Source organism: Ursus maritimus, unplaced genomic scaffold, assembly GCF_017311325.1.
Source record: "Ursus maritimus isolate PB19 unplaced genomic scaffold, ASM1731132v1 scaffold_1, whole genome shotgun sequence".
NCBI classification, from domain to species: Eukaryota; Metazoa; Chordata; class Mammalia; order Carnivora; family Ursidae; genus Ursus; species Ursus maritimus.
This window is the reverse complement of record NW_024423343.1, coordinates 15067916-15212094: the sequence shown is the minus strand read 5'-3', so window position 1 is coordinate 15212094 and position 144179 is coordinate 15067916. Positions and strand designations below refer to the sequence as shown.

At 42.6% G+C, this 144179-nt stretch overlaps 1 protein-coding gene and 1 long non-coding RNA gene across 3 annotated transcripts; both read left to right on the top strand.

Moving 5' to 3' along the window:
- Window positions 1-45538: 45538 nt before the first annotated feature.
- ACSL3 (acyl-CoA synthetase long chain family member 3) lies at window positions 45539-113085 on the top strand. Of its 2 annotated transcripts, none has more exons than XM_040639862.1 (15): window positions 45539-45776; window positions 84851-85265; window positions 93489-93666; window positions 94951-95060; window positions 95931-96069; window positions 98009-98159; window positions 99401-99524; window positions 99773-99844; window positions 101158-101297; window positions 102703-102875; window positions 104464-104538; window positions 105602-105793; window positions 107233-107347; window positions 108973-109130; window positions 109976-110061. In XM_040639862.1, exons 2-15 carry the CDS (start codon window positions 84888-84890, stop codon window positions 110044-110046), a joined length of 2076 nt encoding a protein of 691 aa, XP_040495796.1. In that variant the 5' UTR covers window positions 45539-45776; window positions 84851-84887; the 3' UTR covers window positions 110047-110061. The 2 variants fall into 2 exon arrangements, with proteins under 2 accessions (XP_040495796.1, XP_040495791.1); XM_040639857.1 differs by lacking the exon at window positions 109976-110061 and adding an exon at window positions 112357-113085 and having other exon boundaries at window positions 45540-45776.
- An 8287-nt stretch (window positions 113086-121372) lies between these two features.
- LOC121104920 lies at window positions 121373-135334 on the top strand. The gene is made up of 4 exons (XR_005837269.1): window positions 121373-121852; window positions 124304-124484; window positions 127970-128095; window positions 135162-135334. It is a non-coding gene; the product is annotated as an uncharacterized LOC121104920 (long non-coding RNA).
- Window positions 135335-144179: the final 8845 nt, after the last annotated feature.

The window sequence follows — 144179 nt, the reverse complement described above, 5'->3', positions numbered from 1 at the left end:
ATAACTCCTCTTCCTGTTCCAAGGGCTCCTCATTCTCTCTCTCCTTTCTTTGTTTTCTTCTTGCTTTCATGTTCCTATTTTTCCTCTTCTCCTTTCTTCTGTTCTCCCTCTGATTTAGGGCTGTTAGCACGTATTCAAGAAAGCAGACTTGACTTTTGACATTTATGACTTAAGAGCATTTCTGCCTCCTGGTCCTTCAGGGGCTGAGTGGATCTGTGGGACATCATATGAAACTTTCCATCCAACACTCAGTGATATCTGCAAGCAACCTGCAACGGGTCCCAGTTCAAGGCACTTTCATTAAAGATTAAAAAGCAGGCTGGCTTATCCCAATCTCTACCACACTTCCCCCAATGTCACCTTGTCCAGAGGAAAAAAGAAATGTTTTATTATCAGTGAATTTGCTATCACACTGAGACTTTACCTGGATGCATCCTCCATTTCTGCAGCAAAGTCTCATTGTGCATAGTATAGTATTCTTTGGTCCAAAATCCTGCTGTGCTCGTTGTTACTAGAATCAATATTAGTAGTATAAGCGGAAGTTGGCTCTGAGGATAAATCCAAAGGATAATTAGTGCTCTGATAAATGAAAAGCCATTTTTACGTGCCCTTTGTTTGATAAGCACCCAGTGTTGTATTTTCTTTCTGTGTTTTGTGTAATGTGCAAATTCCAGGCACTCCTTGACCTTGTAATGATAAACTACCTCGACGATGATGACACTGGAGAGCCTTCCCTTCCACGGCTCCAAAGTCTCCAGTCTAAGGATGAGGTCCTGACCACTTTCCCTTTGGCCCCATGAATGAAATGACCATGAACACATCAGCTTTGCCATTTAGGAAAATTGCCTAAGGACAAGAAGGTGTGCTGTTCACCTGCCAAAACACCCACAGTGAAGTATGAGTTACGCAATCAGGTGAGAATTGCTTTGGGCAAGGACATCTTTCCCACACTGGCACTGCTTTCCTTGACACCTAGATATTAAGAAACATCAGGAAAAGGCCGTGTGCATACTGAACCAGATATCTCAGAAGGGGCTCCAGGCTGCCGGAGAGCTGATGTTCATTCCTTTGTCATTCAACAAATATTTACTGAGTCCAGCCTCTGTGCTAGACGCTCTCCTGGATGTGAGAGTCCAGCAGTGGGGGAAACTGGCTTGGGTGCCGGCTGTGGGGAACCCCCAGGAGACGGCCCTTGGCTCCTTGCTGTGTTTGTCATCCGGGACCCACAGGCAGTGGCCTGAGCTGCCGAGCTGGAAAGCCAGAGCCCCGAGCCCTGCTCCTGCGATGCCCCATAATCAGGCCCCGGGGAGCCTCCTGGAACTCTGCACGTGAGCCTCAGCTTTTTGAATCTGCGTTTAATGTGTCAAAGGCCTTGCTTTTTTCTGGTTGGGAAATTTTTGACCAAAATGTATTAAAACAGGAACCCGACTGACAGGCAGTTCCTATACTTAGCGTTAAGCCTGGGATCCAGGCTTCAGAGATCATTTGCAAGAATGCTTAATCTTGTTAGGATGGATTCCTGTGACCACCGCTAAGTTCTCTGAACGCTCAGCAAGTAAACGCAGATGACATTTGCTCAAGTTAATGCTACCTGGGACGTATAAGATGGTCACCATCTTTCCTCTAAGCTCCTTCCTCCCCCAAATTAATCTTCCCCAAAGCTTATCTTCTTTGGCTCCAGGAGGCAAAGGTTCTCCCTGAAGTCCTTCTTCCTTTTGAACGTAGTGCCGTCTGCCTTTGCAAAGAATTGTCCAAATATTTCTTTTTTTTTTAATTTTTTTAAGTTTTTATTTATTCATTTGACAGAGATAGAGACAGCCAGCGAGAGAGGGAACACAAGCAGGGGGAGTGGGAGAGGAAGAAGCAGGCTCCCAGCGGAGGAGCCTGATGTGGGGCTCGATCCCATAACGCCGGGATCACGCCCTGAGCCGAAGGCAGACGCTTAACCGCTGTGCCACCCAGGCGCCCCTGTCCAAATATTTCTTTTGAAAGGAATTATTTGAAGTTCTAAAAGCTGGCAGGTTTTGGCCTTGTTAAAATCACACACACACATACACACAACTCTAAACTCAAGTCCTTGAGTGACTGACTCTCTGCCTATTTATCTCCGCCATTTATTTGCTTTAAAACAATTATAATTCTTAAAGACAAGAAGGCTTAGGTTAGAAACGGGATGATTCATGACTTAATTTAATTCTGGTGACTAAAACACTGTAAACTCCCTGTGTCTGAGTGGCACTTAGACAGAAATGTAACTCCTCCTTTTCTTTTATATTATTTCAATTTTCTAGACACTGTGCAAAGAATGGGGGTGGATTGATAACCCATTGGGTCCCATGATTGATACCCTGTTGGGTCCCATGAAAATCGCAGCCGGTCTACTACTCAGCCAATCCTTTTGAGTTGATACACTGGGAGGTGACTCAACCTGGTGACGGGGGATTTAGTGTTCCACCTGCTCTGTTTGCACCTGAGTCACCAGGAGCTTTGGGAGCCACAGCGAACCTGGATGTATAGGTTGGTCCGGGTGCAGCTCATTGGACCAAAGTCCCCCGTCACTTGATGCATCTGCCCCTTTCAGAGCTGACCTACCACTTGGTTGCAGAATGCTGCAGCAGGAAGGGACTGGTTCTGCAGTGGGAATCTCTCCGAGGTACACAGTTGGGTCCAGTCTGAATCCCCACCCAGGAGCCTCTGGTGTGCGGTGGGATTTGGATGTTGGGCGGGATGGGCCCATGGCCTCATGAAGATTGCTGGCCTTCATTCTAGAGTCAAAGGCTCACAAACACCTTTCATTTTCAAATGTAGACAAGCACTGTAGAAGAAGCCCTGTTACCATGTTCTGGAAATGAAAGCTATGCACACCTTTTTGAAGTTATTGGCAAATTGCTGTCCATAGAAAAAGTTCTTTTCTACCACACAATTCAGGCTTTTCCATTTCTAAAGTCAGATAATCATACTGCTGTACGTTCAGGTGATTTAAGGATTAATTTAGTAAAATGTGACTTCATTTCATTGCCTTACAATGTGAATGCAATTTTGGAAATCATATCACTGTATCAGATGATTGCATTCTTAATAGAGAGGACATTTCTTATAGGTCTTTTCAGGTTATTACCTGTGTGCAATTTTGTGATTACTTTCTCGGGGTCTTTGTCATATTAACAAAGAGAAACTAGTTATTTTCATCACTCAAGAAAGGCTTAAGAAGTTTATTTAAGGGGTGCCTGCGTGGCTCAGTCGCTTAAGTGTCTGCCTTCGGCTCAGGTCATGATCTCAGAGTCCTGGGATCGAGCACTGCATTGGGCTCCCTACTCAGAGGGGGGTCTGCTTCTCTCTCTCCCTCTGCCTCTCCCCACTGGCTTGTGCTCTCTCTCTAGTTTGCACTCTCTCTCTGTCTCAAGTAAATAAATAAAGATCTTTAAAAAAAAAGAAGTTTACTTAAGGGGATATAAATATTTTCTTAAATGTTGTATCTTCAAGGGTACAATAAGCTAGTTATAAAGGATCTAACCTAGAAATTTGATCTCGTACTGTTTTCTTAGTCCTGCTGAGAATTGTAAGTGTATCTGTGTGTGTGCGTGTATTGGCAGGGGTGGGGGGATGGGGGAATTAGAACAGAGGTGCACAGAGGAGGTCAAGTACAATTCAGTGCTCAGGCAGTCAACTTCAGTAGGATGAAATTTAAGTCTCTTTAGACTTATCTGCGTGATTCTGACCCTTAGCTCAGTTGGTTGATCTTGCCTGACATGTGGCTTTTATCTTTCTGAAAGAAGGCAAATCACATAGACAAACATTCATTGTACCCTCGCTATGTGAAAGGCACGTACTAAGTAAGCTCTTCGGGGGAATACAAAGGAATATAAGGCATAATCTTTGCCCTCTTGAAGCTTTTGATTCAACTGGAGTGAAGTTAAACACCATTAAAGACAGTGATGAAGATAACACCTATAGCAGTTAGGGGGATGGGGGTCAGGTTTATCCAGAGATAACCTCAAACCTGTCCCCTCCAAAACTCCTCCTAGGGCTTCCTACACGCCCTCGAATGAATGGGAATAAAGTAGCTCGTCAGTTGCAATGGACAAAGGGCCTCTTTTCATCTGTGCAAAGCTCTTCCCATCCATAGTGCTTGGACTCCAGAGCCTAAGTGAGGATTCCCTCACCTTACTCCTTACCCTTAACCACAAGGCTGGACACATGGAGCCACCTATATCCCAGCCAGTTACAGGAAAAGGAGTTGGTCCAGAGAGTCTACAGGGACGGCCTACCTCAAAGACAAGGGACAGGAAGAGTTCTGCTCACCCCTCTATCTCCAAGGCCAGGCATAGAGCAGGTACTCAACAGCCAACTAGGTGAGCGAATAATGGAATGGCACATGATGAACTGACAGGTTCTTGCCCTTCGTCAAGGACAGTGTGGCACTGTTGTTTCTTAGGCCGAACATTGCTGATTAGACATAATATTCTTGCTGCACTTAAATCAGAACCACTAGAAAATTAATTTCAATTTTAGTAAACATTTTCCCCTTAAGCCATAAAAAATTCCTTTTAAAAATAGTTTTTTCTAGAACCCTAGGAGGTTAATACACTTAATGCACATTAACTAAGGAGATGAAACAAAGGTTATCTTTGGATAAACTCTATTTTCTTTTGCCTAAGAAAACAATTAAGTATTTCTAATGGAGTGTTTGTAGTCTGGAATACAAAGTACTATGATTTTAATGCAATGAGGAAATTTAAACCATTAAGAAACCTTGTGGCATTACGCAAATGTTAAGAAAAAAGTCCTGGGAAATGCTTAAGATATTTTCATTTAATTATTTTTATGCTGAGAATTGCCCAATTGTCAGTTATCTTTGCTGTATATCAGAATGCAAACAATTGATTTCTTGAAACTGCTCTTTAGAAATAGTGACAAGAAGTCAGTCATCAGGGTGCCTTGCCTAGCTGTTTACTTCACTCATGCATGACTACCCATTTTGACGGAAAGACCTAGAAAGAGAAATTCAGTTTTGCATTAAGATCATTTGTATTAGAAATCATGACTTCTTCTCAAGGCTGTCTTCTGATTTATGGATGTCTATATTCATCAGCCCACTTTTTTTTATATTTCTAATCTGTTTTTTAAAATAAAATGTGATTTCTTAAAACTATAGAAAGAATTATACTAACTATAAAAATGCAGATAAGTGAAATTAAAGTTTAATTATCCTATCCCCAAAGGTAATCACTGTTAAGACTTTAGGGGCGCCTGGGTGGCTCGGTCGTTGAGCGTCTGCCTTCTGCTCAGGGCATGGTCCCGGCGTTCTGGGATCGGGTCCCACATCAGGCTCCTCCACTGGGAGCCTGCTTCTCCCTCTCCCACTCCCCCTGCTTGTGTTCCCTCTCTCGCTGGCTGTCTCTCTCTCTCTCTCTGTCAAATAAATAAATAAATAAAAATCTTAAAAATAAAGACTTTGATATATATTTTCTTTCTAGTCTTTTTTCCAAGCATAACAAAAATCATGCTTTTTAAAAATAACATAACGCTTTTTTTTTTAAAGATTTTATTTATTTGAGAGAGAGAGAGAGAGTACAATCAGGCAGAGGGAGAAGCAGATTCCCTGCTGAGTAAGGGGCCAGATGCAGGACTCAATCCTAGGTCATGACCTGAGCCAAAGGCAGAAATTTAACCAACTGAGCCACCCAGGCATCCAAACATAATGCCTTTTTCATTTGAAATTTTTCCCTGTCAATTTTGTCTGGAATAAATGTATCCCTCTAAATTATTCTGCAACACTCAGATTATGGGCAGTATTTTGAGCTTTAAGATGAACATATGCAGGAAGATGTTTTGGACACAGTAACATAAAACAACATAAGGGCAAAATTAATGTTGCTTTTCCCTAATCTAAGAATGGTACATTTTTCTCAGACCCAGTGGTATAGTTTGGATAAAACAGAATGAATAAATTAAAAATGACAACAGTGTCTTTGTCCTAGAGCTTCCTTTCTCTCCTAGCATTAGGATACGAGTGAATTTTTATATAAGGGTTGATTTTATTTAGGTTTCTGGCACTTACGATGCATTTTTTAAAATACAAAAGATGTCACTGGGTGCCTGGGTGGCTCACTGAGTTAAGCGTCTGCCTTTGGCTCAGGTCATGATCCCAGGGTCCCAGAATCGAGTCCCGGAGCCTGCTTCTCCCCCTGTCCCTCACCCCACTCATCCTCTCTCTCTCTCTCTTGCTCTTTCTCTCTCTCAAATAAGTAAGTTTATTTATTTAAAAATAAATACATAAAAAGAATAAAAGATGTTATTGGGGCACCTGTGTGGCTTAGTTGATGAAGCATGTGACTCGATCTCAGGGTCGTGAGTTCGACCATGTTGGGTGTGGAGCCTGCTTAAGGGAAAAATAAACTTTTAAAAAAACCCAAAGGATGTCATTACTATTAAAATTCTTTTGAGTTTGTTTTTATCGGATCCCAACCTAGTGGAGGAATTGGACAACTTACTGAGTGTGGCCAAAGAGGAATGACATGTTTTGTCATTCAAAGTTAGTGTTTTTGAAGACAGAGAATCTCATTGTTCACAATAGCTAAATCGTGGAAGGAGCCAAGATGCCTTCAACAGATGACTGGATTAAGAAGCTGAGGTCCCTATATACAATGGAATATTACTCAGCCATCAGAAGGAACGATTTCACAACATTTGCAGCAACATGGTCAGGACTGGAGGAGATTATGCTAAGTGAAATAAGTCAAGCAGAGAAAGACAATTATATGGTTTCACTCATGTATGGAACATAAGAAATAGCAGGAAGATGGGTAGGAGAAGGAAGGGAAGAATGAAGGGGGGGGTAAACGGAGTGGGGAATGAACCATGAGAGACTGTGGACTCTGGGAAACAAACTGAGGGCTTCAGAGGGGAGGGGGGTGGGGGACTGGGAGAAGCGTGTGATGGGTATTAAGGAGGGCACGTATTGCATGGAGCGTTGGGTGTTATACGCAAATAATGAATCATGGAACATTGCATCAAAAACTAAGGATGTACTATATGGTGACTAACATAACATAATAAAAATTATTATTAAAATAAAAATAATAATAATAAAAAAATGAAGACAGAGAATCCAATGGAATACCTAGAGAGACACACACCAAAAAATCACTCCCGGGTCATAGTTCTAGAATAACCGTGCCACGTTAACTAGGGAGCTGCCATAGGCAGCTGGCGCGTCTGAGGCAATGCCGTCCCTGCCTCTCACCAGGAGTAGCTGTGCCGGTACGCAGTGCCCGCTTCTCATCGTCTCTGTGGCGAAGATGGATTAGAATCAGTTGAAAGAGCTGAGACCGTATTAATATTTTGAAATCTGTGAATTATAACTCTTTCGTAAGTGTGGCAGGAAGCTGCACTCAGAGCTATTGCTGTGTCAAAGCACTGTCAGCCAGTAGACCTGTTTCCTGTGCCACAGCCCTTGTCTTCCCTCCAGACCACAGCAGCAACATGTGGGTGACAGTCTGTGGGCCGAGGATCCTCGCTGGGCTCTTGTGACAGGCTCTTGCACACAGCCCAGGGATCAGAACGGAGGCCGAGGGCCACCCTCTTTGGAGCTCAAGGACAGGTGCTGCTCACGAATCCAGTTCTCCATCTCCTGTGTTTTTGGCTGTGACGTTTGCCGCCATTTTGATGAACCCAAGGGCAAAGTGATTTCCTAATAGAATAAACAAGCCCACATTCAGGGCAGTTTGCTACCCCAAGCTGTCTCGGAAGAATAATGTGTTATGTATCTACATAATTTAAAGTATAGTCCCAAGATTAACATGTAGTTGTGAACTGGGGCTCCTGGCTGGCTCAGTCAGTAGAGCATGTGACTCACTTTTCTTTTTTTTTTTTTTTAAGGATTTTACTTATTTATTTGAGAGAGAGAGAGAGATAGCAAGAGAGAGCATGAGCTGAGGGGGAGAGGAAGACGATGTGAGGTTAGATCCCAGGACCCTGGGATCATGACCTGGGCTGAAGGCAGACGCTTAACTAACTGAGCCACCCAGGCACCCCAAGCATGTGACTCTTGATCTCATGGTCGTGAGTTCATGCCCCATATTGGGTATAGAGCTTATGTTAAATAAAAAAGCACACACACACACACACACACGCACACACACACACACACACACAAATAGCAGTGAATGTGCATGTTGGCTAAACAAATTACATCAAGTTGATATTCTTAGCCAAGAAATTCAATGACAAATATATGGACACTTCGGCTCTTCGAAACCCTCAGCACAGCCCCTTCCCCTTGTGAGAACTTTTATTAATTTCATGTAAAACCTCTTAGCATTTCTCTATTTACAAGAGAAAAGGAGACATTTTTATTTTCCCCCTTTCCTACTCAAAATATTGTATAATAAGTTGAATGTACCTCACTTTGCTCTTTTATTTAATATATCCTAAAGATCCTCCTATATCAGTATTAAGAGAATATCCTTGTTCTTTTTTAAAAACAGCTTTATCGAGATATAATTCACATACCATCCAATTCACCCATTTGAAGTGTACCGTTCAGTGGCTTTTAGTATATTCACAGGGTTGTGCATCCATCACCACAGCCAATTTTTATAACATTTTTATTACCCCCCCAAGAAATCTTACACTCCTTAGCTGTCACTCACCAACCTTCCCTTACCAAATGCAATCACTCAACTACTTTCTTAAGATTTTTTTTTTTTAATTTATTTGAAGAGATAGAGACAGCCAGCGAGAGAGGGAACAGAAGCAGGGGGAGCGGGAGAGGAAGAAGCAGGCTCCCAGCGGAGGAGCCTGATGTGGGGCTCGATCCTGGAACGCCGGGATCACGCCCTGAGCCTAAGGCAGACGCTTAACGACTGCGCCACCCAGGCGCCCCAACTACTTTCTATCTCCATAGTTTTGCCTCTTCTAGGCATTTTTCCTACAAATGGAATCATAGACTACGTGGTCCTTTGTGACTGGCGTCTTCCATGTAACCATGTTTTCAAGGTTCATCGATGCAGCATTGCTCTTCTTTATAGCTGCATAGAACTCTCTTGCGTAGACTACCATTATTTGTGAGATCATTCTCCTATCAGAAGCATGGGTTCCTCCCAGTCTTTGCTACAGTGAGTAACCTTGAATACGTGTCACTTCCTATGTCTGCTGGCACGTATGTATAACACATTCTTGGAAGTGGGAATTCTGGAGCTCATAGTAAATGCAACCGTAATTCTGTCAGATATTGCTAACTTACTCTCTACCACACTCCCACTGGCCATGTCTGAGAAGCAAATCCCTCATAGCCTTACCAACAGAGCATGCTGTCAAACTCTTGAGTTTTTGCCAACTTGGTGGGTTAAGAAAGAAAACGTTAATCTCTGTATGGTTTTCCTTCGCATGTTTCTTACATTGGTTAAGACTGATATTCACATATATTGACAACTCTTATGATTTCCTTGTTTGAATTACTTTCTCTTGGCTTCATTGGAGGGATGGTTAGAGTGGCTTCACATATTGTCCATTTTGCCACAGGGATCTGGTCATTTTAGTACTGATGGTTAGCATAAAGATATATATTTTTAAGCATAAGTAATTATCTTTATGAGTATCAAGGGGACTGTAATTTGTTTATTTCCAAATGTTTGCTTTTATTTTTAGATTAATTGAATAAGAAATTATCTTTCACTAGCGATGGTTAATTTGATTAGCAACATGACCGTCCTTATTGGGAGACTGCAACTCACATGAAATAAAAACAAAACATCTATTTATAACCAATTGAATTACTTCATTATATGTTAGATGTCCATTACCAGTCCCATTTGGAATTTCTCTGAAAAAATTGACTCTAGCCTAGTTTCCTGAGGGGAAAAAAAAGCTGTTTCTCTCAATATTCTCCCCTTTTCGTTAGACATTTTATCAAGTGAATTTTTCCATTTGAAACCGAGGTTTCCTTAAAGGGCAAGCAAAGGCATAGATGTTTTGATTTACTTAACATGAAATGTACTGAAGTTCTGAGACTTGTGTACAAGGTTTATGTATTTTCCTTTTTTAAGATTTAAATTCAATTTAATTAACATAGAGTGTATTATTAGTTCCAGGGGTAGAATTTAGTGATTCATCAGTTGCATATAACACCCAGTAATGAGCACTTCAAGTACCCTCCTTAATGCCCATCACCCAGTTACCCCAGCCGCCCACCCCTCTCCCCGCCAGGAACCCTTAGTTTGTTTCCTAGAGTTAAGAGTCTCAGGGCGCCTGGGTGGCTCAGTGGGTTAAGCATCTGCCTTCATCTCAGGTCATGATCCCAGGGTCCTGGGATCGAGTTCTGCATCAGGCTCCCTGCTCAGCGGGGACTCTGCTTCTCCCTCTGCCTGCCGCTCCCCCTGCTTGTGCTCTCTTGCTCTCACTCACTTTCTCTCTCAAATAAATAAATAAAATCTTAGAAAAAAAAGAGTCTCTTATGATTTGCCTCCTTCCCTGTTTTCATCTTATTTTGTTTTTCCTTCCCTTCCCCTGTGTTCACGTGTTTTGTTTCTTAAATTCCACATACGAGCGAGATCATGTGGTATTTGTCTTTCTCTGACTGACTTAAGTCACTTAGCGAGATACCCTCTACTTTCATCCATGTCGCTGGTAGTGGATCATGGGTCTCTCAAAGACCACTGCTGACTTGAGGTCTAATCTGCATAATCGCCTAAGGGACTCTTGGGTGGGTGACCCCAGATCTCCTGAGAGGAGCAGTGATGAAAGTAGGATTGATGGCCAGTCCCTCAGGGCTCTGACATTAACGCTCTCAAAGCAAAACCAGAAACAAGCCTGCCTTAACTTGTAAGTGGACTGGCCTGGTGCTTCCGGACGACCAGGCATGAGACAGGAGCGTGTCAGTGAACAGGTGTCAGAGTTGGGAACCATGATTAATTGCAAGCGGGGGCCAGCAGTCCTCTCGAGGGTGCTAAGAGTGGAAGGGTAGCTCCCCAGCATCCATGGCGGGAAGACGTATTCACTGAAGGTCCAACCCTCTTGCGTAAGGCTAGAAAGTAAGCTGGAATTCTCTGAGAGAACTTAGTATTAGGCACTTATTATTAGACAATAATGGCAGGAGCCACAATAATAATACAGCTGTTTCTACTTATTCATGGTGGTTCTACGTCGCCACGGTAAACTTCGAGTTAGCAGATCCTGAACCATTAGGCCCAGGTGTAATATGGGGTTATATTCCTATGAGCTCTGGCAAGATTTTTATCAACCACCCAATACGGAACTGGTTTTACGTGTGAACTCACAGTCAACAGCTCCATAACGCATGGCTGAAGGAACGACATCTACCACAGAAGTCTCCTTGGCGTTAGGGACACTCGGTGGCCATTTTAAACAGCAAAATCAACAACAAAAGCGCCCAACTTCCAACGATGTGGCACTAAATGGACCACGGGAAGGACACTTGTTTCCAGTCTGAGAGCTGAAACGAGAAAGCAGAGTGTCCCCTTGTCTGAGCTCAGCTGAGAACGTGTGTGACTCTGATTTTTGGCTGCCTGTCTGCGAGTAGGTCAAACACGGCAAGTGTTGACTTGGGGGTTAGAATAAATGTTAGCCAGGAGGGAACCTGTGAGTACTGAGGAGGGACTGTAATTGTCATCACGGAGGAGAAAAGAAGGCCTCTCTCCATGTGAGGAACCCGGCACCGGGCACAGAAGCCAGGGAGCAGTTAAGCTGACCTGGGAAGGAGAGCGGCCTGAGGGCCCTTGTGGGGCCGCCGTGGGGCCAGCCTGGGCTCTCCAGCCGGTGTTCCGCAGCCCCACTAACCAGGTCATGGGATCTCACTGGGCCTCAGTTTCCTCATCAGCAAAAACGGACGTTAATTCCTGACCTACCTACATTCGAGGGCATGCTTTGAAGTTAAACTGTAGGAGGCCTTTAAAGAAGTTGGAATAAATTAGAAAGAAAAAAAGAATCCGAGGGCCTCCAGGGGTGATTTCTGTGTGAGTCGTAAAGGCATTTTTATCTCCTTCTTTGTGCCTCTCTGAAGTATTTCACACTGCTTCCTACCGAGTGTGTGCGGTCCTGATCCGACACAACCCGAAAAGGACAAAGTGCCCAGGAGAGTGACGTTAATGCCTAGCAAACTGCTTCGAAGCAGGACCGTGACAGCTAAGAACGAGTTGTTTTCCCTGAAATACATCAATCTGTACGCTGGGTTCGTAAACGCCGGTGAAATGCCCACCCGCTCTGTCGTGCAGGGAAAAACAAGTCCCACCGGGTTGGGGGAGCTCCCCTTGTCAGAGCCTTTGAGTCGCCCGGCTTTTACAACGTTTCCGAGGGGGCCTGCCCGCCTCCGGGGCTGCCAGCACCGCCCTTGACTTCACTGGTACTGAAAGAAAAACAAAGAGGGAGGAGGGCTGAGTTATCCTCCCCGTCCTCACAGCAACCCCGGAGAAAGGGAACGCAGGGTAGCGTATGGTGGCAGTTGGCACCTTGTGTCCCCGCGATTTAGGAAATGCAGTTGGTAAAATGTCAGGCTCAGCTGTGCTTTTGGCTCCAGGAACGAACTCACTGCCCTGTTGCAGAAGCACACGTTCCTCTCGGCGCCGTCGAACAAAGAACAGGTTTGTCTCACTCAGAAGTTCGCTGCCTTCCATAAACAGTCTTTTACACGCTGCTTCTCCCCGTCCTTTCCCCTGGCCACGGGATTCGTTTGCATTTTCTGGTCTACAGTGTCCCCCGGGCATAGCTGAGGGCATTTCAGTGGCTGTGATGTTTTGTGATAAGGGATGGTTGGCTCCGCAGGCTAGGTAATATGATCCTGAAATAGATTAGAGAACAAAGCCTAAGCCCTTCGGCTCCGGCCTCGGGCTGACGTAAAGCACAAACCTGGCTGATACGTTTTAGCTCTTCCTGGACAATGAGGTCTCCTGCAAAGTTCAGCAGAAGCATCCCTGTTTACAGATTTAAAGGCGTTTTAGATATGCCCGAATGGAAACAAAAAACGAAAACCAAACAAACAGAACACCTTGCAGAAATAATAAAAAATGATTGCATGGTTATTATCTAGTAAGAAGAAATGTAATTAGTGTCTACCAAAATGAACATTGTTTTAACATTAATTCTGTTTACGTAACGCATGTACTGTGTTAGGTGGATTTAGAACATTAACTAAGTGTGTTCCGTGCAGAAATCCACACAGATTTCACATAAAAGTCTGCAGTTTCCCAATAATCCTTCAAAGGGTCACTGGAGGGGAACCCAGAAATGCTAACCCATTTGGTGAGAGAGCAGAGAGCAGCAGGAGTTTGGGGTAATTCACAGGCTGGATGGAATCTTTTTGCACCTCTGCAAATTACTTAGAGCAATCGAGATGAGATCTGTTCCTAGAACTGTCCAAATGCATGAGATTTTGTTTAAACCGTTCACAATTTTGTATCCGGATTCATTACAAAGACTGCTTTCTACAATTCTCTTTTACATAAAAAAAAATCCAGGATTATATTGCAATTTGAGAATCACTAGATTCTCAGTTCTCATGCTTACATGAGGGAGGCAGTTAACCCTAACCTGAAAGAAGGAAATTTGGTTGTGGCATTTGTAAGAATACTCTTGGAGGGAAACTCAGTTTGGAATATGACAAAATTGATAATGATAACCCTGGAGGAAACCAGTCTATTTTGACCTATTATTCCACATAAAGGTCCTATGTGAATATATTTCATATAACCTAGGTACAGTGCAGGCATCTGAGAAGAGTCTTGATTGTTGGATTCTCAGACTGTTGGAATTCCATGAACTCGGGGAAGAAAGAGAGAGACAAACAAGTGAAAATAAAATAAATCATGGGCCATCAGACATAGTTTTGGTTTCAAGGAACATTTAATTAAATATACAGGCAAAGTATCTTTCCTGACATGGATAAAATACACCCTTCTTTTAAAGCATGGGACGTAAGTGGATGTCAAGAAGAGATAAAGGGAGGTAGAATCTTGGGTTGGCGGAGCTCAGAGGGACCCCTGACATCATCCCACCAGCCTCGTCATCTGAAAGCTGGAGACCCTGAAGCCCCCAAGAACTTAAGTGGCTTGCCCAGCTGAGGCTTTTTTCCCACCATGCCTCACTTCTCTTGAAATAAAACACGCTAAAGAACCCAGCAGTTCATCAGCTGCCTCTTGACCAGAAGGAGGAACAAAAGGAAGGGAAGAAGGGAGAGGGGGAGATCCTTGTTCAAGGAGGAAGCCATTCTTCCTGTGGCTCAGCCCAAAGCCCCCTAAATAAATTTGTCTTCGATTTCAAGCTGCCTCTCCATCTGTCCTCTTACTCCTGTTAATCTACGCTGATATCATTAGTTACTGAGATTCTGTGCCCAATTAAAAATAAACTGAGTGTGAGGATAGAATGTAAGAAAATCGGGGCGCCTGGGTAGCTCAGTTGGTTTAGCATCTGCCTTTGGCTCAGGTCGTGATCCCAGGGTCCTGGAATCGAGTCCCACGCCAGGCTGCCTGCTTGGCGGGGAGCCTGCTTCTCCCACTGCCCCTCCCCCTTCGCCTGCTCATGTGTTCTCTCTCTCTCTCTGACAAATAAATAAAATCTTAAAAAAAAAAGAAAGAAAAGGTGGATAGAAAGTAAATTTTTAAAAAAAGAATGTAAGAAAATGTTACAGACAGCACATGATATATCCACATTGAAGAATACATTGGCTGTTTAAATTTTCATCCTAATGAATCCATTGTCCTACCAAAAAAAAAAAGTTTATGAGGGTGCATAAATGCTAACCTAATAAATGCTCCATGACCTGAATGTCCCTAATATTAATTAGCAGGAGGGTGAATGCCTGCAAGCCTGAAAGAATGATTTAGGAGTCTTGGCTTTTGTCTCTAATTTGTTGTGTGACCCTGGGCGTGTCACCACACTTTGGTTCGAGCTTCTCTGTCCATAAAAAGGATAGTAAAATTGCCCGCCGGGTAACCTCAGAGAAGTGCCCATGCGGATGAGTGATGTCGCTGCTGCTGCTGGCTCACACACCTGAGATTAAAGGCAGGGCATAAAAATGTAAAGTCATGTTGTTGTAATCGTTGTTTCTGCTCCTGCTCCACGAGCAGCGTTAGCCCATTTGCTGCCACTCAACACTGGCCCCCTGCACAGCGCCCCCCAAGCATGCAGGACGGCTTTCACACGTGCTCCCAGCCACGGCTTGTCTCAGACTTTCCTTCATCCACTGGTTCATTCACCTGGGCACTCATTTATTTATTGAACAAGTACTGTCTGAGTCCCTGGGACGCCATATGCATTCCGCTACATACTAAGATACAGCTTTGAGTAAGATGACCCTCCTTAGGGACCTTGTATTCTAATGACACCTCCATTTCTTCTAGTCCCGCTTCTCTTCTCCTGGACCCTATTTGCTTGTCTCCTGCTGCAGACAGGGCCCTTGAGGTGGCAAAGCTCCCCAGACCAGTATTCATTTGGAAAATGGAGGACGCACCTCTCTCCCTCCATGTGTTGGCACTAGCTTGAGACCTGTACTAGTGTGTACAATTCTCAAGCGTGACAGATACCACCTGTGGAAGGATTTTCTGTGCCAGGCACTAGGCTAGGTGTTTGTTTTTTCAGGATCTCATTTACTCTTGCTCAACAAGGTAGGCACAATTACTAACGCTTCTTGGCAGATGAAGAAACTGAGGCACAGGAGCTTTCAAGCAGTTTGACCAAGTTCTAAGACCAGTCCGTGACTGAACTGGTATTTTGGGGTTTAAAGCCAGCATTACCTGACGCTGTGTTGCCTCTTTGTCTCAAGGACGTTTTGCTCAAGGACCTGTTTTGTATTTAACTTACAGCCCCTCTCTACCCAACCCCTTCCTCCCTTGCCTCTGTAGGGTGAATAGGCACTGCAGAGACTGTACGAGACGGAGATGGGACCTAGAAGCTTGGTGCTCCCCCAGGGGACATTCCTTTTCTCCCCTCCAGTGTCAAGCCTCCCGGGCATGGCTTCCTCTTCCCTTAGCAGAGGCTAAGCCCCAGAATATGAAAGAGGTTTATATTATAAAATCATTCTCTTGTTCCCAAAATGACCATGGGCACACTTTGGCTGCTGCTGCTGGCCTTTTTTTCTTCTCTTCCTTCTTTTTTGTTTTTCCTTCAGTTTTAACAAGTATCATTTGCTGATGTTCGATAGTGAGTTAATGGACTTACACCTTCTTTCGTAAGAAGATGGTTTTCTTTGGAAATCTCATTTTTATTTTATTTCTTTTATTGCTTTATTTTTTGAAAGAAAACTACAAGTTTTAACTGAAAGATGTAAGAGATAATAAGTAAAGGGAGGGAATGTACCATATCCCTGAAGGCCCACACTAAACAGCATTGCAAGTTTATTGCGAATTGGATTTTCATTCCCTCACGCCTACACTTTGCTTTTTAGTTTTGTTTATTCAGTCCTTTTGCTCGTACTTATCTATTACATTTAAAATTTCCAAGATAGGTAGGTATTTTTTTTCTATGATACCCTCTCAAATCTTTCTGAGGATGGTAATTTTTATAACAGTATTTTTTGAGGTATTTTTTCTATTTTTATTCAATTTGGTGACTTTTTATGGTCATGTTTCTTCCTAAAAACTTGGAGATACTTGGTTTCTGTTGATCTTTGTACTGAAATTTTCTGGCCACCTGCCAGTCATATGTCCTGTTCTGGGGAGCCATGAGAGTGGGTAGGAGAAACCGTATCGGCAAGAGGAGTCTACCTTTAGCTTCTCCTCTCAGTACAGGCGCTTCTGGTGCCCATGAGGATGTATAATTTTCCAGATCTTACCTTTCCAGTACCAGTGGCCACACGCAAGGCGTTGCCTATGGGCAAATCCTCCAATTCTCCAAATACCCACCTCCCCCCCCTTCGTCTTCCCACTCATCACCCTCTGTGTCTGCTGCCCCTTATAGCCATTGCCTCGGAGCTGGGTGTTCTTCTGGGATTGCTCCCAACATTAAACTTTGTTTTCCTTTGTTGATTAATCCATAGTGCTGACCCTTAGGGCTTTGTGTCAGTAATTCTTCAACTTTTCTGGTTCATTGAGGACACTCTTATTTTCTAAGATTATGTTAAAATTTTTGCTGATATTGATCAGGCTTAAAGTTTGCTTCAAAACACGAAGTGTGACACCAAGTGTGTCTCCTGATCCAATCTTTTAACTGTCCCTTTGATGTTTGATATTAACTTTTCATATCTGGAATCATTACCTCTCCTAAAGTGGGTAAATAGTATTTCCATTTTGGGTCCTCTTATTTTAACAAAGCAATATAGTTGTGTGTGTGGTTTTTTTTTTTTTTTGTACTCTCTTTTAAGCAAAGTAATTTAGGTTTTTTGCTTAGAAAAAGTAAGAGGCAGAAGTCCCAAGCATATAGCATGATACTCTTTTTGTGGAATTACTTATATTATTAATATAGGCTAGGTCACAGTTAACGCTTAATATATAAAATTAATGCTTAATATACGTGTGTGTGTGTGTGTGTGTGTGTATCCCTCTGTTCTTCTTTAGGTAATTTCTATATCACCTGTGATATAGTGAAAGAGTGAGTTTCAAATCTGGCACATTGGCTTTATCTCTATGGTGGATTTTCATGTCTTTTTATTTTCTACAGGATTATCAGGGCAGACACTTCAATCACATCTTTACCAGACTTGCCTTCTGTCCCTCAGTAGACAGAAACAAACAAAACAAGAAAGACTGCTGTGTAAACAGGGTCAGAGGCCAAAGTAGCCCATCTTCTGAACGTTCACTTTCCCTGAAGTGGGGCTTGACACCTTCATCTTTGTATTTCTGCGGTCTCTTCGCAGCTTTGCTTAATTGCGCCATTTACAATCTCTAGATCTCACTCAAGTACCAGTGCAGAAGGGCCTTCTCGGGAGGCCACCCACGGAAAGACTGCATCTCTGATAAAACAAACGCTGACCAGACAAAAACTGTGTTGGCAGGAGACCTTTCCCCTTAGGATCGATCAACAATTGCACACTTTCCACAACTAAACAGAAAACGTCCTCCATGGCAAAGCCCACCAGAAACAAGTTTCAAGAGGCCTGATTTCCAGAAGTTGGAGAAGACCAGGAAACCAGAGAAACCATCGGGAAATCACGCAGTGACTACACAGGAATCGTTATGGGCAGGATTTGGGGATATTTGCCTTCATTTGGTCAGGCACGGGAGGTAAATGGGTCTGCTTTTCTCTGCAGTCTTACATGACAGTCACATTTTCCAGCTGAATGGAGCTCACGGTGGTTCTTAACCTCATTCTCTTCTAGCTAAAATTATGACTCATTTTGGATATGTAATTGCCTTACTCTTTCATTTTTCAGTGGCGCTAAAAGGAGGGAGAGAGGAAGGGGGAGAGGGAAAAGGAGAGGGGAGGGCAGGTCCTTAAGGGGAAGCCCAAAGGATTGGATGGAAGATACTAATGCTGGCAAAGAAATACAGGCTTCTGCTTGCTTGGGTTTCTGGGCTCAATCCTCTGCTTGGAATGTTGCCTCCCTTCCCTCTTGGCTTGAAAGTCACCTTCTCTGGGCAGACTGCCCTGCCCCCACCCCGCCCAGGCTAAACGCTCACTTTCTGGACTTATCTTTCTTCATATACTCATGTGATTATGACCCCTACTGGACCTGAAGGTCGCAAAGGCAGTGTCTTTGTTTTGCTAATAAGCCATACTGCGGAGAGATTAGAGTGCCTGTTTGATAAAGGGAAGAAGGACATCTTCCCCCTCATCTAAACTGACATTCTGATGAAGCGTGTGCGCCTGCGCCTGAGTTGTGGGGGAAAGTGAAGTTTGCCTGGCACCCCACAGACTAGTCTCCTTTTCATCCTGTCTTCCTCGAGTTTCCATTTGTACTCACCTACTCCTCTCCCCAGCTCTGCCTCCAAGTGCTAAATGTGACTTCGGTATTTTGCTGAAGGACTCTGTCTTTTTCTTACCTGTCTAAATATCTCCCTAACCCAACCTTGGTTTTCTTTGTAAAATACTGTAAGAACTCAGTTACAAAGCCCCTTGGGTAAATTGGTTATACTTTTTCTGAATTGGAAACGAAATATTATTGACGTGTGAATTCAGACACTTATGTTGCTATTTCCGCAGGAAGTCATTTCTTTGGTGATGAAATTTGTGACTGAATCATTTCAAGAAAAGTAATATTTTGACTACAAAAAGTAATCAAGAAAACGAAAAGTTTTAAATTATAAGAAAAAAGCCCAATTATCATTCAAAATGAATTTGTCACCCTGATAATCTAATGTTATCAAGTGAGGCATCTTTTCACAAAAGTTTAAAATTGTGGGGAAATAAAAATTGTGTGAAGCAATTTTACCTGAAGAATTAACTAAACGTACGAATTTCATAAGGAAGAGTAAGCAGGGGTACGTGGCTGGCTTCCGTCCGTGGAGCACGTGACTCTTGAATCTCGGGGTTGTGAGCTCGAGCCCCACATTGGTGTAGACGTTACTTAAAAATAAAATTGAGAAAAGAAAAAGCATTTAAAATTTTTAAAAAATTGGGGACGCCTGGGTGGCTCAGTTGGTTAAGCGGCTGCCTTCGTCTCAGGTCATGATCCCGGGGTCCTGGAATCAAGCCCCACATCGGGCTCCCTCCTCACCAGGGAGCCCGCTTCTCCCTCTGCCTGCTGCTCCCCTGTTTGTGCCCTCTCTCTCTCTGACAAATAAATAGATAAAAGTCTTAAAAAATAATAATAATAACATAAAAATTTTAAAAATTTACTCCAAAAGCTGGAAAATATTAACAATATAACAACTTACAGAATAATAGATACAGGACACCAGAGATTGATTAAAGCTATTAAATAAACTCATTTTTGACTTAATAGTGACGCTGCCGTATAGTTACATGAATTTGTTCCATTACTATATCACTTTAATAAAGTTTAGCTTATCCTTTCCTTATACTTTTAACTCATCATGATTAAAAATACATTAGCACTACCTTTTCAAAGAATTAATATATAGTTTTTATACTGCAAGAAGAAAGTTCTAGAAGCTTCTCTCCAAAAGGGATAAGACACTTTAAAGAAAGAGGACATGGGGCGCCTGGGTGGTGTGGTCGTTAAGCGTCTGCCTTCAGCTCAGGGCATGATCCCAGCGTCCTGGGATCGAGCCCCACTGCTGGGAGCCTGCTTCTTCCTCTCCCACTCCCCCTGCTTGTGTTCCCTTTCTCACTGGCTGTCTCTCTCTCTGTCAAATAAATAAATAAAATCTTAAAAAAAAAGAGAAAGAAATAGGACATGAAGCGGTTTTATTTTTAAAGTTTGTCTTAGCAAAAACTTCAAACTTAAAACATTTAGTTGAAATATTAAAACATTAAGGAGAGAGAAATATTAAGGTATTTAAGTAGTAATATAAAGACAGCACATATCATGTCTTCATTAGACTTAAAAAGAAACAAAGAGAAGTATACTAACTTGAACAAGTTTTTTCTTTCTTTCTTTCTTTCTTTCTTTCTTTCTTTCTTTCTTTCTTTCCTTCCTTCCTTCCTTCCTTCCTTCCTTCCTTCTTTCTTCACAAGTCTATATGTATATAAAGGTTAACTGCCTTCTATTGTAGCCTGGCCATAAATACAGAGGGGACAGTGGTACTGAAACAAACATATCTGTTTGGTCGTTCATGGGTCTAACATAATAATAGCTAAAGAGTATCTGGCATCTGCTGAGATCATAGCATTGTATTATTTTAATTCGCATGACCTGCTCCATCATGTTCAAGATTCAACTAAGGCCATATCTCCCTTTAATCAATGGGGCCCTATTTGATGGGTTGTGCAAGGAGTCTGCTTTCTCCCTTGGGGGCCTCTCTCAAGAAGACCAACGGGTTACACAGCCCAGCTGGACCAGACCTGCTTCCAAATCTTGCCAACAGAATCTGAGGAATATGATTAGTCCACTGATTGATCTCACATTTTCTGGGGTTGTTACTTCTGCAAATGCCCCTGGCTTATGCTGGTATGTTTGGCTGTAATTCCCAAAGCACAGCTTTCTTGCCGGGATAAGCCGTTCATTCTGCTGGAACCAGCTCTCAATAATCTAGGCTCTGATATTGGGCCTAGGAGTCCAAGCAAGTTTGCCCTTTCTTTGCATACCATTGCAATCCCTTACAGAGAATAAGAACCCCCAAAGGGTAGGAACTGTATGCCTCTCCATGTTCCCAAAAGCTCCCAGGTCTTCATGCAAATTTGCCCACCTTCTCTGTAAAACACCGTGGAGTACTGGAGGAGCATACTTTGGGAGGCCAAAAACAAAACAACTTCAACCAAAAATAAAAACAAAAATGAAAAAGCAATGTTTCCTTAAACCAAGAAAATATGCTTCAGATTTATTTACTACTACCATCTAGGATGAGAAGGAACCAACATTATTTGAATGGTAATCTCCCCAGGTAAATTTCAATCCAGCACTGAGCAATAAAACAAGATACGAAGCACACCAGAGTTGAAGAGCAGTTTATCACTCTGCCCTTTCTAGTACTACCATCACTTCCTTCCGAGCTTGTGGGTTTATCATCTGTATCTCTGGATGAAGGAACTTTTTAATATCACTCATTAACTCATGAACAAAGAAGGGGGCTACCTTTATGGCTTTAAAATATACATTTCATGGTATATACAGCCAAGAAATAGCTCTTAACTTTCCATTTCTCATAATTTAACTTCCCGTATTTTTGAAACCCTTATTCAACTTCAAAGGCTCTCTTCTTAGAAGAAAATTATGAATCAAATCTAAGTTATCTGACTAAAATTTCATAAGAAATAATATGAATTTGTTTCAGTTGGGTTACAATTTGATTATTTCCCTCATGCTCTGTAAACCTTGGTAGTTTGACCATAATCAGATGTGGATTTAATATCTGAATCAAATAAAATCAAATAAACCAAAAAACCTCTTTAGTTATCTTCCCACTGAATATGATGTTTTTAGAATCTGCATCTCCATGGTAGGGGCTTTTAAATATACTTTCTTTAAAAAAAACATGTCTGGTTTTTATTCTCCTCCTAATATTTATGCTTATACTCTATAATCATCAGAGCTGGAAGCTATTTTCTCCTGTAACTTTTAACTTAAAAATCTTATTTATGGAAACAAAGACGTTCTGTTTCTAGTCACTTATGGAGTCTCCTTTTGGGTTTCAAGAATTAAACAGTTGTTTGAAATGTACATATTGCTTTTATGTACATGTCTCTAGATTTCAAAGTAGTATAAAACACTGGGAAATACCACGTGTGTAGTTCCGAATACTTTATATGCAATTTCTAGTCCTTTGTTAAGTATTTATTAAGTAATGAACCAAACTAAAAAATTTCCATAGGATTTTGCAGGAAACCCACTCCGGGTAGAACTTGTGCCCCTGGTAACTAAGTCTACCTTAACCAAGTCTTTCAAAATGTTTTAGAAGTTCATTTTCAAGGTTGGAACCCCACATATATGGTACCCTCAGACATTAACTTCAGTTGGATTTTATGTCAGAGTCAACACATCAGCACCATGTCATCTGGCATGGAGAGAAGAAAATTCTTTGCATTCTTTAGAACTTTTTGTAAGTGACAGAAAAACACCTTTAACTGATTTTAACAGTGAAAAGTATTTATTGACTCACATAATTAAAAGTCCCAAGATAGATAGCCTTCAGACAAGGTTTGAGCTGACAATTCAAACAATGTCACCAGGAGACCATCTTCCCATTGGTTCTCCAGGGCCTCCCACTACCCTCCACCCACCCCAGGAGCTCCAAGTGGCAACGTGGAGGCAGCATTCTAAGATCTCACCTCTTCATGCCTTCCAGGATAACTAGCTCCTTCATAAGCTGTGGGATGCAAAATCTTTGACCAAAATCAGGCAACGTGTCCTTCCCTGAACCAATCTCTGTGGCCAAGGGTATGAAACATGTCTGTAGTCTTAAATTATCCCTCTCCTTCCCAGAGATGAGATTGATCCTCTGGGCAGGGGTGAAACCCCTGTTGTAGGAGATGGGATAATGGCTGTAGAAGAGGCAATCATCAGATAGCCATGACGCCCTTCCTCTCCACACTCTTCTTTCCCATCTCCTTTTAGTAGGAGACACACAGATGTAGAAAACAGCTCCCCATATCTTAACAGCCTATTTGACTGCTTTCCAGTGGGGGTCCTCCAAGGTAGGCTGCTGTCTCTGGCCATTTCCACAGGGCAAAAAGGATGTCTGTATTCTTTCTTGTTGATGTAATTTATTCAGCCAACAGTTCATTCCTTTACTCATTCCTTTGCTCATTCAGTATGTATTTATGTGTCAGATACCTTGCTTTCTCCCCCATCTCTTCTTTTAGGACCGGGTGAAGGTGCTGGGCCTGGTTGGAGGAGCTGACCCCATGTACACAGTGGGCTTAGAGGTTGTGGGAGCAGAGGGGGAAATGGTGAGAAATTTTCCTTGCTAATATGCAGGCCTGCTAAGGTCTGCTTGATGGCCTTATAACTCCACCCGCTCTTATCTAGAAATGCCTGGGGGTTTTCAAGGTTATTAGTTAGCTATTCAAAGATAATCCTTGGGAAGCTCCAATTTTCAAACCAAGTATCTTTCCATGGTATTTTAAAATTCTCTTCTAGATAACAAGGTAATCACTATCATTTGTTGGGAACACCTAGCAGACAGTATGTTATTAATTTTACTCCTATTATTTTATTAAGTCTTTACAACAAACCTCCAAGGTAGGAATTATGATTTTACCCATGAAAAAAGGAAAGCATAGAGAGGTCAAGTAGACTTCTCAAGGTATAAAGTGACAGAACCAGTATGTCAACCGAGGTCTGCCCCATGCCAAAGCCCCTGCTTATTCCGTGGGCTTCTCTCTTCCGTAGGTACACCGCACCCTGTTAGTAAATATCAAGTCTTATTTTCATTCTTAGGTTACACTTAACCCCATTCATCATATCCCTGTCTATTCAGTTCAATTAGTGAGTTATTCTGAAAGCGATACCGGGACCTGGAACGTGTCTACAAGACCATGCGATGGAATTGCATTTTACTGGGGCCTGGGAGGAGAACTTAGGTTTACCTGATTCCCACCCAGAGTTCTTTTCTGGATCCCACAAAATAAAGTGTGACATAGATCCTGCCTGAATTCACATTACAGTTGGGGAGCAAGACTCAGAAGACAACTCTACCCTTGGTCATCAAAGCAAATTGTACAAATGCAGTTGAACGTCAAATGGAATGGGGTCAACAGTGAGAGCTACAGGGGGAACCTGGGGCATACACTATTCCAGCGATTCCTTTTTCTTTTCACCATTGTTGGAAGAAATCTTTTTTTGCCCTGCCTCACTGTTCCACACGGAGGAACTCCCATCAGAATAATGTGTTTGCATTAGAAATGAGTTATCTGATTGGTGAATGACACGGATCCCACAGTAAATGGTGCACGTTCCTTGATGGGGTAAAATTCATCTATTTAAAATCTGCAAGCCTGCAAAGCACCAAAGATCAGCACTCTTCCCTCTCTGCCAGACCAGAGCAAGGCAGTGATCCGGGAAAGTGGACATGCTCGGGTGCTCAGCTCCATAGTTCCCACTGTGGGGTGGGCACAGATCGTTAGCCAGCTCTGCTGTTTTGGCCGCAGGTATAAATCCGTATTTCGCCGTCAGGTGCCACTTTCACCTCCAACCATTGGTCTCCTGTGTCTCATTTCTCAGATGCTTCAGAGCTCCGTAGGGGAAGAAAGAGGTGTTATTATTTACTGACCTCTTAAAACTCCCCAAATATAAAGCATCCATTTCCTTCTTCATTTAAAATTCAGCAACCACCGTGCCTTATTACTGAGTCAAAGACACTCAGCATAAAACATCTTTCTTAATATTTCAATTCGCATTGTAAGTGCTCAGCAATGATTTACCAAGATGTCCTTTGTAAAACATGTGACTGCTTTTCCTAGGGCCCTTGGCAGTTTATGACCGTGGGGTAGAGGTGCGTGGCAGCCCACATCACTGCCCTCTACCCCCTCTGACTTGAGCCACAGCCGAGGCGGATAGTTCTCTGTGAGCTCAAACCCTACCACCTTAGGCAGGTAGCCCGTGTTGTTCATTTTCAGCCCCACAGCCCTCTCCCAAGCCGGGAGCTGCTCACTCAGCCTGCAAGCACAGCCTGCAGTTGTGGGGGAGTCAATGCCCACGGGGGCAAGCCTCAGGCAGGGAAGGAGTCGAGCCTGTGAAGAAGTGCTCTGGATGTCTGTCCTTTGGGTGGACAACTCTTCTTTTTTCAAAGATTTTATTTATTTATTGAGAGAGAGAGAGCAGGTGTGTGCAGAAGCAGGGCTGCGGGAAGGCAAAGGGAGAGGGAGAAGGAGAAGCAGATTCCCCGCTGAGCAGGGAGCCCAACACAGGGCGCAGATCCCAGGACCCTGGGGTCCAAAGGCAGATGCTTCACTGACTGAGCCACCCAGGCAGCCCTGGGTGGGCAATTCTGGGAGGCAGTTAGAACACTGCTCAAGAGGTCCAAGGGGGAACTGACCCCTTTTATCCCACAGAAGTGATGGATAATACACCCTCGTAATGGCATTTCCTCCTTTCCTGTCTCTACCCTTCACTCCTGCTTCCAGGGATCACCTCTCAATCCAACCACCTACCCTCAAATCCTGCTTCTGTCTTCGGAGAGACCCAAACCAAGGTAATGACAAAAGAGGACATACTCTATCCAGAAGGAGTAGACACCTCTTTCCTTATGGTAGGTGGTCCCATCCCAACCTACGCCCACACACAATACATATTACTCCCACACCCATATACACATGTGTGCACACGGAGATACACAGGCTCACATATGCTCACACAGACACACACGGATACATACACACAATCACACACATACTTCAGGCTTCCGGTCATTGCCTCTGACCAGGTTTCACTGTCACCACCTACAGTCATAAAGAAGGACCACGTCTCCATCAAAGCCATGTCCCCAAAGGCTGGCCTTTTCTTCTGGGCTTATCCAGCTGTATTCTGAACTCGTCTTGTTTACTACTCTCAACAACGAGTTCACGTGCAAGACAACATCTCCTAACCCTGTGAGAAAATATCAAGGTCTTCGTTGAGCTGAATTACAACTGCAGTTCCAAGTTGGCTTATCCCCACCTCGATCAGTTAAACAAGACTTTCTGACACTTACTGCTATCCTTCTCCCCTTTTAGCCAATAGCTTTATTTGTGCATCCTGACCCAAAAGCTTTTCCTGGATCACCTTCCTCATTGTTCTTTTGTTCAGGATATTGCTATCTTTGAGTTCCCTTTGTGTTTTTGGAGGGATATTTTTTCTTTTTTCCCTTTTAGGTTCCAGAACTATTCCTTGAGGTGCTGCATGAGACAATCCCTTTGGAAGCAGCTTCCCACACAGTCTTTCCTGTAGTCTCACCAAAGCCATGGCCTGGAATCCGGCTCCCTTTTTATTCCCACGGTCGCCTCATTTCCTTAGAGTCTGGATATTCGGGGCCCTGTTGCAGGCTGGGTTCCCCAGAAGCAGACCCTGAGATTATCACACATTAAGTTTTTTAGGGAACGTCCTTCAGATCGACACCTGGGGTTGGGGGGTGGGGAAAGGAAGCGGGCAGAGGGAGAAGGTGGGCTGTCACACAGATGCAACAAGGCCTCGGCCCACAGAGCGGAGAAAGCTCTTCGGAGTTGTCCTGAGTGGAGCTGGCCCCGGTTATCTCCTTGTGGACCAGTTGTTGGATGCTGGCTGCTCTGGAGGAGATAGTAACCGGGCTTTGACTCAGTCTAGCTAATTCCTAAAGACGGCTGACAGCTGAGGGCTGTGGGCTGCCAACATTCCCAGCAGCTGAGGAAACAAATCCTTCATCCCTGAGGGAGTGGGGGAGGGATCTGGGGAGCAGAGAGCATCTCCCACAATCCCTCATTCTTCCACCAGCCATCCTGCAACCCTCAGCCCTAGCTTCCATCTACGGATCTTCCAGGTGAAAAATCAAACACTCAGCTGCATCTTAAACAAGCAGAAAAACCTACAGAAATTGTGGCACGAGGTAGTCCTATTCTCTTACAAAACAAAAATTGAAACGTCCAATCTTTTTTGTTTGGGGTAAAAGAAACGAAAGTCTGTGTTCCAAAACATATTTCTGAAACCTAAGGCATTCTTTTCCAGATACACTAAACTTTGTGAATTCCGTAGGAAATAGAAACTTTTTCCCCAAAATAAACCTTGAAGCAATTTGAAAATAAAGAGCACCTTCCTTTTGAACCGATGCTAAAAGTTAAGCAGGCCCAGGGGCACTGTGAACCAAACTTCTCAAGAGTTCAGAATTTGAAAAGATTTTAGCAACAGATGTCCTAGAGTATGTGGCTGGGTTTTTAAGTAACCAAGGGAATACTGTGCAGGCTCCCAGTTAGAAACTTCTACATTTTCCCCCTGAACTTAAAATACATTCATACATTTTATAACTTAAAATATATTAACACGTCCTTCAGACATTATAAACTTATGTGAAGACAGGAGAGCAAGCCCATTTGGAAGTATGAACAACCCAATATTAAGTCATTGTTAAAGGTTGAGTTGTGTAACCTCCCCAACCCCCCAAAAAAGCTACACTGAAGTCCTAACCCCCAGTATCTCAGAGTGTGACTTATCTTAAGAGTGTGACTTAGAATCTTTCCAGAAGTAATCAAGTAAAAATGAGGTCATTAGGGTGGGCCGTAATCCAATATGGCTGGTGTTCTCATAAAAAGGAGAGTTAGGGTCATAGAGAAAAACAGACATAGAGGGAAATTGATGTGAAGACAAAGGAGAATACCATCTACAAGCCAAGGAATGCCCAAGTCCACTGGAAGCTAGGAGAGAATACACTGAACAGATCCTCCCTTGTAGCCCTTGAGAGAACCAACCATGCTGACACCTTGATTTTGGATTTCTCGTCTCCAGAACTGAGAGATAATGAATTTCTGTTGTTTTAGCCATATAGTTGGCGGTACCTTGTTACTGCAGTCCCAGGAAACCAACACAGCCACTCCAACAGCACCTTGTCCATTCAGCTTATGTTTCCTTCTTCCATGAAGGCAGCTCAGAAGTCAAACGCACTTGATCTTGGATCAATCATTTGGGCAAGTTACTTCATTTTTCCAAGACGATTTTCTCATCATGAAAAATAAGAACATTAATAATACCTACTGTAGAGTTCTTTTGACTATGAAGTGAGCTAAAATAAATAAGATCCTTCCTTTCTAGGTGTTAGAAATTCAAGAGCATCACGTAAGTCCAATTGGCTATCTTCCCAAAACATGCTTATAAATCTATTGGTGGTCAGTCTGATCCTGGTAACTTTTATGCCCCTTAGAGCCTCCCTTCCTCTGTTCATTACTACCCGTTATTAATATTGCTGCTGTTACTTTTCAAGTCTCAATGATTGAAACTGTTAAGTCTCTTGAAACAAAATAATTATCTTTGTGTATTGAAGAAGTCGTAAACCAGAAAGACAACAACCTTAGAGCAAGGTTGACATGTCATAGTGGATCAGTCTGGGGCCACCGTACATTAATCAGCAGTGTGGGTCACAGCCAGGTACCAACTTCCAGCCTCTTTTGAGCCAGATATGTACACGGGGTTTTTTATTTTATTTTATTTTATTTTATTTTATTTTATTTTATTTTATTTTATTTTATTTTATTTTTCAGCCGAAAGTTCTCACATTTATTACTGAACCAACCTACTGGTGTAGAGGGATAGTAACAGAGAAAAATCATTTCCCTGATAAAACATGTCTATTGACCAGGTAGGAGGGATGTTTACATAGTGATGGGATAGGAACCCATGATCTTCATGCAGCTTAAATATGTGTGCCAATTAGGTGTGTCATCTCATGATGTGTGATGCCCAGTGTCTCCTCTTGGAGTTGTACCTGATTTTATTACCAGTTTCATCCAAATCCACTGGGGAATGGGGTGATTCTGATTTTGTTTCTTGGCCAGAAATCACTTGATTCTGGAAGTCTTGTGAGAAGATAGGGCAAGGAACAGTCAGCCCCACACAACAGGATGGCAGGATGAAAAGGAGACAGGGACTTTATTATTTTAAGTGTATTTTTAAAGCCAGATCATTATCCTTGGTTTGCGTGACACAGACTCTTTCAAATAATACCCAAACACTACAGTATTTCGTATTAGATGATCTTTGGACCATTGGCTCGATTTTATTATTTGAACACTTTTCATTCATTGGCAGAGATAATTAAATCCTGATTAAACCACAGTGAGATACCACTTCACACTTACTAGGATGCTATAATTAAAAAAAAAAAAAAAGGAAAACAACAAGTGTTGGTGAGGATATGGAGAAACTGGAATCCTTGTACATTGCTGGTGGGAATGTAAAGGTGCAGTGCTGTGAAAAACAGTTTGGTGGTTCCTCAAAAAAGTTTAACATAAAATGAGTATAAGACCCAGCAATTCCGGTCCAAAGTTTATACCCCAAAGAACTGGAAAGAAGGACTCAAAGAGATACTTGTGCACCAGTGTTCATAGCAGAATCATTCACAATAGCCACAAGGTGGAAACAACCCCTGTGTCCAGCAACAGATGAAGGGATGGACGAAATGCTCTAGGTGCACACAATGGTATATGACTCAGCTGTAAAAACGAATGAAGTTCTGACATGTTACAACATGCATCAACCTCGAAAGCATTGTACTAACTGAAATAAGCCAGACACAAAAGGACACATGTGTATGATTCCACTTATGTGAAATATCTAGAAGAAGCAAATTTAGAGGCTCAAAAAGTAGATTTGAGGTTGCCAGGGCTTGGGGGTAGAGGAAAATGAGAGTTCATTGCTTGATGGGTACAGAGTTTCTATTTGGGGTGATGGAAAAGTTCTGGAAATGGATGGTGGCAACGGTTATACAACATCGTGCATGTAATTAACACCACTGAATTGTACATCTAACAGTGGCAAATCTTACATTATCTATATTTTACTACTGAAAAATTAAAAGAAAGAAAAATCAATTGTATAATTATTCTATTGTTTTCACATAGAACCTGGGACATGAAACAAGGAACTTTACACACATTGGATGATCTCATGTCATCTTCATCTTCACACTATTTGACAACTAAGGAAACTAAGGCTCAGAGAGGTGCTTGTGGCCAATAGCTCCTAACTGGCAGAACTGGGTTGGGATTCAAGTCCTAGTCGTTCCCCAGGACTAAATACACAATACGTAGATTTCTCTATCTATGATCTTCCAAGATAAGCCAAACACCAGTACCCATTCTTTCTTTATAACAACAGATGTAGGGAAGAGGGGCCCTGTGGGTCCCGCAAAAGCAAATTTCCTGGTTCTGAAGGGAAACTGAGCAGTTTTCTCCAGTCCAGTTGATTATTTGCAAAGATAAGTTATGCCTTGAAAGTGCCATTGGAATGCTTCGTGTATTTGTGACCTCAGTCATCTGGAAGACAGCCAAAAATCCAGAAGTGAGCAAAAATTACCTGTTAACACATGGGAGGACAGAAAGGAGTATGATGATGTCACAGGACCAAGCTGGCTATAGTGTTGAGGCTGAAGCTTTTCTGCCTATGCTTCAAAGCCTTTTATTTTTTTAAGATTTTATTTTTAAGGAATCTCTACACCCAACATGGGACTTGAACTCACAACGCCGAGATCAAGAGTTGTACGCTCTACTGGCTAAGCCAGCCAGGTACCCCAAAGCCTTTCCTTTGTCCCAATCTGCAGCTTTAGCAGAGAAGAGGTGGAGTGGGGAGGATATGGGGCAGTTTTCCTAAAGGAAATTGCAAATGGCTATGAAGAAGAGATTCTGCCCCTCCGGGTGAGCCACATCCTTACTGTACCCTCTGTGTGTGGTCCTTTCCCCTTTGTCATCTTTTTGACTCCTTGTTATCTATTAGACTTTTAAATGCTGGTGATACCCGGGGTTCTGTCCCTCCCACTTCCTTTTTCATACTATACATCCCCTTGACTGACCCATTCAGAAGCATGGCTTCACCACCCCTGGTCCCAGATGACATCTACATTTCCCGTCCTGACAGCTCTTAGACCCATTATACATCTCCAGCCGGATGTCCCCAACCGTATTCATCATTTTCTTCTGAAACCTTCGTTTCTGCTGGAATGATAGCACCAACCAATTGGTCACCCAAGCTGGAAACCTGGGAACCCTCCTGGACTCTCTCCCCTTTTCTTCTCTCTCTTCTTCTTTTTCTTTTTTTTTTTTTTGCCCTCCACCCTCCCTAGTTTTTCTGTCCCGTCAATTCTATCTCCTGTATGTTGCTAATGATTCCCCATTTTCTTTATCCCCACTGTGCTTTGTTTAATTCCTCGTTATCAAACCTACCAGGACTACTGAAGTAGGCTGTATTTGTCTCCCTGCCTCCAGGCTTATTCCTCTGCAATCTGTTCTCCAGAAAGTGGACAAACAAAACCACATTTGATTATATTTTTCTTCTGCCTTAAAGGCTTTAGTGGCTGATGCTTGTTTGCAAGATAACTTTCAAACATCCAGGCTTGACATGGGTGACAAGTTCATTTGTGTTTTTTTACAGTCTTGTCTCAGGCCACTTTGCTACCCACCCCTGAGCTGCGGTTATGCTGGCCAGCTTATAATTCCAAAAATGCACCATGGCCCAACTTGCTTTTGTGCTTTGACATGTACTGTTCTCTCCACACGGAATGTCCATGTACTCCCTCATCCTTCACCTCTATGCCGAACCCTTAATGGGTCCTTAGGGACATAGTTTGCATATCTTCTTTTAGAAGCATGTCCTGATGGCCATGGGCTGATTTTGAAGCTTCTCCTTCATAACCTTCCTTTATCAGCCTTATCAGTAGGGTGCAGACCTCTACTCCTGATCATGCTGTCTTAATACTGATTTTCTTGGATAGTACCATCACGAGGCTACTTACTATTATAGGTAGGAACTGGGTCAAGCAAATTGATACATAGAAGGAATGAAAGACATGTTGAATGCATCCTCCTCACCTGGAAAATTATTCTTTCTCAGTCCAGATCACAAGGGCTTGGTAGGCAATCCTTCCTGGCATTAACAGCAACGCTCTGAGAGCTCCTTGAGACTCCAACAAGTTTGGGAGAAAAAAAAAAGATGAATTTGTCGAGAACCAAAAATCAGAGCACGTTGGACAGACATTAGAGACATAAAAAAAAGAGAGTAATGATGATGAAATTGGATTACTCAGTGTGACTACTTGTCAGGGGAACTGGTAGACATTTCTTGTTTTTGCTTTCCAGCAATGTTTTTCCCTTTGTATCTTGGTGCCTTTTGGGACACCAACCCTTCTCCACCAACTCAATCCCCATGGTTCAAGCGGGGCTGATCCCAGGCTTCCACACCATTGGTAAACACATGCTCTCAACCTGTCCAATCAGAGCATTCCATTTCTTTTCCCTCCCAATTGGTTCAGATCAATGACACTAAATGCCAGGACTTTCTCCGGAGCTAAACTGAGATTTTCTGTGTTTGCTGAGGTTACTTGGTGCAACTTAAGGCAGAATTATAAACCTGCAATGGCTGGTTACCAGCTTGGTCTCCACGTAGGAAAAGACTTGAGAATGAAGCCCAGGCAAAAGGAGGAAGAGCTGCAAGGCAGAAAACCAAACTGCTGATGGTAATGTTTGAGTGCCAAACCCAACTCTGAATGAAGCCATGCCTGTTTTGTTTTGTTTCTCATGATAAAATAAATTCCCCTTTTTGAAAAAGGTAATTTAATCTGGTTCTCTGTCACTTGCAACCCAAAAAGGCTTCATTAGTACTGAAATCAGGGTGGTCAGCAAATCCAGAGGAAACATCGGACTCTTGATTTGATTTCGGCTCAGGTCAAGATCTCAGGGTTGTGGGATGAGCAACCCCCCCCCCCCCCGCCCCCTGCACTCAGTGGGGAGTCTACTTGTCCCTTTCTCTTTGCTCTTCGGCACCCCCCCCCAATCATGTGTGCGCTCTCTCTCAAATAAATAAATAAAATCTTTTTTTTTTTTAAGATTTTATTTATTCATTCGACAGAGAGAGAGACAGCCAGTGAGAGAGGGAACACAAGCAGGGGGAGTGGGAGAGGAAGAAGCAGGCTCCCAGGGGAAGAGCCTGACGTGGGCTCGATCCCAGAACACCAGGATCACTCCCTGAGCCGAAGGCAGATGCTTAATGACTGAGCCACCCAGGCGCCCCAAATAAAATCTTTTTTTAAAAAAAATGTTGCTATTGAAGGGCATCTTGGGAAAAGAAGGATGAGCAAAACTACGGCTTTTCTCATTTTTTTCCTCACTCATTTTTAAAAAGTTATATAACTAATATACACACATGGACTTCATATAAAAGATTCAAAAAATACAAAAGTACAAGGAACAAAAGGTGAAAATCCACCCTCATCCCACAACCTCCCCTTGCCATCCTCACTCCCTCATTATGTTGTACACATTCCCAGTCCTTTTCTCTGCATTTTTATTACGTATCTTGCAAAACAGCAATATATTTTAAAACTTTTCCATGTCAGTGTCATAAGATTAAAGGATTAAGTTATGACAAAAACAGAGAATATGCCTCCAGGTAATGAGATACAGGATAGGCAAGTTTCAAAGGGCAAGGAGGGGCAGGAAATCTTTGTACGCAAGCCTGAATAGGGAGGGTTGGGCTGCCAGGGTGTTGAGAGTTTGTGTGGGACAAAGCACTCAGTGGGGCCACGTCACAAGCACACCTCACTGACTTCCCGGTTTTTCCATCCCTGCTGCTCAAATCCTGTGGCTGGGAGGATGGTTGTGTTAGTGTCATCAGGGTATTTATTTTAATAATTAAAATAATATGTACGTAAAACACTGATTCAACACATGGATGCTGTTTTTCCATCTTAACATTTTGACTTAGAGAGTAGTCAATGGAAATTTCATACCATTCATCTGGTTAATCAGGATAGAGGAGGAGAGAGCAATTCAGGCAGATCTGTCTAAAAGGGAACACTGCTTTCCACTTCTTTTTTGCTGTGTTGACTCAAAAACCTTAGCTTGCCTAACCTACTGCAGGAAGAAAAGGAAGGCCTGGAAATAGGATTCCTGCTTTACAGAGATGGGGAGATAGAAGGTACCAGACTCCTGGTAAAGGCTAAATGATTCTGTTGACTAAAGATAATAACCTCAATTTCACAATAGTAACAAGCTACCGTCTTAAGCTTCAATGAATTTCATTTTGAATTCCTCCTTTCACTTTCTTGTTTGTATACTAGGACTTTTGAGTTGTGAATGACCCAAAACTAGCTTAAGCAAACACACACACACACACACACACACACACACACACACACAGAGAGACTCATTTTACCAGTCAAAATAGTGGTGGGCAGGAGCTGACCTCAAGGACCACCAGATTTGGGGTTTCTTACCCCCATCTCTTCCCTAAGCTGTGTTGGCCTGATGGCTTCTGAGAGAGACTTGTCTTGGAGTTTGTAAAGTCTAGGCTTAAACCATCCCAATTTAGCTTCTTTCTCTGGATAAAGATGTAAAAATTGCTAGGGATGGGCTCTGATTGGTCCTCCCTGGATCACGTGACTGCCCTCGAACCAATACCAATGGCTTGAGGGACAAGTTGCTCTGATTGGCAGGTTGGGTTTTGTAATTCCCGCTGCGGCCAGTGTGGGGAAGGCTTGGTGACAAGCCCTGTGGCCAGAAACACAGAGTGGGGAAGGGAAGGGAAGGGTGGCTTTTCCCAAAGGGAAAAGGTGGCTTTTAATAGAAAGAAGGGCTGCTGGGAAGACAATATGACAAATGTTTATCCTAGAGGTAATCTTTTATAAATGATCTAGCTAGAATTGTACTGTGACCGTGTGGATTAAATACAACTTTGACATTTTATGTACCAGGTCTTTATCCCCCGTGAGAGTACGTTTCTCACATCATTACCCATTAGTAAACAGATTCTAAATTATTGAGAGAAACTATTCTTTTTCAGAGCTGCTTTGATAGTGGCAATAAGATCTACATTGCATGGAGCTCCTGGCTGGCTCAGTCAGTACAGCATGTGACTCTTGATCTTGCAGTCAGGAGTTCAAGCCCTACATTGGGCATAGTGATTATTAAAAAAAAAAAAAAAAAAAAAAAAAAAAAGAAGGGCTGTATTAGGATAGCTCGTCAAAAGCAACAAATTCTCACTAATTGTGCATGTGGTGGTTTACTCTTTTCTGCCCTTGCTAGAAGTAGCTGATTAAAAAGTGGGTAAATGACAATTTGTAATTTTTGTAGTTAAAACACAGGTGTGGTAGGTCACGTTGAGTTTCTTGAATTAATAACACTGGTGTGAAATGAGGCTGGGAAACATGTTCTGATGTCGTGGGTATTTGCTAGCATCACGCAGGCCCTTGCAACATGGGGATCAGGAAGGCTGTCTTCAAGAAAGCTCTGGGTCACTTTTGGAGAAACATGGTTCTTTAAAACATTCACACACACATTTTTTTTTCCTTAGTGCAACTCACTGGGTTTGGGAGTTTCTGTTCTTTGGATGAGTAGCAAATAACCATGATAAATTCAGGTCTGTCCTTCCATTACCTTTATGCTAGCTTTTCCTCCAACCGTGGAAAGCTGCGTTATGTCCTTGTCTGGTGGGCCAAGGCACTAGACATCAGAGATACTCTATCTGTTCTCTGGGCCAGTGGTTTTCTTCTTTCGGTGCCCAACACTGGTCTCCGTGGCAAGAGCATCTAAAATGGGTGTGGATGAGCTGACAGCAATGGTGAATCAGTGCTTCTCAAACTCACAGGACTCACCTAGGGATCTTGTTAAAATGCAGATTCTGATTCGGTAGATCTGGGGAGGGGCCGGAGAGTCTGCATTTCTACTAAACTCCCACATGACGTTGATGTTGCCCGTCCATGGAAACACATTTTAAGTAACAAGGTATTAAAGTCACAGGTAGGTTTCCTAAATAAATTAGGTACTCTCACTATACTTTCAGTTAACTTTCGATACTTTCACAAATCATATTAGTTTAAGAAATATGCTTTTAAGCAAGGTGTGATGTTATAATCAATACCAGAGTGTTGTGGCTTAGAAATTATGTAGCAAGTATATAAAACAGATAAAATATGAAATGTATAAAATGTTTTCATATTTGTTGATGGAGCCTAGAAATGTATACAAGATTATTTAGAGATCTGGTATAAACAGGAATAAACTAGCAAGATGCAAATAAACAATCTTCAGGTGTAGTTTGTTTTGTTTTGTTTTGTTTTTTAAGTCAGGTGTATGGCATGGTCTTCTGGACTAAAACTCTATTATAGTAAGACAAATACAAATAATAATGGTTTTCAAGGCAAGATCTGAAGGAGCAAAAAAGAAACACTAAAATGACTTTTCTATTTTGATTTTGACCATAGCTCTCAATTCTGTCTGCCTGGTGTCTCCACCTTGAAGAGAATGAAAGAGGGATGCCTGGGTGTCTCAGTCGGTTAAGTGTCCGACTCTTGATTTCAGATCAGATCATGATTTCAGTGTCGTGAGATGGAGCCCTGCATCGGGCTCCACGTTTGGTGGGGAGTCTGCTTGAGATTCTCTCTCTCTCTCTCTCTGCCCTTCCCCCCACTCTCTCTTTCTCTCTCTCTCAATAAAATCTTAAAAAGAGAGAGAAAGAATGAGAAGAAGAAAGACAGGAAAAATGGAGGAGAGAAAGAAGAGAGAAGGGACATTTCAGATTGACTTCTATCTTTTTGAAGGTGGGGTAATTAAATTAAAAAACAGTTTCCAGAGTAGGTATTACTGTGTCTTGCACACCAGCATTCTCTACCCCTTGTGAAGTAAGCTCACTCCAAGTTCTTCCTGACTTTAGGCCTACGTGCTGCCTACCACTAGTGGCCCCACACTTAGCCCTGGGGATGGTCCCAGACTAACTCGAGCAAGAATATTTTATCTCCTGCACACAGAGCTGTTTTTGAGGTAACGATAGCAGATCAGTCTTATCACGGCCGACACAATGCAAAGAGATGTTTCCCAGGATTTCTGAAACAGATAGCTGTTTTTTGTTGGGCTTAATGTGGCAATTTGAGGCAGGGTAGTTTAGAGCTGGGGGAACCATGGCTGATGAAGTCAACCCACGAAGGAAGACAGCCCCAGAGGGGCAGGAAAACTGAGGAGCCTGCTGGCAAATGAGTCTGGATGAATCTGCACCAGAAGGAAACTCTACCTCCAGGGTTTCAATTACCGAGCTGAATAAATGCCTTTTTTAATTTAAATTAGCTTGAGTTGAAGTTTCTGGCCCACTGAAAATGAGAATGATCTTAACTGGCTGGGCTGTTCTTGGAAGCACATGAATATCATTCGTTATGTTTCTTCTCCCACTGGGCCCAACATGGTGCTTTTGCACACAGTAGGTGCTTACTACTGAATGACTATCACGGAAGGCTTTCTGGGTTGGAAGTTGAGACCTGATTGTCTAATCCTAGTTTTTGCAATAAAGAATGTGTGACTACGTGCAAATCGCTTAACCTGTTCGGACACTGTGTTCTCATTTGAGATATGAAGGGTTTGGACCAGGTCACGTACTCTTGGCTGATAGTATATCAGTTCCCACAAATGTAGCAGTACCGGTTGTTGACTGTCAACAACCTGTGTCAGTTTTGATTGGTACAGGGACTTATACTGTTTGGTCAGTGCTTTTGCTGTGCTATTAAATATTTTAAATACCTCTCCTGTCAATTTATTAATTCAACAAACACTGGGTGTCTCCTACCTGTCAGGCACTGGGATAGGCCCTGGGATACAGTGGAGAGTGAAACAGACATGGCGTATTGTTTTCATGCATCTTACAGTCCAGAACTCTGCTGATCAATACAGCAGCCACTAACCATGTGTGGCTATTGAGCACTTGAAAGGTGGCTAATCCAAATTAGGGGTAGACTCTAAGTATAAAATGAACACCCGGTTTAAAAGAGCACCCCCTAAAGGTATTTCACTAATAATTTTTTATATTGCTTATAAGTTGAAATGATATTGTGGGACATATTGAATTATATAAAATATGTTACTAAGATTCATTTGGCTGTTTTCTTGGTACTTTTTAAGTGTGGTTACCAGAAAATAGAAAATCATGTATGTGGTTTCCACTAGATCTCCAGTGGGTGGCACGAGTTAGGAGACCAGTGATTCTCAATTTTTAATGTGTCTATGAATCTCTGGAAAAATGTTGTGAAAATGCAGATCTGGTTCTAGTAAGTCTGGGCTGGGGCTTGAGATTCTGCATTTCTTATGAGCTCCCAGGTGAGGCTGCCTTTGCACACGCACCCTTTGAGCAGACTGGAAGGGATTAAAAGGCTTATGAAATGGTTAATCAAATATGGATTGAATTTGGGGAAAAATGTATAGGGATGAATTCATTATAGAAAGAATGGACATTAAGATAAACTCAAGCTGTCACAGACGAAATAATGGAAGTAAATGTAGTAAGAGGACAGTCTCCATCAAACTGCTGAGAAACAGAACTTTAAAGGCACTGTAGATACTAGCATTGGTGTATGGAGCCCTCTAATCTTATGCGTGTGTAATTTGGTATTCAGTAGTTGAACCCAACAAATATTTACTGGCTAATGGGGTGCAGGTATATCTACCAGCGCGTTGCATAGATTCTCGGGATGAAAAGCTGAAGATGTGCTTCTTCTCATATAGCTCATCACGGAGTCAGAGAAGGAGGAAGACACAACGGACCGTACTACGGCCCAAGAGACGCTAAGCTCCTGGTGGAGTTCTTGGTTTTCTTTCATCTTTTCTAGTAACTGCACCCTGATTTCCTTGTGGAGAATCTGCATCTGTCTCCCCACCACACGGCCTCAGTGCTTTTGAGGGGTGGACTCCTGAACCCCACTCGAGGATCCTGGGGTGAAGCAAGTCAGGCAGGTCAGGCCAGAGCGGAGTGTTCCGGGCACACAGATTGGGCAGGGAGGGACGCGTTTCTCAAGAGAAAACGAGATTTTTGAGAAGAGGCTGAATTTCCAGTGGGACAGGAGCCTGCAAGGGCCGCTAGCCCTCTGGCTGCCCCAGGGCCCTCAAACACCGTCGCCAACGAAGCTGACCTGCGGAATGGAGAGAGTCAAAGTTGCTCTTTCGGATTTCTTCTGAGCTCCTTATCAAGCTGTCCCTGAGGGCAGATAAACTCCCTTAAATTTTGTAAGCCAATAAATTCCATTTGCTTAAGCAAGTTTGATTTCCATTTCCTATTCTTTGGAACCTGAAGAGGCCTAACGGACAAACCGATGGCACAAACACAACACAGAAAATGGGACAAGTAAGTTCACTTGGGAGCGTCACAGCACATAAATGCCTTAAACGACAAAGCAAGAGGTAATGAACCTTTAGATGATAGGACCGCGTTCCTTGTTATATTTATTGATTCTGCAAAAAAGGCCAGGTCGAGTCCACAGGATACAAGAAGGCGTTCCTAGTCTCTGGTAGAAGCGCTCTAGGGTGGGAAGATGATTTTCCTGCCAAAAATATCAGCCCTCGTTTCCTCATTAGGGCTTAAGCGTCACCTCCCTAGAGTTGTCTTCCCTGAACTCTCCATCCAAAAGCATCTCTGTTCCTCCTTTCTTCCGGTTATCCTGCGAAGGTCTGAAGAGTACCTTTGACTCTGTAATTATCTTGTTTACTATTTTTGTTTACTTATGATAATGATCCTATCTTAGAATATAAGCTCCTTAAAGGTCAGGAAGTTTTCTGTCTTGAGAAGTGGAGTCTTTGCAGCATCTGGCACAAAACCTGTCATCTGGTGGCATGTAAATATCTGTTAAACTAATGTTCAGTTAACCAGAGCATTGAATCCCAGCTTTACTTCCAAATATTTTATAATGATATAAAGAAACTATAGCAGGTCCAGGGAAGAGAAAGCAAAAGGATGAAAGGAATGAGAAGTTCAGTAAGGAATTGCGAAAAAAATCAAGACAGATGAGTCCCAGGAAGAGAAGGCTCAGGGATTATTTACTCATTTCACAATTGTATGAAAGCTTTTTATCAGAAAAATCATTGCTCTTGATTGTCACAAATTTCTAAATTGAAAGCGGAAACAAACAGGAGGACTTTTGTTGTTTCTCGGAAGAACTTGAGCACCATCAGGTTAAAGGTGTGTATTTCAGTGCTCAGTAGATCGTGCTTTCCATCAGTTGCCCCACCCTTATCGAGGGGGCAGAGTAAGTTGCTTACGCAATAACTGTTCTTCCCTTCATGGTTAGTAAAAGAATCGTGATTTCATTTAAGGTGGTAATGTGTGCTTCTAGGAAATTGCATATTCCAGTCTTTCTGGTCAATGGGATGTAGGTGAGATGTGTGGGAAAAATAATTTCATAATTCTTTAATTGCCTAAAGAGAACTACTGGGAGTTGCGTGCCTTTTACATTCTCCTTTTCTTCCTTCCTGATGCCTAGAAGGTAGATGTGATGGCTGGAGCTCCAGCAGCTATTTTCTATTTTATGACCTTAAGCATAGAAGTCACGCATGAAAAAGCCACACATGAGGAATAGCAGAAAGAGAGAAACATCTTGGGTCCCTGGTGATTTCATGGAGTTGCTATACTCCTTTTATGTGGAATTAAAGTCCTTGTATGCTTTAGTCACTATTATTTTGCATTCTCAGTTACATGTAGCCAAACTTAATTCTGTTATTTCTCAGTTATTTCTTTTTCAAGTCTCTATTCCAAAATATCTTTAAAAATAATAGAAAACCAAATATAATTGCCTGAATTCAGAGTTCTTTACAACTATAAAATGGAAAGGAGATTCAAGAGAATTGACCGATTACAGAAAAAGTTTAATAAAGATAATATAAAAGACTATCTATGCAAAGAGCAGCAGTCAGACGAGCCCAACAATGTATTTGAAGAGACTTTCAGACACATACAAATGTGTAGCTAATAAATGTTCACTTCCTTAACTGGAAATTATCATTAATCAAAATGAGCTAGGAATGAGAAAGTGTGTGTTGTTACTTTAAAAAGTTAATTAATTTTAGCCTATTTGAATGGAATTCTGGTGAGTAAGGGCTGGAAATAGATTTTTTCAGTGTATTTTACAATTGTTAGGCCCTCATTAAAGTTTAGGTATTATTATTTTTTTTTAAAGATTATATTTTTCTTTGACAGAGAGAGGGAACACAAGCGGGAGGAGTGGGAGAGGAAGGAGCAGGCTCTCCCAGCAGAGCAGGGAGCCTGATGTGGGGCTTGATCCCAGGACCCTGGGATCACGCCCCGAGCCAAAGGCAGACGCCCAACAACTGAGCCACCCAGGCGCCCCTAGGTATTATGTTTTGTTCTCCAAATGGTGAAGAAAGGAGAAGAACAATAAAAATGGTAAAAGGGATAGAAGATAGGGTATTTGAAAAAAAAATATTGTTCAGCCTGGAAAAGAAAAAGTAAAAGAGAGCTTTAAAGTATCTTATGAATATGAAGGGTTATCACAAGGAAAGTGGTAGGTTCTTAATCACCAAAGTGAAACAAAATTAAATTAGTTTATGTTGGAGAAAGAATGCACTGATAGTATTGATGCAATCCAGTGTCATTGAGGACACACATGTTAAAAATCTCAATCCCTAGAGATCTTTACAGCCTAGAGTGGGTATGAGGGTATCCCACTGTGATATCTCACCCCATGATTACCACGCACATTCCTCCCGCATCTGATGTCTGTGTTGCAAAGAAGGGCTTCCTAGAAAGACAGGACCACAGGATTTGGACACACAGGACCTCTTAGAATTCTCCTGATACTTTCCTTGAAATTCAGTAACTGGAAAATTCCTTGAAATACATTCCAGTTCTTTTTTTTTTTTTTTTAAACAGAAGGATAAATGGCAGACAATTGATTGCCCATCTATAGCAGATGCCGTTGGTACCCTACACATATCATATCATTCATATGTCCAGTGTATGCTGATGGCACCTGTGAATCTCCACTCCAGGGCTTTCTCCCTACCAGTGGGTGGGGCAGTTATTCGACCTTATTGGATACAAAATCTGGGTATGGATTTGCCAATCTTGCCCACTGAGTCTTGGCAGCACCACAGTCTGAGGGCTCACAGAGTGTTTTATTTGCCATCGTGGGATCTTGCATAACACTGTTCTGCCATCAAGGGACTCATTTTATGGCAGAGTAGCAATGACGGGCCTGTGACTATAGGAGCCATGGGTCCTGTCATAATACTTCATTCTTGGTAAGTACTGCCTGATAAACTTTTTTTTTTTTTTTTGAGCAAACTTTACACTAAATGTGGGTCTTAAACTCATGACCCTGAGATCAAGAGTTGTATGCCCTACCCACTGAGCCAGCCAGGTACCCCCTGCCTGATAAAACTCTTAAAGGTCTCTTGCCAAAAAGCCAGCTTGAGGATGATCGTCTTCCGGGGTGGGGCCCTGTCCTTCAAAGTGCCCTTCATATAGTTTGAACCAGATGACAAACAATGCAGTGTGTCCAGTTGCTAGACTATCCTCTCCTAGCCGTAGTAGATGAGTGAGCTAAGTTTATCAGGGCAATTTCAATATAGTGATTGGTTTAGGGGAAGTGGGCTGAGTGCACCTTGGAAAGATGGAGCTCCACAATAAACACATACTGACATGTAGGAGAAGGGACCGTTCCCTTCTGGCTTTGGAAGTATCGTGTAAACATAATGCTCGGAACCGCAGCAGCCATCTTGTAACCACGAAGGGAGAGAACATAAACACAGCATGGCAGGGCGAAGAGACAGAAGTGAGCTTTCAAAGCAACCCCGGGAATTGCCTTCCTCTGGACATTTTAAGTGAGATAACAGATGGTTTTATTGTTTCAGCGGTTTTAGTCAGAGATAGGTATTTTCAGGAGATATCTGTAGCAGGCACTGCTGATTAGGCTTTCTTTCCCACATTTATTCCTTCCCAGGGCTGCTTCTGTGTTGATGGTGCCTGCTTTCCACTAGCGAGGCCAAAACCGCCAACACTTTCCCAGCGTCCTTTGCTGCTAGGATGTGACCATGTGACCCAATTTCGACCAATAGGACTTCAGGATCAGTCTGTTGCGAGTCGTCTGAGAAAGGATTTCCTCCTTAATAAAAGGTGGCATTAAGAAACATGCCCCAGGTTTTTGGCCAGATGCTGTTGTGTCTTCATGTGACACCTGAAAGCGCGGCTGCCATCTGTGACTAAGATGGCTTAAGGATGAAGCCGATATGCTGAGACAGAGTGAAAGGTGGTAAAAGCTCAGATCCTGTCTCACATGGTGGAGTCTCTGGATCTATCTTGGACTTGCCCTGCCTCTTGAGATATCTTCATGCGAGGCAAATAAATGCCATAGGTTTTTGTTGAGTGTTTTGCTCAAGTCGGAACCATTTTGACTCAAACGTACAGTATCCTCTCCTACCTCAGCTCCCCCTACTCCTTCTCAATCTCCATAAATGAAAGAACAAAAAGGTTTCTGTTAAACTTTTGAACATTGGCCGGCCCTGGTTTTACATTGTAATGATTGCGGAAAATGTTAGCAGTAGTTTGCCATGCGGTCGCAAACTATTTCTGCGACCCTTCACATAAAACAGATCATTAAGTGTTCTTGAGAATTACAAAGACATCTCCCTGAATGCCCCTGTAATTTGGAGAAATAACAAAACTATAAAAGGCACTGTTGGATGTTTTCATTTAGTTGGCCGTTATAGTTTCTGAATTGAGTTTTTCTAAAAAGAGGGAAAGTGAAGCCAAATTCCGTAACTCTCAGAAGCTCTAAATAAAAATAAAAATATACTGAAAACTTTTCTAAAAGAAAAGCAACTGTGCATGTATTATTTAAAAAGCAAAACTTCTAGACACTAAAAAAATTATATTTCTGTTTAGCCTAAGTTAACAAGATGAGAATTTAGAATTTTAATTCCACGGAATATTTTCTTTTAAAAATATGTCATATATATGTAGGTATATACACACGTATATTATAATATAGAAAGATAATGAAGAAAAGATGTTAAGATGTGGCTGGAATTCTATTAGTCTGCTTTGTGCTTATTTATGGAAAAAAAGATTTAATATTGGTTTTCCTAATATATATATATACATATATATTGATACTTGCTTTCCTTACTTGGAAATTACTTATTTTCCTAGAGGCTTTTCCTGGTTTTGGAACTACCACTTCTACTATACTTCCCTTTGCATGCAGAAAAGTGGTGGTCTTTTTAGATAATTCTGCATTCCATTAGTCTTCAGGGTCTATCCTTTGATAGCATCTCTATAGATTAGCAGCAACTGAACATATTTTCTAGTGGAAGAACAGGTTGCCTGAGTCAGGTATCCATTCCTTTAGGTAGCTAAATTGGCCTGGGGCCCAAGGTGAGTGAGCGTTCTTTGCTCTGTGGATCATCACTCCACCTAATTCAAGTTCAGACGCCTTCACTGATTTTAGAAATTCTCTTGGGAAGTGCGCTCTTGCTTTTAGCCTGAGGCTGGCTCAGAAACGTCACCTTTCACCCACTTAAAGAAAAGTTTTGCATGGCAGGGAGATTTACTATTCAAGTAGCTATTTCTAGCTCCTTCACCGCTTGAAAAAAAAAAGAAAGAAAACCCAAACCCTCCAAATCAGTTTTATTTTTTGTGGTATCAAAGCTGCCTTAATGATGTAACTTTGTTCACAGACCAACTAAATATTTTGTTCGGTTAAAAAAAAAAAAAAGCCCAACCCTCCTACCACTAGGGTAATGAAAGTCTTTTTTTATAGAGCACTGCAGTTGCTGTTTTAGTCATTTGTGTTTTGGTTTGCATTTGTTTGCTTGTGGGGAGGCAGTGTACCTGCACTCATGTCTTTTTTTCCTTTTGTAGCGTTTAAAATGAGATAAACTCATTAAAATACAGAAACACTTCTGGATTCAGAAGAATGTCCAAAAACAATAGTTTGGAGTAAACTTTAGCCTTTGAAAACACGTATCAATCTTGTATAAATAGCGCTTGCTTTTAGAGAAGATGGGTTATTTGCTGGGTTAAGTGAAGCCAAAGCAAGAGAAATAATAGAGGAATTTGCTTTGAATCTTTAGGCCCCTCTCGCTTCAGGTATTTCCGAAAATTAGTTTATTTTACAAAATTTGACAACAATGTGTGCAAGAACAGGGTAAGTAATCCACTTAAGAATGAAAATAATATGCATATTATTTCATGATCTATGTTAAGATTTAAACACTACAGCAGTAACTGCGTTTCTAGGTTTTTTGCGGGGGAGGGGCGGTCTTGTCCACCCCCCCGCCCCCCCCCGGAGGGACGGCCCCCCTGCAGACCTTCCTGGAGCCGCCAGCCCTCCGCCTACATCGCAGCCGCCAAGCCCGCCTCTCCTCCTCCAGCCGCCGCGGTCCGATCCCTCCCGCCGACCGGGTCCCCACCCGCGCCTGTGGCGGCTGGGTCCAGTCCGCGGCGGCTCCGCGAATGACCCGTAGTAACCCCGTCCCGCCCCTGGCCGACCGCGCAGCGCTCCCCGGCCGGAATTCGATAGGCCCAGCCCCGCACGCGCCACCGCCCGCGGGCCAATGGGCGGCGGCCTCTCTGCATATGCAACGAGCGCCGGCCGGGGGTGCGCGTCCCGGGCGGTTCGGCTCAACAGACGCTGGTCTGCCGGCGCCGGGGTGCGACGCTGCGGTTGTCGTCGCGGCCCGGGCTGGGACGAGGCGGAGGCAGCGGCCGGGACAGCAGACGGTCGCCCCCTTGCAGTGCGGCCGCGGCGGCTGCGTCAGGGTCCCCAGGAGGCGGCACGGGGCGTGAATGCTCTGGGGGCGCAGCCAGGCCTGCGTGGGCCCGAGGCTGGAGGAACCGGGGCTCCGGCGTCGCGGTGAGTGCGGCGCGCGTTGTGGGAGCGGCGGGGGCCGGTCGGCGGCGCGGCCTCGGCGTGCGGCCGGGCTGGGCCCCGGGGCGGCCCCGGCTTGGGGGCCGTATGTGGCCGCGGAGCCAGGCCCCCGGGGGTGTGCGCGCCGGGGGTCGCGTGGCGGCCCGCGGCGTGGGGGTGGGGGAAACAGCCGGGCAGGGTGGGAGGCGCCGCCGTGGGGTCTGGGAAGCGGGTGACGTGGGGCCTGGGCCGAAGGGCCCACGTGAGCGGGGGGAACGGCAGCCCCGCTGCCGCGCAGTCCGGGGGAGGAACGGTGCCCGGGTCCCTCCCGGCGCTGTGGGGGCGGGCGGCGTGGGGAGCTGGCATCTTTCTTTAGGTGGGCCTTGACGCGGTCCCTGCGAGGAAACCGAGCCCTGCGGTTCCGGAAGACCCTGTTGGGGACCCTGTTGGGGGGCCGGCGGGGGTGTCTGTTGCTGCCGGCTATGGGGAGAAATTGGGTGCGTGAGCAGGGTCGACCTTGGTATTTGTTGTGGCCACGGTCTGGGCTGGTGGGGCTCGGACTGACCGATGGTTGGGGTTGAGAGTTGCAGGTTTACTTTTCCGTAAGTGCGTTTTAATACATCAGTAATAGGATGTGTAACGCTGAGGTAGTGCTCGCTCGCAGCAGTCCTGCGGGGGAGGAATTACCAGGCCCGCTTCTTCCTAGGTGAGCATCCCGAGACACAGACATTTAACTGGTTTATCCAGTCTGGATTTAGAAAATGTGCTCTAAGCTATTGTATATATGAACCCTCAAAAACAGAAAGGGTAGAGCAACATCTTTAAAATTATATGGAAGCTAGAGGAGGAATAGGCCTTGTGAAAGCCATCACAGCCGAATAGAGTGACACATAGTTGACATTTATTGAGGCTTTATTCATGCCAGGCACCGTACTAAGTGCTTTATGCGTGGTCCCTTCACACCGTGAACAGCCCTCTAGGTTGATGCTTATTCCCATTTTACAGCTGGAGAAACTGCAGTTTGGACACCCAAACGTGCCCCAGATCACAGCAAGTTAAGAGAAGCTGGGATTCAGACGGGCCTGTCTAAAAACCCAGAGCTCTTGCATCTAACCACCACTATATTCTGCTGCCTCTCCTTGGCGGTTGGCTGGATAGTTGCCACCATGAATTTTATTTTTGGGAGGGGGGTGGGCCAGGAGAGCTGTAGTTCCATGACCTTCGTTCTTGATTATCACAACCTTTTTTTGTTTCCCCAGATTAGTCCTGGGAGCTGAAGGTTGTTGCTGAGTTGCTCCAGAAATGTATTAGAAGGTTATTAAAGGGAAGAGGTGCTGTGAGGTGGTAGTCATTTGAACAGGCTTAATTCTTGTGTTTTCTGGCATCTTCCTCTGCAAGTCTTACCCTTTGGGATGACTAAGACTTCTGTAGTCACTGTGGCATGTTCTTTAGACCTTTCAGGCTATCTCTTACAAGCTGGGTCAAGGTGACAAGTCACCTGATGACTTTGGGTCTCCGTTACTGGATTTGTTCAGATATTTGGACAGGATTTAAAGCTGAAATATTCTTTGAGTCTGAAATGTCCTCCTTGAAGGAAGGAAAGAAGGAAGGAAAAAGGGTTGAAAGAAATGAAGGATGGATAAATTAGCGGAAAATCATGCTGTGTCTGGTGGGGGGGGGTGGTCATATCTTAAAGCCTCGGGATCTTTCTCATTGCTTATATGCTTCCCTGCTGTCTGGTTCTGCTTAAATGACTCTTTCCATTCCTCATTCAATTAATTGCTCAGCTAGAGCCTTTTAACTCATGCTATATTTTAAGTACCATGTGAGGTGCTAGGAATACAGCATTGAACAGAATTGATGTGATCCTTGTCCTCATGGAGGAAACAGATAGGAAGCAAATCATCATACAGATAAATATATAATTACAAATTATGAGAAGTGTAATGAAGGAAGAGTGTGTGAATGAAGATTATAATGAGGATTGTAATTTAGATGGAAATCAGGGAGGTTTTTTGAATTGATACGGTGAGGTTTTATAATCTTGCATTCTGAGTCTGTAATTAAATGTACCTAATGCAAGAGTTTGAGAACTTTTGAACAATAATGTTCTTTCCGTTTCACGGTGTCTGATCCTGTCCAGAATATCACTCTGGCTCATGTTACAAGATAGAAAAATGAGATAGGGAACTTTTTGAAGCAGTCATTCGGCCTTACACCCTAACTGTTCTGTAACACTTAAAATTTCCCCTCTCAACATGTAACATTTGGGAACCAAGAATCTTTACGTAAGCTTTGGACTTGATAGGATTTGGATGTTTTCAGGCAAGCCAGGCCAAAAAGGTGACAGGTTTTCCTAACCTAAGAGAAGCAGTATCATAATTATCAAAGGTATCCAGGGTAGTTACTTAAAGTTCTTACCTCTTAGGAGACAAAATGATTATGTGGTTTGGGAAATAGAAGCTGTTAAGTACATGAATATTTCAGTTGAATGTGTATTAAGCCAGTACAAATCATTCTTTGCAGTCCATTTACGGAATGCCATCTGCATGCAAAGCACTGCTAGGTGTACCATGTGGAATAAATAAAAAGGTGAATTTGACAAAGTCCCTGTTTTCAAGGATATTTAAATTTAATGAGTACTAATACTCAGATTTAAGTCCCCCCCCCACCTTTTCAAAGTACTCTCATGTTAGCCCATTTGATCCTCTTAAGAGCCTTAAATCACCAGCAGAAATACTGAGAAAAAGGAAATTTGGAGGTAAAATTGCCTGTCATGGTGATTAATACTTGGGAGAAGATGTACAGTGATTACTAGTTTACTGTCTTGGAGCAATTGGTACAGGGGTGGTGTAGACTCCTGGGCTTGGGTGAGATTGCCTGTGGAGAGACTAGAATAAGAACAAGTGGAGGCCCTGGGATGGAGCTGGGGAGTAGGGGCTGAGCTTGGCAAAGGAAATGGGAGGAGTGGTATGCCTGCAGCCAGGGGGGGAGCTCCAGTGAGAGGGAACTTGAGTAACGTCTTACGGATTTAGCTACTCGGAGGTCATGGGTGCCCTTTTGCAGGAGATGTTGATGGGGTGGGAAGCAGAAGCAAGAAGAAGGTGAAGAAAGTGAACATAGTAAGAATAGGAAACTTTCGAAGAGTTTTGATTTTATCATTTAAGTTTAAATTCTGATGGGAAGGTGTTGAAAGGAAGAGGTTGAATACAGATGAAAAAAGTGTTCGTTTTTGCAAAGTTCTGAGAAGATGGGAGGGTGTGGGATTCAGGTGAGGTCTGTACCTTAGCTGGGAGGAGGGACACCTCTCTGTAGTAACCCAGGACAGACCTGTAGCTGATCACTAATCAGTGTTTTATCCTGGAGCCCTGGCCGTTTTCAAAAAATTGCCAAGAACTATTAAATTCTAAAAAATAAGCTCAATTTTAGCTGACTGATACGGTCTTTACAAAAACCTCACCATAGAAGCCTTTGTGTGAAATTGATTTAATATGTGATTTAGTTTTGATTTCATCCACCTTAATAGGGTACATACTTCCATCTGACTTGTGACTATTGTTTCTCTTCTGAAAAAGGAGACATAAACATTAAATCTTGTGATTTCTTCTACATGCTATTTTTAGTTTCATAAGAAACAGTTTTTAGACTACTTCTGTTTCTGTGACATTTTAAATGACTTAATTCTTTTTATCTAAAAGTTTAGCTTCTGGGGATGCCTGGATGACCCAGTTGGTTAAGCGTCTTGCCTTCACTCAGGTCATGATTCTGGGGTCCTGGGATCGAGCCCCGTACATGGCTCCCGGTTGCGGGGCAGGGGGTACTGCTTCTCCCTCTCCCTCAGCAGTTTCCCCTTGATTGTGCTCGCTCGCTGTGTCAAATAAATAAGTAAAATCTTAAAGAAAAAAATAAAAAGTTTAGCTTCTGTTTTTACTGGAATATGTTTACTTACATACTTCTAATATTTCCCACTCTGAGGGATAAAGAATTGGTGGATGATTCAGGGGGTTCAACTGATCTGCTAATTCTTAAATAGAACTGAAGATACCTAAGTAACCTTTTGGATAAACAACCTCCAATTACAGGTTTCTACTTGCCCTTCTTGTATTTGTTATAAGATATATAGGGAGACTGCTTTATTCATTCATACATTTATTCAGTGCCTATCTTGCAAAACACTGGGAATTTGGGAATGATAGTTTGTTCTCAGAGAGCTCTTCATGATTCATGAAAGGAGGGAGTTGTGTGGATGTTACGTGGTGTAGGCAGGAAGGTGTTAGAGCAGGTGTTTTGCAGTATGGTGTAATCAGTATGGACAGCAGAGTAGGAAGAGGGGGAGACTTCATAGTGGAGGGGATAGCCTGGTTTTCCAGGAGGAATTGGGCGAGGGGAACAAGGGAACCAGGGAATAAAAAGTTTTACCTTGAATTTGGTCCAGGTGTGTATTTCTACGAATGTGTACACTTGGAGATATTATAATAATATTAAATAATAATAGAAAAACAAAAAGCTTATCATGCTGTGGTAACATTGTTCAAGAGGTGAAAAGCTGCCCATTTTTTGGTCCTGTCATGGTCAGCTTTTCTATCCCCTGCTTAGAAAATAACCACAATTGGACTCCTGGTACAAAGCCTTGTTTTTCTTCTTCACGCTAAAGGTCTTTGGAATAAGGCAAAGAGCCAGGACCTTTACAGTACTTCTCTGGTCAGGTGCTGTTCCTGCTTTCTTCTCACTTTTAATAGATAGGGATTTTTTTTTTTTTTTTTTTTGGTTAATCATTCTTACTTCACAGATGAGGAAATTGAAGCGCAGGGAATCTAAAGTGACGTGTGTGCGCGCGCTGGATCTCATCTCAGGCAGTTTGGTTCCAGAGTCCGTGTTCCCAGCCTGGATACTGCACCTCCCGGCTGGGGTGACTGTTAGGCTTAGTTCTTACTGACCTCTGAAGACACAAATTACATCAGCAAAGGAGCTGTGATGACATTTAGGGACAGTGTTTATCTGTTTTAATTACACATAGTTCACTGCCCCCCAAAAGCCGCCTTCTTACAGGGAGGACATAAATAAAGAGTAACAACCTAGAGTGAGGGAGTTTAACTAGTTTTCTTGTACTTGAATGTGAATACTTAATGATACATTCTCCTTTAACATTCCTTCAGGGATCATTATCATTGCCCTTCCAGAATTTTTTGGATAGGGAATATAAAGCAATTTGGGATGCTGTAATCTAATAGCATTTTCTTCCCTTTCCTTCTGTTAAAAAGTCATGCTTTCTGTATGTCTGAAAAATATTTCATAATATTTAATCCAGTTAAATCCACTCCCTTCCCTCCAGTCCTCCAGTTAACCACTAATCTGAATTTGGTGATCTGAATTTTATTTGTAGGCATTTCTCTGAAAGTTTTATTATCCCCAAGCAGTGTATTGTTCTGTGTTTTTAAACTTCAAATAGATAGTACTGTATGATTGTGCAACATACTTTTTTCACTGGTTATCACTTAATTGCTGTGGTTTCATCAATCCAGTTTCATCAAAGTGGGTATGTACGTGTCAGTTTAGCTCATTTATTTTCACTGTGACATGGTATGACATTTTAGGACTAGACCACATTTTATTTCCTCTTTGCTCTGTTGGTAGACCTTTAGGTTGTTTCCTTTTGTTTTGTTATTCTGAATATTAGCATAAGTAGTCCTAAACATCATTCGTTGTCTAATTCCATTTTTGACACTGTTAGTCCTCCCCGTGGTGTACATTACTAGCTCAGCATTCCTCTAACCCTGTCATCATTTGACATAAGGTACTTCTGTCTGCCATAGTTGCAGTACAAAACCACAGTGGGTGCTTTTCCTCTAAAGTTCTTTTTAGTAACTTTTCTTTTAATTAACCTTGTTTGACTTCCTTCGTTTTTGTTTCCTTTTTTGTTCTTAGGCAATTTAGCAGATACATACCTAGTATCTCATTTTAAATTCCATAAATGACTGTAGGAATAATTCACATGTGTCCCTCCTCTTGGGAAATTTTTGTCAGTCTACTTTTGATTTAGCCAGTTCTGTATTTTAGTGCGTGTTTAATTTTTCTTTAAAGTGTGTCTGTTTCCATTGTAATTTAGGGAGTTGGAATACGGACTTGGGAGTTAAGATTGCTTGGATTCGAGTCCTGGATTTACTTCGTGATAGCTGTGTGACCTTGGGCAGCTTGTTTAGCCTCAGTGACTCAGTTCTTCTATAAAATAGAGATCATAATGGAATCTACCTGTAGGTTGTTATAAGGGTTTATATGAGGTTAAGTGCCTGCACGTAGTCAACAATCAGTAAATATTAACTATGCTAATTTTATTTAGAGTATGCAATATATTCTAAGTCTGTCCACTTTTTATTATTGCCTTCTCTTCTGAAGCAGCATTATTATCTTTACATATACAAATACACTTCAAAGAAATGTCTAATGTATTATGAGGTCTTATTAATGGAGATTGGGAAGAGATTGTAAATCATAGGAAATTGAGGGACGTTAACCAATTCGTTATATTTTAACATCAGTAATTTAGGATTTATCTTGTGCTTTAATTTTCTGGAAATGTTTATAAAGCACATTGAAAGTAGGTTGACATGGTGTACTTCTCATTCAAGTAACTTACAAGTTTCCTCGTTTTAAATACCTTTTGTAATATGATCTTAATAATGACTCAGGTAGCATTTCTAAGTAACTAATTATCCTATATCATCAACTCCGTGTTGTTGAATGGAGAAGGAATCATTGCCAACCATGTGTATAAAACTTGCTGTGTAAATTTGAGCTCGTTCCTTAACCTTTCTAACCCTTTCATTTCACTTTCTTTAACATAAATATTTTAATTCTCACCTCATGGAAGTTACCATGAGCACTGAGGGAGACAGCAGATGGTAGTTGAGGGTACACAGGTGACGACCTATGTTCGTTGCTTGCCTTATTTTTCTGCCTCCTCCTGTCTTCTCTTTTACTTTCTTTTTCCCCAGTTTTCTTCTTTGCTTTTTCTTTCTTCCTCCCTTTCTCTGTATTTTAATTGAAAAATGTACACATTTAATGTTTACAATTTGAGTTTGTACATGTATACAACTGTGCAACCAGCACCACAATCAAGGTAATTGACACGTTTATCACTTCCAGAAGTTTCCTTGTGCCTCTTTTGTTTTGTTTTGTTTTTCTCTGTTCTTCAGAAGCAGTTTTTTGGTAAGCATTAGCAAGGTATTCTGAATCCAGTGTGCGAGGGAACACATCATATAATAAAAGTGTACATCATTTTTAAAAAAAGATCTTATTAGCACACACATGAGACAGAGCAGGAGCAGAGACAGAGGAAGAGGAAGAGGGAGAAGCAGATTCCCCACTGAGGAGGAAGCCTGGTGGGGGGCTTGATCACAGGACCCTGGGATCATGACTTGAGCCAAAGGCATCCACTTAACTGAGCCACCCAGGCACCCCAAAAGTGTACATCATTTAAGGGGGAGTAGGAAATACTAATTTCTTAAGGACAACAATGTTCAATCCATAGGAAGATAATTGTAAGATGAGGTTAATGTTGAGTGAGCAATACAGAGGACAGAATGGTCGTGTTTGGCCAGCGTAACAAGAGGAAGGTCAGCCGAGCGGAAGGAGACATGAGTTGGGTTTGAAGGAGTTTGTTTGAGGAAGGTACTGAAATGGGATGTCCAGGGCAGTTTGGGAAGAGCAAGACTGACAGATAAAATTGAGGCATCACCTGGTTTTAGGGGGTCTAGGGAAGCTGTGAGGATAAATCACATCCTAGAGGGCAAGCAAAAAACAGGCATGGAGAACAGAAAACAGTTAAGAACTTGTATAAACTCACTGATTGTCGATTCCTTCAATTCAGAAGGTAGTTGTTGAATGCGTGAAGGTTCTAGGAGTAGGAGGGGAGCCTGAGCAGCCAGCAAGTGAAGAGAACCATGTGGGCTGAGTTGTTACAGGAAAGGCATTTGGGGACTTGGCCCAAGTTGTTTCCAACCCTGCCACCATGATTGTTTGTTGGCACTGCCCATGTCGTGCCTGGCATTTTGGCATTCTCCACACCATTTAGCCTTTCTGGAGTTCAGTTTCCTTGTCTGTAATCCTTTCTTGCTCAGTAAGTGTTATGATCTGCTTCTCCATCAGTGTGCTTTTCCTTTTACCTTCCTTTCTGCTACTTCTTACTTGCCTCAGGATTTTTGTTATCTGTGCCATATTTCTCTTAGGTTTCTTTGAAACTTTTTTAATCAGCTTCATGCATTTCCCTCTGTGTGTTCATTTTATGTGTTTACTACTTGGAATTCACTGGGGTATTTGCATGGATTTTATTAGATACTAACTACACTGTCAAAATAGATAGTTCTTAACCATTTGATTATTATTTTAGTTTTAAATTGATTTTGTAGGTATGTAACAGCTCATTTTTATGCATTGATGTTTGTGCGTTGTAAAATATTCAGTATCATCTTGGCCAACATTATAAAAAATTCTCCTTCAACCACAAAAGCTTCTTATTTTTACTTATTTTACTTTCATTAGGGTTGTGGTAATCCTCATTCTGGATCTTGACTTTGGGTCTTTTACTGTAACACTAAAACAATCAGAAATTCCTCTGTTCCCATTTGAGACCGACTTGATCCCTGGACTTGATCTCTGGACTTCTTTCTAAGTTGAAATATGGAGTTTATTTTAGTTTAATAGAAGACCAGAATGAACTACAGTTAATTAATCTTAAAACTATATATGATATCATTTTAATGTAAACAGGATTCACATTAATTGAAATTATACCACATGGACCATAATACATTGGTCAGTATTATTTTTATTATTTTTTTACATATCCACAGTGAATATTTTCCAAAGTCATTTTCCTTTTGTATTGTAATTTTCCATATTGCTAGTGTGCTGGAGTCAAAGGATGTGCATTCATCATTTACCCTGAAACTAGGCCTGTCTTTGTAGACTGATGCTTAAAATTTCGACAGCATAGCACTCTTCTTAGAAATTCAGTGTTTAGTTTGTATATCACTTTTCTGAGGTATAAGAGGAATACCTATTCTACCTTGTAGCATCTTGAGGTGGGAGGGTTGTGGGAGGTAGTAGCTGGCTGGGAGTGGGGTGTGAGGTCAGAGAGGGAGCTCATGGGACCCCAGGTGTAAGGAAGTGGCGTGGTAGAGAGGAGTGATGAAAGGCTTGAGCTTTGTGACCACATGATTACTTGAATCCCCAAATGTAGTTCTACCTCATTTTAATTTTGTGACCACAGTGAATTCCTTAACCTCTGAGCTTCCGTTTCTTTTGGATCAGGGTGAGACCTGCCTTGCGGGGTTCTTGTGCTCCAGTGTATATACAGCCCATCGCTAGGGTGCAGGAAGGAAATGTTAGGAACTTTATTTCTAAGAATTCTACATTTTATGCATGACTCGTAGTGTTTACAGTATGCTAGGACTAGAGTACATACACACAGTGTTAAAGATACATGTGTTTGCAGTGCCGGTAGTTTTTACCAAAACGGGCTTATTGTGATCGTTAAAGTTTAGAGACTGGGCTCCTAGATAAAAAGCGAGGCCCTGCTTGGAGGCTTATTAGTTCGGGGCCGCTTTAGAGATGAATTGAGTTTGGGATGAGTTTGAAGAGCTTAGGTTATTTGGCTCTGGAAAATGGATTGAAGGGTATTGGATTTAGGGAGCATGTCTCTGCAAGTTCAGTTGAAAAATGGGGGACATAGTAAAACTGGCATGTGTAATGATTTGCGTTAGTTTGTAAGTCTTAAACTGTATATTTTTACATGATATCATGTGTTAGAAGATTGTATGGTAGAAATTTGGATGGTGTATAAGCCAGAAACATGAGTCAGTATTAGGGAATGTTCTTGATGCATGGATCGTTTTCCTACAGATAACTGAGAGCTGACTGTATGTATGTTTAAGTTAATAATGTTTATTTATATTGTGTGATGTCGGCAGACAGGCATGTTAACTGTAGGTGATTAATTATAGCTTTGTGTTTCTTGTTATTAATTTCTAATTGGCTTCATGAGATAATAAATGTGTGTGTTATCTTGTTAGATGTGTTTCTTTTGGGCTCCTTAAGGGGCAGTAGCTGTGTTTAAGTATCCGTCCACTAGAAAAGAGAGATCTATGAGGACAAGTATATTTGTGTTTTATTTACTGATGTACACCCAGTGCCCAGCATATAGAAGATAACTCTTGTATTGTTGAATGAATCAGTCTGCGTATCCCTGCACAGTAAAGGACACAAGATAGTGTTTATTAAATTGAGTGGAAAGATTTGAACGTAACACCAAAAAAATTTTGGAAGGCCAACAACCTGACACAAATGATGAGTATTTGCTTATTAGTGGGAGCTCAGGAATTCTGAAAGGCTAGACTTACTGTTGACAAAATGTGCATTTGAATAGCTAGCTGGTTGAATAATAACGTGCAGATATAATTTAGAAATTTCCTGATAAAGAAGGTAAAGTGTGATAGATTGTCTCAGGCCAACCTGAGTTCTTGAACTTTAATGTCATAACTCCTTGTTGCCTTCTTTCTTTTTTCCCCCCAAAGGTATTTATTTATTTGAGAGAGCATGTGTGTGCACAAGTGGGTGGGAGAAGGGAAAGCAGACTCCCCATTGAGCAGGGAGCCTGATGAGGGGCTTGATCCCAGGACCCTGAAATCATGGCCTTGAGCCAAAGGCAGACACCTAACTGTCTGAGCCACTCAGGCACCCCTACTTGTTGCCTTCTTAAAAGCCTTTGACACTCCTTTTTTATTTATTTACTTTTTTAATTTTTTAAAAAGATTTTATTTATTTATTTGACAGAGACACAGCAAGAGAGGGAACACAGGGGAGTGGGAAAGGAAGAAGCAGGCTCCCAGCGGAGGAGCCGGATGTGGGACTCGATCCCGGAAGGCCGGGATCATGCCCTGAGCCGAAGGCAGACGCTTAACGACTGCGCTACCCAGGCGCCCCTGACCTCCTTTTTTAGATTTTATTTATTTGTCAGAGAGTCGAGAGAGAGACAGACAGAAAGAGCGCACGCACAAGCCCAGGGGAATGGCAAGCAGAGGGAGAAGCAGGCTCGCCACTGACCAGGGAGCCCGATGTGGGACTTGATCCCAGGGTCCGATCCCAGGACCCTGGGATCTTGACCTGGGCCGAAGGCAGACACTGAACCAACTGAGCCCAGGCATCCCAAGCCTTTGACACTCCTGACAATGTCCTCGTCAACCTTCATTGTCTGGCTTTGGTTTCTAGGACACTCTTCTTGGTTTCTTTACCTTTCTGATTGGCTTTTGTAGTGTCTGTCCTCAACCTTTTTGTAAGTGAATATACTGTATCTGAGAGATTCCATGGTTTTGACTGTAATAGGGGCCAAGGTCAGTGACGGCTCTACATACAATCTATATCCACAGTCTCTTGGGTGCCCCGGTGCTGTATTCTGACAATAACTTGAATATCTCTTTTGGTCATCCCACAAACTTAATATCCGGCTCCATCTTCATGCACTGTCCTACTATCTGCTCTTCCTCTTATTCCTCGGATCTTTTGCAAAGTCACCCAACATTCTAGAAATGTTGATACTAATTTTCAAAGATTAATTTTCACATTTCCCCATATCCTTTTGGTTTTATCTTAGAAAAGTTACTATGGGTGGTCCTGCTTCTTCTGTAACTACTGCCCTAAACTGTGGACTTCTTCATCCTTCACTTGAGCTATTTCAGTATCTACATACCTGGAATCCTTTGTTTCTTTCTGTGGTAACCCAAGTAATCATTATGAAAAAACAAGTTTGGTCAACTGCTTTGTTTAAAATGCGATCTCATTCTGGCTGCTCTGTTTTTCATTTTCACTTCTCACGTCCCTCCTATTTTCCTGTGCCGCATCTGTCAGGCTACTTGAGTTTCCTTGCCTCTGTGTTAGACAGGAATGGAGTGTTCGCACAGAGGGGCTGATTTAGCCCTGTTGGTGGCACCAAGGAGGATCGCCCATCGAGGCTTCAGCTGCATCTCGAAGCACAGGTTTACATTGGCAGTCTTTCTAGGTTCTTTAATAATTTCAAATTCTTTCAATTCAATGCCAGTTCTAAGTTTTGGAGAGACTATTATCGGATCAACATGTCCATGTTTTTGACACAGGCCTTCTAGGTCCCATGTGGTTGTCACATTTGCCGTCGTCTGCTGGAGTAGAGATAGGCGCTAAGTGGCATCACAGAGTTTCCACAGAACCAGTGCTGCTTCTCTGAAAGTTGCAGGCCAGGCCGGGGGCTGTGCAGGCTACCGTGATATCCCTGGAGATTATTCTATAATCAGAAAAAAGACTTAGGAACAAACCGTTTTGGGGGACATGGGAGCTATGGAAGAGAGAGATTGCCAGGCCGATTGTTTGCCTCAGGGATCTGCTCCTCATCTATCTAGGACTTAAATCTGGCCATTGGCTCAGTTCTGAGTTTTCTTTAATGCTGCTTAATTTATTGAATAGTCTTTTAACCACCAATCCAAAATGCCACTATGGTCAAATATAAAAATCCTGTGACTGTTTTCTGGTTTAAAATTCTGTACCAGAACAGTTAGTATTAGTTTTGATTAGTTTTGACATCTAATAGGGCAAGTATGCAGTAAGTATTCTTGTTTTGAAGTTTTATTAGCAAATCTTGAAATGTTTTCCTCTAGATAAACTTTGGAACTAATACCAAACACACAAAATGAACAAGTAATGAAGTTCTGCCTGGATTTTGATTGGGATTGTATTTGGTCTGCAGGTTAATTTTGGCAGAATTACAATGATCTTTTCTACCCAGGAACTAGTCTGTCTTTTATCTTCGTGTCTGTCGATAGCTTTTCATACATATGTACATACATACTTACGTACATATGTTTATTTTTATTTTTTGAAAGGATTTTAAGTAATCTCTATACCCAACGTGGGGTTCAAACTCATGACCCAGAGATCAAGGTTGCATGTTCTACTGACTGAGCCAGCCAGGTGTCCCTACATACATATGTTTAAATAAGATGTTGTGTGTATGAAGTATTTTAAAGTTGCTTTTACTATTGTGACTAAAGATCTCCTCTCTTTTCATTTTTTTCGAGGGGGGAGGGGCAGAGGGAGAGGGAGAGAGAGAATCCCAAGCAGGCTCCACGACCAGTGCAGCCAGAGCTCCATCTCACAACCCCAAGATCATGACCTGAGCTGAAATCAAGACTTGGACACCTAACTGACTGAGCCACCCAGGCGCCCACCCCCGTCCACTTTTTTTTTTTAATGTAAACTACCCCCAACGTGGGGCTCAAACTCAAGACCCCAAGATCAAGAGTTGCATGCTCTGCGGACTGAGCCAGCCAGGCATCCCTGTCTTTTCATTTTTTAACTGGTTACTACAAGTATATAGAAAAACTGTCGATTTTTATTATTTAGCTAGTATCCAGGTAACTTAGTGAATTCTGTCTCTGGTTGGATAGCTTTCAAATGATTCTTTTGGATTTTCTTGTCAGACGGGCCGTCATATGCAAACAGTGAATATTCTGTTTCTCCTTTTCCAGTGTTGGCTAAGCTGCAGTGCTGTCTTAAAGAAATGCAGTGAGAGCCGTAAATACGAGCCATATCTGTAACTTTAAACTTCTAGTAGGGATATTAAATAAAGTAAAAAGAAACAAGTAACCTGAATATATTTTATTTACTCTGGCATGCTGTAGTACCCCCTTACCTGCAGTTTCTCTGTCCATAGTTTCAGTTACACTCAGTCAGCCGAGGTCCGGAAGCAAATGCTCCTCTTTTTCTGACCTTTCCGTAGAAGGTCAGCAGGAGCCTAAGGCTGCTTCACTACGCCTACCTCCTTCACCTCTCTTCATCTTGTCCCCTAGGCATTCTATCATCTCATCACAAGAAGGGTGAGTACAGTACAATAAAACGTTTTGAGAAAGAGACTACATTCATGAAACTTTTCTTATTAAGGTTTTTGTTCTAATTCCAGCACAGTTAACCTAACTTTTATTACAGTGTTTTGTTATAATTGTTCTATTTTATTAATTACTGCTCTTTAAAAACAAAGTTCAACCAAGTGAGTTTGAAGACCTAATGGATTTTATTAAATGGTTCATGATTTGGGCAGCATCCCATCTGGCAAGTAGAGGGGAGCTCCAAGGAGTTGCAGAAAATGGAAGAGTGTGGGGTGAGAAAGTTATTAACAGAAGGATTGTTTCATTCAAGATCATCTTCCCTTAGGGGGCTGGCAGGGGGTCTTATGCAGATTAACCCCTCTTCCTTTTGGGGGTGTGTGGAGAAGGCCCCTGTGACATACTACCTCATTGATGCTGACCAGAAAATTCCTGACTGACCTGTTAAGACTGCATTTCTTGGGGAGGTTGAAATTGCAAGAAGATTAGGTATTAAGTCCATATACGGTGATTTGGCTTAAGTGATGCCATTTCGGGCCTGTATTTTTCTTTTTAACGTTGTTAATCTCTTACTGTGCCGAATTTATAAATAAAATTTTATCCTAGGTATGTAGTATAGGAGAAAACATAGTGTCTGCAGGGTTCAGTACAATCTGGTTTCAGGCATCCACTGGCGGTCTTGGAATATATCCCCCCCACCCCCGGGGATAAGGGTGGGGGGACTACTTGTATCCAAAATATTATTATTTCAACATATAATCAATATAAAAATTATTAATGAGATGTTTTACAATTTTTCCATACTAAGTCTTTGTAAATCTCTGTATATTTTATATTTAGAGCACAGTTCGGACAAGCCACACTTTCTAGTGTTCAGTAGCTACATGTGGGGCTAATGGTCATAGGGGCTAGAGCCTTCTTAACAAAATCCAGTAATGATGGTTACAGCTGGCCTCCCTGCTTTTCTTTGTTTTTTTTTTTTAAAGATTTTATTTATTTATTCGACAGAGATAGAGACAGCCAGGGAGAGAGGGAACACAAGCAGGGGGAGTGGGAGAGGAAGAAGCAGGCTCATTGCAGAGGAGCCTGATGTGGGGCTCGATCCCATAAGGCCGGGATCACGCCCTGAGCCGAAGGCAGACGCTTAACCGCTGTGCCACCCAGGTGCCCCTGGCCTCCCTGCTTTTAATCAAAGTTATGTTTAAGTATGATACTTGGCATTGGTTGCTGATATATTTTATTAAGTTAAAGAAGATTTCGCTTCTGAGTATGAGTTCCTTTTAAAGTAGGTAATTGATACTTTCCTTAAATACTTTTTTTTAAAAAAATACATATACTGACATGATCACACCTTTCCTTCCCATTTAAACTGTTAATACAGAGAACGATAACAGAATCCTTGGGGTATAATACAAAAATATGTTTGGTCTTTGTCCCCACTACTGGCAGGAGCTCCTGAGACCCTTGGAATTTCCAGAGTGATAGGAGTCTTTTGTTATTCCTAAACACTCCCTTAGATCACATCTGAGTTTATGCTAATGAAGCAGCTTAGAGTGGGGTTCTCTAGACAGCCTCAGGATGGGCCTGGTCACCAGAAATACCCAGTGATCGGAGGGTTTAAACTTATAGACCCACCCGTTGACCTCTTTTGAGGAGCGAGGGGGCTGGAGATAGGATGAAATTCCTTGCTTCCATGTTGGTGACCTGGGCTAGGTGCTGGGAAGGTGGCACACCTGGAGAGAGCCTGGAAGTTCTGTGTCCCCCCCCCCCTGCCGCCCTATGCATATCTTCCCTTTGGCTGTTCCTGAGTTATATTCTTCATAATAAACCAATAAACATAAGTAATGGGTGTTACTGAGTTGTGCGAGCCATTCTAGCAAATTACTAAACTTGAGGAGGGGATTGTGGGAATCCTTGGTTTGTCACCAGCTGGTGACTCGTGACTAGCAAGTGGGGAATAGTCTTGGGGGACTAAGCCCTTAACTTGTGGGATCTAGCTCTTGTAAAATAGTACAAAACTGTAGGTGACTTCTAGCTTTAGTAAAATAGTCTTTAAAAATACTATCAATGTGTGCACATGGTGGAAGACTTTTTAAAGTAGTGTCTTATCAGAGTATGTTTGCAGAATGTAAATTTCCTGAGTCCTTAAATCTCTGAATGCTTCTTTATTCTACTTGGCAGTTGATCAGGAATTTAGCCAGGAGTAGAATTCTAGTTTAAAATTCATTTCCTTCAAAACTTTGAAGGCATTGTTGATAGCCTTCCAGGGTTGCAAAGACATCTGAGGCTAGTGTGATTCTTAGTCCTTTATAGGAAGGGTGACTGTATATTCTGGTTTTTCTGGAGCACTTCCAAAGTACAGCACCTGCTTTTACTCTGTAAAGTATCCTTATGTATTGATCAGTTATATAATTTACTTATTTGTAGGTGTCCTAGTTTTGGGGTTTTTTGGAAGCTTTTGGGATATTCTTAAACCTGGTGCTCTGAGAATTCACAAGGCTGTGTCTAGAGGTCAGTTATTTTTGCCCCCGTTCACCTGCTCAGCACTCCGCGGGCTCTTTAAACCTGAAGAGTAGCGTCCATGAGCTCTGGGATATTTTATCACTGAGTGCTTCAGTAATTCCTGCCTTTTCATTCTCTTTGTTCTTTCTTTCTAGAACTCCTTTCAGTGGAACTTGGTCTTGTGGATTAATTCGACACCTTGAAAAAGGACTTTGACTACCTCATTTTGACCTCAGACTTTCTAATTAAATTTTTCTTCCCAGCTTACTCTTTTAACTCAGGCAGAAGACCCTGCACAAAACCTGTTATGATGGGAACCGAAACTACCCCCTCAAGGAATAAGGACTGCTTTGAGCCAGCAAGACCTGTGTGTGGTTGATACCAAGACAATGATCCACCTGACCTTTACTGCCCACCTGCAAATACCCACTGACCTTTGTCCCACATTTTCCTTGCATAAACCTATAAGTATTTTCAACACTTCAGAGGCGGTCCTAAGGCAGTCTTTAAGATAATCAGTCAGCTGTGTTCCTAGTGTGGACCTCATTGAAATACATTTCCTTTCTTATTTCCCTATCGCTGTCTGTCTGCCTTTGGCGAGTGGCTGAACCTGGACTGTTGGAACCACCAGAACCCTTATAACTCTATGCCCCCCCCCCCCCGTTAAAACCTTATTTTTAGAAATCTTTTTTGACTTCTGTTTTCCACTACTTTGATTTTGCTTTCCTTTCTGGTGAAATATTCGAATATATCTGTTGACTTTTAAATTCAATATCAAGTGCTGGTCCTAATTTTAACAAGAGCTTTTTCTTGTTTTTAGTTCTGTATGGTGCCCCATTCTTGTTTCATCAATACAATAGCCTCTCATATCTCTTTGAAAGAATATATATAAAGTATTCCCTCTATTCCTGCATCATCTGTTTCCATCGAGTTCCCCCCACTTCAGTTTTCATCTGTCTTTCATTGTGATGGGTTTTTGTCAAATATCTGGTGATCCAGAACTTCATATTCTTTCTGGATTTTTGATTGATTTTTGTGTTTCTAGTCCCCTCCCCCCAATCAATAAATTCCCCACATTGGTATGAGATTTAACCATATGAGAGATCTGATAGGCTATTCTGCGTACAAATCTGCATGGCTCTTCAGAGATTTGGGTAATATCTAAATAACTTAGTGCTTGGATGGCATACAAGACAGTGCCAGTGAGATACTGCCTTTGTTTCTTAGAGCTGCTATAACACCACAAATTCAGTGGCTTAGCACGACGGAAATTGATTATCCTACAGTTAAAAGAGGCCAGAAGTTAACTGGGCTGAAATCAGGTGTTGGCAGTGGTGCCTCCTCCTGAGAAGAATCTGTTCTTGCCTCCTCTTTGCTGTGCCTGCTGCACGCTGTGGCCTCGATCCAGCCTCCTAGGCCAGTGCGGTACACCTCTGCTTTGTCCTCACGTTGCCTGCTTGGAGTGGCCCATCCGCTGCCTTTCTTTTAAGGACACTTGTGATGGCATTTAGGGCCCCGCTGATAATCCCAGGTCCCGCTCTCATCCCCAGATCCTTAATTCAATCACATCTGCAAAGACCCTTATTTGAAGTAAGGTAACATTTGCAGGTTCCAGGGATTAGGGCCTGATGCCTCTGGGGTCATTGTCAGCCTGCTTCCAGGTACTTAAGCATTCTCCAGTGCCTCTGTGCTTTTGCAGATGCTGTTATTACTGCCTGCAGTTTCCTCTCTCGTGTCCATTGCCAAAAATCTGTGGATCCACTCAGTTCTTACAGCCTTCCGTAACCGTCTTTCCCCCTCCTAGACAGAGGACTGTGTTTGACTGTTTCCTTCATACAGCCTGTCTCCTTATCCAGTAGTGTTTGACATGTCAGTCCTATCTGTCTTATTGGTCTCTACCACTGGAGTGGGAGGGTTTTGAGTCTGTGGGCACATTTCCAGAGTGGGAAGCTTTGGGTCCAGAGCTGGGTAGGCAGTCATCAACTAGTTGTTGAGGAGATTGAGCATTTATTAAGGGCCAGTTAAATACTAGGACCTGTCGTGTTGGGCCATGTAATTAACAAAACAAAACATGGTAAAGTAAGTATGCTCATGTGCCAGAATTTCTCCAGGGCAAATTTTTTCAGGACGTGTTTGCTAGGTCATAGGAATTCACGTTTTCCACTTCTGCTGTATACTGCCAAGTTGCTTTCCAAAGTGGCTGCACTTCCCCCAACAAAGCCAAGAGCACTCTTGTTTCCTATATCCTTGCCAATGCTTGTGATGTTTTTTTTAATTAAAAAAATTCGATAGGGGGAAGTGATAATGTTTTCATTTGTGTTTCTTTGATAGTGAGGCTGACTATTTCATAGTTGATGGGCATTTAGGCTTTTTTCCCATGGACATATGTAGCCTATTTTTTCTACTGAGTTGTCTTTTATTTATAGAAATCCAACAAATATTCTGGATATGAATTGTATATATATGTTGTTGTCGTCATCCCCCCTGTTTACATATGAGGAAACTGGCATAAGAAAAGCAGGTAATTTTATAAGATTTCCCCTCCACCTGGATGGATGGATAGATGGATGAATAAATGAATTTTAGAGTCATAGCTAATAAGAAACAAAGTGGGTGTTTTTTTTTTTTTTTTAAAGATTTTATTTATTTATTTGACAGAGATAGAGACAGGCAGCGAGAGAGGGAACACAAGCAGGGGGAGTGGGAGAGGAAGAAGCAGGCTCATAGCAGAAAAGCCTGATGTGGGGCTCGATCCCAGATCGCCGGGATCACGCCCTGAGCCGAAGGCAGACGCTTAACCGCTGTGCCACCCAGGCGCCCCAAAGTGGGTGGTTTGGACCCAGGGATATCTGGTTGTAAGGCCTTCTTCTTTTTTTTTTTTTTTTAAAGTATATCTGGCTGCCTTACAGGGAATTAGGAAATTAATAATAAGTAGTGATATGCTAAATTTTGTCAGAATACTTAACTGTTAGTTCCACTTACAGGCTCTGTGAGTTTGGGCTGATGTGAATTATTTTTTTAATGCCGGTAATGACTGCAAACCTGCCTGCTTCACAAGCAATCGAGAAAATCATTGAGGGATGCCTAGGTGGCTCAGGTGGTTAAGCGTCTGCCTTTGGCTCAGGTCATGATCTCAGGGTCATGGGATCGAGCCCCATCTCTGGGCTCCTAGCTCAGCAGGGAGTCTTCTTCCTCTCCCCTTACTTGTGCTCTGTCTCTCTCTCCAATGAATAAATAAAATCTTAAAAAGAAAATCATTGAGATAGTATATAAAAGTGTTATATACACAGTGAAATACTGTTTATAAATCTCAGTAATTATTCTTGACCATTACCATTATGAGAGAATAAACTCAATATATGCCTGAAAAGTTCTGGATGTACTTTTTTTTTATAGACTTTATTTTTTAGAGCAGTTTCAGGTTTACAGCAAAATTGAGCCGAAGATACAGAGATTTCCTATATACCTCCAAGCTCATGTATGCACAGCCTCCCCCATTGCAGTTAGTGAACTTACATTGATACATCAGTATCACTCAGACCCCTTATTTTACCGTAGGGCTCACTCTTGGTGTTGTACATTCCGTGGGTTTGGACAAATAGGTAATGACGTTTATCTTCTTAAAAGTACGCAGAGTGGTTCTGCCACCCCCGAAATCTCTGTGCTCTGCCGGTTCATCCCATCTTCCTCCTTAATCCTTAGCAATCTTTTACTGTCTCAGTAGCTTTTCCTTTTCCAGAATGTTGTACAGTTGGAATTAGACAGTGTATGTAGCCTTTTCAGGTTGACTTCATTAGCAGTATGCGTTTTAAGTTTCCTCCATGTCTTTTCATGGCTTGATAGATCATTTCTTTTTAGTGCTGAATAGTATTCCATTGTCTGGATGTACCAGAGGTTATCCATTCACCTACTGAAAGACATACTGGTTTCTTCTAAATATTGGCAATTATGAATAAAGCTGCTGTGTATATCTGTGTGTGTTCTGTAGACCTACGATTAGGTCTCTGTCTTTTAGTGTAGTGTGTCTCTGGAGTGTGAGTTTCACAGGAGTTTTTTCAGTCTTTTTTCTTCCCCCCTTAGGTGGGACTGGATGGCTAGAGCGGGCTGAAGTTGGGTTTTTCCTTTCCCCTATGTGGCCAGTTAGAGCTGGCTAGAGTTCAGTATTTCCCTGCCTGTAAGTTAGGCTGATAATACCCCAACAGGTTAGGCTCTGGTTAACTAATTTCCCCTGAGTGCAGGCTTTGTTAAGTAGAACCCAGTGCTCTCTGGTGCTTTTCAAAATGGTTCCTTTTCCCCTCCCTCTCCTACAGCAGAAGGGGATTTTTCTCATATATTTACTGTGGGAACCTGGTTGCTCTCTTACAGGTAAATCTCCCAAAATTGTGAGACCTCTTTATGACTGGATCTCTCTATGATTTTTTTTGTTTGTTGTTTGTTTTTGTTCATTTGTTTTTTTTGTTTCTTAACTCTCAGAGTTGTCTGCACTGAGCCTTGAGTGATTTGTTAATTCAAATTCAGGTTTTCATTCCTAAGGCCGTTTCAGCTTATGAGTTTATGCTGTGGTAAACTGTGATTCTTTATTCAGCTGTCACATCTTTCTAATCTTGGGGTCAGCATTTCCCACTGCATCCTCCCTACCTTATGAATCCAAGAAGAGTTGTTGCTCTTTCAGTCTGAGTCTGTTGAGCTCTTCAGTTGTTAGGATAGAGTAGCTACTTCCAAGCTCCTTATATGCAGAACTGGAAAAATAGACAGTATTGTATTTTATGGCCCCTAAACTCTATATACCCTAGTGACCATATAGTATATTCTTTCTTTACTAATCAGTACACATCTAAATACAAGTGATAACTTAAGGTCCAATTCAAATGATACTTCATTCTTAAAACTTCCCTTGATCCTATATTGGAGAAAATATTTTCTCACCTATAAATTCTAGTAAGAATGGCAAATGTAACTCTGAATCATAATTATTTATTATATATTTGTATCTCCTGCTGGTAAATGATCTATGTCTATTCATTAATATATCCTCCAGCTCACCGTATAGAGTAGGTACTCAATAAATGTGCTGACGGTATGGACTTTCTCAATTCATTTTCAGACTGAGTTTAAAAAGAGGAGTGGGAAAATTAGTCAGAATGCTTCCAATAGTAGCCTGACAGAATCTATGTCAGGCTTGACCTTGTATCTTGTCCTTAAAAGAGGTATTGGCATTAAATAATTTTTATTAAAAAAATAAAATTAAAATTTTACAATAATTTTTAATCCACAGAAACATCACAAAGACTATACAGAGGATTTCTGTATACCCTGAACCCAATTTCAGTTTACGTTACTTGGGTTTATTTGTCAAAACTCAGTACCCAATCTTGGTATATTACTATGAACAAAGCTTCAGACTTTATTTAGATTTTTACCAATTCTTCAGTTAATATCCTTTTTCTGTCCCAGAGTTAGACCCAGGATAATTTGGAATTTTAAATTTCCACTTAAGTAGAGGAAACATAGCAAGCTTATCAGGAATAGTATGGCTTCAAGTCTGGGAAATATGTGGATGGGAGGTTGGATTGACAGTGTATCATAATTAGTCTTCTTGGTTTCTCTGGGTAACTTACGAGTAGAACAGAGTATCGAAATCCCAATAGTAAAGTAATTTTCATTTATGTATTGGGTATGACTCTTCCATGTTCTCCTGTATACAAAACTTGAGAACTTTGGATTTTCCTGTCAGAGTACCATAACTACTTTTATTTTATTTTTAAAATTTTGGCCATTAATAATAATAATAGCTAATATATATTATGCACTGTCTATAGTATCAAGTATACAATAGCCACGGTATAACTTCCATTTCTACAAATCAACAGCATGTTTCTTCTAAGTCTCCATTCAGTTGAATTGGCATGGACTTCTAAAATTGTCATTCAGGGTGCCTGGGTGGCTCAGCCAGTTAAGCATCTGCCTTTGGCTCAGGTCATGATCCCAGGGTCCTGGGATCCAGCCCCTTATTGCAGCAGACTTCCTGGGATCCAGCCCCTTATTGCCGCAGGCTCCCTGCTCAGCGGGAAGCCTGCTTCTCCCTCTCCCTTTGTTCCTCCCCCTGCTCATGCTCTCGCTCACGAGCTCTCTCTCTCAAATGAATAAGTAAAAAATCTTAAAAAAAAAAAAACAACTGTCATTCATATACTTCCTCCTCCTTCTAGAATTATGTCAAAGTTCTGGGAGCTTACAGACTATCAGGCTTTTTGGTTGTCAGTTGTCTGTCTCACAAGTTAGTGCTGAGGCATCTGTTCTCTGTCATCACATGGCCGTTTCAGACCTGAGGTCTTTCTACTACTTTTATAGGCCAGAAAAATGTTTTGTAATGCTGGATACCCATGCGGTTTTCTTAAAAATAAATTTGTCATTATCTAACTGAAGCTCATGGAAAGAAATCCCCAAAATTGGCTAGTGAAGTAGAGATGCCAAATGAAGTAGTACCAATTCCAAATATGAGATGTGTCAAGTATCCTTATTCTCGTTACTTACTACTATTTTATAAGGGATTTTGTGGATGGATCTATGATGTCAGCTGCTTCTAACTTTTAGAATCTTAAATGCCTGAAACAATGATGGTAACGTGCTAGCTGCTGAATCCTTCTCGTGTCTCTGATCCGCATACTCCTCTTCACGTTTTACAGGCGAGGACCTTGAGGCTTAGGATAGTAGTTGACCTTAGTGACGTTTAGTAAGTAGTAGACTAAGTGCCAGACTCTGGCTCCATGGCCTAGGCTCTCAGTAAGCATACAGTTGACCTAAGTATCTTCAGAATCAGTGGGGCTATAAATACGAAATAATCACGATGAAAGAAAAGTATTGGTATTGGTATAAATAGTTGGTATAAATGAATTTAAAGTGCTACTAACCCATATGATGTATTTTGTAGTTTATGTAGAGTGTGTTCACCTGCTTTCTTTGTTCCCAAAGGGAGTTCTGTGAGGCATTTATTATCACCCCAGTTCTGTAGTGAACCCGAAGCTCTGGAGTGTTAAGGAAATTGTCCCCTATTACACAAGGAGTAAGTGGGGGGGCCAGCATCAAACCAAGAGCTTACTGCCATAGTTCTAAAAGGAGCCAGTCCATTGAACATTTTTATATGCAGTCAAACTAGTGTTGCAAGTAATAGTACCTTCAGTAGATTATATGAAGTATGTAAATGAAACTATGTAAGTAAAACTGCTTTGAAATTCTGCATAAACAGAGCTTTGTACGCAAACCAACTGTACTAATAATTAGCGTTTATAATGCCTTTGCATTTTTCCAGAGTCTTTTATTTGCTGCATTCCATTTTATCCTTAATATAAATTTTGTGCATTACCTAAATGATGACAGAAAAGGGAGAATAAGGCACAGAAAAGTTGTTTCATAAACAACAGATCAGAATTAACTATTGGTAGAATCCAGGCTACGGTTTGTTTGCTTATTCCATGAAATGATTAATTGTAGGGTGACAGGTTTGCCTAAAACTTTTCTGGTTTTAGTACTGAAAGTCCTGTGTCTTGGGAAAGTCCTGTGTCTTGGGAAACCCCAAAGTCTTGGGCAACCCAGAGTGACTGGTCATCCTAATTAATTGTCACACTTTGTGGTGGACTGGGGATGGGATTAGGGCTGCCATATAAAACATAAGGCACTCAGTTAAATCTGAATTTCAGATAAAAATCAAGTAATTTTTTTACTGCTTGTTCCAGATATTGCTTGGGACACATGTACACTAAAATTTGTTCATTGTTTATCTGAAATTCAAATTTAACTGGGTATCTCCTGTATTTATTAAGCCCGACTGCCCCCAAGAAAGAATGAGGGGACATTCTGATGTATAAAAAGATCACTTGGCTGCTTTTTTGTGTAGACCTTAGGCTTTTTTCATTTATCTGTTCAAATAAATGTACCATCTCACAGTACTTGACTCTTGTTCTTTTAGTTATGTGGATAGAGACGCAGGAGGTCAGGATGAATATATGAAACCATATTTTGCTCAGTGCGTTAAAACTGCTGTGTGTGTTTGTATACGTGTGTGTGTGTGTGTGTGTGTGTGTGTGTGTGTGTGTGTGTGTGTATGTGTATATGTGTTGGTTGGTTTGAAGAAGTTCTGTACTTGGCAGGAAATTTAACCCAGACAGAAATGAGCCCATTCTGTCATTGTTGGATCAGTCTGTCAAGCATTGGCACATTCTCACAGACTGTCCATATTGTCTTTTGACTATATGTTAAAAAGTATTTTTCCTGTTGTTAGGATAGTGTATTCACAGGATTCAAAATGAAAAGGAAGTAAAGGTTTTCTTTACTCCCTTCTTGGACCTGTTCATTTGCCCACTATGGAGACAGTCTGATCTGATTGGAAGATGTTAGAATTTTGGAAATGGACCTTAGAAATCTTCCTATGGAGTTTTTGTTTTGTTTTTTTTAAAAGCATGGGGACTCTGACTCAAGCCCCTCCTCCCCCCAAGGGGGAAGCATTGCTTGTATAGAAGACGGGTAGAAATGGGTTCCTCTGGTCATTTACTTCTTCAGTGTTTGATGGTTGTCAGTACTCCAACAAAATTGATTTGGGAGTGCTTGGCATCGGTACAGTTTAGTCTTAAAATAGATTTACTTGAATTCCATCATCATTAATGATGAGAAAATTACAATTTATTAACTTAGACAAGGTCTCATAGTAACTGGCGGCAGAGCCAAGATTAGTATATATATATTTTTGCATGTGTTTTTGTGTATGCATGTTTAGAACCCCTTTTCTGAAAAAGAAGAGAGGGAAACTAGCCATAAGTGACTCTTAAAGATAGAGAACAAACTGAGGGTTGATGGAGGGAGGTTGGTAGGGGATGGGCTAGATGGGTAATCGGCATTAAGGGAGGGCATTTGTTGCGATGAGCACTGGGTGTTGAATGGAAGTGATGAATCACTGAATTCTACTCCAGAAACCAATATTGCACTTTATGGTAACTAATAAAATTAAAGAGAAAAATTTAAGACCCCCCCCCCCGGAAAAACCCTGTTCTGTATCATGCTGAGAAACATAAATTCCCTTGCTTAATTTCTGTTTCCTATTTGATTTCATTCAAGACTCAACACTTCTTAATTTTTTTAAATTTCGTTAAAGTTTTTTTTTTTTTTTTTTAGATTTATTTATTTGTCAGAGAGAGAGAACGAGGCAGGGAGAGTGGCAGGCAGAGGAAGAGGGAGATGTAGACTCCCCAAGAAGTAGGAAGCCCCATGGGGGCTGCTTAATTGCTTAACCAACTGAACCACCCAGGTGCCCCTCAACACTTTTTTTTTTTAAGGTTTTATTTATTTATGTGACAGACAGCCAGCGAGAGAGGGAACCGAGAGAGGGAACACGGCAGGGGAGTGGGAGAGGAAGAAGCAGGCTCCCAGCGGAGGAGCCTGATGGGGGGCTCGATCCCAGGGATCTAGGATCACGCCCTGAGCCGAAGGCAGATGCTTAACGACTGCGCTACCCAGGCGCCCCCCCCTCAACACTTTTTTAAAAGAACATCTGGCTTGGACATTAGAAAAGGAAGGTGGGAGGAAAGTAGATTTTTTAAAAAAATGTGTTTCAGTCAGGGTTAGGGAAGTCAGGAGTGTATTGTGGTTCAGAGAGAATATTTGAGGGGCGCCTGGGTGGGCTCAGGGCGTGATCCTGGTGTTCTGGGATGGAGCCCGGCATCAGACTCCTCTGCTGGGAACCTGCTTCTTCCCCTCCCTCTTCCCCTGCTTGTGTTCTCTCTATCGCTGGCTGTCTCTCTCTGTCTGTCAAATAAACAAATAAAATCTTTAAAAAAAATATTTGAGTCCTGTTATTTCAACTATTAAAAGGATTGAGAAGGTTAAAAAATTACAGTGAATAACTGAAAATTATGTAAAGCGAGTTGACTCGGTTCGGCTGCTTTTTCAATTTTTAATGCAAATGTGTTTATGGCTAAGACTTGCTGAATTTTCCTCCCTCCCTCCCTCTTTCTCCCCTTTCCCCCTTCTTCCCTCCCTTCAAATTGGTCTTTAGGGCCAAAATTTCATTTCCTGTGGTTAGAATAAACAAGCTTAGTAGTTTTCTTAAAAAGAAGAGGACATAACTATTATTTCCTCATAAAATTTCCTAGTTGTGAATTTGGAAGTTAATCTAATTCAGATGATAATATGACTCAAGCCTCTAATAATGCTTTTAGAAGACTTTCTGGTACAGAATTTCTTAACCTTTCTATTTGTTGTATTAAGGTAGTACTTAAATGGATAAATGGCTTGATTTTCAGGCATATCGTCTAATAAATTCATAGAGCAGTAACAACTAGGGGGTCAGAGTTGAAATTTTCAGTGCTGTGTTAATATTTGGAGTTTTATAAAGGACAAATCCTTGTGTTTCGGTAAAGGAAGAGTGAGAACCACCATATTATGCAGTACTGAGGCAGACTGAAAAATTGCCTTTATATTGATATTTGTAAGAATTAGGAAAAACTCCACGTCTGCCTTTTTAAAAATTTTACTTTTTTTTTTTTTTTTTTGCAGCAGTACAGACATTTAGTGAATGTTTTAAAACTGTTCTCCTGAGCCAGATATGTATTCATATTATTTCTGTTACGGTTTCAGTCTTGGGAAGCAGGGAAATGAGCATTTCATCAGAGCCAGGGTCCTTCCTCTATAGAAACTTTTTCCTGATGGCAAATCAGTCGCTAGTTGCATTTCTGATTACAGCTCATTAGAGCCTAGTCTGGGAAGGACATCTTTCTTTCTGCCCTTCTTGACCCAGTTTCTTACTTCAAAACAAGTAATTAGATAATTTTTCAGGGACTTTCGGTTTGTATAGAATGACTTTTGTGGAAAGAAGTGTCTGTCTCTAAAGTAGTGAGGACTCTTTTTTTTCCCTTTTGTTTTTAACAATAAAGTATTAATCCTAGCATTTAGGGAGTGTGGAGAAATTAAAAAGCTTGGATGGGAGTCAAACACATAGGTTAAAATCCACCTCGTTTGTTAGCTCTAAGTACCTTTGATCATGATCTTTTTGAAATTAGGTTTTTGTAGCAGAGATGATACAAATTCCTGCACAGTGCTTGCATTATTGGTACTCAGAATTGCTTCCCATTTATTCCAAGCTTGGTGAAAAATCCTAGGCACATCTCACGCTAGTAAATACAGATTCCTTGATATCCATCCCTGTGCAGTCCACTTATTTATACTTCATTAGAGAGAACATGCTAAACTGTATTTTTTTTCCTCCAGGTATGAAGTTATATAGTGTTGATGCACATTTGGGTGTTGTAGGCTATAAGGAAAACAGGAGGAAATAAGAATGGGTAACGGGCGAGTTAACCAATAAATAGTGGAGAATCCGGAAAGCCCTCTGGAGCATTTTCTCATTGCCTCCTCTCTTTCCTGGGGTATTCTGTCTGCTCCCAGTGGATCTGTAGAATTTCCAAGTGTTGGGTTTCTGCCCTGCTCTGGGAGTGGAGCTTCTCAGGTGGCATTTTGGCTGGGGTTGAGAGGGCGGCAGAAAGACCTGCTGTCTGTAGCAGAGTAAGGTGTTCCTGGCCTCTTCCCTCTTGTGCACATCTCAGCAGTCGGGAGTTCTGAGCCAGACTCGCATTTCCCTTGTTCAGTCCTCCAGCTTGGTGAGATGAACGGATTGAGATACTATATCTGTGTTGTCTCTCCCCTGTGCCTGTGAGGTTCTTGACGTTTCTCTGTTTAGATAGCTGCGACTGTATCTAAGCAGGTAAAGCCATTTCATATACTAGTATGAACATGGTCCCTGTGGCAATCTACGGGTTTCCCCCTCCCCCACAGTACAGGCATTTACAGTTTTCTTTCCCTGTTACTAAAACACACGTTGTCTGTGGAAGTTTTTCATACGATTTGCAGCCTTTTTTTTTTTTTGCATTTAAAGAAAAGTGGGAGTTAATATAGGTTGTATGACTACGATGATAATACTCGTTTAGTAACAATTTAAACCAAAAATTTTATCTTAACATGAGAATTTCCTATATCCCCTAAGTGTATTATTTGAGGGCGATTTGTAGGTGGGTATTAATCTGTATTACCTTGCGCAGAGTTATTTTCATAACCCCAGTTCTGCCCTCAGCTTTCTGACAATTATGCAAAATTTTAGCTGCCCTTCCTCCTCCTCCTATGTCCCAGGTGCCCTGTGTTCTTCCACTTCAGTAGGAGAGGCCACTCAGGGAAGGATTTTCCTTAAACTTGATCATTTTGATTTAAAACAACTTGCTAATTAAAAGATGCAAAATGTAAATAATTTCTTTTGACCTAACACAGTGGACCATTTACATAGAATGGTTCACAAACATATTTTAGGTGCTTGAGTCCAGCTCGTTCTAATCACACAACTTCACATTTTGAGATAATATTTGCTCATCTATCATTGTGTGAATAATGATGGGTCTTTTTCTTTTAATGTTGGTAAACTTGACTCAACTTACTTTAATTAGCAGTTCCTAGAGTAAAGATGGACATTTTTGTATTCTTTTATTTTTTAAATTCTTTTGTTTGAGGGCCGCCTGGGTGGCTCAGTTCCTTAGGCATCTGCCTCAGGCTCGGGTCATGATCTCAGGGTCCTGGAATCAAGCCCCACATCTGGCTCCACATGGCAAGTCAGCTTGTCCTGTTTCCTCTGCCCCTTCCCCCGCGTGTGCTCTTTCTCAAATAAATAATAAAATCTTTTAAAAAAGATTTTATTTATTAGAGAGAGCACGAGCAGGGGGAGCTGCAGAGGGAGAGGGAGAAGCAGGCTCCCCGCTGAGCCGGGAGCCTGACGGTGGCGCTGTGTCTATCCCAGGACCCTGAGATCATGACCTGAGCTGAAGGCAGACACTTAACCGACTGAGCCACCCAAGTGCCCCGGAAATTTCTATATTCTTCATGGTGGAAAATTAATGTACTTTGACCCATTATAGCTTCATTTAAATATTTAGAGATAATTGCTTAAAAGCCTTGACTTGTCCATACTGTTGTCAGACATAAAACCATGCAGGCTTGTATATACCTTTTTTTTCCCCCCTAAAGAATTAGCAAGGTCCATGGAGGTCCCTCCAGGTCGATTGCAAGTACATAGAACTAGTTTTTAATGGCTGCGTTGTTGTCCATACTGTGGGTGTATATGCGCTTCAGCTATTCTTTGATTGATTTAGATCATTTTGTTTTCAGTTGTTAAAAGAATATTTTCCATGGACAGTTTACTGATGTAGTAGGGTTTATTCAGCAATTCATTAATCAGGCAGCATCCAATCTGGCAGATAGAAAGGAACTCCAAAGGCAAGGTCTTTATCGATCAAAGGGAGCAGGAACAAGGAAGTTACACGGGGCATTTACTGATGGGTGAAAGCAGGGTTAAATTCCTTAGGTGGAGCAGCGGGCCTGCTTGGAGCCAGCTCAGGTAACATCCACTCAGTGGGCAAGCACTGATTGGTTGATCTGGGTCTTTTCTCTGCCAGCTAACCGTGGAAACTTAAGTTCTGGTTTGTTGACTGGGGGCTTAGCATGAGTCACTCCATATTGGGCCTGATGTGGTTACTTGAACACTGTTTTTTTTTGCCTCTGAAACAATACTGGCATGTCCTCCAAGCTTTGCGTTTGGATTGGACTGCTTCCTATTCCTTCTTGGTGCAGTCGTCTCTCCCCCTATTCCTGAAATACTTGAAATCCAGCTTTCTGTGACTCTGCTTCTGTCACGATTGTTAGTGGTTTCAATATCTTTCCAATACTGTGGTCTTTGCATTTCTTGACCTCCTGTCCTTAAATGAGGTCATACCCCAGTCTGCCTTTGCTACCCGTTTCTCTGTGATTACAACCTGGACCTCTCCATGAACTGTAACTGTATGCTTCAGGCATTCTACTCGACCATCACCTCCTGTGGTTCCATTGTCCTCTCTCAACCCCAGCAGTTCTTTGACCACACAGGATCTGATTGCATTGATCCTGTCTCCTTTTCAGAAACCCTTTCTCTCCTTATGGGCCATCCTTCTTTCCTCAACTTAAATCTCTTGATCTGTCATGGATATAGTCTTCATTCCCTTGTCTTCCTCCCCTTCCCCACATTTTGTTCTGCTACTTGCCTGGTAAAACCCTCTCCTGGGTTAAGTCAGCTCTCCGCTTGATTCCCATTTGTGCTCCACCAGTTGAACTTGGCTGGGAAGCACGCAGCCAGCTGGGTCTCCCTTTACATCCAGGGCTCAGACTTAGGTGGGCCTTAGGAGCTGTCAAGTGATTCTCCTGTCTCCTGCTGCATTTATTTTCCTGTTCTCTTAGATGATTTATTTGATACTTTCTACTTAATTTTCTAATACCTTCCTTTCTTCCTCTCTCTCAGTGATTTTTTTCCTTCCTATTACTCTGAGAAATAGAAGCACTCAGAAAAGAATCAGATTCTACTAGCTCCTGGTACCACCCACGTGCATCTGTGTCCCTGTTCTTTGTGTGGCCAACCTCTCACTCGGGTGCTGTATCTCACCCTCCCTCCTCTGTAATCTTTTTCTTTCCTCTCCTGGGTCATAGCCATCAATATGCAGACAAGCTGTAACTATCTCTTCTCTTGAAAACAAAAGAATCTGCTTTGTCCTGTCCTAGGATCCATTTCTCTATTCTCTTTAGAGTGCTGCTCCTGTTCTCTACTGAGCCCTCTCTAGTTGGACTTTGATCCTTCCTGTAGCTGTTTTGGAGGTCAACAGTGATCCTCACACTTTTTTTTTGTTATAGTAAAGTGTATGTAACAAACTCTACCAGCGTGACCATCTTGAAGTGTCCAGTTCCTTGGCATTAAGTAGATTCACCTTGTTGGGCAGCCATCGCCATCATCCATCTGCAGAGCTTTCCTGCCATTCCACACTCTATACCCATTAGACACATCTTGCCAGCACTCCTTCCCCTCAGCCCCTGGCAGTCACCAGTCCAGTTGTCTTTATGCACCTCATCTAAGTGGAATTACAGAATATTTTGTGTCCTTTGCGTCTGCCTTATTTCATTCAGTGTCGTGTTTTCAAGATTCATACAGGTTGTAACATGTATCAGAGCTATCAGAACTTCATTCCTTTGTAAGGTTGAGTAAAAGTTCATTGTGTGGCTCTGTCAGCATTTTGTTTACCTGTTCACCCACCAGTGGACATTTGGGTTGCTTCCACCTTTTGGCTGTTACGATAACTTTGCTATGAAGCTTGATGTACAAATACCCATTGCCCCTGATTTTAATAGACCTAGAAGTGCAGTTGCTGGATCATACAGTATTTCTCTGTTTAATTTTTGGATGAACTGCCGTACTGGTAGCCGCTGCACCATTCCCCGTTCCCACCAGCAGCTGAAGGGTGCTAGTTCTCCACCTCCATGTCCTTGCCAGTCCTGTTGTTTTATGTATTTCTGCTAGTAGCCATCCTGATGAGTGTGCAGTCTCCTCTCACTGAGGCTTCGATTCACATTTCAGTCCTCATCTTTGTTGACTTGTAGGTAATGTGTAGAACTGATCGGTGTTCTCCTCCTGAGACTCTGCCCTCCGGCTTGCTTCTGTTACACTGACCCCTTCCGTCATGCCCCAGGCCTCTCCGTTTTGGTCTGGCCCGGATTTCGCTCTTAGCGCTTCTTGCTCCCTTGGCCTTGCCCCCCAGTCTCATGGCTGAAAATACTTCACTTTTCTGAGTTGCCTTGAACAAAACTGAACTGTTCTTTGCCCAGACCTGTTCCTCCTGCAGTCTTCCCTTCCTCGTGATGCAGTTCAGTGGTTTTTCATTATCTCAAGCCAAACACCTTGACCCCTCTTTCCCTCTCACTCTGCATACGGCTGTACCTTTAATACAGAGTCAGATTGGGGCCACACTTTCACTGCTTCATCCTCCTCACTCTGGTCTCAGGCCTGGTCATCTCACATCTGATCCCTGCGAAGGTTCCCAGTTGGTCTCCTTCCTCCTGCAGCAGCTAGAGTTGGCCTTTTGACAGCAGGTCAGATGATTTCACTCAAGTCAGTACAGTTCTCACAGTGGTCCCCACATCCTTTGGAATCTGGCCCCACTCTTCTCACCATGTCCTCGCTGCCCTCCTCTTTTCCCCATCCCCCATCCTCCCTGGGCTCAGCCTGGAATGTTCTTCTCCCAGATAACCCTGTGGCTTCCTTGTCTGCTCCTAACACCTGACATGAGTTTCGTTTTTCTTCTCCTCTCCTTTTCTCTCCTTTCCTCTCCTTTCCTCTCCTTTCCTCTCCTTTCCTCTCCTTTCCTCTCCTCTCTTCTCTTCTCCTCTCCTCTCCTCACCTCACCTCACCTCACCTCCCCCTCCCTTTATTTTCCCCTTCCTTCCCTCTTTCCATCTTTAAAGTTTGAAGATTTTATTTATTTATTTGAGAGAGAGCTCATGCAGAGGGAGAAGCTGCCTCCCCACTGACCAGGGAGCCTGCAGTTGCCGGGCTTTATCCAGGACCCTGGGATCATGACCTGAGCCGAAGGCAGACACTTAACCCACTGAGCCACCCGGGTGCCCCGTTAGGTGCATATTCTTACCCTTCCCAAAGCAGCAGCGCTCTCCACCCCACCACCCCACCAGTATTGCTCATTTCGTTTAGCCTGCGCATGTGTCTCTGTAGCTGTTCCTACCTCATGATATTTCGTTATTTGTTCGTGGTCTGTTTTGTGTTTTGTTCGTGACCGTGACTCAGTCATCAGCAAGAGTGATTGGTATTAATTCTGTGTTCAATAAATGTTTGAGAAATAAACGAATGATTGAGTCCTTATTCATATGTACTTAATATGCACTTGCTTTTCTGTAGAACAGACTTCTGAGTGTGGGTTTGTGTGTGGGGTTTAAGTATTGCAAGGTGGCTTAATAGACTCTGGATAGTACAGTCTTTACATCATTAGTAGTTTAACTATTGGATGAAAATTGGTAAGGCTTAATTTTAATTCTAAGTTTAAGGAGAACATATTGTCTATTTGGATTAGCAATCTGTGTTTTCTCTTTTATAGCTTCTCTGTACAAATTCTTTTTCTTTTTTTCCCTCTCTTGCTTGATTTTTTTTTAATTTATAAGAGCTCTTTGTGTTTATTTTGTCATGTATCATTTTTTCCCCCAAATCCTGTTTTCCTTTTGATTTTCAAATTGTTTCACCAGACAACTATTAACTCTTTAAAATTTATGTAGAAGAATAAATTTTTAAGAATTGATAAGAAAATTTTGAAAAACATGCATAGTGGGAGTCTTGCTAGATATGTAAAATAGTAGTTCTCAAACAGTGTACATGAAATTTACATGGTTGCTGTTTAAAATGAGTCTGCTATTAGTTTTCAATTTATAGATATTGGGGAGGTAAGGAATGGGGACAGCATGTCTGAATAGTCGTCGTCTTCAGTACGCCCCAGGGTCATTCTGATGTGATTGGTCTGTGGATCACAGTTGAGAAGCACTGCTGTGGGTCCACTGTATTTGGAAGCATGGCAGAGCAGTAGATCGAAGGAACAGAATCGTGTCTAGAAACAGATCCAGTTGCGAACAAGGACTTACTATTGAAGGTGACATTACGGTTAATCGAGAAAAGGGTGGTTTATTTAATAAGCAGTTCACGTAGTTCATCTGAAAGAAAAAGTTAGCTTTCTTCCTTACACAATATAGAAAAATAAACTCCATATTTATTAAAGATCTAAATGTAAAAATTACGCAAATAGTAGAAAAAATATAGGAGACCATTAGTTTAACCCTGGTATGAATGAAGCCTTATTAACATGGACTGTAAACCTAGAATCATGAAGGAAATGATGAACAGACTTAATTGTCAGGTTTGCTTTCTGAAAGGTGATACTCAACTGTAAAATGAGGCAACATCATAGAGCACCATGACTGTTTCCTAGTTCTCTAGATTTTCCACAGTCCCTTCAGCGGATGGGATGCTGTTGGCCAGAGGTTTGTATTTTACCCTGTTTTAGAAAAGGGTAGAGTCTTCAGAAGACTTTCAGACCAATGCAGTGTCTTAATTGCTGCGGCTGGTACATGTAGGCTGCCGTTGATGCTACTGAACACTTCCTCCTTGGCTCTCCCAACCCTTGGCGTTCACAGCACTGCCTTCTCCAGGTTCTGCTTTTATTGCTCTTGCCAGTGGGATTTTCCTGCTCCCTCTGGGCTCTGGTTTCCCTCCAAAGTTTTCTGTCCTTTATCTTGATCTTGGAGATTTCCTACGGTTCTCATCCTTCATCTGATGATGGCTCCATATGTGTGCTTCTAGCTCTGGTCCCTCTTAACCTTCACAGTTTATATTTGGATGACTCAACAGACATCTTAAACTCCTCATTTTCAAGACTTGTATTCATCTCCTTTCCACCAGCCATTCCACTGCTGACCAGCTAATGCTTAGATTTCTGTCTCAGTTGAAGGCACCCAAACCGTTTAGCCTTCTTTTCACTGCAACTCTGATTTGTGGCTTTATTCTCCAGGATTCGGGTACAGAAACCGCCTGCGCTGTCTTAAGCAAGATTTCCGTTGCTGGGGAGGGCTGGAGGAGCAGCTGCTGCTGCCACCCGCTGGACAGTCAGGAGCTGGAACTCCTGGCTGCTGGCGACTGTCACACACTCCAGCCGCCTTACTCCTAGGAGTGAAGGATTATCTCAACTCTCTTATCTGATTGCCTCACAGCCGGTTTCTGCTCTCTTTAGCGTAAAGGTATTTTCTAAAAACTAGGATCTGTGGTGTGCATTGAAATGCAAATGAAGTTTCTTCACCAGCACTTTGACTGTAATTCCCTGCCCTCCTCTCCCCCACCCTGCTCGACTAGTGGCTGATTGTTCCCGGATGAACACCTGCTGCGTTGGGTGCTTGTTCCAGTGATGTGGTGTCATCTCTTCAAAATCTCGGTTTTCTTGCCTCCCTCTTTCCCCCATCCTTTTGCTAGTACTGCCCTGTCTTGATTACTATTACTTTGTACTAAGTTTTGGAATTCAGCATATGAGCCCTTCAGCTTTGTTCTTATTCAAGATTGTTTTGGCTGTTCTTGGCTACTTAGAATTTTCATGTAGATTTTAGGATCAGCTTACAAAATTCTGTATAAAAACCAGTAGAGATTTTGATAAGGATTGTGCTGAATCTGTACATCAATTTGGAGAATGTTGTCATTTTAACGGTATTAAGTCTTACAATTTATAAACGGATGTTTTTCTATTTATTTAGATCTTTAATATCTTTAAACAGTGTTTTATGGTTTTCATAGTACAAATTTTACACTTATTGTTATGTCTCATCCTAAGTATTATTTTTTCTTTTATTTATTTATTATTTATTTTTAGAGGTAGACCAGAGTGGTGGGCAGCAAAGCAAGGTTTATTGAGCAGTAGCAAAGTGATAGTACAAAGCTCCTGAGGAGGGAGGGGCCCCGAGAGGATTGGCTAAGTATTACTTTTGATAGTGTTGTAAATATAATTGTGTGTGTTTTTTAAAAGATTTTATTTATTTGACACGGGAGGGGGGGTGATACGGGGAGAGAGCAAGCACAAGCAGGGGGAAGAGAGGGGCAGAAGGAGAAGCAGGCTTCCTGCTGAGCAGGGAGCCCCATGACCTGAGCTGCTGCTTAACCGACTGAGCCACCCAGGTGCCCCGTAAATATAATTGTTTTAACTTAGTTTTCTGATGTATTTATTGCTGGTGTATAGAAATACAGTTGATTTTTTTTGTGTGTGTAATTGTCTTGCATCCTGCAGCTTTTGCTGAACTATTGTTCTCTTAGTTTTTTTAGTGGATTCTTAGGGATTTTCTATACAGTCATCATCTTATACAATCATCTGCAGGTAAAAGTTTCTTTATTACAATGTTATTTTTAAAATCAGAATACAGATACGTGAAATTAAATTTCAGGGCGAGTAGGTCTTGAGATAACATCATTCTCCTGGGTTGTGACAATACATCTATTCTTTGCAGGTCTGATGTCTTTGGAAGTAGTAGGATCATTTGTTTTCATGGTGTTACTTTCCCATATAGAAACCTTCAGTGGCTCCCCATGCCCTTAATGGCACAAATCTAGATTCCCCGGACTCTTTTTTCCAAATTACTGCACAATACATTAACAAAGAAAACAGCATGTGATGGTGAACAGAGCCTGGGGATTTTTTGGCTTTCTTACCAGCTATGGATGGGCAAATTTGGAGATAATCTTTATTTTGTAAAATTGCAGCATTGGACTTTTAAATTTTTTTTTAAAAAAGATTTTAAGTAATCTCTACACCCATCGTGGGGCTCGAACCCACAACTCTGAGAGCAAGAGTCATACACTTTACTGACTGAGCCAGCAGGCGCCCCTGGACTTTTAGGGTTTTTTTTTTTTTAATGTTAATCTTTTATTAAAAAATTTATTTGTGAGAGAGAGAGAGCGCACACGCAGGCAGGGGGAGCAGTGGCAGAGGGAGAAGCAGACTCTTCGCCAAGCATGGAGCCTGATGCCAGACTCAGTCCCAGGATCCTGGGATCATGACATGAGCCAAAGGCAGATGCTTAACCAACTGAGCCACCCAGGCGTCCCTGGACTTCTAATTTTTAAGCATGGTTTCCTTTAGTTCTTTGAACATGTTTATAATAGCTGCTTTGATGTCTTGTCTGAGTCTGACATTAGGGCCCTCTCAAGGATGATTTCTGTTGCCTCCTTTCTCCTCCAGTGTTTGGGTCTTCCCTGCTTATTTGCATAATTTTTTGTTGTAAACTGCACATTTAAGATCTTTCATAGCATTTCTGAATGCTGATCCCCCTCCCCATTTCCCTGGTTTGTTGTTGTGTTGCTTGTCATTTGTTCAGTGACTCGTTGAGCCTGTTCAGTGCCTTTAACACCCTCCCCCCCCACCGGTGTGCGTCCTTGGTGTTGCTCCTCAGTGGGGACAGCCTTGGGAACAGACAGGAGTTCCCTTGAAGTGCTCTCTTCAGGGGATGACAACACGGTTTTAGGAGGACTCTTCAACCATCTCTTCCTCTGATCTCCTTGTTAAAGGGCCACGTCTGTCTCTGTTGGTTCCCGCCCAGCAATTACTCTCCACTGATAGCTGGCTGATTGCGTTACTGTGTTAGACAGGTCCTGGGCCATAAATTGCCTCACAGTGTGATTCCGTGAATTAGATGGCCTTTGTGGGGGTTATCTGAGGGCAGTCTTGGAGCGGCCCTGACTCCAGAAGGGCTCTTCTTCTGTTCTTTTTTCCCCGATTCTGTTAAGCGTCTATTTGGTCAACTCCTCCTTGTTGCTGGCACGAACTACCAGCCTCATCTCATCTTGGTCGCTCATCCCCGACGTCTCCATTGTTTCCATGGTGCCGCGAGGCTTGAGCGCCCCTGTTCTCTGTTCCGACCAAGGTCAGTCCACTCAGGGATTGCTGAGGGGCTCTCTGTTCTTGCAGCCTGCGTCGGCCTGTGTGGAACCTGCGTGCCGCTGCTCCAGAGCCAGGGGCAGGGACAGCAGCCTGTCCCGTGTTCTGTGAGTGGGGTCCTGGCCTGGGGCTGTCCCCTCCGGGCTTGCCGGGTCGGAGCCTCTGTGCAGTTACGTTGTGAGCGAGCTGAGGACCGGCGGTGCCTGGTGTTCTCGGGCTGCTGTGCCTGTGGTGGAGCTTCCTCACATTTCCTGGCCACGTGGGCCTAGAATCGAAGTTCTCCGGGATGGAGTTGGGGGCAGGAGATGAGAATGCTAGAAATCATGACCCTGGATTTGGAGCTGGATGGAATAATAAGTAGTTCGCTTCAGTTTTTTTTTTAATGATACTATTACCTGCCTACCACACAAAGGTCGTTTCCTCTGCCTGGAGGGCTCCCGTTTCCCCCGGTTAGGCACCTGGCCCACTCTCCCTCTTCCTTGTCAGGCTCTGCTCAGATACCCCTGGCCGCAGAGGCTCCTGTGGACCACCCTTTACTAGAGCGTCTCTCCAGCCTCGCCCATTCCCTTTCCTGGGTTCATTTTCCCTCTGAGGATTTAGCGTCACCTGGCACGCTTACGTGCGTTTGTCGTCTTCCTCTCCCAGTGAATGTGCGGCTCCCTGAGAGAAGGAGCGGAGGCTGTTGTTCCCTGTGGCTGTTCCTGCACTGAGAACAGGGTCTGACACATGGGAGATGGTCATAAAGCTGATGAATGCAAAGTAGAAATGGCCAGAGTTGACTGCCTTCTTGCTTCACAATTCAGCCTGCCACACTGAAAAATATCACTGTGAAGTGAACTCTGTTGTTTGCCAACACCAGTTGCTTGCTGCTGCCTTGACTGAGAGACTGGAGCCCACTGGGAGAGAAGGCATGATTGTTGAACAGGCTGCCGGGGCCGCGAGGGAGGAGGGTGGCGTGGCTGCAGAGTGCTCGGCATCCCTGAGGGATGGACAGGAGAGCGGTACGATTTTGGCCTTGATTCTGATGTCAGCCTTCAGCTTGCTCTCTCCTCACCACCGGGAAGTGTTTGTGGACACTTGGGGTTAGGTTGAAAAGCCACCTGTTTACAGAATGGTGTGGAAACTTTCCTGTGGTTATATCCTTTGCTAATAGTTGTAAGAGACTCACTCGACCATACTGGGAGTGGACTGGACATTGCTGGAGGCCAGTGCCAGCTGCTGCTTCATTGGGCAAAAGTATATCTTCATTTGCCTGATACGAAGATTTTTTTCTTTACAGTTACTTTAAAATGATTTTGAACTAATACCTTTTTTTTCCCCTTCCTTCTAGATTCTGGAAATCCGTTAACTCCACTCTTTGAGCACTTATGAATAACCACGTATCTTCAAAACCATCTACCATGAAGCTAAAACAGACCATCAATCCCATTCTTTTGTATTTCATACGTTTTCTAATATCACTTTATACTGTTCTAACATACATTCCATATTATTTTTTGTTTGAGACAAGACAAGAAAAAGCAAACAAAATTAAAGCAAAGCCTGTAAATTCAAAACCCGAGTCTGCATACAGATCTATTAACAGTTTGGATGGTTTGGCTTCAGTATTATACCCTGGATGTGACACACTAGATAAAGTTTTTATGTATGCAAAAAACAAATTTAAGGACAAAAGACTCTTGGGAACACGTGAAATTTTAAATGAGGAAGATGAAGTACAACCAAATGGAAAAATTTTTAAAAAGGTAAGGTGATCTTTCGTTGCCTTTGTCTTTCTTCTGAGTAATAAGTTCTCTCCGAAATGGCAGCAAGGGATGAGGACAGCCTGCTGCCGTCCGAGGTGGCTGGTGTGGCAGGAGAAGCAGGGTGGGCAGGGGACTGTGCTCTGATCTCCTGTACTGTGCCGCACAGGTTTGTTCTGAATTACCCCACACTGGCCAGAATGCCCACTGAGCCCAAATGTCTGCCACGGCTTGGAGTAGAATTCTAGAGCAGTTTTGGGTCTGAAACCGTATTCCCTCGTGGTCCCACAAACACCTGTGTGTGCTTGAGATGGTTCTGGGTTTTGGAATGTGAGGCCTACTGTTCCTGATTTTAATGTAGGTTCCATTGGGTGCTTAATGTCTTGGTACTTTGGTGGTGGCAACTGCATGATTTTTTAAGAATTTCTTTTCACCAATATAGACAGTAGCACCTGTGTTATTGATTTGAAACGGAATAAGATCCTTCTTTTAAAAAAATATTTTATTTATTTATTTGACAGAGAGACAGCCAGCAAGAGAGGGAACCCAGGCAGGGGGAGTGGGAGAGGAAGAAGCAGGCTCCCAGCGGAGGAGCCTGATGGGGGGCTCGATCCCAGGGATCTAGGATCACGCCCTGAGCCGAAGGCAGATGCTTAATGACTGCGCCACCCAGGCACCTGCGGGATGAGATCCGTAGAGGCGGTATAGCATAGTGATTAAGAACCTGGATTAAAAAACAACAACAACAACAACAAAAACCAACCCAGATTCCAGATCCAGACTCTGGGTTTGGATCTCAGCTTTGCCACCTAGTAGCTGTGTGACTTTTGGAAAAGTTATTTAACAAATTTGCCTCAGTTTATTTTATTTAATATGAAGATAATGATTATTGCTGATGTTCATTAGCATTTCTTATGAGCCAGGCTGTTACAAGTTCTTTACACGTACCAACTTACTTAAGACTTAAAATAGCCCTATGAGTTCGTGTTATCGTTGTTATTTTGCAGATGATGGCACCAGATAGGTTAACTTCTGCAAGGACGTTCCAGCTAGAAGTGGTAAAGCCAGGACTAGAACCTAGGTTGTCTTGCTCCATACTCCTTAAACAAATGCCAGTTCTCAGAGTTGTCGAGAGGATAAACTGAATGTGTGTACACACACACACACACACACACACACACACAGCTTGGCATCTAGTGTAAATGCTCTGGTTTTTATTATATTACCATTGTCTTGGGAATTGGGTGGGCAAAATTATATGAGTGACCACAGAGACACATGGGGTAACGCAACACTGTGAAGGATAGTGAGTATAGAAATGGCATGAAAATGCTGATTTTGAACTTGGAGTCATGACTCTATTACAAGCCGTTTTTCAAGCTCCAGTAGGTAAAAATTGAAGATAAGATTTTTTTTAGAGGCAGTAAGATGATCAGTAATCATCTTTGATTGATTGATAATTTGGTTAGGTTATAGATTCATTTTGTGTGTAGGTGAAGTTGTTTTTCCAGCTGTCTTTTTTCTGTTAGTCATGAAGGAACTCTCAGGTCTCAGAGGAGGGTTCAAACAGTCACACCATGGAATGGAATACTCAGCTTCCCCTGTGACTTCAGGGCCAGGGGGATGTTATTTAACTTAATCGCCCAGTAATTTTGGCATTTATCCACACAAATTCCAGAGTCTTTCTTTTAAACATAAAGGAGATGGCAAACATGTTAACACCAGTAACTCCTAGAAATTAAAAATGTTATTCTAACTCTAGATGACAAAATCTGTAAGTGTCCATCCCCTTTAAGTAGAGTGATCTTGTGTCTCACTTTGCCTGCCACATTAGCAGTGCCCCCCTACAGTCTCAGAAGTGGCTTGGGGAAATGATCATGGTCCCTCGACTTTTAAGGCATATTCTCTCTCTATTTCTATTGCTGACTTAGTTTTGCCTCACTTAAAACTTAAGGTCTATCTGGAGAGTCAGCACATTACTCGAAATTGAAGTCATGTAGTTAAGCATGTGTGTTTACTCTTCTCTAACCTATAGATTATAACTTGCAAAACATTATATCATAATGGTGTCTGAGTTTTTGTTATATTTAGTTGCTACTTTTTAGGGTATACCATCCTTGAATTCATCTTTGAGAGATCTGGTAGTTCTAAAAGGTACGAAAAACTTTCTGAGGTGCTAAAGTTTTCCACTTGCATGCCTTCTCTTAAAAATATTCATTTTTGTTTCTTGGTCTAATGCTATTTGAATTCAAAGATTGGGTTCCCTTGTGTTTAATCTCAGCATATATAACAGGAGTCCTCTGTTAGCAGAAGGTTTAATTTTTCCCCAGAATCGCGAGTTACAGGCATTTTACGGGACTGGCACTATTTCTCAGTCTTCATTCAGTACTTAGAGCAGCAGACTAGCTTCCAACTATGTAAAAAGATCAGTATGGTAAATATATATATGAAATTCCTTCTTAATTCAGTTTATCAGTGTAATTAGGACAAAATAAAATGCTAGAGCTTTCACAGTTGTTCCTTACATGTGGCCAGGTAACACAGTGTACACAAGGGAAGTGTTTTTCCCTGTTGGGTGTTTGCATATGTGGCCATTTCCTTCCTGTCCTGCCCATGGTGGCTTTGTAGTCATCATTTATTCAACAAGGAGATATTTGAACTCAAATAGGGAAGTTAGAAGGTGAAAAAAAACTCTTTATACGGCAGCCTTTTCTGTCTACAGGATCTCACTCTCAGGTCTTTCTACCATTGACATTTGCCTTCAAATTGGCATTTGTGATTCATCAGACTTTTTGGGGAAGTCTTTATATAACCTCTTATATAGAAAATGTTACATTTTTCCTGTTTGAAATTAGGCTCATTGGGAAAGTAAGATTTTTAGGTTTCCTGTATAATAAATGAAGCAAATGTTTTCTGTTAGCCTTACTCAAGAAGAGAGTGATTTGAGTTTCTGCTGGTCTGTATTACAGCTGTACCGTGGTTTGCAGACTGGATGGTGGATTACCTCAGCTGGGTGTTACAAACAAGCTAGGCTTTCCCGCTTTTGGTTTCTTGTAGAAGCAATTACACTGATAAACTGAATTAAGAAGGAATTTCATATATATATTTACTCTCTGATAGGAGAGTAAAAAGGGGACATTTCACAACTGGTGCTTAGGTAGAGATGTGAGAGTGGAGTTGGTGTGGCTTCCGCTGAGTGCTTACTGACTGGCGCGCACGCGTGTTTTCCCTGTTTTCCATGAATGTATCGTCATTCATAGTTTCCATATTTGAAAATAATATTGAATTGGAAAAGCCAGCTAGTGGTGTAGCAGTATCTACAAGTTTCCTTCCTTCCTGTTTTGGGGGCTGAGCTTAGGGATTAACCCCAGAAGGTATCTGATATAGTTGAATCAAAGATACCCAGACCTTTATTTCAATTAAATGAACGCTGAAGTTTTGTTTCCATCTAGTATCTTACAAGTCTGTTTTGAGCTCCCAAGGGAAGATAAGCAGAGGAAAAGACAGTGGTGAATCTGCTGTAGATAAGCCCACGATAGTGTGGCTATCAGCTTCACCAACACAGGGAGGCAGGGAAGCAGAGGCCGCCGTGTTCTTGAGCCTGGGCAGACTTTTTTCTTGTTTCCTACGGCTTATGAAACTACAGCAGAGCTAAGCACCAGGAACGTGTGTCAGCAGCCCCCGATGCCAGCCTTCCCAGCTGTGAATGCATTGTACTGAGGTCTCTGGAAATGAAGAACAGTGAAGGATTGGTGTTCAGAGATCTTTAAAATACATGTACAGGAAATAGAACAGGTTGCAAAGAATAAAAATAAGTTTACAGTGAAACAGAAAGGAGTACAAGGCTGGTTCTAACATTTAGTAACTGCCAGAAACACTTTAAATTCTTTTTCTTACATATTTTACACACACTAGAGGGAAGAAAATAGAAGGGATTATATAATCACAGTGCTTCAAAGAAGATTTCACTGTGACATTCCTTCTAAATTAATCCAGAACGGTAATAGAAATACTCATTTCTGTTCTTGGGAATTGACTTAGCTTTCTTTTCCACTTAGTGCCTACTTTTGTGTTACTTCCTGCTCCAGAGTCATATTTTTAAAAATCTATAAGCATGTGTGTATGATATTTATTTTCTGACTAGTTAGGACATTTACATTGTAATTTATATGAAAACCAGTGCTCAGTCTCTCGGCCAGGGCTTGTGTTCTAGTTTATTGTAGTACTCTCCCCAGCCAAAACTTCGGTTTTCCTTTCCGTACTTGTTCCTTTCCTGGTCAGCCTCTGTTTCCTGAAGGCACTACCATGTACCGCATGGTTTTTTACCAGGAGTCTGAGTTTTTCCCCCCCTTAGAGTCCCCTTCCTGGTACCCTTTTTACCGGGTTTTCTACTTCCACTCTCACCCCCATTATCATCCACTCACACAGGGCAGTTGAAAGGGTCCTTTACGGGTGTTACCAGGCCACCCTCCCCTCCTCACCTGCCCAGTAATATCCCATGTCCTTTCTGTGGTGCGGTTGGAGCCTTGTGATTTATGCTTAGATTCTGGAATGAGTCTGCCCGGATTCGTATTCTAGTCCTGTCAGTCACTTAGGCTCTCTGATTTTTGAGCAAGTTCTGCCGACTCTCTCGATGCCTCAGTATTCTCATCTGTAGAGTAGGGACAGTAAGGGTAACTCTGTCTTCAGAGTTACTGTGCGAGTCTCAGAAGCTGCAGCGTGCTTAGCACAGAGTGAACGTGGGCAAAGGGTAGCCACCCCATGACCCCCACCAGTGGTCCAGACCTGCTGAAGAGTTTCACCCCCTGCCTCCCTCATAGTTAATTGTCATAATCTTCATTTGCAGAGAGAAAGGGTCATTGAAGCCGGGTGTACTTTGTCGAAGAAAGCAGGGAGGTGTGTAATTGGACGTATTTCTGGTCTGAGTGGCTAAAGGAAAACAAAAGTCCTGGTACTTGGACTGGTTAAACCCTCAGCTACCTGAAAACTTGATCCTTATTCGCTTGTCTCCTCCTTCAGGGTCCCAAATGGTGAAGTATTTGTGTGCTTTTATTTTACAGAATGTTCTGTATGTTATCTCCGTTTTATTTTTACAGTTTATCTTCTGAGATAAGAGGCCCTCATCATTAGCATCATCAAAGCATCTAATTTCATCTGTTCCTGAACAAAGTAAATGATTAAGTTCCTCTGTCCCGGGCAGTGGTGGTCTGAGTGATAACATTGATGTTTACCCGTGTATGTCACACCTGTCCTAGAATAAAAATACAGCCAATTAAATGTGAGACACAGAAGCGGACATAGGGCCAATCTTAACTCTTCCCCCAACCTCTACAAACGAGGAAGCTGCTCAGAGGCCCCACAGCCGGCATTTCCATAGCCACTCTAGTCATTCCCTTGCCTGACGCAGAGTCGGAAGAATTGAACATGCTTGTGTCTCATGGGGGAGAGTATTTCAGAGGTGGTAGGCAAAGGATGTGTGCAGTGAAATGGAGATGGGGACAGAAGTAGCTCTAGAGGTTAAATGATTCGATGGATGTGGATTTTTTTTTTCAAGCAGTCTTTTAAAAAATGAGGCTCCTGGAGGAGAGAGGGGTTAGAACACTCCCTCACGGCCCAGAGTGAATTGAAATTGTGTTTAATTACACCGTTCATTCCACATGTATAGCAAATAATTACTGAGTGCCGACTGTATGCCCGGTGCTTTGTTTTAGGCACTAGGGAGACAGTGTTGAAGAGGACACACAGGTTACTCTTCTTACGGGTCTTACATTTGTATGGGAGGAAGAGAGACAATAAGTTAACAGATTAAAAACTGCTATGAAGACATAAAGCTGATTGGAGATCAGGGATAGCCTCTCTCGTTAGGTTTTGGCTAAGTGGAGGCCTGAACAACAGAGGAGCCAACTTTGCAAAGATCTGGGTAATGAACGTTCTGTGCAGTGGGACTAGGTGTGTGCCCACTGGCTCTAAAACCGGAATGAGCCCAGGCGGGTGAGGCACTTGGAGTACAGAGTCGAAGAAGGTATTCAGACCCTGAGAGTGAGTACCTCTTTAAATTTTATGCCCATGGCACCTTTCTTGCGTCATCCTAGTTCCTACCCTGGCCCAACCTGTTAGAAGGACAGAAAGGACAAAGTTGTATTTACAGGAAGTAATGACTTAGGAGAGGTGAGCCTGTGGAAGAGGGTTTGATGGGAGACACTGGCACGGCTAGGTCCCTTAGGGCTTTGTAGGCCAAGCATAAGGTTTTTGAACTTGGGCGTGCAAGTAGAGGGGGCTGGAGATAGAAGTTTGGGAAGTGCTTGTAAGTTTGGCTTTTGTTAGGGCACTTCAACCATTGTAATACCATGAGGGGGACTGCAGAGAACAGGAGTGCAGATGTTTGTAGGTCATTAAACTTGGTGCTGAGAAGATAAGGGCATTTCCATTGAACTTCTAATTTCTCAGTGATGTATAAGACAGTATTATAACCTTATCACCTGAATAGGGGGGAGGGGGTTGGGAAGGAGGGGGTGGAGGATATTTGAGTAGAGAGGAGCCTTCAGTTAGCCATTTCAGAGGGTGAGAAGATGAATAGACCAAGAAGTCATAGGATTGCTGGGTGGTGAGATCTGTGATCCTGAATCGAATGAGGTCATGTTCTTCAGCAGTGTGGACAGGGAATAAATAAATGAGTTTAATCTCAGGTTTAAGCTAACCATGGGGACAGAGTTAGAATTGGGAATTTTTTCCAGCAAAAGTCAAAATTATGGGGTAGCTAGGTGCCTCGAAATGTAATCTTTATGGGGAAAGACGACTACTAGGAGATTCAGTGGTTTAAAGAATTAAGTGAAATTCAGTTCAGTTACATTTGAATTAAACTCATGGTTTCATTTCTTTGCCACATGGTGGCCCTATCATATGGATTTAAAGGCTTGGATTATGTAGATAATACCTTTCAGAATGAATACATTCTCTTGAAACTTAAAAGCGCATCATTTAGATTCTAGAATCTAGGAGGTAGTTCATGCTAATCTTTGGAGTGTAAAATTCTTAATAATTGTAATCCAGTTCGTGCACGTTTTGTCCAAATTTTCATCTGTCTTCTCACCGCCACAGAGCTCCTTTTGAAGTCATTGGAGCTCCCCGTGCTGAGCATTTCATGAGGGTGCAGAGCAAGGTGAGAGGTTGGGATCAGTGAAGCTAAATAAGTATTTTAAATCCAGTTGCCTTATCCGTCAAAGAATTTATTCCTTAAATCCATTATAGAATAGGACACTAGAGGGCAGTATTTATCCTTTTCTTCCCATTTCTATCTTCACCCAATCTCTTATTTCTAGAACTCTCTTGAAATGTTGGATGCATTTTTGAAAATGAATGTGGCTAGGTTGTTTTAAGGTGTGTGAGACATATGAGTGAAACAGCTATGTTTGGAAACTATGTGTATGTATTTGGAGAGCGGGGATCTTTTTATCCAGTCTGTACATAATTGGGGATTTATGGTCTAAGTTGGAGAAAATTCCTAAAGAAAAATAAGTTAACCAGTTTAAAAGAGGGTTATTATTAAAGAAGACTTAATGTTACCTTTGCTTCTGGTAAGCACAAACGAAATGTTGAAAGCCCAGTGGTGCCAGTGGGCATTTATGGCTTTAACAGAAGGACTTTGATGAATAATAAAACTAGTCCTGGTTGCGTAGAGACTTGTTCAGAGTGCAGTACGGGGGAGAGAGTTCAAATTGAACAGCATAAATATGTCTGTTATCTTGGGTCTGGCCAGTTTCTGTTTGTAAAATCATATTGTACCAGTTGATTTTGAAATCTGGGAATTCATAAATAGAGGGAAAGTAAATTTTTGGTATCATTAGTACTTGATACTAGGCTAAATTTTAAGCTAACCTCTAAGTAAACGATGTATAAATGAATTATCAGTATATGAGCTTTTGACGACAAAACTGACCTTTAAAATCCTGTCAGACTCTGAAGATTTTTGAAAATAACCCCCCTCATTACAGTTAAAGACTTAGCATAAGATTTGTCATTAAAAAAGCACTAAATAGCTAATTTCAAAAGTTTTTTTTTCATTTGAAATTCACTTTCTAGCTTTTTTCAGGAAAAAATAGTTAAATTACATACATGCAAACATAACTGGTTTGTCATAAAACTTGGAACAAATCTTGGCTTCTTTCTAGAAAATAATACTTTGGTTATATTAAAAGGTATTTGTATGTTTTGTGTTTATTTTATCAGGTTATTCTCGGAAACTATAATTGGCTGTCCTATGAAGATGTCTTCGTGAGAGCTTTTAATTTTGGAAATGGTTTACAGATGTTGGGTCAGAAACCGAAGACCAACATCGCCATCTTCTGTGAAACCAGAGCCGAATGGATGATTGCTGCGCAGGCGTGCTTTATGTATAATTTCCAGCGTACGTGGCTTTCTGATCTTCTGTGCGGGGGAGAGGATGCTGTTTGTTATAAGTAATTCACTCTTTAGAAAATTATATTCTAAAGTTAATTGCCATCTTGAGTCTCAATTGGGAGCATTCTATTAGAACTTCGAGTTTGAGGTCTGCTTTGGAAAAGGAACCAGTTGTGAAACAGATTGTGTAGTCGGTGTAGTTGGGGGACTGGAGCCTATTCCTTGGGGCCCGAGGGCCTGGGGGCCTTGCTGACGAGGCCTGCGGGTCTGATGGCGCTGCTGATTCTCTCAGGAATCCTCTGGTGAAGTTAGTGTCACTTCGCCCCCACTTCTGTCGGTGGCAACAGTTGACCTCTAAAACTGCGCTGCTCGGAGCCATGAGCCGGGTGAAATGACAGGGACCTTTCATACTGTAGTTACTTAAGTGGCAGTCCGGATGCCCCGTCTGTGAGGTAGTTCTGGAAGCTTGTTCACAGACGTTGGTGCCAAAATGGGACGTGAAGTGTGGACATTGTCTCACCTTTCAGATGGACTAGAAGAGATACTTTTACTAGATTTCTTGCTGTCAGTGCCTCTGCTGGTTTTTTAAACTTTTTTATCTTTTTGTTAAGCCTTTTTGTTTTTGTATTTGTGGGCTTACAGTTTGCTTCTTTGGGGAAGCCTCAAAATAATGATTACCTCTTAAAGTCACTTGAAGTCTGACTTCTGTGAATTAGGAGCAAGCAAATAAAAGTCCATATGATTATTATTATTATTATTATTATTAAATTTCAACATGGCTAAGAATGTTTTTCTTGAGTTTTCTGCTGGAATAAGCAGTGCTGCCACCTGTTCCTTTTATTTTCGTAACATACTACACCCTACGCCTGACGTTCAGTGCGTTCTTACTGGTGTATGTTCTTTTTCATATCTTAGTACCAAGTAGTTAACAGTGAAGTCCTAAAAAAAGAACATTTTAGGAGTCAGACATAATTCCTTCCATTGTGGCATCCCAGAGTAATGTCTGTAGGTGAAATAAAACTTAAAGGATTTTGTTGTAAAATATTGGCAGTCTTAGGGGAAATTAGGAAAGGGTGAGGGTGAGTGGGCATAACGTTTATAGTATATAAACTCAATATAGTATATTGAGACAGTTTAGGTAATTATAGCACAGTTACGTAATAAACTATGGATCTGACAATTTAGGGTTCAGTAGACTGTTAGGATTCATGACCACTTTCAGAGACTTCAGTTACATTTAGTCCCTCCGCAAAATGTGCAAATACTTGACTTGCCCTTCTTTTCCCTGTAGTTGTTACGTTGTATGCTACTCTAGGAGGTCCAGCTATTGTTCATGGATTAAATGAAACAGAGGTGACCAACATCATTACTAGTAAAGAACTCTTGCAAACGAAGTTGAAGGTGAGGACTGGGGTTATTTTACAACTGTCCAGTACTTGAGAATTCTCAGTGTCATGTACTCTAATATTGATACTTTTATGATCTTTAAAATCCTGAATATCTTTGTAAACTTTTAGGAATATTGTACTTTCTTCCTCTCTCTTAGAAAAGAGAAAGTAGATTTCATGCATATTTATGTATAAGTAGTGCAGAGAGTTAGAGATTGTTAACATCGTATGCCCATGTCTAAGGTGAAGGGATTATCTTTTCTTTATTGTGCTCATTTGTTTTCTAGTCTATTTTCAATAAATTTATAACTTCGAAGGGTTGTTTCTGGAGTAGTAATCCATTTATTTTTGGAGCATTGAGTCATTATGAGTTTTTAGAATTTTTTAAAGGGAAAAAAGAGACTTTATGAAACTGTTGGAGAAAGAGGTTTTGAAAGTCCCTAGATGACTCCCTGTGAAAACAGTAATATTTGCTGGAGTTTTTTTATACCTTAATTTGTAAGTGAATTCCTCCCCCTCCCCCCGTATCTTTATGAGCCTCTTAAAAACAGGTAGGACTTGTGGCTGCTCTGTAGTTCAGGCAGCCTGTGTTTATATGCCTGTTTTGTAAGAAAGTGACATTGCTGATAAGGATTTTACCAAAGAACGGGCACACACAGTAAATCGAATGCTATAAAACAGCAATTTAAATTTCCGACCAGTACTTCTCCATCTGAAAGGAGTGGTATTCATACCAGCGCACCCCCTCACCCTTTTTTTTGGAGGCAAGAAATTAATCATTCACGGATTATGGTAAACGACTTTTCCTGTGTCCTGGTCTGTTGCTGAGCTGTTTCCTGAGGAACAGCGACGAAGAACGTAATGAACGCTTGTGTTTTTCCAGGATATAGTTTCGTTAGTCCCGCGCCTGCGGCACATCATCACTGTGGACGGTAAGCCGCCAACGTGGTCCGAGTTCCCCAAGGGCGTCATCGTGCACACCATGGCTGCGGTGCAGGCCCTGGGAGCCAAGGCCAGCACAGGTACGGCTTTCCCAGGTCCTTGTGGTCGTTCTGCGGTGACCCATGTTCTCCAGAGTTGTCCACATCCTGAAGTCAGATCAAGGACAAACCACTTTCTAGACCATCACTTTGGGAAGTAAGGTCGCTCTAGGTATACTTCATTTGCCCTTTAAAGTAGGGTTTAAGAAGACTACACACATTAATTTATTGTTCTAAAAGTAGTAGTAGTTTGAAATTTCAAATACCTTTTACATTATACAGGTTTCCTGTTTTTCTTTTGTGATAGTTTTCAGTGGCTTAAAGTTAGTTTTCTAAATGATGTCATTAAACTAGTCCTATGTGGATTATCTGTAAGTCTGAACAGATAGCTGGAGTGGCTAAACCTAGATCCCCTCCTTCACTCCCGGGTCCACCTCTGCCTTTTCCAGAGGGAACATCTTTTTATCCTCTGCCTGAACACTTAGGCACGGTGATGCCAGAAGTTCCTACTCTGAAATATGAAATAAGTGCCAGAAAATGCTAGAAAGCGTACGGTATTGAAGCTGCTAGGATGGTGGGAAGCTGCTAGGATAGTTGGAGACTCAGTGACTAATTAGATGTAAGCTCTCGGCTCGGGAATGGGAATGGGGTTCTGCTGACATTGATGTTGGGCATGTGGAATTTTAAGTGCTACTGGAACATTCAGATGTGGGTATTTAATGGGCAGGGGTGTATACTTTGGAGTTAAGTTTGGAGTTAGAGAAGCTAGAAGTTCATTTTTAAGCATAGCTGTGGAAGGAGGTGAGGTCACCCACAGAAAGCGGTGCCTCCAGAAGCAACCGAGAGTGGTCAGAGGAAGGAGGGAGGCGCTCCGTGTGTGCTCCGCGGAAGCCACGGGAAGGAGCCTGTCCGCCGGGCCGGCGCCGGCAGCAAGAGCAGGTACCCTGCGGGAGTCTGTGACGCGGGGCTTGCGGGAGGCCGGCCTCAGAGCGGTTTCTAGCAGGTGGTGGAGATGGCGCTGTGGGATGAAGGGGTGAACGGCAGCCTAGGAAGTAAGGACTGGAATGAAGACCGTTGGCATGAAATACATCTGTGCATGTAGGAAAGGAAGGGTTCGCTCAGCAGCACGTTTAAAATTGTTTCCCCCACTTACTTGAGAAGTCCACACTTAGGGGAGGTCCAGCATGGGGTGCCAGCCCTGACCCACTTCTCTTTGCCTTCTGCTGTGTCACCTCTAGGATGTGGGCTGCGGCCCTTGGGCTTGTGCAGATAGAGGACACTGTCTTTGAATCCAGGTTTCGGACTGTAGCCAAGTCCACTTCGCCACTGTGAGGAGAGAAGTTTTTAGCAAGTGTCTAAGTACCCGAGCCCAACCACCCTTATTTCACAGTGGAATTGCTGGAGTAGCCTTTTGTCTCTCTACTGCCTTTCTTCCCTAAGTTAGGTGGCCGCGTAGCAGCCAAAGTGACCCTTGTCACTGGTGATGACAAGCCCCTGTTCAAAACAGCATTGCTTTCTACCCCAGGTGAAATCCAGAGCCTTTATTGTGGCCTCGAAGGCGTTGCATGATATGGTCCTGGCTGCTACGTCAGGGCCTTTGCTCTCGCTGATTTTCTACTTGAGATGATCTTCTCCCAATTCCAGGGTTTCCATGGCCCCCTGCCTCACTGTATTCAGGTTTTTACTAAAATACCAACGTGCCAGAAAAGCATTTCTTGACTTTTCCATCTAAATATCTTCTGTCATTTCACCTTGTCTTTATTTTTCTTCATAGCTCTTATTACATTATAGATCTATGGTTTATCTATCTCAGTAGAACATATGTCCCTTATGTGCAGGGACTTGATCTGTTTCATTGACCTCTGAATGAATACAGTTCATAGTTGTCGAATTGAGTTATTAGACATGATTATGAAAAAAAATGCGTGATATGACCACATTTCTCAGAAGTGTGTGTGTGTGTGTGTTTTCTCCAATTCAGAGAACAAACCTCTTAGCAAACCAGGGCCCTTAGATATTGCAGTAATCATGTATACGAGTGGATCGACGGGACTTCCGAAGGGTGTCATGATCTCCCACAGTAACATCATTGCCGGCATAACTGGGATGGCGGAACGGATTCCAGGCCTGGGGTATGTCACATGGTCGCTGCCTGTGAAGGAGTCCCTGTTGGTGCTGGTTGTTAACGTTTGTGCCATTTAGTCGTATGTGGCTAAATTAGTCTTTCAGAGTCTGTTTACTGTAGGCCGTTTATTCCAAAAAATAAGAGGGACTTTAGTTACAAAATAGTTTCAGTTGTAAGGTTTAAAATACAGTTTTATATATCATTGTTAATATTTTCTTTTTACTTTAAAAGTGTAAATTTTACCTGACTTAAATCCCTTAATTTAGTCAGTCGATAGTATTGCTGCTATAGTCATTTTATACCTAAACATGTTATAATTCAGGTGAACCAGTAACTTCATCGATTCCAGTAATTACTGAGCTTTATAAGACCAATTTCCGCAGCCGCAGGGGCAGGGTGGGCGTATGTGGGGAGGAAGCCGGATGGGCCCGCGAGGGGTGCTGGAGGGTCAGCGCTCCATGACCGAGGTACTGATGCCCTGGTGGTGCTTGGGTATTTCCGATGCCTCACGTGCAGCAGTTAACCCTCGGCACCGGTACTGTGGGACTGAATTCAGGGATGGAGAGAGAGAGTTCTCTTACGAATGGATTCAGAAAAATTAAGAGCAGTGGTTTCCTGGGTTAGTCTTTGCCCTTCATATTTTTTGGGGTGGGGGCTGTTCTTGAAATACATACACACACATAACATACACATTTTCATACGTACGGTATGAGTTGTTATTTCCAAGTAACTTTCAAAACAGGAATCTCTCTTGTGAAATTCCTAGCCAGCAGTCGTGGATTCTGTTGGAACTTTCTGTGGAGCCCACCAGCTTTAAAGACCATTCCTCCTTGGATGATTTCCTCTATCCTAGAGAAGAACCCTTCTTGTTTGGGCCCCTCAGCCCCCGTTCCTTCTGTCTTAGCACATGGCTCCTGTAGCTCTGGTAATTAGCGAGTGCCTTCAAGTAGCACTGGAGACAGAGCCTCTTTCTTCGTGTCTGCCTCCTGGGCTTTAGGTCGAGAGGTAGTTCTCACCACCCCCCATCTGTCTGCCTCCCCTCCCCCCACCCCTCCCAGTGTCTGTCTGCCTCCCTTCCCCCACACTCACATGCGTGCGTACACGGGCTTGTGCCCTCCCTCCCTCTCTCTCTCTCTCTCTCTCTCTCTCGCTCTCGCTCCTTTTCTCCCCATGTGGGCGGGCTCACTTGGCAGTCTTTCCAGCAGAGACGACACCTGACAGTTGCTTTTATATCTCCTTTTCTTTTAGAGAGGAAGATGTTTACATTGGGTATCTGCCTCTGGCCCACGTTTTAGAATTAAGCGCTGAGCTTGTCTGTCTTTCTCACGGATGTCGCATTGGCTACTCTTCACCACAGACTCTAGCAGATCAGGTAAGCTAAATGTCCATGACTTCAGATACTCAATTAAAAATTTTAACATATTGTTTTGTATCTGTATGACACTATATTGTAAGGATGGTAGTTAATCATTTAAAAATAATTACTTTCAAGTTTAAAAAAATTTTTTTTACCATAAGTAAATGAAAATGATGAATTTATAGTATACTTTTTGGTCTAAGAATTCCACCGAATTTCTAAAATAAGGATCCGTTTATATAGATCACTTTTTCTCTCTCTAGTCTTCAAAAATAAAAAAAGGAAGCAAAGGGGATACGACCATGTTGAAACCAACACTGATGGCAGCTGTTCCGGTAAGAATTGACCATTAATTGTTGCGTACTAAGGAATTGTCCTCTGCTACAGAGCATAAATGCTAGTGGAAAAGATACTGTTGACAAGGTAGTTCATGTAGGATTTATTCCTTACTGATCATACTGCCTCGGGCTCTACGGGATTTATTCAGTCTTTTTTTTTTTTTTTTTTTTTTTTTTTTTTTTTTTTTTTTTAGCTCTGTTTATTCATTTTTTAAATTTACTGAATACCCAGTTTCAGCTCCCCTATGATATTATCAGGTCCTTTCCCTAAATCGCTTCTTATTGAGATCATTTTCATGATATGTTTGCTATTAGTAGAAACCTGGAGCCCAGCAGGAGATGGGGGGGGGGGAAGGTTTGATATCACTTCCTCCTCCTCTAAGCAAATTGTGTAATTACCTCCTGAGTCCCCAGGAACAGTCTGACCTAGTTGCCAGAAATGTGACACAGAAGTGGGTGCACCTTTGAATTACCTGAAAAGCCCCATGTATCCTAATGTACTGGGCAGGGGCCTGGGAATTAGTTGAGTAGAAATGGGACAGTAACGATTTTCTGTTTCCTCAATGTAAGTGTTATGTGGCTTCTGATTTTGTTTGAAAGTTTTGGGAATCGTTACCAGATACCTGAGTACTCCATCCAAGGAAAGTTACATAGTTACTCCAAATACAAACAACCAGGAGTTGATAGTTTCTGTAGGTGTATAGTTTCCTTACTTTTTTAGTTCATGTAAACTTTTAGTTCATGTTTAAAACAGAGGGAAAACCATTTCAAGTCATTAAAGTATACTTCATAGTAATAGGCTTAGCAAGCAAAATGTAGTGTAGAGAAGGAAAATTTCCTGAGTGCAGCATGAAGACAACCAACCAACCAACCAACCAAACTAACCCCGCGGTCCTTCTGTGAGCAGAGAACGTGGCTCCGTGTATTTTTATAAGATAAGGTTATGAGAATTTTAAAAACCATTTCATATAGTTGTTCATTTATGTACTGAGTTTAGTTTTTCCAAAACAAATAAGACAAGCAAAACCATATAAAGAATCAATAACAATAATGTTACTGCCCTAAGGCTTTTCTTCTTCTTTCTTTTCCCCCCACTCATGAGTACTAGGTATATTTGTGCTATGAACATTATTTTTATAGAAACCCCATTTTTAAGCTAGTTGTGGCTCTATTTTAAAAGTTTGTTCCTGACAGAACATATCTCCTAAAATGTCTCAGTGCTGATAGAAATATGTATCTGATGTTAAGGTACAATACGTAAGGCAGCTGATAGCATTATTGACTGTATTAACTCATTTTTGTACATCTAGGAAATCATGGATCGGATCTACAAAAACGTCATGAATAAAGTGAACGAAATGAGTGGTTTCCAGCGCAATCTGTTTATTCTGGCCTATAATTACAAAATGGAACAGATTTCCAAAGGCCGTGGTACTCCACTGTGTGACAGGTCAGTTGACTCCCCCTCTCTTCAGAGACGTAATCATTTTGTTCATATTACTAGCCCAGGTCATTGAAATAGTTAAAAGAAATAAATTGGTTTTAAAAAGTCAGAGGGACTCTAAAAATCCATCTTGCGTAAGAATATGAGCAATTAAAAAAGATTGCAGTATTATTTGAAAAAATGTTTCACTTACAATTTCACTGTGTTTAATAGTGTGCTTTTATTTTCTGGGGACATGTATGTGATTTTAGTTACTTTGAGAAATAGTTTTTCTTTGCTTTTAAATTTATTTCAATACGAATATAAAATGGCAACCAAATATGAATAAATGTTTTGTGTTTAAAGTGTTAAATGATAGGTTTTACCACAGACCTGTTTTTTTTTGTAGTGCTAATAGAGTAAGTAGATTTAATTATAAATAATTTAGAAATTAGAAAACAAAGTACAACATTTAGTTCGTTTTCATGGGAATATGAATACAGTTTTCAGATTTTGAAACTTTGTATTTTTTATGCCTTGTTTTAATTAACTTCTTAGATATATAAATGATTGCTCCTTGGTCTTCACCTTTTTCAGAGTTATTTAAAAAAAAAATCCTACCCTTCTCCCTTTTTGATGAAGATTATTAGCAAGCAGTCTTTTTTATTAGTGCATTTTCAAAAACATTTTAATTAGATGTTTGAATTGTTTTCTTTTTTAATTTAGCGGACATTTTAAAAACAATGAACACTTCAGAACCCAGTGAAATTTTAAAAAGAGATCGTACAAATATATACACATTTCTTTTTCAAAAAATATGTTGTTTGAAAGAGAGAGTGTGTGTACGTGCAGGGGGAGGGGTAAAGGGGGAGAGAGAATGAGCATCTCAAGCAGACTCCACACTGAGCACGGAGCCTGACGAGGGGCCGATTCCATGACCCCATGACTCTGAGATCATGCCCTGACCTGAAACCAAGAGTCGGACGCTTAACTGACTGAGCCACCCAGGTGCCCCAAGTATATACACATGTCTAATGAAGTAAGCAAAAGCAAAAAAAAAAAAAAAATTGTTTTTAATGCTAAATTTTAGAAAGATACACAGTATTAATATGTAAATTATATAAAAGTATTACTCTGTGGCCACAAACATGGGTTTGCCATTACTATACAAAATTTGACAATTTTGAATTCAAATATTAACTTGAAAAGTTCTTAAAAGAAAATCATATGTTCTTTACTTGGTCGAGCTTACAAAAAAATTAAAGTAGTGGGTGAGAGAATCTCTTGAATTGGCTGTGTGGCCTTGCGTGTGAGCCTGACTTTCAAAATCTTACATATCACAATTGGGAGATTAGTCTGAATGATTTGGAAAATCCCATTCAGCTTCAAATCCTCTGATTCTTTTTTTTTTTTTTCTTTTCGTTTTTTTTAGGTTTATCTTCCGAAAAGTCCGAGGCTTGCTAGGCGGAAATATTCGGCTTCTGTTGTGTGGAGGTGCTCCACTTTCTGCAACCACACAGCGATTCATGAACATCTGTTTCTGCTGTCCTGTTGGTCAGGGATATGGACTGACTGAATCTTGTGGTGCGGGAACAATCACAGAAGGTTGGTGTTCTCCACGAAGTGGTGTGTCCAACAGGGCTGGGGTGCAACTCCAGGCATTCTTTGGTAATGGGTTGTTTTCTGCAGCATGAAGGATAAAAGTGGTTTTTGTGTAGCAGAGTAAAGGTAAATTCTAAGTACGGTGATTACTGATAAAGTGTTTAGAAGGTATTGGGTACATCTAAACAGTAATTAAAGGAGTCTTTCGTGTTAGATTACGATATGTCGTCTTAAAAGCTGCTTAGCTTTCTGGAAAAGAAGTTTTAGTGACAAGCATTGGCTGTATTACATACATTTATTTTCTTACATCACTTATTAAATGTCTTTTTATGAAGAAAAATTAACATGTTCCATACAGTTACTAAAGCTCTAACTCGGAAGTGGTTTATGGGGGTGGTCTGTGTATTTAGAGAATGTCATTTCTAGGCTTTTTCATGGTGACATAATTGAGGAGGTGATCCACTACGCAAGTGGTTCCCAGATGAATCCCAAAGTGCCTCATGTGTCCCTTTTATGGAGGAAAGTTTTTGGCTTCTCAGTACTGGGAAAAGCTACCTTGTATTTTCTGGATACTGACAGATACTAAACCTCTTAACTGATCATTTCCCCCTTTTTACCTTGAATGTTCCTGTGTACCATTCTTACGTCAGGTTTATCTTACATGACTTCTGTAGTTTCCTGTTCTTAGTTATGTTTTCTGTATTTTGGAAGTGACTTCTAAGCTTTGTTGCAGGAAATAAAAGAGCAATCTCGAATACGTGCATCTACGGTTCCTTTCTTCTGAGGATCCTTGTAGTTTCTGATTTTAAGATCTGCGTTGAGTGTGATTAATCAGTTACAGCTTATGTTGTAAATAAAACAACCTATAAATTATTAAATACCAGCCTTTTATTTCTGATACTCGAATGATCTTTGAAGAGGAAACGTAATGCAGTAGTAATTCGCAGTAGTGGTGTGTGCTTTTCCCTTGGAAGTTAATCTCCAGCCTGGGCTTCTGAACTCCTGTGTGTGAGTTTAAATAGGGTGATAGCATAAGCTGCTGTCGGGGAGGCTTTGGAGGTCTCGCTCTGAAATAGTGATAGACGGAGGAGAGTGGAGAGGCTATTCGTCCTGCAAAGCCGTCCGTTCTAATAAGAAAGTGGAATGGGTGTAAACCATTGTGATCATCATCCTTAAGATACGGGCTCCAAACTCATGAGCCAGGCAGCTGCTTCAGTGAGTGAAGTGGGCCCTGCGGTTAAGATCTGTGATGGGTGTAGGGCAGGAACTGGGGGGGCTGGAGCAGGCACACCCCATCTGATGGGGGCTACAGCTGTTGCTGTGCTGGAAATGTGGGAGATTCCTGGAAATCCTGGAGATTCCACCCTTCTGTGTAAAATGTCTTGATTTTTAAATGTCAGTAACCAATTTAGAATAAAGAAACAGAACTCCTTGTGGGCCACACAACTTGGGGTTCACCAGTTTGTGACTCCTTTTACAGGTTCTCTGGGGATGTCAAAGCTTTGGGATAAATCATCATTTTTGGTAATTTAGAAAAACGAGGCTGTTATTCACCACTGTAATCAAATACTTCTTTTCATGTGCATCCTAGTGTGGGACTACAATACCGGCAGAGTGGGAGCACCATTAGTTTGCTGTGAAATCAAATTAAAGAACTGGGAGGAAGGTAAGAACCTGTTTTAACCACAGAGCATTAATTTTATAATATTAAACCTTGAAACTGGAATTGCGCTTTATTTTCTTCCTTATTTTAGAAAATAAAATCACCCACAAGTGCTTTTTTGGGTTTAATATAGCTGTCTTATCTAGAGCTATACGAATACATTTATTTTGCTTGTTCCAAGAATGATTCTGAAGAATTATAATTGTTTTTATTTTGCTTATTTTATTGCATGAATGCAAGTAAGAATTATGGCAAAAGCTTGAGAAATCTGCTAAATGAATGGTGTCAGTAAATTAGGAATGATTAAGTTTATTTTGTAGAAGCAAAATCATAAAATGTAATCTATGAAACTGAGGATTTTTCTTTTTTCTTTTTGTTTTTTTTCCGATGGCTTCGATCTAGAATCATCAGAAGGAAATTTTTACTATAATTTCATAAAAACTGTTGTTTTGCCATTTAAATACTAATCACTCTTTTAAAATTGTATTTGATTCTGTCAGTGTGTACACATTATCAGTAATTGGTTGGTTGCATTTTTCTTTTATACAGAGTAAAGATTCTGAGGGTTTGATGCCATTTTTCAGTTATCTTTTAGCAGAATTAGTGAAAATGTTTAATAAATATAAGCTTGGAGTCATTCTGAAATTATCTGTAAGGCATAAATCTTTTAAATATAGTGTAATTTCACTTTAGAGATGTGTTTTATTGAATTACATGATTTAGTACTTCTGTCAGATATATAGGAATCTACAGAATCCCTGAAGGAGTTTACCTGTGTAGTACACATGATTTTTTTATATCACAGGTGTTGGCTTTTTCAGTGTAATTTTTGCTTGGAATACTAGTGTAAAAGCATCAGTGCTACGGGTACGCAGCTGAAATTTTGCGCCTAGTTTTACATGAGTGAGTTTTGTTCATTCATGCTGTCTGCCTCGTTTCCTTTGGGAAATTCTAATTGGATTAAAATCAGATATCCCTACTTAGAAACTAATAGTTTCAAAGTTTCACATGATGTAAATAGGGATAAAAATTTTGAATTAACTCTTAATTATTTTGTGTTTATTAGGTGGATACTTTAATACCGATAAACCACACCCCAGGGGTGAAATTCTTATCGGTGGCCAAAACGTGACAATAGGCTACTACAAAAATGAAGCAAAAACGAAAGCTGATTTCTTTGAAGATGAGAATGGACAGAGGTGGCTTTGTACTGGAGATATTGGGGAGTTTGACCCTGATGGTTGTTTAAAGATTATTGGTGAGCCAGCTAATACATATATATATATTTTTTCTGACAGTGAATGTTTCTGAAATAGTTTTACAAAAGAGATAACTATGTATTTAGGGAAGCTGTTTAATAATATAAGAATATGTCTTTCTGCGGTGTTGATAGGGTCTGTTGTTTTCATCCCTGGAATACAAAATTTTATAATAGAGACTGTGCTTGACATTTTAGGAGATCTCAAAATCTGTTCAATAGGAGTGGTATTTTTAATTATTAGATAACCCTGAAAGAACCAGATTCTTAATAGGGAGTATTTAAAGTCTCAAGTCTTGACATTTTAGGAGATACCAAAATCTGTTCAATAGGAGTGGTATTTTTAATTATTAGATAACCCTGAAAGAACCAGATTCTTAGTAGGGAGTATTTATTTTTGTGTGCTCTTTGCTATTGAGAAGTTATTGCACAGGGCTCTCTCCTGTTGGAACCAGGTCCTGGCCTTGCCTGTGAGAATAAGGAAGGCCTGGCAGTTGGAGTACTGTGACCCATGGGGCAAAAAATAGCTCCCTGCCTTCCCTCTTACATTCTTTTTCTCGGTTAGTAGCATTTCTGTCCTAGTCATGCTACCTAGAAACCTGGGAGAGGTGGGACTCCTCAGTCATCTCCCCATGTCTTACCCAGATTCTACTGCTTTATCGTGTGAAACGTGCCTCAAGATCGTTCTCTTCTTTCTGTCTGCCCTTGCACCATGATCGTACGTCAGGCCTCCAAGAAATTCCTCTCAGTGGACATGCTTGTCCCCCGTAAACACACACTCTCACAGACCATGGGAGCCCTCAGCACTGATCTCACTGGACCACGTTGCTGCTAGAAAACCCGTAGTGGCAGCTAGGGGCTCAGTTCAGTGTGCCTCCGTTCTGTGGCCCCATTCACCTCCCCGCCTCTACTGTCGGCCGTTCCCGGTCCCCTGCGCTGTGGTGATTCAGGCTGACGTGTCTGTCGTTTACCAGGGCTGTTCCACTTGGTTACTGCCCATCTTCCCTCAAGACTCAGCCCAGGCTTCACTAGTGGGAATTCTTTCCAGATCAGCAGGTTGGACAGGCTTGACCCTTACTGTTACCATTCTGTGTTGAGGGGGTGTGCTGCTCTCCAGGTAGAACGTGCGCTTTCACATGTCACTGAGAACTCTTCACCTTCCTGGTGTTAATGGGTCTCAGGAACATACCTGTTCAGCGGAACATGCCTGAAGCCCTGATGCTGGGGGCTCTTGACCAGAAGCTGATTCTCTTTTTTGAAAGAATTTATATAAAGGTACAAAAATCAGGGCCTAATTTTACAGTGTACTTTTAATTTCAGTGTAATTATGATGATAAACTTAATTGATAGCAGATTACTTAGGGAATGGCCAATATTCATATGTATTCAAGGTATTTCTGTTCTTCCATGTGCCCCCTCCCGGCCTTTGTTGTACACAGATCGTAAGAAGGACCTTGTGAAACTGCAGGCCGGAGAATATGTTTCTCTCGGGAAAGTAGAGGCAGCTTTGAAGAACCTCTCCCTTATAGATAACATCTGTGCATATGCAAACAGGTAAGAAAGTAGAATTCTGTTACTTTGACCTCAGACATTTTGTGTGTTTCTGGCATTTCCTTCCTAGATGAATCTTCCTCGTAAAACTATACTAAGAACTCTTCCTTCTTATCTGTTGTCTCTGGGAGCGGCTCTTCTCAGGAAAGCCAGTAACTGATTCTGTCCTTGTGATGCTTCCCCGCCTCGTCCTCCTCTGTGTCCCTGTTTTCTGCTTTACATCTCAGTGCGGTGTCGTGTGTGGTAGGAAGGGGAAGAAAGTCAAGTCCTCCTTCCTGCTGCCTTGGTACCCCCAGGGACCCGCCCCTCAGCACAGGGAAGCTTCCTAGAACCAGTCCAGAGCAAAGGGGAGTAAAGAAGGATGTGGGAGGATGGGAGTCATCAAGCTGAACCCTGCTCAGCACTTACGACCCTGCTGTAGACTCGAGCGTACTTGGGACCAGGGCTGGGGGCTCTGCCTTAAGCCGTGTTAAGCTGTGGCTTAACTCCTAGCATCTCTAGTCCCTAATGATATAGAGGCAGTTGGGAAGGACAGTTTAAAGTTAAAAATGCCAGGGTTAGAAATTTCGATCGGCACTGTGATTACGTTTTTCCCTAACGGTATTGTATGTAGTAATTACTCTCCAGTGTTAATGATCAGACACTGTGGCCAGCCTAGGAACTTTACTGCAGGGGTTGACATAATAATTATATGAGAAGGTAAAATCTGGTATCAGAAGAACCAGTTAGAAACAGACTTTAAAGATTTACTACATTGAATTATAAATCATTCTGCCCTTTAGCTAGTTATGAGATACTTGCTTTAGTGATGCTACAGTGCTGGCTTTCACTTGGGTGATACTAACCAGACTGCCCTTCTCTTCCTCATGCTGCTTACCATCTCTTACTGCCATCGGCAGGCGTACCTAAAGCTCTTTTATTAACAGTTCTCTCGATAACAAAAGAAATAAATGTAACCACATTACTTCGATTTGCTGCCAAATTTCTTTAGATACAATTTTTTTTAATTTTTATTTTTTAAATATATTTTTTTAAAGATCTTATGTATTCATTTGAGAGCAAGAGAGTGCGTGAGCAGGGGAGTGGGGAGAAGAGGGAGAGAGAAGCCCAGGCGGACTCTGCGCTGAGTGTGGAGCCTGACTTGGGGCTGTATCTCACCACCCTGAGATCATGACCTGAGCCGAAATCCAGAGTCAGACGCTTGACCGACTGAGCCACCTAGGTGCCCCTAGATACAGTTTCTGTTTACATAAGTTTTTATTTTTGATTAACCTGTTAATGTGAATTACTGATTTTTTAAAAGTTGAATTTTCTAATATTTATAATTTTCTTTTAAAAAATGTATACATGGAAGTATTCTTGACAGTTACACATAGTTGAACCTTGTCACTACATATCCGAGGAAGGTTTATTGAGCGCACTCTGTCAGAGCTCTGGCGCGCACTCGGAGTCAGCCTGGGGAGGTGGCTGGCTGTGCGTGACGTCCGCGCGCTAAGTACCAAATACGCGTCACGTGTGTTCCTTCGAGCGGTCGTGAATGGATTACAACAGCGTCCATGGATCAGTGGCTGCAGCCCCCACGGTGTGCCGTTCAGATCCTCAGCCAAGGTGTCCTTCATGTATTTCAGTTACCATTCTTACGTCATTGGGTTTGTCGTGCCAAATCAAAAGGAACTAACAGAACTCGCTCGAAAGAAAGGGCTTCACGGGACTTGGGAGGAGCTGTGTAACAGCTGTGAAATGGAAAACGAGGTCCTCAAAGTGCTTTCTGAAGCTGCTATTTCAGGTGAGTGGCTGTGAAACGGACTGAGGACCGAGGCGGGAAGGGAGTGCGGACGGTTCCTTGCGCTGCTGGCACAGGGCTTAGGTGACGTCATTTCCTGCTTTAGCTGGAAGAGCGGACTTCTCAGGCCCGCATCCAGGCTCCTGCACACGACTCACCCACCATGTGCTCCCCTGGCGGACGTGCACCAGTCACAGTGTCCTTGTCCCTGTAGCTTCTGTGTTCTGGGTTGGCCCTTTCTCTCCTTAGTTCCGTCCTGCCCCCCCCCCCCCAGCCCACCCTGAACTGTCTAAGACTCTTTTCTGCATTTTCCGCACTGTTAGTGTCCTGGTAGCGGCTTGTACGGGTATGTGCTATCCCCCCTTTTTGCGTGTGTGTTGGGGGGGCTGCAATGAGACTAGGACCTCTGTGTTGCTCTGCTTTTGGTGGTCAATGAATAATGCTGTGAACATTGATACACAAGGTTTGTGTGGATGTACTCATTTCTCCTGGGTAGGTACCGAAGAAGAGTGGAATTGCTAGGCCTGTGTCAACTTTATGTTAAACCTTTTGAGAAAGTACCAGACTGTTTTCCAGAATATTTTTTTTTTTTTAAAGATTTTATTTATTCGACAGAGAGAGACAGCCAGCGAGAGAGGGAACACAAGCAGGGGGAGTGGAAGAGAAAGAAGCAGGCTCATAGCGGAGAAGCCTGATGCGGGGCTCGATTCCGTAACGCCGGGATCACACCCTGAGCCGAAGGCAGACGCTTAACCGCTATGCCACCCAGGCGCCCCCAGAATATTTTTTTCCAAATATTTTCCAAACTGTTTTCTAAAATGGCGGCATCATTTTGTCATTCCCACTAGTGTTCGGTTCCAGTTTCCCTGTGTCCTCGAACACTTGTTACTGTTCATCCTTCGGATTCTGCTCATCCTAGCGGGTATGAAATAGGGTATCTCGTGGGTTTGATTTACATTTTCCTGGTTGCTAATGGTTTGAGCATCCTTTCTTGTATTTATTAGCCATTGTATGTCTTCTCTAGGGAAATGTCTGTTCAGATCCTTTGCCCATTTTTTAAATGGGGTTTCCTTTTTATTATTGAGTTGTACAAGTTCTTTATATATTCTAAACACAAGGCTCTTAACCGGATACGCAATTTGTAAATACTTTCTCCCATTCTGTGGGTTGCATTTTTACTTTTTTGATGATATCCTTTGAAGTACAACAGTTTTAATTTTGAAAAGATAATTTATTATTTTCTTCTGTTGCTGTGTGTGTCCTGAGGAACCACTCCTGATCTGTCACAAAGAGACACCCTATGTTTTATTCTAAGAGTTTTTTAGTTTCAGCTGTTACATGTAGGTCCTTGGTCCATTTGAGTTCATTTTAATGTGATGTGAAGAAGGGATCCAACTTCATTCTTAGGCAAAATCTATATTAGGTTTACACCTGAGAAACAGAATTAACAGTTGTATATAGAGAGACTTACTGTGAAGAGCTGGTTGGTGATCTTCGGGGCCTGACTTAGGCAGAGCTGGAAATCAGGAGGGCAGCCCGTTGGCAGCTGCTGGAGGTCCGACCACAGGCAGGATTGCTTCTTGTTTGGGGACACCTCAGCTCTGCTCTGCGGGCTTTCAGTTGACCAAACCAGGCTGCTGAGATGATCTAGGAGTATTTTCCTCACGTAAAGTAAGCTGGTTACAGACTTAATCCTATTTACAAAATACCTTCAGAGCAACACCTGGATTAGTGTGTGAGGACCTGGTAACGCTAGCCTAGCCCAGCTGACACATAAAACTGACCTTCCCAGCCCATTGCCTGTCCACTTGGCACCCACGCTCATCTCCCTTGGGCCTAGTTGATTTCTGAGTAAAGACAGTAACGAAGACTCCCGCCTAGCGCCCCGTACTGCCCAGCACGCAGCTGCACATACAGAAGAGGGTGTAGACCCTTTGAGTGAATTTCTGCTCTTGTTCCGTGATATGCAGTTAGCTTATTAATACCTATTATAGATAAGAGAATAAAAGGGAAGAAAACAAAAATAAGAATATTTGCTTTAACATATATACAAACACAACAAAACAAAAAAGAACTATTTCATAAGTCCTGAGGTCCAGGCTTTGCTTTTGCTCACAGTGGTTTTCCTTCTAGGAGAGCACTTCTGAAATAGTTTTACTCTTTGAAGAAGAAAACCTTGTTATAACCTTGTAAGTTAGAATTGATCTCTTTTTGCTCCCAAGGTACTACTTACAACTTCAGTTTAGTGAGTGAGTCTGCCTGTGTGTCCTGCACGGTGTGTGTGTGTGTGTGTGTGTGTGTGTGTGTGTGTGTGCGTGCGCGCTGTGTAATCATGGTCAGGCGTTGACCTGTTTATCCTTGTCAGATTGCATACCACTTGAGAACAGAAACTGTTATTGTATTTTTTAAAGAGTGTTTAGTAAAGCACTTTACACAGTAATTTTTTTCAATAAATATTTGTTGAATGAATGCTGGAAAAACCTCTCCCTTTTCTCTCCTTGTCTCCTTGTCTCCCTTTCTTTCTCCGTCCCTCTCCCCCTCTCCAGCCCTCTGCTGTTGAGAATCTGCTGGCTATCCAGCAGTGTATAGGAACACAGTAGTGAGCAAACATTCTGTCCTCATAGCTTACGCTGAGTATTCTGGTTCGATGACAGGATTCTCTTTAAACTTAAATTCTTCAGTTCTGAAGTGATCTCCTTATAATAAACTCAAGACATAGGTGTGTGGCTTTTGCTTTTCCTTAATCGTGGATCTTAGCCTCTGGAGGTACACGGTTTATCGTTTGGTGTATACTTGTCCTCCTCCTCTAGATGCATATACTTTAATCTGGTATTTAAAACAAGGGCAAGTCCCCCCCCCCCCTTTTGGCCTAACAATATATTGTAAGTATCTTCACACACTGTACCATGTAGATATTTTTTTTAATGACCGAATTATATTCCATTTTTTGCCTGTATCATAACTTAATCTAACTCATTCTGTTGATGGCCTTGTAGATTTTTAAACAGTTTTTGCTATTATAATTCTCATACATATTTTTCTGTTTTTTTTTTTTTTTTTTTTTACTTCTAGCATTTTTGAGGGATGGATTATTTAGAAGCGAGATTCATGGGATGTGCATTTTGATGGGTGTTCAAAGACTGGAAAAGTTACGCTATTTGCCAAGAATTTTAATTGTATGTTTTTCTTTGGATTTACTTTTTTTTTTTTTTCTTTTCCACCATCTCAGCAAGTCTAGAAAAATTTGAAATTCCAGTAAAAATTCGTTTGAGCCCGGAACCGTGGACCCCCGAAACTGGTCTGGTGACAGATGCCTTCAAGCTGAAACGTAAAGAGCTTAAAACACATTACCAGGCGGACATTGAGCGAATGTATGGAAGAAAATAGTTATTCTCTTTCAGCATCGTTTGCTACAGGGAGCTCAGATCAAATAGGAAAATACTTGAAGTGCATGTCTCCAACTGTGAGGCAAACCCCGTTCCTCGAAGTAAACCTAAACTGTTACTTCTCATGACGTCGCCGTTTTTACTGACAGGATTAGTAAAACATTAAGACAGCAAACTGGTGTCTGTCTCTTCTTTCTTCCCTTTTCCAACTTACCTTACCACCTAGGACTGCACTTGTCAGCATGAGGACTTTCTGAATCATTTTGGGGAACAGTGATTTTAAAACCTCAAGTTTTTAAACATGATTTATATGTTCTGTATAATGTTCAGTTTGTAACTTTTTAAAGTTCGGATGTATAGAGGGATAAATAGGAAATATAAGAATTGGTTATTTTGGGGGGCTTTTTTACTTACAGTATTTAAAAATGCAAGGGTATGGATGTGAAATTATGTAAATTCAAACGCTTATGAATCAAATCATTGTTGAACAAAAGATTTGTTGCTGTGTAATTATTGTCTTGTATGCATTTGAGAGAAATAAATATACCCATACTTATGTTTTAAGAAATTGACACTTGTGAATATATGCCTGGCAGCGTCTTCTATATATATTTATTTTTTATTAGGGAAGAAAAGGGCAGTTCGGTTGGTGCTGCATGAAACAAGATAGCACTGGAAGGTCATGTTCAGTAGTAAAGAAGAAAACACAGCAGGTGTAGCACGGGTGGGTAATTTGTCTCTGGTTCCTCACACTCCGGGTAGCCAGGGCCTGCTAGTTAGCTTTGAAACTAGGAAAACGTCCAAACTCTTTCTTAGAGTTGGAAGCAACTCTGAAAGTTAGGGTGGGGTGTAAGAAGCAAAGGATGGAAAGCTGTTGTTTTTCATCCATCATATGTACATGGAGTTGTTGATACTTAGAGCACCTCAGTCATGGAAAGATTCTCTATCTACTCCTGTACTTTTATCAGGTCTGGATGTGTAATCCTCTGTCGCATTTCAAAATGATAATTCTTTTCTTGATGGCTTGCACTGGTGTGTGTGTGTGTGTGTGTGTGTGTGTGTGTGTGTTGGCAGCTTACTAAAAAAGCACTTTATCCTTTCTATGAAATAGAACCTTTCTACACCAGAATACGGAAACAGAGTGCTTCTGATCCTGGCATTCTTACTAAGATACATGAGAATTTAGTTAACTTGATACTGAGGTGAGTTAAGGCTTAAGTTGTCGGTTTTTATGTGACTGTGGAAGTTAGTTATGATTCTAAAGACACTGCTTGTATGGTACACAGTCTTCATATGTGTTGCTTGTCTTGTTACTGGAGCATTATCAAGAGTATATTACACCAGTGACTTGTGTTCAAATCAAGACTTTAAGAAAAAATCATAGGTACCATGTTTTCTTATGTCCTCTTGGTTATTTTTTTGGCTCTTACTTTAGCATTAAAAGGCAAAAACAAAAGTGAAGAATGTAGACCTGTGTAGGACAGTGGAGTGCTGAGGCCCAGGGCCCTGTAGTAGCTTTTGGTCATGCCGCGCACACCGTGTTTGGAGATACCACAATATGGTGTCCGTTTCGAACTTCTCTTGTATTTGTGTATATTTGTATTATGTTTAAGTGTGTTTCTCCTTGTCATAGTTTAAATTTTCATAAAGTTTGGGAAGACTGCCAAGAAGTAAAGCAATGAAATTAAACAGCTTCTCTTGTCAGGATGTTGTGATCTAAAGATTAAGTCAGGGTGGGTGGAGAATTTGTTTCTGATGCTTTATATTGTTTGCTTTCAAATGATTTTTGAGAAGTTGTATTTAGAAAAAAAGGTTCAGTGCTTCAAAGGAGAGAGAACAATATAATGGTGACCGGAAACCGTGTCGGGAGAAATAATGCTGCTTACCACGGATGCTGGATACAAGTTGTTTCTTTCCAGAAGCATCTAATACGGCCGATTTAATCTGCATCTAGTTTCATTTTTCTCATTTTTTAGAATTCATTTCAGTCCTAGAATCTCAAATGCCATGTGTCATGTCACAGCAGAGTATGAAATTACATCAAGTATCCTCCCCTTTCAAACAAATCACTCTCTGAGCCAGGCCATCTCTAGTGACTTGAAGAGTGATACCTTTTCAAATTAACCTTTCAAAAAGAAATGGTTAACAACCAAAACCAAAACCCCACCCAACAACGATAATTTTATTAAAATACTGGTTTAGCCAAAAGATGCTGGGGAGGAAAACTTTGAAGAAGGTCAAAGTCAGTTGCTAAATCTAACACACCTGGAAATACCCTAAAAAGAATGATTCCTAAGAACTTGTTTTCTGGAAGTTATTTACATAAGACTTCTCAGCCTTTCCCGTGACCATAAGTCTAGAGCTCTGGTTGGCGGTTCCCTCCGCGCGGCTGGCGCGTCTTCTCAGCAGCCGTCCCCACCTCTCCTGCTGGGATTTTTTTAGCTTCAACTTTATTAGAAAGTTTCTACCGACAGTAGAACAAAACAAAGTGGTCTCTGTAAGTACTACTTTGTTTTTTAAGTAATGGATCGGATATCCATGGTGTTCTGTAAAGCTTGCGGTTTTTTCAGCAATGTTTAAAGATTATCCTGGAATAACTTTTTTTTTTTTTTGCTGCTAAAGTACACAACATTTTACAGTTTTTAAAGCAATTATTCCCTGTGATACAAGTTTAAAACTTCAAGTCTCCGATGCGTGAGTTCTTCGTTTGTAAGAGAATGACGTACATCTGTGATGTTCTAAAGGGCACTCACTTTTAACTGTGCACATACTGGACCACACTGAAATGTCATGCGGTGTCGTGTGACTTTCTCTACGCTTACTGATGGGTTGGTTATTCGCGCGAGTTCGTTTCTGATGCGTTCTTGGTTATTGCTGTTCTCTGCCTGAAGTGTACATCATAAGCAACGTAGCCACAGGGTATGGACTATTTATTTGTAACTTGACATCAAGTTTGAAAAATAAAGGTATGTAAAAAGTTACTGATATTAAAACTCAATATTTTTTCCCCCAAAAAATCTCTATTAATAAAGTCGAACTTTAATTGACATTCCTGAAATACTTGTTTTGAAAAAGAACTTTGGGGAATTTTCTTTTCTTGGCCTAGCCAATCCACTTGAAGGAATATTTTACTTAAGAAATTCTGTTCTTAATCCACTTTGCGATAGCATCCTTCTGGTCTGCCTTTCTCTAACCCTTCCTGATGCCTCCTTTGTATTTTGGTTTTGACCACACAGGTTCTCTGCTGTCAGCATTTAAAAAATCAATGCTGATAAGATGTTTTCTACACTTAAAATATTCACATAGCATGAATTAGAGATCATAAAATTTGTGGGAGAAATTAAAAGCAATGTGGCAGCCATAAATCTGGGTATAAAACCCATAAAGCCTACATTGAATCCTGTAATTGTGGTGGAATCAGATCCTGTCGTGCTGTCTCAAACCAACCCCTCCCTGCCTTCAGGACCGCTTGATGTTTGTTTCTGACAAAACCAGGTATATGTACCTTTATATTAACACTTTATAAAACACTTCTATAAAAGCGGGTCACTGTATGGAATCCTGCAACTAACAAAAAGCCTCTAGCAGCTTCCGTGTTGTGTATCAACTTAAATATAATCGTGCCTCATTTCTCTGTCATTAACCTGCTTGCGATTTTAAGCTTTGGTAGCTTAGTATTTCCACCACGCTAAACACCTGCAATTTTAGGTTGAGGCAGGCCGTGTATATATACATATATAGCCTGGTTTAAGTAATGTGTTTCAGTCTGACCCCCTCTCCCCAAAAAATCAAAACCAAAAACTTGCCTCTGGTTGTAGTCTGTCCACTTGCAAGCATGTAGACCCCCAAGGGCACATCTGTTGGAAATCGCCTCTAGCCCCAGCGCCTTAGTGATGGTCATGGTTCCCTGAGTGGGCATTCAATAACTTCTTGATTAGAGTAAAATGTTCACAAAATGATAACCACAAGGCATATATGTATCTAACATTACGTGCATTTTTCTAGTTCAGACTTCATGAAACGTTTTTTAGCAACCTTTCCCCATTAGCATCCTTATTGATAACTTTTGAATAGTGTTGACTTGGTGGGATTCATTCAGAAGCAACTTCTCCATTTGGTGATTCCTTAAGTTAATTCTCAGTTCTTTGTATAGAGAAATTATTTTCCCGTGTGAGTTCTACGTTATACAGTAAGATGGGGTCTCTGAAGCTTTTTCTGCATGGGTTACTTTGTAGAAACAGGGTTTCTCTCCAGTATGAGTTTTTTGATGCTGAAAGTTTCTCTGCATTTACAGATTTTCTCTATTTTTTTAAATTAAATTCAATTTAGTTAACATATAATGTATTCATCACTTGCATATAACACCGAGTGCTAACATCAAGTGCCCTCCTTAATACCCATTGCCCAATTACCCCATCCCCCCACCCACCTCCTCCAGCAACCCTCAGCTTGTTCCCTATAGTTGAGTCTCTTACGGTTTGCTTCCCTCTTCCCTTACGTTCACCTGTTTTTCTTAAATTCCACATGAGTGAAATCATGGTATTTGTCTTTCTCTGACTTACTTCGCTTATCATAATACCCTCTAGTTCCATCTATGTCTTTGCAAATGGCAGCATTTCATTCTTTTTGATGGCTGAGTAATTTCGTTATGTACGTGTGTGCACGCGCGCTATTGTTAATGTTGCCATAAACATCGGAGTGCATGTGCCCCTTTGAATTAGCATTTTTTGTATCCTCTGGATAAATGCCTCCTAGTGCAATTGCTGGGTCATACGTAGCTCTATTTTTAACTTTCCGAGGAACCCGCATACTGTTGTCACAGTGGCTACACCAGTTTGCATTCCCACCAACAGTGTAGGAGGATACCCCTTTCTCTGCATCCTCGCCAACATTTGTTTCCTGACTTGTTAATTTTAGCCATTCTGACTGGCGTGAGGTATCTCATTGTGGTTTTGATCTGTATTTCCCTGATGCTGAATGATGTTGAGCATTTTTTCATGTCTGTTGGCCATTTGTATGTCTTCTTTGGAGAAACATCTGTTCATGTCTTCTGCCCATTTCTTGACTGGATTTTTTAGTTTTTTGGGTGTTGAATTTGGTAAGTTCTTTGGATACTAGCCCTTTATCTGATAGGTCATTTGTGAATATCTTCTCCCATTCCATAGGTTGTCGTTTAGTTTTGTTGATTGTTTCCTTTGCTGTGCAGAAGCTTTTTATCCTGGTGAAGACCCAATAGTTCATTTTTGCTTTTGTTTCCCTTGCCTCTGGAGACATGTCTAGTACGAAGTTGTGGCCGAGGTCAGAGATGTTGCTGCCTGTGTTCTCCTTGGGGATTTTGATGGATTCCTGTCTCACATTTAGGTCTTTCATCCATTTTGAATTTATTTTTGTGTATGGTGTAAGAACGTGGTCCCGTTTCATTCTTCTGCCTGTGGCTGTCCAATTTTCCCAGCACCATTTGTTGAAGAGACTGTCCTTTTTCCACTGGATATTCTTTCCTGCTTTGTCGAGATTAGTTGACCTTCTGTCTCTGTGCATTTGTGTGTCCGAATGTCCCCTTTTCATAAGGACGCCGTTCTATTAGTCTGGTCGTCTGCAATAACCCTACCTCCAAGTAAGGTCCCATTCTGAGGTACTAGGAATTAGGACTTCACCAAAGCTTTTTTTTGGCGGGGACACAATTCAACCCATAACCCATTTTTTTGGGAAAGCATTCTTCCAATTTTACTCATTGCTTATCAGTTTTGTTCTGTTTATTCTATCTTTATAATGTGATATTTGAGGATCTATCCCTGTCTTCTTGCATTAAACATTTTTTTGTGTGTTTCCTTCCCTTTTTTGTATATCTTTATTTTCACGTTATTAGTCCTCTTGTTGACTGCTTCAACACTCAATTGGAATTTCCTATTTGTGTGGAATTTTGCCCCCACACAGCTCTTTTTAAAAATTTTTATGCATAATTATTTCATTTTTTAAAAAAAGATTATTGGAGAGAGAGTGCTTGAAAGAGAGAAAGATCACGGGCAGGGTTTAGGGGTAGAGGGAGAAGCAGGCTCTCTGCTGAACAGGGAGCCTGATGCGGGACTTGATCCCAGGACCCTGGGGTCACAACCTGAGCCAAAGGCAGGCGCTTCACCGAGACAGAGCCACCCAGGCACCCGTATTATAATGTATTTAATCATTCTTTCATTACTGGGCATTTAGGTTACTCCACAGTTTACCATTAGCATCAGTGTGACAACAAAGGCCCTTTCTAACATTTTGGGGCGTAAGTGGAAACTCAACGTACAGGACAGTTCCTGAATAGTGAACCGGTTAGATCAAACCTTGGAAATTTTGCAAGCTATCCAATTGTTATTTTGTTTTGAATGTATATATCCTAACTCCTGGGGTAAATTTAAATTCCCGAGGACATGGGGGCTTTAGCAATTCCTTTCATTCCCCAAGTCTAGCGAAATATGTCTTTCTTCCAAGAGATTCTGAGTGTTTGCTACGGTATCATTTTCTTCTGTTAGCTTTTCCCCTGGCCAAAATACAGGCAACAAGGAGAAAGGTGGTGTGCAATGGGACCTGTTAGGGTTTTTTGTCACATATTCTTCCCCTCCCCCCACCCGTTCCTCCGTGATGATAGATGATAATTTCATATGCCTTTTGAGTCACTTGTGACATTGCTTTGTCCTACCCCTTCCCAGGAATACACTGAGAATGAGGGAAATAAGAATGTATACAGTAGCATTTATCAAAAAGAGACACGTGGGCGTGCGGTGGGGAACCCGAGGCCGCCTTGCCTTTGTGGGTCTTGCCTCCCTCCTCCACAGCACTTACAGGAAGCAGAAGGGGCTGGGTGGGGACACTGGTTGTTTCTGCTACGGTCTGCCACCCATTTCCCTTCTGTGAATCACCAGCCCTGTGATGCTGTCCACCGTGCATGCTGACGTTCGCCAGCCCCACAGCTTCCTGTCCTCCCAACGTGGCCCAGACCCAGAACTCTCCCCAGGATCATGGGAATCTGGGGGAGCAGGATATGCTCTTTTCACAGGTAGAGGGGGTGGCAGACACAGGCTCACCACAGCAAGACCCCCATGATCACTGGGCACCAACACGCCCTCGATGTCGAAACGGACTATGGATATGGGAAGCAGGAGATGGTTTTTGGGGTTGCAGTATGAGGAACAAGAACTGTGTTTTGGATTTTATGATGGGTCTCCCCTTCTTTTTTCCAAATCCTTCCCGTTCTTTCTTTTGCTTTAAAGATACAGAAAAATGGTGTTAATTTTATTAGAAAAACCTCTTGAGAAATCTTCTCTGTAAGACACTAATAATCTCACATTTGGGAGTTCCGGAATAATAATAATAATCGTTAACACTGAGAATTTGCCAAGGATGTCATGCGTGTTACCTCCATGAATCCCCGTGAGAGTGCCATAAAATGGGTGTCCTTATGCACCCTGCTTTACAGGGGAGGAAGCTGAGGCTTGCACCCCTTCAAGGAGTAAGTTCCAGAACAACGCAGGCAGTCTGAAGCACGTTGCAAAATAGTCTGGTGGATTCCCATCTCCTAGACTCCAGATTCTCTTGGTTCTGAGCCATCCCGCTGGTCCTGACTGGCGGTAATAACCCCGACCTCTCGTCCCTGCCCCGTCCCTGCCCTGCGGAGCCCTGACGCTCACAGCATTCTGCCCACCTGCTCTCGTACCCTGCCGCTGTGGGCCTGCCCTGGAGTCCAGGCACGGCCCTGCCCACCTGCCCTGGGCCGTTAGCGAAACAACGGCCGCTCAGCTGCTGGCTTGCTGTGTGCCTGGCACTGTGCTGGGTGCTTTATATGTGACCATGCAGAAATGAACACACTGGCCATGTGCAAGCAGGAAGATCGCTATACTCCTCAAAGGGAGCTCTGTTAACTTTGGCTTAGAATAGGCAACTTAGTTATCCTGTTCTGACGCATAAGTCATTCCACTAACTTCCGTTTACAGATGAACATGACGACCACGTTTTTCTATGCAACGATTTCCTTTCTCTTTTTTAAAACAGCTCTATTGAGGTATAGTTTATTTACTTATTTTAAGTGCGTAATTCAATGATCTGTAGTGAATTTATAGAGTCAGGCCACCACCACCAAAATCTGGTTCTAGAATATTTTCCTGACCCCCAAAAGGTGTCTCATGTCCATTTAAAGTCACTCTGGGGGTTTCTTTTGCCCCCTCCTGTCCCCTGTTCTGGACTTTTAAACCGTATCCTAGGGAGCGGGGCAGAATTTGCACTGTGGACCCTCTGGGCTTCCCCCTCTGTTAGCTCCAGCTGGGGTGCCTGACACTTGTGCTAAGAGCCTGGCTGTTGGTTCTCTTAAGCGGGGTGGTTGCTGATGCTGGATCTTCCCCGGGGAACCTCAGACACCGGCGGCCACTCCCCTGACAACTTCACCCACAGCCTCCAATAGGGAGGCTCCTATGGCAACACGGATCCCCACTGTAGTCCCAGAGGCACAGAAAGGCCCACCCTGGCCTATGAGGATTCCATCAGATACCACATAGATCAGTGTCTGGAGATGCCCATGCTGGGGAACTGGTACTTGGACCTGAATCTCTGCAGTTTCATGGGCCAAACCAGGCTCTCTTCCGGTCTGGACTCTGCTTGCTAGGCTCTGTGCTGAGATCCTTGCTTCTCCCCATTGGTCAGAATCCTACACATCTTTCAAGGCTGAGCTAAAACTCTGCTCCTTTGTGACATTTTTCCTCACTACCTGAACCCTCATTCCCACCTCTGACTTCTCACTGTCTTGTATTATTTCTTTGACAATTTCTTCCCTTCCCATTTCTCTTTTCCTGGAAGTCCTATTAACTAATACTGGAGCCATGGATTAGTCTTATAGGTCCCTTATTTTTTCTATCATCATCTTTTTTTTTTTAATCTCTTGAGTTTGGAACCTGATTTTAAGGGAAATCGTGTAGATTTTATTTTCCCAACCCTTGTAATGAATTTTCTGTTTGCAATAAATTTCAATAGCTCTTATTTTGGTCTATGATTTTCTTCTTTCTTTATATAGTATCCTATTCTCGTTTTATGGGTACAATTGCTAATGAGAGGTTTTTTTGTTTGTTTTTTTGTTTTTTTGAGTTCTTGTCTGTAACCCAGTTTTTCTTTATATCGATGGGAGTCATTAAAAAAATGTTAACAACAATCTCTATCCTGAAACGTCATCCTTGTGTCCATTCAGATTGGAGCGTGAGGCAATGGAAAGATCCTGTATGTGGGCAGGACCTGTCCGTCGGAGGGGTTTGCCTCTGCGAGACTGAGGGCCTCCTGAATGCCAGAAGGCAGAGATGTTTCCAGTGGCACCAGGTGATCTGTTTTGAGCAGCAGTCTCTAACGATTAGACCGGAGCCTGGGGAGGGTGGGGGAGAGATTTCGGGTGAGTACAGTGGGCAGCACAGATGTTTCTTGCACACACCTTCATTTCACTACCTCGGCATTCCCGCTGTGTCTGAGTCCTGAACCTCCTCAGAGGGTTTGGCTTTTTTTCTGGAACGTATTCCCTTCCACGCAGACGCTAGGTCGTGATTTCCTTTGATTCCCTCCATCCGGTCTCTGTCCTCCAGAACTTTGTTGACTTCACCTCAACCTCAACAATAGCCCTTCTTTTATCTCCTTTACTGTGGTGGGCTTATGTCCTTTAACATTTTCTTGCTACCATTTTGACGACGACCCGGGCCGGCGGGGGGGCGGGGCGTTAAACCAGGTATTCAACCTTCCATCAAGACTGGAATTCTTACCTTCTCTACTAGTTATTTAATTAACTATTCAAATCAGGATAGTTTTCTGTTGATGGGACTAAATTCCTTAAAATGTAAAGCTAGATTATAATCTAGCCTGGGGATGGGATCAGGTTTGGTTCTTTATTTCATGGAGGCTGGCCCAATACCTTTTATGTCATAGGTGCTCAGTGTATGTTTAGCAATCGGGTCAGCTTTACCATGGAAGCCCAGCACTTTTCTCACATTTTTATCTGTCCTCGGTAGTGTGATTTCTCATAGAATGGACTCACACAGCTGGAAAGCCACTTGGACCTCCCTTTTATGGGCTTTTATATGTTTAGTCTTGACTATGCTCTTTGGCAGGATTTGAAACTGATAAAAAAATATAGTGAGTGCCCTATGTGGAGAGATTCATGTTCTGTAATTTGTCTCAAAGTTATCGTCCTCTTGGCTTACTTGCCTTCCAGGTCAAAGCATAATGTGGGCATCTAACTATCCCTCTGTCTCTTGCTCTTTTTTTGTTCACTAGGGAGACTACGTTATTTCCTCCGTAAGTCCCAGAGTTCTCCGAGTTAGGGGGCACCTCTCCCTCCTTCCACATGGCTGTGAACACGTTTGGGGGGGGTGTGTACACGCCCCTCTCCAGACCCTGGTTTGCTCTGGACATTTTTCCCCTCAAAACAAAACTAAATTGGTGGTTTAATCTCATCCAAGTAAAAACCATCCAAGCAGAGCAGCGTGACATGGTCCTTAAATCCCATAGGTCACATTTTTGGCAAATAGCTGTATCCTGCAACTTTCATTCCCATGATGTCCAGCCTACTCATCACCCAATGCATGACATTTTCTTGGTCTTGGAATGTTCCATCTCAATTAAAATTGGAGGAAAAAAGTCATCCTTTTACTTTGTAAATAGAAAAAAAAAGTACATCGTGGAGACTTTTCTCACCAAAACTATAGAAGAAGAGAAATTGCCTGCCTTGCCCTCCCAGTCCCTGCCCCCCCCCAAGCCCCAGGGAGACAGCTGGTCCCGCATGGAATCAGCTCAGGAGGAAAGCCGGAAGTAATATTTCTTACTTGGAAAAATTCATTGCAATGTTTTTCCTTTTTGTGCTTCAGGGACCAGTAAAACTACCCAATTAATTTACATCTATTCACACTTTTCGCCAAGTAATACTTAACAAAACCACAATTCAACACATTTGCAACGAGAGGACCCTATAGAAAGGACATTGGTTTGGGGGTTTAAGAAAGACTTGGCTTTGAATGGTAACTCAGCACCATTTTCTATCTATTATTGTGGTAAAATATGTATAACATCAAACTTACCATTTTAACCATTTTTTTTCATTTTAACCATTTTTAAGTGTACAGTTCAGGGGCACTAAGCGCGTTCAGAATGAGCCACCGCCACCACTATCCATTTAAAGAACTTTTGCGTCCTCCGCAACTAAACTCTGTCCCCACTGAACACTAAGTCCCCATTCTCCCTCCCCAGCTCCTGGTAACTAATGTCTATTCTACTTTTTGTCTCTATGAGTTGCATTTGCCCGTTCTCAGGACCTCACGTAGATGGGATGGTGCATATTCGCATTTTGGGTCTGTCTTATCTCACGCAGCATCGCGTCTTCAAGGTTCCCCCATGTTGCAGCCTGCATCAGAATTCTGTTCCCTGGAACGCCTGGGTGGCTCAGTTGGTTAAGTGTCTGCCTTTGGTTCATTCATGTCATGATTCCAAGATCCTGGGATCGAGCCCCGCATCAGGCTCCTTGCTCAGCAGGGAGCCTGCTTCTCCCTCCGCCTGCCGCTCCCCCTGCTTGTGCTCCCTCTCTCTCACAAATAAATAAAATCTTAAAAAAAATTCTGTTCTCTTTTAAAGCTGAATAATAATCCTTTGTATGTTTATATCATGTTTTGTTCATTGAGTCATCTCTTAATGAGTATTTGGGTTCTTTCCCCCTTTTTGTCCTGCGGAATAACGTTGTTTCGCACATTGGTGTACAAATACCTGTTTGAGTTCCTGCTTTCACTTCTTTAGGGTGCATTCCCAGCGGTGGACTTGACAATTCTGTATTTCATTTTTGGAGGAACCATCAAACTGTTTTTCGCAGCGTCAACATCCTTTTACCGAGGAGAAGACTTAGGCTCAGAGAGGTTAAGTTACTAGCCCAAGGTCACAGAGCTGGCCTCTGAAGAGAGTTTTTCATTTCAGTGAAAAGGTATGTAATGTGCCTCGACAGTGCTTCCCATATATAGGCTCTTAATAATGTTTGTTCTCTTCCTTTCTCCTTCTGATGGTAATTCAGGTATTGGGGTCTAAAATTCCACACTTTCTTTCATTTCTTTACTGATACCACAAAAACAATCCCCCTAATCTTGGCCAGAGGGATTCAAGAAAACTTCTCATACCTCAGAAGGGCGAGCTCCTTTCTAACAATTCGTGTGCTCGTTTCAAGTCATTGTTCTTGGTCTATAATCGTTTCCCAGGCTGACTTTGGTGGCTGTTGTTAATATCTTTTGGGGTTCTTGAGAGTAATAGAGCTGCTTTATAGACGTTGTTAATGTAGAATTTTCACCAGTGAAGACTGATCTGCCCCCACCCCCTCCCTAATCCCCAAAACACAGAACGGAAGTAGTGAGATCCTGCTGGGCGCAGGCGGGCTGAACAGGAGGCGAAGTGGGGTGCGAAGTCGATTTAGAGGCCCTGTTGCCTTTCTTTGTCCCAGGCCTTGCCCCTTGGTGTCCACCTTTAGACCTTTCTTCTAGGCCTTTCTCCTCTGCCCTTACCCTTCAACACCCGTCCGTAGGTTGGGATGGCTGGAAACAAAGCTGTTACCTCTCCCAGGAGTTTTTATACCTACAACCTGAGTTCTGGGGGTGACTAAAAGGCAGGTATCCGAACTGCCAACGGTTGAGTTTTGGGAGCTGAAGGGGAGAGAGCCTCTCGAGAGGCCACTGAGCTCGTGCATCGCAGGACACGGATATTAGAGACTGGTGTTACCCCCCGGGGTTTCAGGACACGGGGACTTGAATCTGATGAAGCTGCTGGTTAAGGTGCAATTTGGGAGTAGTCAAGACTGCAAGACCGCAAGTAGTCAAGACCACGTGGGGGGCCACGTGGAAATTCGTTTTTTTCCTGAAAAAGAGGGAGAATCACCAACCTAAAGCGCTCCCAGCCAAGGACAGTCTGGAAAATCGAGGAACGGGAAGGAGAGGAGAAACTGTCTGGCTCTGCGGCTGGGAGGAGACCAGCACGCGCGCGGGGACCCAGATCGCGGTCAGGAGGTGTCGTTCCCAGCCTGACCACAAGATGGCGCAGGAAGTCTGCTCACAGCCTGTCCTCCAGCGCGATTCGGAGCCTCTGCGAGTCCCGGCGGATTGATAAACCAGTTAGGAAGGCAGGAGGAAGGCTTCATCGAGGCAAAGATGCTTTTCGACAGATTAAGCATTCAGAATGAAAATGTGATTAAAAATAGATTGAGTTCCTAATAAATTAAATGAAATTAGTCATTTCATTTAATTTGTACAAAAGCTCCTCGTCCAGTGTCTGGTCTAGGCCAGGGATTAGAGTCAGAAGAAAAAGAGGGGTCAGCATGACCCTGTGCCGGGGATTGGACAAGTCACCCCCTGTCCCTAGACAATGTTGTGCTGAACCGGGGATTTGCTCATTCATCACTTTGGGCGTTTACTACGGCAGCACTTACCTGCGTGCTGTGGGCTCAGCAATGGAAAAAAATCCCAGCCCTTGGATAGCTTGCAACCTGCTGCGAGGATCGGATAACACACTAGCTAAGGAGAGTAAGTAGCATGCCAGATGGTGGTACACACTATGGAAAAAATATTAAAACCAGTAAGTGGAGATAGGGGCGGGGGCTACAATTTTAAATCGTGTGGCCATGAGAGATCTCTCTGAGAAGGTGACATTTCAGTAAGACCTGAAGGGTCGATGGGGCAAGCTATGGGGATTCTAGGCAGAGGGCACCGCAAAGTCAACGGTCCTGAGGTGGGACTGTGTCTGGCCGACTCAAGGAAGAGGAAGGAGGCAGAGATGGGGGGAGAGTGGTAGGCTATGAGTCGCAGACACACTGTTGGGGTAGATTAGGGGATTTTGAAGCAGATGGATAATATAAAATCTTGTCAAGACACTTTGTAAGAACTTTGGCTTTCGCCCCGGGGTTGATAGGAAGGAGCCTTTGGGGATTCCAAATACAGAAGGGACATGATCTGGCTTACATTTCGAAAGGATCACTCTTGCTCCTATACTGAGACGCGGCTAGAGATGGAAGCAGGGAGACCAGCCAGGAGACCAGTGTGATGTTCTAGGCGAGAGAAGGTGGGAGCTGAGGCCGTTAGTGGTGACCGCGGTGGTCACATTTGGATAGATTTTGAGTCAACAGGATTTGATGGTCGATTGGCTGCGTGTTTGAGAGGAAGAGAGGCATCAAGGACAACTGCAAGGTTATTCCCCTGAGCAACTAGGCAGAGCGAATGACCATTCGCAGAGATGTGTTGGGGGAGCAGGTGTTTTGAGGAAAGCCCAGGAACTCCGTTTTGGATACGCTGAGTTAGGGATGTGCTGGTGATGTCCAAGGGGAGATGTCCAAGTGCAGTTCAGGGGAGGGGGCCAGTGGGTCCATGGATATGTAAGGGCAGGGACTGGGGTGAGAATGAATCCCAGGACGGAGCGCAGGCACGCCCTCTGTGTAGAAGTGGGGGAGATGGGAAGTGACTGGAGGACGGATCCGTGAGGTTGGAGGAAACCCGGAGGAAACCAAAGAGGAAAAAGGCCAAGGAGGAGGGACATCGGCTGTGTCAACTCTTGCTGCTGGACCAGCACACAGATCGCTGCCCAACATGGTTTCTCAGCCTCAGTGCTGCCGCTGTTTGGGGTCGATAATCCTCCTTTTGTGGGGGTCCTCCTGTACATGGCAAGTTGCTTAGCAGCGCCCCCGGCCTCTCCCACTAGGTGCCTCCCTCCCAGTTTCTCCAACCAAAAATGTCTCCAGACAGTCCCACCCCTCTGAGGAGAACCACTGCTCAAGGTCTGAAGAGCTAACATTCAGGGCAAGCGGGATCTCTTCCAACCGAGGGGAGAAGAACAGGCTTCTGGAGAATTTGACTTTAAAGCTTGGGTAGACTACTGACAGAGAGGAACTGGGGCAGGGTGGGCACAGGCGGCTCAGCCCGGGGAGGGTTCCTGGTGCTTGATAAAACGCCTCCGTGTAGAGACCAACGTCTCCTTTTGGAGTCATGGAAACAGTTACGTATCATTGTCACCATCCCTTGTTTTAGGCACAGGCCTGGTTTCCATGACATCTTTCTTCCCCACAAAGGAAGACGGGAGATTACAGGATTTTTTTCCTCTGAAGAATGATTTAGGGAGGTTCAGGCCTGACAAGACATGGTATACCATTTTAAAAACTGTGATTAAAAAAGAAAAACTACTCCTCCGCCCTCCTCACCTCTCCCGCCTCCCCACCCTGGCGTCTTTCCAAAATGATAAAAGAGAAGCTTGTCTTTTCCCCAGCTTCCAGATACAAGGTCAGATAGTTTGTTCCCCGGTTGGAATAGAAGATTAATTTATTGCTTTGCTTAAACCTGACTCAAAATCTCTCCTCTCCTACAACACACACACACACACACACACACACACACACACAGAGTTGAAATAGGGCACTCTCTCTCTCTCTTTTTTTTTTTACAGCAGTACTCCACATGCTCTTGAGGAATGTTCCTGAGCACCTATGGGAGTGATTCTGTTTCTGGACATGCAGCCACTACGTTCAGGGACAAACTCAAGGTGCATTTACAAGACTTGCAACAGTTGCGAGTAAGTGTGCGGCCTGAGAACGGGTCATTGGATTCCGCTTTGAGAGGGGCAAGCCCAGACACAGCTCAGGGTAAAGGCCAGGTTAAGTGCGAGGTGTTAGGACTTTGGAAGGGACTTCTTAAACAAAGTTTTTACTGAAATGCTGGTTAGTTAGCATAGAGTATAATGTTAGTTTCAGGTGTACAACACAGCGACTCAACACTTCCCTACATCACCCAGAGCTCATCACGACAAGGGCACTCCTCAGTCCCCAGCACCGATTTCCCCCAGCCCCCCACCCACCTCCCCTCTGGTAACCATCCGTTTGTTCTCTATAGGCAAGAGTCTGTTTCTTGGTTTGCCTCTCTCTTTTTTCTCCCTTTGCTCATCTGTCTTGTCTCTTAAATTCCACCTGTGAGTGAAATTATATGGTATTTGTCTTTCTCTGACCGACTTACTTTGCTTAGCATAATCCCCTCTAGCCCCAACCATGTTTTTGCAAATGGCAAAATTTCATTCTTTTTTTGTTGTGTTTTGTGGCTGAGTAATATGCTGCTGTGTGTGTATATACATATATATACCTGCATCTTCTTCATTCATTCATCAGTTGATGGACACATGGGCTGTTCCCATAATTTGGCTATTGTAGTTAATGCTGCTGTAAACATTGGGACGCATGTAGCCTTTTGAATTAGTATTTCTGTATACTGCAATTGCTGGATGGTAGGGTCGTTCTATTTTTAACTTTTTGAGGAAACTCCATGCTGTTCTCCCGAGCGGCTGCACCAGTTTGCCTCCCGCCCACAGTGCACGAGGGCTCCCCTTTCTCCGCATCCTTGCCAACACCTGTTGTTTCTTGTGTTGTTAATTTTAGCCATTCTGACACATATGAGATGGCATCTCATTGTAGTTTTGATTTGCATTTCCCTGATGATGAGTGATGTTGGGCATTTTTTCATGGGTCTATTGGCCATCTGTACGTTTTCTTTGGAAAAATGTCTATTCATGTCTTCTGCCCATTTTCAATTAGATTATTTGTTTTTTGGGGGTGTTGAGTTTTATAAGTTCTTTATAGATTTTGCATATTAACCCTTTATCAGATATGTCATTTGGAAATACCTTCTCTCGTTCTGTAGGTTGCCTTTTAGTTTTGGCGATTGTTGGAAGGGACTTTTTGCAGCAGAGGAGGAAAACCCCTGGGAAAGTAGAAGAGACTGGCTATGGGTATTGCGTTATCTTCTTGGTACTTGCTGGGCAAGCTTCCCAATGGTGAATTATAAGGAGGGCCGTGAATGAGGAGATGGTGTTCGGGTGTGAATCCCGTAAAGCTAATGGCCCTAATGCTGTGAGATATTTAAGGAGTGCGTCCTATGTAGGGCCTTAGAGCCTCCTGTGAAGTCCTAACTAGCCTCCATCAAAGGGCTGTTTTCTAAGCTTGAAGGCAGAAATCTGTACTTGTGACCATTTTATTTGTGGTTTCCTACGTAAGCAGAGATCCCTTCTTCTCTCTCTGGGTGGTGTAATGACTGCAAATGGTTTATACTCTGTAAAAGAAAGAGGGTTAAATAAAAAGACATTTTCAGAGAATAATAAAAATAGAGCACTTATCAGGAACTAGATACTACACTAAACCTTATACGTGTTTTATCTCACTTAATTCTCAAAACACGAGGTGGGTACTATCATTACTCCCATTTTACAGATGAGTAAAACTGAGGCTCGAAGGGGTTAAGAAGCTTAATTGAGGCTGGTGAGGGGGCACAGCGAGGCATCAAACCAGATCTGCTGGGCTCAAAATTTGTATTTGCGAAACATCTTTGCTACGCTGCCCTTTCCAAGCTTTTGACATGATCACGACAGTGAAGGTCGGGGGTCCGCAGGTAGCCCAGCCCTTCTATTCCTGCACATCTTACCAAGAACACCCATGTGCAGGTGAAGACGGCTGACGGCACATGGTGGCTGTTGGGCTGGGGAGGGGGTGGAGGGAGAATGCAAGAGGGTAAAACCTTTATTCCTCTTGCTCAGCTGTGTTTTCCCCATACCCATAAAGAGGCTGTCAGAGATATTGGCTGAGAGATCTAATCTCATCACTGCAGGAAATTCAGTTCAAGATTAACTCCGGAATACGCCAGTGTTATTAGTCATCACCATGGAGGGCTTTAGCCCATTAGGTAACATCAAGCCCCTGACATGATTTCTTAATTAGCAGCTAACGAAGTGAAGAAAGCTCCTGACCCCTCATTGTCCTAATTGCCAATCCAGTTGCTCCAGGGTAGGCTCTGTATATCTGAAAACCTCACACTGCCCCGGGCACTTTCATGATCACCCAGGAAACTTCCAAACATCTTTAAAAGATGTGCCTTCCCTGTAAGTCTTATTTCCACTAATGAGACCCAAGGGCAAGGCGACCTTGCCTCTCTGCTCCGGCACTCCGTCTCCAACCTTTGCTGTCTGCTGCTTATATGGCCACAAGGGCTGTCCTCACCTAGTCCCTGCTTGGCTGAGATGTCTTCTTGAATTTTAAACACTTTATTTTTACTTCTCTCAGAGAAGCGGTGATGCCTCAGGCTTCAGGTGATGGGACTCGGTGTGACTGGGTGTCTGTGACCCCGACAGTCTGACCCGGCTCCGGGGACACCTGCTGCCTCCGTGGGCAGAAACAAGATCAGCGGGCCCGATGTCGGCCCTCGGGGAGCTTACAACCCAAAGTGGAGCAAAACTGAAATGGTAAACACCAAACAAGGAGGAATGGATGGATGTCTTAAGAAAGTTTTTGCTAACGTGCTACCGAAACAAGAGGAGAAAGTGCTCCCACAGAAGCCGTGTCCCTTAGATGCGTTCCAGAAACCTGCCACGCAGCACGCCGCTAGATACGCTCATGGCCCTAGAGCCCTGATTGGAATTCTTTGCTATGAGTGGTGGTTAGTTGAAAATCCAGTCATGTCACTTAACCTCAGGCATTTGTCAGTATCCTTTTTCCCCCATTCGGCTCCTTTCTTCTCTGCATTGGCCCGGGTGCCCCTGAAGGTCACCCTGTTGTCTGGGTCAGGGGGCAGCATGGCCAGGCGGGAACAGGCCCTTGGGGGGCTATTTCTGAAGGGCTTGGAAGAATGAGTCCCCAGCTTGCCCGGATACCGAGCGCACTGCCTACCTGCTTGGATGGAGACTTGGTGCTTCTCCGCTGGTTTTAGATCAGCCACCTAACTTCTAAACCCCAGACGGAGACATGAGTTTCCCATGTAGGTTACGCCCACTTGTGGGGCTGGAGGGTCTTCCCCTCCAGCTGTCGTCGTCCTTCTTTATCTAAAGTCTTTAAGAACTACTCTCAACTGGACTCCAGGTCCCTCCTTGTATTGCTTGCTTCCTCTCTGTTTAAACATTTTTAGAAAAGATTTTATTTATTTATTTGAGAAAGAGAGCGGCAGGCAGAGGGAGGAGGAGAAGCAGGTTCTCTACCAGCAGGGAGCCCAACATGGGGCTCGATCCCAGGACCCTGAGATCATGACTTGATCCCAAGGCAGATGCTCAACCGACTGAGAGCCCCCCCAGACTGAGCACCTCCCCACCCCCCATTTATTTCACTCAACATTACATCTGTGAATTTTAACCAACTTGTGTGTATCAACTTGTTCTTTTCACCAAAGTGTAGTGTTCTATTTTACTAATATTTCACAATTTACTGACTCATTCTAGAGTGAATGGCCATTTAGGCTGTTGACAATTTGGACCCATTTTACCCAGAGCTGCTGTGAACCTTCCTTTGGGGGACTCGAGCATTCTGGGGTGTGTGCCCAGCCGTAGCTCATAGGGTACACTCACGTGCTGCTTTTCTAGGATCGCCACACGTTTTCCCAAAGTGTGCAAATTTGTACATCCACCTGGTGTGTAAGAGAATTCCTGTTGCCTCTTATTTTGCCCGACGCGAAGTACTGTGGCATTTTCGACTGTAGCCGTTCTGGTGGGTACACAGTAGTGTTTCATGGTGCTTTGATCTGCGTTTCTCCGATGACTAAGGTGCAGCCTGCTCTTTCATGTGATCGTTGCCTATTTTGACATCCTTTGTGGCATGCAGTCCGTGCCTTTTACCTGCTTTGTAATTGTTCATTCCTTTTTGAGTTCTAAGAGGTTTTTTTTTTTTTTAATATGTATTTTGGATGTGAGTGTCCTGTTGCTTTTTAAATAAAATCCAACATGATTAAAGGCTCTCAGGCACCGCCCATGACTTCAGCCTGGTCTTGCACCGTTCACTCTCTCTCTTTGCTCTCTGTCCCTTCTGTTTCTCCTCCACATTCCCCCTGCTTCGGGGCCTTTCCCTCCACTGTTCTCTCTGGTTCATTCTACTACCAATGGACATTTAAGTTCTTTTCCTAAACGACCAGTTTTTCCTTCTCTTGTTACCTAGGCAACTTGTGCTTACCCTCGAGGTGTCAGCTTGCACTTTACTTCCCCCTAAGACTAAGTGAAATCTTTCTGTTAAATGTTCTTACCCCACCTGTACATCATACTGTTTATTGCAAGTTTCAACAATTATTTGTAAGGTTCTTTAGTGGATCTGCCCCCTCGGTTCCAGCAGAAGCTTCCAGAGCGTTAGAACAGAATCTGTTCTGCTCCCTGTTGAGTCCTCCCCACCTAAAACAGGGCCTGATGTATAGAAATCGCTCAATGAATACTTTTGAAAACATGCAAGCATGATAACATGAACGAAGCAATATTTGAGCTCAGCTCTGTCTGTTTCCACAGTTTGGGTTATTTATCTCTATTACCAAGAAGCCTGCATTGTTGCCGGAAACAGCACAGGGAGAAGAATCTCTAGAATTATGTATGGCTCAGAAGCCTCTTTGATCCCGAATGGGAGCTCCTGGTTACCGGGGTTATGGCGCTACTAGCGATCTAAGGCCTAGGAGAATGGCAAAGTGGGGGAATGAGACTAGGTAGGAGGTATTGTGGTTGGATTAAGACTGGGAGGGCAGGGGGAAAGGAGGGATGGGAGAGAGAGAGAGGAGAAAACCATTATAGGTGGATAGAAAAGTGCAGAAGCCATCTCAGATACTGCCCACGACAGCAGGGCATGAGCATGAGGCCTGCAGCAGAGGGGAAGCGGGAAATCACGGAATGGTCAGTTGCACTTAGAAATATACACAGCACTGAATTTACTGACTATAATGGCTTGGGAATTCCAAGGTATTTTAAGGACTTTAAGACTATCTCAGGTAGTGATGGGTCTTTGGGGGTTAAAACATAATCCAGGACTGTTTCCAACCAGATGGCCCTTTGAGTCTAGTAGTACTGTAAAATTGGGGGGAGTGTTTCCTGGGGGAGTGACGATGTCCCCATCGTGGTGTCTAGCACCACGGTGCTTTGGTGTAACGTGGTTGAGCTGTTGGACGCCTAGACTGGCACAGCCTGTTTTCAGCAAAGATTGGACCTCATGGCCCTGGGAATTTCCAGTCCCTGTGAGGACCAGTGGATCAGTCTGTGCACCAGAAACCGGACTCGTGAATCCTGCATCTGGAAGATGCGTTGATTGCTACTTTTCTGACCTGTGTGGGTGGTCCTCTAATTAGCAAATATATGTCTCAGGAGTACCATCGGGTCCCCTGATTTCCGCCATTGAGATAGTTTTCAAAATGAAGCAATAGGAAATGGACAGTTACATTCATGTGGAAGGGCTTTGAACATTTTCTGGTGTTAAGATATGGTCTTTTCTATCCGAAAAGTTTGGAAGCCATTTCAGCTTGTTGAACCTCGAGAATGGTTAGGATGTTGGACAGATGAGGAGATGCTGGTCCCAAGAGAGGCAGTGACTAGACCAACATCTGGTTGCAGCTGGTGGAAAAACTGCCCGGGACATCAGGTCTCATGACCCCTAGCAAGGTCTAGATTTTACCCCTAACATTCTGCATGGAGAGGGGCTCCTGGAGACCAACCCTTATCCCATTATATGCCTGGGTCTTTGTCATTAGGCTTTCTCCCTTGGGTACCACATTCTCCAATAAGCCACTGACGATTTAAGATTTTAAATTGAAAACAAGATGACACCATTATGTCACAGTGCAGAAGTTAGAATTTAGGAGTAAATGCTATGTTTTAAATAGAATAATGTGACTGCTTTTTAGGGATTTGAGTTGAGACATTGGGAGGGTTATTTGTGCCCAGGCAGCTCAACCCTGTCACTGTCGAGCAGCCTTGGGTCCACCCAGTCCATGCCTTGAAAGGAGCAGCCCACCGGCCCTCTCTGTGGGGCAGCCTGACCCAACACAACTATTCCCCAGCCACTGCAGAGGCTGTATCCCTTGCTGGAAGTCACTGCTGCTCCCTGACCTGTGAAGCTTGTCCTCGTGAGATGTTGTGATCACACGCATGGCTTCTGCAAATGTTCCAAGGTTCTGGGACAACCTCCAACCCAGTTTTTGCCCCTCTGCCTAACTCAGCCCTAAAGAGTATGCTGGGCCCCACCCATGCTCTCTCCTCTGCTAAGATCTTCCGTCTCCTTCCTCCCCATGTGCCTAAAGGTATAGCAAGGTGGCCTGAGACTCCTCTCCCCCCACTCTTTTTTTTTCATAATAACTATTATTCCTAATAGCTTTATTGATAAACAAAAAATTGCAGAGTCAATGTAGGCAATGTGATGAGTTTGGACGTATGCATACAAAAGTGTAAAACTCTATTTATTTTGTTTTATTTTTTTAAGAAGATTTTATCTCTTTATATGACAGAGAAAGAAAGAGAGCGCAAGCACAAGCAGGGGGAGGAGCAGAGGCAGAGAGAGAAGCAGGCTCCCCACTGAGCAGGGCGCCTGCTGCGGGACTTGATCCCAGGACCCTGAGATCATGACTTGAGTCGAAGGTAGACGCTTAACCAACTGAGCCACCCAGGTGTCCCTAAAACTCACTTTATAAAGGTAAATATAAAGGCAGGTGCAGAATGTTGTACTAATGTAATGGTTGTATGTTAATCACGCTTCGTTTTAGCGGGAAAGTTAAAAGGCAAGAGAATTAAGAAGGTCTCTAACTTCAAAATTTGCTAATGGATTGACAATATAAAAAGGTGTAAATTATGACATCAGTTACCCCCTCTGTTTGCTCAGGTCCGCTGAGCCGGTGTCCACGGGATGAGGACACACTCTCACGGGAGGAGAGGAGTCTTCTCTTAGCTTCGTCTGCAAAAGTGCGCCGCTTTCATCTTTTACTAAACAGATTGCAAATAAAAGTTGCAAGGAAAGAGATTCAGAAGGGGGGGCGGGCAAAAAACCCAAACAAACAAAAGAAAACAAGACAAGCTAATACAAGACAAATCCGCCATCGTTTCTTGAACATAGCATGTTTCTATTTTGGTCTTATGGCTCAAATATTAATTTAAGGGATTTTCAAAAGATTAAAAATAAACCTCTGTGTTGTAAGATTAAAGAGAATTTCCCATATAAAGTAAAATAAAAAAACTCAGATTAAAGAAAGCGACATTGCCAACTAGCTTTCTCCCACTGGCTACAACTTCAACCCCAGGGGCTGAGATGGAACAACTTCAGAAAACTCTCGTCTTTTCAAGTCCTGTTTCTACAGTGAGGCCGAGGGCAACGGGGCAGCCAGAGGCCACCTGTTTGGCTGGTGGAGGACACGTCAGCCTCTTGTGCTCGGTGTAATCATTCTGAATTTCACACGCGACCCGGAGAACTGAGAAGAGCCCCCATGCCTCACACAAACAATTCCCATTTGCAACACACCAACTGCGGTTTTCATCTCCTCCCGCTCTTGCTTTCCTTCTAATCTTCGAAGATCGACTGGCCTGTTTGGAAACCTGACATCCGTGCTTGAAGTCCGGGAGAGCGAAGGAGTCTCGAAGCCATGCCAAGATGGCCTTCAAGGGAATCAGGCTGTATTTTGACTAACATGAAGATTTTGAGATTTTGAACTCTTGTTTATCTACTCGGGCTCCAATTTGAAAAATATTACAGTCAGTAGACATCTTCTGATCTCAAGAAGCACATATTGTAAGTTCTGGGTCACTCACCTTCCCACGGCGTCCTTAGTTTTCCCAGAACCTTTGTTGCTCTTAGCGAGCCTTAACAAAACCACTTCCTCTGGATGGCTGCCCCCTGTCTCCTGCTCTTTACAGTCTTCCCAGCTGACCTTTTCTACTGCTTTCCTATGAGTCCCTGTCCCCACCGCTTGCCCCTCTCTCTACCTGCTCCCTTATTAACTTGACCTTGTCCCATCTCCTCAAAAGGGGGAAGAGCAGAGGTGAAGAAATACTCATCTCAGTCATGATTCTTTGGGGATTTCCAGTAGCTCTGAGTGCCTCATTCGAGGACTTTTTTCCTTTTCCTTCTCTCGGCAAAGTACTTAAAATAGCAGACCTTTCACAGAATTCCAGTTGCCAGCGTGGGAGCCATTTCTGTGCGGCCAGGGGAAGACCCCTCCCTACATAGCAATGACCTTCTCTTTGAAGCTAATGTGTGCCTCTGACTTCTGCAACCTTGAACTTTCACCGTTGTTTATTCGGCTGGCCATCCTACAGCTTCATCATCTGAATGTGAATGTGTACAAATGTTCTGCTCCTACCTCTGTCCCATGTAGGAGCAGTGGTATCGATGTTGAGGAAAAGAGCCAAGGGTCCGGGGTCAACAGGCCTGCAGGGAATCATGGATGACTAGCTGTGTGCCCTTGAGCAAGTTAGCGAATGGCTCTGGGTCTCAGCTTCCACATTTGCAAAATGGGGATAGTAATAAATCCTACTGCAAGATCATTAAAAAGATTAGAGGAGATAGTGCATATGAAGAGCTTAAAATAGTTTGTGACACATTGTACATGGTCAAAAAAGGTTAGCTGGTACTCAGAATAGAAGTAGAGGGAGATTTAATTCCATTTATAAAAATCAGTCAAGTCTGCAAATTCCCAGGCCACCTGAGAGAGGGATAGAGTTATCATTGCCAAATCTCATTCTTGCCCTACCAAGTACATGTCAGGCCCATAGCTCTGTCCTTCTTTCCTCCACCTGGGGGACATTCTAGTTGAAGGCAAGAATAGCCTCAACCAGTAACAGTAACTTCATCTCTGAAGATATAACCTCAAAACTTTTGAGAGAATAATTGGTATGCAATCCTAATATTTGAAGTTTATTCTCATATTCTGCGTGGGTTGTCACCATCACCATCATCACCATCACTGTCATCACCAACATCACCATCATCATCATCACCACCGTCGCCATCACCGTCATCACCACCATCACCACCACCATCACCGTCATCACCACCATCGCCATCACTGTCATCACCACCATCATCATCACTGTCATCACCACCATCACCATCACCGTCATCACCATTGTCACCATCACTGCCATCACCATCATCATCAACAATGACAAACCACCACCACTCACTTGGTGTGGAAGAGCCTAGTTCAGGCTCAGGATAAGATAATTTTTAATAAAGATAAGCAAAGAAAACATCCTTGCCTTAGAATGTAGATATCCTCTTGTCTGATTCCGCCTTCCAATATTAGGGGAAAAAATTACCTTGGGAACTGAGCCACAAGTAAGATGAAGTCCTCTTCTCCAAACTCACGCCACTGCCTTACAGACCCTCCCCATCTCTGGGGTACTTCTCAGTACCCCCTCGTTAGTTCCCCTGCCCCTGTTCTTGCCCTGACCAAGTTATCCCCATCACCATACCTAGAGGAATCTTTTTAATATGCAAATTTGATGAGGCTGCTTTGTAACTTGAAACACTTCCATTTCCCTAATTTCCTAGAGACACGGTCCAAGGCTCTAAGTAGAGAGCATAAGACCCTCCTTGCCGTGGCTTCTACGTACTTACATAGTCTCATCTCTTAGATTGCTGTTGAATCAGTCTCCTGAATACGCAAGTGATTTTTCATCTTGTTTTAAGATGATCTTACTTTAGCCTCCTAAGCTCTTTCCCTTTTTTGACTGCATAGAGAATTACTATTCATCCCTTAAGAGCCAGCTCAAATGTCACCCCTTCCAAGAAGATTTCCTCGATATCTCTAGGGACAATTAAGGGTTTATTCCACTGTATTCCCACAATGCCTTGCTCCTATTTGTATGAAAACGTTAAGGCACATAAACAAATTATTGTAACACTGGGATTCCAAGGAGAGAGGGATCTGTACTCTGTCCACCTTGATATCTTCTGTAGGGGGCTGGGTACAAAGTTGGTATTTAATACCTTTTGAATACGTAAAAACACGTTATGTTATTTAAGATAAGCCCTAAGGACAAATGCCAAAAGTTTATTTTTGTGATGAGAAAGTTATACTTTTTCCCTCCTGAGAATTCTTTTCCCATCTTTGGTGAGAATGGGGTAGAGGGCTAAGCAGCTAAACAGAGCTATGAACGACAGACAGAGGGAGGGAATTAGAAGAAATTCAAGTGTCGAAACTGATAATGGGAACTGAAAGGAAGGGAAAACAAGGCTATCTCTCTTAATATTCATGTATCGGGTTCAGGACCAGAGAGAAAAATTCCCATGGATTTCCAAAGAGTGAGTGGAGTTCCCAGTCTGGCCGTGTGGCAGGGCAATGTCCGTCTGTCCCTGCTTTCGCGGGAAGAAAGAATACGTGAGGTCTCGCTGTACAAAGTTCAGAAGGAACTCGGGCATCCACACTCCAGCTGTCTCTCCATTCTGTTTATTTTCCTTTTCATGCTCCTTCCCAGCACTTAGGAACCTTCCCTTTTAGCCTGTTCAGCCGAAGATTGCTGGAAAACACAACCTTGGCAGCGCAAAGGGCCTTTGGGGCCTATTCAGCCTTCCATTACTCCCAATCCTAGAGCTAGAATTTAATTGTCTTCCATGGACGACTCATTTTGCCTGAGAACTAAGTGTCCAGTGTCTTGGCTGAGCTTAGTAGCCAAATGGAAATATGCTGGCTTTTCTAGTGGAAGGACTGGGTGGCCATCCATGTGGGTGAAAGGGGATTAGCACGGTCGATCTGTCTAAACTGGGGGAGAGAGTTTGGGTGGTGAAACTTCAGTGCTGTGTCTTTTTGCCCTTTATGTGTGAATGGAGTCTGGAAAGGTATTCTTGGAACAGGCTCTGTCGTAAAGAAGAGAAGGTTACGGTGGAGGCAAGTGCACTTGGAACTGGCAGCCCGGGCATTGACGAAGGTCTTTCCAGAAAGCTGTGCCACTAGGTTTAGCTCTGGAAGTAGAAGCTACCTCACTCACTGTAGCTTCTGCTTGGGAAGGGGTAAAGGTGTTCAGTGGTTCCTCTTCTCTGTTCTGGAATAACCACACAAATCTCTCTCCTTTTAGGGCCATAGATCCAAAGGGCCTGAATTTCCTGAAATTGGAAATTGGTTCTATTTCAACCAGGAGCTGACAGTTACCTGTTTCCCCCATTCCACTGTGCCTGGAGACTCCATCCCCCAGAGCGTTGATCTAGGTGCCATCTATCCCTATTTGTCTTTTCCTGGGGGTGGTGCAGGTTCCTACCCACAAAGGGAAGATAAGAATTAAATAGTAAAATCTTTCCATGTGTAGCCTATCCATGGAGTTGAATTTCCAGTTAGCAGACGAGATTGGGCATGCTCAGGGTGGTATGGCCGTAGACTAAAAAATGTCCAGTTAGTAGAACATTGTCACCAGACCATTTTCTATGTTCATGGTTTAACTGGTGACATATAGACAAAGATCATATTTTCCTCCAGACTGTAAAACCCCCTTCCCACATGCATCCCACATGTGTGGGCATTCAGCTTTTTTTTCTTTTTAATTTTTAAAATTTTTATTTGTTTGAGAGAGAGAATGAGCTCACAAGCAGGGGGAGGGGCAGAGGGAGAGGGAGAAGCAGGCTCCGCGCTGAGCAGGGAGTCACACGTCGGGACTCGATCCCCGGACTCCGAGATCAGGACCTGAGCAGAAGGCAGACGCTTAACCTACTGAGCCACCCAGGCACCCCTCACATTCAGCTTTTTTATGATTAGGGTTCTTTATGGTGGAAAAGTAGGCAATGTCTCATTCATTCATTTATTCATTTATTCATGTAAAATGTTTAGAGCGCCTTTACGAGCCAGTTTCTCTACTAGGAGCTGGACTATAGCAGGGGATACGTCGGAGGGTCTTTACCCCCGTGAGGCTGGTAACGAATGTCATATGGGACAATAAATTGAAATCTCTATTATCTCCACAGTACAGAATTTCAGTTGACTTTTGTTTTTCCTCTATTCTCAGTCGTGGGAGTCCCGTGGGTCCCAGCAGCTCCGCGACTCTAGAGCGGCTGCGTGGGGGATGACCACGTCCCCACCCGCCTCTTGTCTTCCAGAGAAGCCATCAGATTTCCTGGGGGGGTTCCATTTCCACAACCGTATTATGAACAAGCCGGAGCCCCCCCACGCCATGGGGGCTTTTCTGTTGACTTCCCGTGTGCCCGCTGTTCTAGGAAGCACCTGCAGGGCCTTTGCGCATTAGTATTTCATGTCCTCTGTCCATCAGTCCGTCTGTCCACTGTGGGGGTGGGGGGGTGGGGCTACGTGCTCGGGGCGGCGTGCTCCGCCTCCGGGTGGAATCCGGGTTTCCCTCTCCGGTCTTGTTTACAGAGCTCCGTCTGCTCTGTCTCAGATGAGAGCAGAGCACCAGGCGTGAGTGCCGGGTGCTCAGTCCACTCTGCAGAGAGCTCTGGTAATTTTCCTCTGTGAGAAAAGGGGCTGGTTGCCAGCCTTCGGCCGTCATCCCTCTGCGGTCCCTTCCAGTGTCAGCTGAGGCAATCAGGACTTTTGATTTCCTTTTCCTTGATCTTCTCTGACACGGAGGCACTAGGGAAAAGAGGCTAGAAACTTTCAGGTTATCCCAGGCAACTGAGAAATATTGACAGAAACAAAAAATATTCGGCTCGCTGAATCCTGGGACCCGGATCACAGCGCTATGCTAATGCACATGAATACATCATGCATATGCAGATTTGTGTGCCTGCTTGCGAATGTGCATTCTTCTCCCCAAAAGGTTGTATCAGATAGGAAAGAATAATAGTTCCTTCGCATTGTCTTTGTTTTTCTGGATAAAAGGCAAAAACACCATACCTTTTGGGGGCAGGGTTTTGTGGGAGAATCTAGGCTTTCCATCTTTTTTATATTCCTATATTCTAATTTTTGTAGAGACCCTTTCTCTTGGGAAACGTAGTGGGATGAGGGTAGCCCTGCACATGTTGGTTGAAGCACTATACTCCAGCTTTCTAGTGTATTTCATTGCCTTCTAGTATATTCCACCACAGAAAGTGTGTTTCTTTTTCACGACACAGCCTAGTCTCACATAGGGAAAGCGTTATTTCTATCATTAAGACTTTAACTCCTCTCTTTGCTATATAATAAAGTTAACATTACTTATCTAAAGAGATTGGTTTCTCATGCTTATTTACCTTACAGAAGCCTCCAAGGAGCAGAGAATGGCCCTGCGAGCCATCCGAAACTAGCTGGGCCAACCTTAAATGGATTATTTGTGACTCAGTTTTCTCCTTGGATGGAAGGGAGCATTGGTGCTCTGTAAATACTAACAAGAATCCTCAAATTGTGGACACATGTACGTGTATAAATGGTTTATTTATTTATTTATTTTTAAAGATGTTTATTTATTTATTTGTCAGAGAGAGAGAGCGCACAAGTAGGGGGAGCAGCAGAGGGAGACAGAGAAGCAGGCTTCCCACTGAGCGGGGAGCCCCATGTGGGACTCGATCCCAGGACCCCGGGATCATGACCTGAGCCAAAGGCAGACACTTAACCAACTGAGCCACCCGGGCGACCCTGCATAAATGGCTTAAACAAATTCATCAATTTGTCTCATTTGTTTAGGCTGGTACAATACATACTTAGGTAAGAACAGATACACTGATTCCCTGCACAATCGTTTTGGAATCCACCCATTTAAGGGGAAAGATGGATGTGGTTGCTTGCCGTGGTACAGATAGGATGAGTCCCTACGAGCTCAGGTCTTCCATCTTTGACGGTGGCCGCAGCCCGTATTGGACAGTCTAAAGTGATTCAAGTGGTCAATTATTGTGACATTCCATTTCTAAACTGTTCGAAAAGCAAAAAGCTGAGAAATTACTCTTCAGAGTTATCAGGGGATCCTTTTCACCAGTCTACTGGGATCTGGAAGAAAAAGCCCTGAGAAAACTGGTCTCACAGAGGCCATTGCCCACGATTATCAGCTTCACCTGGAGGAAGATAGCGTCCCCCTCTAATAATCAGCTAAGGTGCCATGTGGGATCATTTAGTTAAGTGATATGCAGTCACTCTCCGTTCCGTGACACTTTAATTTCTGGAGCTGCAGTTGTCTTACCTTACAAGTAACTATGGCAACGGACACCGCGCAGACAAGCTCTGTGCCTACCTTTATTAGAGATGCTACTGTCTTGTCAACTACAATTAACTGGGATTTTTTCCCCCTGGATTTGTAAGGCAATTGATGTCAGCATTTCCAGGGTGCAAATCCAGACATTTTGGATTTGGGCAAAAAAACAGACTTCATTTAAAAATCATGGCATTTACTCAGGCAGCTGGGAGGGAAAATGCAAAGGAAGAAGCATCAGCCTGGTGGGCCTTCTTTTCAGAGGGGGACCTTGTCAATGCTCTGCGTGTGAAATTCAAGCCTATGCCCAATGCATATCCATGTGCAGAGGACCAGTAATTTTTTTCCCTGCAATTTTTAGAGAGAAAGCATCCCAGAGAAAATGTTAAATAGTGATGAAGTAATTTGGACAGCCCTCAAGATGGCTTTTTCTCAACCTGTCTAATGAGTTGTTTGCAGTTTTATTTCTCCAGGGTTTGTGGTGAAAAGTAGTCTGATTATCTTGACTTTGAAACTCTGCTTAATGGTATTTTGATGTGTCAGAAGCAGGTAGGCAAGGGACTAGGGCTTCAAAAGAGCTCTGCATTGTGGGTATATTTAGGACCAGCGTGGGGATAGGAGGAAAGTTTGCTTTGGTGCCACGTTGTGAAGCCAGGAAAGGCACCAGGAAAGAAATTTCAGCAGATTCTGGGTTAGTAAACATTTATTGAGTGCCCAGATATGCCTCGAAAAATACTAACTTTCACATTGATTTCCTCCATGAAGAAATTAGTATCTTTATTAAGGTAAAAAAAAACGCTTGTGGGGTGCCTGGTGGGTGGGTGGGGGGGCTCAGTCCATTAAGCATCTGCCTTCAGCTCAGGTCATGATCCTGGGGTCCTGGGATCGAGCCCCACATTGGGCTCTCTGCTCAGCGGAGAGCCTGCTTCTCCCTCTCCCTCTGCTGCTCCCCCTGCTTGTGCTCTCTCTTTGTCAAATAAATAAATAAAATCTTAAAAAAGAACAACTTACAATTACACTTGAATATGTATATATGTAAAATGTGCCATTATATTTTGTGACCCAAGGAGATAATTAATGAAGGATGAAAAAAATGACATCACCACGTTGAGGCTGAATATAATTTGATGCAGAAAAAAAAAAACAAAAACAAAAACCCAAACAGACAATGGCAGCAGAGCCCAGCAGATGGTCGGATCATCTGAGCTGGTCCACCCCAGGGGCTGCCACATCTAGGACTTTTATTTTTCTCTACTAATGTGACGGGCTATTTCACCACCTCTTCAAGGTGGAGTTTTTCCAATGATGCTTGTTGCCTGGTGATTGGACTTTATTCAGCTGAACTGTTACTCCAGGAAATTCATACTGGGCCAGTGGCTAATTAAAATCTCGAAGCCTCAGGCTGTGCTTATCATGTACAATCTGATTTCCCTGGAGCTTAGACCTGGGGATAAGACAAAGTCAGGCATCGAGCCTCATCATACCCAGACCCAAAGACACTCAGAAAAGTCATTATTCTTCTACTATAGAAATTTCCAGAAACTTATTTCTAGACTGGAAGCTAAAGAATGTCAGGTGAGGATAGGAGGAAAGTTTGCTTTGCTGCCATGTTGTGAAGCCTGGAAAGACACCTGGAAAGAAATTTCAGTAGATTCTGGGTTAGTAAGCATTTATTGAGTGCCCAGATATGGCTCAAAAAGTACTAGCTTTCACATTGATTTCCTCACTGAAGTATTTAGAATTTAGCCAGAAAACTTGGATTTGGAAACCTGGCCCTAACTCTTGCTCTATGTGCAGCTTGGGA

What these genes read in the sequence shown, in the direction of transcription:
- ACSL3 (XM_040639857.1), top strand. Translation starts at nt 84,888, where the DNA reads ATGAATAACCACGTATCTTCAAAACCATCTACCATGAAGCTAAAACAG. An exon ending in ATGGAAAAATTTTTAAAAAG is followed by an intron (nt 85,266 to 93,488) that starts GTAAGGTGATCT and finishes TTATTTTATCAG; the next exon opens with GTTATTCTCGGAAACTATAA. An exon ending in GGGAGCCAAGGCCAGCACAG is followed by an intron (nt 96,070 to 98,008) that starts GTACGGCTTTCC and finishes TCTCCAATTCAG; the next exon opens with AGAACAAACCTCTTAGCAAA.